The sequence below is a fragment of the Pygocentrus nattereri genome, chromosome 20 (genome assembly GCF_015220715.1).
Source record: "Pygocentrus nattereri isolate fPygNat1 chromosome 20, fPygNat1.pri, whole genome shotgun sequence".
Classification (NCBI taxonomy): domain Eukaryota; kingdom Metazoa; phylum Chordata; class Actinopteri; order Characiformes; family Serrasalmidae; genus Pygocentrus; species Pygocentrus nattereri.
This window is the reverse complement of record NC_051230.1, coordinates 11,639,037-11,783,215: the sequence shown is the minus strand read 5'-3', so window position 1 is coordinate 11,783,215 and position 144,179 is coordinate 11,639,037. Positions and strand designations below refer to the sequence as shown.

The 144,179-nt window shown below is 38.0% G+C and overlaps 3 protein-coding genes across 10 annotated transcripts in view; 1 reads left to right on the top strand and 2 right to left on the bottom strand.

Annotated features, from left to right (window-relative positions):
• The window catches only part of pappab (pregnancy-associated plasma protein A, pappalysin 1b), a 97,893-nt gene extending 65,432 nt beyond the window's left edge, over positions 1 to 32,461 (top strand). Inside the window, exons 12-22 of one of the 2 annotated variants that reach the window (XM_017690995.2) lie at positions 1 to 90; positions 386 to 599; positions 4,044 to 4,212; positions 14,485 to 14,668; positions 15,966 to 16,173; positions 16,999 to 17,167; positions 17,742 to 17,895; positions 19,412 to 19,527; positions 23,730 to 23,801; positions 25,699 to 25,797; positions 32,070 to 32,461. The exon at positions 1 to 90 is cut by the window's left edge and continues 46 nt beyond it. In XM_017690995.2, the coding sequence (XP_017546484.2) occupies positions 1 to 90; positions 386 to 599; positions 4,044 to 4,212; positions 14,485 to 14,668; positions 15,966 to 16,173; positions 16,999 to 17,167; positions 17,742 to 17,895; positions 19,412 to 19,527; positions 23,730 to 23,801; positions 25,699 to 25,797; positions 32,070 to 32,174 (1,580 nt within the window). In that variant the 3' untranslated portion in view covers positions 32,175 to 32,461. Of the gene's footprint in view, positions 91 to 385; positions 600 to 4,043; positions 4,213 to 14,484; positions 14,669 to 15,965; positions 16,174 to 16,998; positions 17,195 to 17,741; positions 17,896 to 19,411; positions 19,528 to 23,729; positions 23,802 to 25,698; positions 25,798 to 32,069 lie in introns of both variants that reach the window. The other variant, XM_037531469.1, reaches the window with a different exon arrangement.
• Positions 32,462 to 54,682: 22,221 nt separating this feature from the next.
• LOC108423694 (regulator of G-protein signaling 3-like) lies at positions 54,683 to 101,675 on the bottom strand. Of its 5 annotated transcripts, XM_037531778.1 has the most exons (25): positions 101,626 to 101,675; positions 99,811 to 100,008; positions 99,065 to 99,234; positions 93,969 to 94,019; positions 93,173 to 93,231; positions 90,382 to 90,476; positions 89,424 to 89,492; positions 88,020 to 88,080; positions 87,094 to 87,184; positions 84,567 to 84,634; positions 80,319 to 80,400; positions 79,420 to 79,525; positions 78,620 to 78,989; positions 78,206 to 78,254; positions 77,034 to 77,290; positions 76,843 to 76,926; positions 70,224 to 70,335; positions 67,804 to 67,847; positions 66,025 to 66,147; positions 61,682 to 62,488; positions 60,384 to 60,451; positions 59,934 to 60,038; positions 59,085 to 59,146; positions 58,636 to 58,802; positions 54,683 to 56,483 (listed from the first exon to the last, which is right to left on the bottom strand). In XM_037531778.1, the coding sequence occupies exons 1-25, from the start codon at positions 101,661 to 101,663 to the stop codon at positions 56,289 to 56,291; spliced, it is 3,531 nt and encodes a 1,176-aa protein (XP_037387675.1). In that variant the 5' UTR covers positions 101,664 to 101,675; the 3' UTR covers positions 54,683 to 56,288. The 5 variants fall into 5 exon arrangements, with proteins under 5 accessions (XP_037387675.1, XP_037387676.1, XP_037387677.1 ...); XM_037531779.1 differs by lacking the exons at positions 87,094 to 87,184; positions 88,020 to 88,080; positions 89,424 to 89,492; ... (4 more) ...; positions 99,811 to 100,008; positions 101,626 to 101,675 and adding an exon at positions 85,446 to 85,506; XM_037531780.1 differs by lacking the exons at positions 84,567 to 84,634; positions 87,094 to 87,184; positions 88,020 to 88,080; ... (5 more) ...; positions 99,811 to 100,008; positions 101,626 to 101,675 and adding an exon at positions 81,808 to 81,984.
• A 6,703-nt stretch (positions 101,676 to 108,378) lies between these two features.
• dnm1b (dynamin 1b) lies at positions 108,379 to 143,487 on the bottom strand. Of its 3 annotated transcripts, none has more exons than XM_017691173.2 (23): positions 143,109 to 143,487; positions 136,225 to 136,298; positions 135,835 to 135,984; positions 134,023 to 134,226; positions 132,667 to 132,765; positions 131,881 to 132,041; positions 131,232 to 131,374; positions 130,770 to 130,905; positions 130,459 to 130,526; positions 130,102 to 130,240; positions 129,893 to 129,979; positions 129,662 to 129,732; positions 129,285 to 129,336; positions 128,806 to 128,817; positions 126,994 to 127,107; positions 117,615 to 117,724; positions 116,771 to 116,882; positions 116,520 to 116,531; positions 116,085 to 116,258; positions 115,206 to 115,447; positions 114,654 to 114,851; positions 113,903 to 113,939; positions 108,379 to 111,853 (listed from the first exon to the last, which is right to left on the bottom strand). In XM_017691173.2, exons 1-22 carry the CDS (start codon positions 143,267 to 143,269, stop codon positions 113,918 to 113,920), a joined length of 2,541 nt encoding a protein of 846 aa, XP_017546662.1. In that variant the 5' UTR covers positions 143,270 to 143,487; the 3' UTR covers positions 108,379 to 111,853; positions 113,903 to 113,917. The 3 variants fall into 3 exon arrangements, with proteins under 3 accessions (XP_017546662.1, XP_017546663.1, XP_017546661.1); XM_017691174.2 differs by having other exon boundaries at positions 108,379 to 110,261; XM_017691172.2 differs by lacking the exon at positions 113,903 to 113,939 and having other exon boundaries at positions 108,379 to 110,261.
• Between the last annotated feature and the right edge of the window lie 692 nt (positions 143,488 to 144,179).

Sequence of the window (144,179 nt, the reverse complement as noted above, 5' to 3'; positions counted from 1 at the left end):
TTGCTGCTGATGGAACTGCCTACAGTGACCAGACCCAGGCCAATGTGACTGTTCATCTGGTGGACACCAAGGAGCAGATCCACAGCCTTGGTTTGTCCTACAGACATTTATTATCAATAGGGGATGTGTATATTTGCTGAATGGCTATACAACAAAAGTTAAGATTAGGAACATTATATGGTTGCAATTATTTAAAATTAAAAAAAAAAAAATAATGCGTAAAATAACAGTCAACAAACATCGATTTATATTGTGAAACAGCAGCTTAAGAGCTATTGTTTGGTTACTCCACCTATTTCCACTTTGGTGCACCATTAATTTCTCATCATGTAGTACCCACTGCTCTGTGGAAAGATTAATGGTGCACTGATGGGATGCTTTTCAGGTGAATGGCGGTTGAGTTGCCGGAATAATCCTCTGGTGATCCCTGTGAGTCACGACCTGAGCATGGCCTTTTACAGAACCAAGGCCATCGTGGTTAGCTTCCGCTCAGCCCTGGTGGCTGTTTCAGGCATTGGTCTGCGCTCCTTCCAGTACTTTGACCCAATCACGATCAGTGGCTGCCAGAGCAATGAAATCTACAACCCCATGGGCCAAAGGTGAGATTTTTTACCTCAACTCAAAAACTTAAAATAGCTTAGATCAAAGGCATTTACATTGATGCTGTGTGAAAAGGGTGGGGATAAGAAATCGCTATAAAAAATCACCTGCACATACACTGTAAATCCAAATGTTTACAATTTAAATGCTTTTCTCTATTACTTTTAAGAAGTCTCACAGTGTTCTGATGAGCCTTTCTCCTCATTGACAACATACTTGGGAACGCTTTACTGCATCACTGCAATCACTGATTTCAACCAGTGTTGGTGAACATACATGTACATTGGTTCTATTATGGTGCTACTACACTACAACATTATAGGTTTCAGACCATTTGTAGAAGAGAGCTGTAGATAGCTCCATAATAACTGAGAAAGCTATAGAACATTGAAAATTAAGTTCAAATAAAGCTTATATCCAGAATATCTTGTATTTGGAACAAGTGCAGTGCTGTGGAAAAGTATTTGCCCCTCACCCAGTTTTGCTATTTTGTCACATTTAAATGTTTTAGACCATCCAACTAATTTTATTAAAATATAAAGACAACAAAAGTAAATACAAAATCCATGTGAAAATATAATTGGCCCCTAAACCTAATAAGTAGTTGTACCACTCTTGACAGTAACAACTGCAATCAAATGTTAATGAGTTTTTACATCACTGTGGAGGAATGTTGGCCCCCTTTTCTTTGCAGAACTGTTTTAACTCAGCTACATTGGAGTTTTCAAGCTTGAGCTGCCATTTGCACTTGGCAGATGGTCTTAACTATGGAACTAGATCATTATCAAAATTAAAATGAAAATGTAATATGTGAAATAGCAGTGTGTTTGTGTGTTTGTAATGATTATTTGTCTCAGTTGACTAAAATTGATGACCAAATTAGTTGGCAACCAATTTAGTAGTTGATTAGTTGGTAATGTCATTTCACGTCTTTCTCGCGCTCACTAGGAATGTTTTGACCACTCACTGGAGAGTTAACAACAGTGCAATGGCTGCCTCTAGAATTAAATCCTCAAAAGTGTGGGAGCTAAACTCAGACAAGGCAGTTGTATTATTTGTAAAGCCGACCTCAGCTGGCTATGGGAGCACATCCTCCTTGCAGGAGTATCTGATAAGGAAACTTGTCGGCTCACTAGATGAAGAAGATTCATCTTGGTAAGACATGCTACGTCCCAAACCGCATACCAGCTCACTAAATAGTGTGTAAAAGTAGTGCATAATGCAACTGCGCTGGAGCTTTAGGTCACAAATTTACTGGCGGACATTGAGCAGAGTTCATTGTTCCATCAGTTATGACAAGTCATCCAGGTCCTAAAGAAACAAAGCAGACCCAGGCCATCACACTACCACCACCATGTTTGACTGTTGGTATGTTCTTATTGTAGAATGCAGTGTTAGCGTTATTCTATATGTAATGGGACTCATGTCTTACAAAAAGTTTCACCTTTGGCTCATCAGTCCCAAAAGTCTAGGGGGGTAGTCTGTATGTTTTTTGACAAATCCAAGATGAGCCTTTGTGTTCGTTTTGGTCAGCAGTGGTTTGCATGTTGCAGCTCTACCATGGATGCCAATTTTGCCCTGTGTCTTTCTTATTGTGGAATCATGTACACTGACTTTAATTGGGGCTTTAAGTGGCTTGTTCATCTGGGTTCTTTTGTATCCTCCTGGATGAGTTGTCAATGCACTTTTGGTGAAATTTTGGTAGGCTGCCCACTCCTGGGAAGGTTCATTACTCTTCTAAGTTTTCTCTATTTCTGGATAATGGCTCTCACTGTGGTTTGCTGGAGTCCCAGAGCCTTAGCAATGGCTTTGTACCCCTTTCCAGACTGGGAGATTTTAATGACTGTTTCGCATCTGTTTAAGAAGTGGCATCATGTGCTGCTTTTTGAGACCTTCTAGCCTGCTTTACATTGCCAGGCAGGTTCTGTTTAAGTGATGTTTACTTTCAACAGGTCTAGCAGTAATCATGCCTGGGCATGGCTAGTAAAACTTAATGCAGTAGCCATTTGAATTTGGTTAACTGATTGATTTAGTAGCTAAAGGAACAGTTACTTTTTCACTCATGGCCAGGTAGAGCTGAACAGAATCTTTCTTTTAATAAATCATAAAAAATGTTTTTGTGTTTACTTTAGCTATCTTTTTCTAATAATAATAGTATTTTGATGATCTGAGACATTCAAGTGTGCTGTGTGCAAAAATAGAAGAAATTGGAATGGGGGCAAATACTTTTTCCACTCTGCTGAAGATCAAATCTTGAGGCATATATTGTTTAAAATAAATTACTATAAATAGAAAATTACAGTATATAGTTTAGCTTCTTGATGTTCCCAAAAACCTTGAAATGTAAAACACCATAAAGTACTTTCTAATGTCCAGCCTATAGCATTTCAGTCTATGCTGTTTAAGATCTTACCTGCTGTTAAGTTCCACTGGCTGCAGCATTTCATATTTTAAATTTATAAAAGTGGAGATCCTGTGACCCGAATGGCCACTTATCTTTTCCTCCAGAACAGTTGAATTTGAACAGTTGATGCTTTTCACCTTCCCATGCAAGATGCAGAACCTGTTTAGTCAGACATAGAACTAATTGCATCAAATCAGATTTTGTGATGTTGTCACAAATGCTTGTTAAATGTTAATACAATGTGTATAAACTTTTTTAATTAGTTCAAGCTGTGGTAAAAAACCCAAACAAACAAACAAAACAATTAAGTATTCAGACTTAGATATTTACAGGAATTATGTTATGATCTAATTAAACCCACAGCATTAATTGTAATAGTAATATGTTAAATATATGAAAAGTCATAATTTATGTTACATGTTTCTGTTGGGAGGCGGTTGTACCAAACCCCCCAACTGCTAAGTTTAAAACTTTTTGATTCATTTTAAAATGAAGTTCGAAAAATTATCATGAGTTTCATTTTTAAATAAAAAGGTTAGATCCTATTGTTTTTAAGTAAATAAGTCCCAAAGTCTGAAAATTATCACTAATGAAACAAATATTTTCTTCAGTTGAGTAAACTTTTTTGTGCTGAAATGAATTAATGTAATGAAATCATTGAATGAAAAATATTAGTATTTAATATGTGTAAACTGTTCAAAGCTATGTTTGCTAGACTACTGTAAAGTTTTGGTAGTGTAATGATCATTTTGTTAGTGATACAATATTTGTGATACAATCATTTGTTTTAAGAAAATCATGATTATGGTATAGGGTCACTCAAAGCAAATAATTTTATCATAATGTCAGTTAAAAGTCATAAATGTGTTTTGGTGATTCAAAATTTTTAAAGTCTGGTTGAAGTTATTATTGAATAAAATAACAGCAATTAATAACACAGAAAGTTATTACAAACTTTTGAACAGTAGTATACATAATCATGTTACCTGAGGTCAGATTGACCTGTGCTAATGCTAATGTTAATGCTTTTTCTTCTCAGCTGTGTGCATTACTCGTGTGATACCATTGACTGCCAGAAGCCTCTGGTGCATAACGCAGAGATGAGGTGCAGCAGTCCAGGTTACTTCAATGGCGTTCGCTGCACCATCACCTGCAACCGTGGATACACCCTCAAAATCCACAGAGACGATGACATCATCAAAACACAGGTGCTGCTCTCACTTGTGCCCCACAGTGTTTTATCACCAGGTGGAATGTGTGTATGTAGCTCTGCCCCAAATGTTTCCAAAATATATTTTAGCTATATTTCATACAGCAGCACACACACATACAAACAAATGCGCGCACACACACACACACACACACACACACACACACATGACATGTTACACCTACCCCCCCAGTAACCATGTCCTCGCATGTACTATGAGCACTTATGGAGCAAGCAGCAGTAAAGTTTTATGGCTCTCGTAGTTTGGGTGAAGCGAACTGTCAGAAAGGGATGCAGAACTCCCCACGGCTGGAGCTCCGGCTGGTGGGCTCAGAGCTGCTGCTGATTTTTCCCGAGTTTTATGTCTTTCTTCCTAAACCACTTTGTTTGAGGAGCCTGAAACCATGGGAACGAGCCATGTGGCTCAAATAAAGCAATACTTTCCTTTCAGGGAGCAGTGTTTGGGGTGGGGGTTCATAAAGGATAAGCCAAAGCCACAAGAGACTTTTCATTGCATCTACTCTTTCTCCCCTTTCCCTATTGCATTATTGCTATAGACTGCAATAGACATTATAGCCTTAATAATGTACTGTAGTGGTATCACATTGTTGTTGTAAAGCATTCCTTGGATTTGAAGAATGTGCTATATAAATTAAATGTATTATTATTAGTAGTAGTAATAGTAGTAGTAGTCGTAGTATCCCTTTGAGGCTAATGAAGCATTTTTTTCTTGTTTAAACTATTCTTCTCCTTTAACCCTATCAAACTTCTTACATGAAAAGATGTGTAAATACGTTTTATTATGTGCACAGTAGACATGCACACACTATAACTCCTCTGAAGGCAAATAAGTAGACAAAGGGGAAATTGCCAATGTTTCTGAATGAATCACTGGTGAGACATTCAGTCTGATAGGGTTAATGTACTCTCTCTGTTTTTCTAAAGTCCTATCTGTTTAATATGCTGCCTCCTTGTTCTGGCCATGCACATTTGACAGAGCCAAGATAGTTACACAGCATGTAGACAGACTTATCAGCTGATTGTTGTAGTACTAAAAGAGTTGATGCTGGGGTGATAGTGCTCCCAAAATGATAGGATCATTGTGCTTTTATTGTGAATGTCTTATCTGCTTATGGTAAAGCACATGAATGAATTTGCAGGGCAGTCCAAGTTGTATTTCTCCATACTTCTCTCTAAAGTCGCAGAACATGTTTGATTTGCAAGCTCCATACAGCTTGGGGAAGACACATGTTATAATGTTATAGTGATTTGATTTAATTTTCATTCTGCATTAGCAAGGTTGACTCTGTATTTTAAGCTTTTTTGTTTTTTTGCTGGCACAAAATGGAGAATATTTGATGCACCTTAATTCATTTGTGCAAAACAAGGATGTACGCATGGCAACTTTCATTAAATTGTACACTGAAAAACATTTAACTTGAGTATGAGAATAAGTAACCTGGTTACCTTAAAAGATGATTTCATTGAATTTGAAATAACAGGTTGCATCGTATTGTTTTGTTAACTTATTATTCGAAATTTATTTAATTCAAACTTGTACGGCAACCAGCTTACTTACTTTTTCTCAGTTTCAACATTGAATATTTTACAGAATAGTAGATAAGAGAAAAATAAGTCTAGAATCTGCACTTTCAACAGAATTTCTCAGCATGTTTTAATATGCTAGGAGTGAAAAATAATGAAACAAACAAAGAGATATGTCATACTTTATATGCCGTAAAGGGAGCTAGGCAGGTTAAGAGAAAGCTGGAGGGAAGACGGTTAAGATTTGTCTTTGTTTTAGATCCGGAGCATCTGGCTCTGCGACTCTCTGAGGGCTGTGGATCAATGGCACTGCAGCGAGTACTATTTAGCCCACACCTCCACACAAAAGACCAACAGCAGCAGCCACTGTTGATAAAGCCATTTCTGTTAGTGATCGTGCTAGCAAAACAGGACTACGAGCCCTTAGCACGCCATCCAGGCTTGCTCATTCACAAAAGCTGCCTGAGTCTGTTTCTGGCTGTGTATTTTCAAGGAGAGCCTTCTTCTGTGGGTTTTTGCACCTGCTGTCTTGGTTCTGGCAAAAAAAAACAAAAACAAAAAAAAACAACACAAGCAATACAGCAAAAGCCTGTAAATAGCATAGAGAAGGAGTAGTGTAAAAACATGTTCAGTATGTTTTGCAAGAGCGAGAGCTGCACTGTATGTAGGTGTTTGGGCTGGTTGCTGCCAGAGACCGCTGTCCGCTCAGAGGTTTGGCTTCTGTACAGCAGCTATTACGCATTTGGAGAGAGGAGAGAAAGGCAGCAGACAGATTTTCTCCACTTTTTGGGAGGCCTTGGTTTATATAACAGTGGGGCTTTGGGGGCCAGCACTGGGGGGCTGCAAGGGCCCTTACGGGGGTAGATGTCTGGTCTGGTTATGTAAGGTGAGAGAGTTTACATAAAGCCTGCAGCTTCTGCCACAGTAACTACACCCTTAAAATTAAATGGCAATTAGAGATTTTGGAGTGATGCCATAAAAGAATCACTTTTGGTTACCTAAAGAACTTTTGCCAGGATCATTTAGAGGGTTGAAACTTTTATTCACTTCTAAAAAAAGGTCCCATATAATGGAAAAACAAATGTCCCTCACTTTTTTTGTAAATAAAAAGGTACTGTAGTATTTAACATAGTAAACTTTCATATACCATTTACTTTTAGTCTACTCTTTTTTTAATGTATGAAATGTCTAACGTGAAAAATTAGACTGTTTTGAATTCACTGTTTCTCTTGTTATAATGTTATAAGGAGTGTTTCTGCCTGGATGGCTTTTTGAATGGGGCACAACATAGGGCAATCAGAGCAGAGCTCATTTTCATATATTGTTCTTAAAGACAGTAACTAAAACAGCCTGTTTTATGACAGAGTGACAGCAGGGTTTGACTGTGTGGAGGAACAGTTGCACAATGTTATACTTTAATGACCTCTAATGTCTTGTGCGTAAGCGTGGTCAGTGGGTGAAAGTGCGCCTGTTTGCTTGATATGGTTTAGCTCTGCATTTTTAGATCAGATGCCCTGTGTTTGAACTCACCTGAAGAAACTCCCTAACTCTGCCAGCAACTGCATACAGAGAGCTGCTAAAGGAGACAGAAAGAAAGAGAGAGGGAATGCGATGGTCTGATGGATGACGTCAATACGAGGGTGCCCGTGGGTTTGCATTGAAAGGGAAAGTGCTGATCCCAGCACAGCAATTACTGCTTATCCGCTGTCTCCAGAGAGCACTAACGTCTGCTTCTAAAAGGCACAGTCAGTGAGAAATTAGCCATTTCACCATTAACCTCTTAGTATAATGGAGCTCAGGACCTTCCAAAATTCCAGAAAAAAAGAGTTGTACTTAGAAACGGCAGCACAAAAACACAGTTAGCAAGACATAGCTCTGTCTGCGTGAGGAGAGAAGGGCTGGGGCTGAATGATTTTTTTTGTCCTGCTTGTACCACTGGCAGTGGGGTGGCACATCACAACGAGTGCAGTGTCTTCTGTGGCCTCCATGTCCTGGCTGTGCACTGCTTGTTTTTGCCAGGGTGTTATTGAAAGCAGAGCATGTCCTGAAATCACCATTAGACAAACAACAACATTGCAGTGGGCCAGAAAGGCAAACAGAGAGTTGGAGGTTTACTTTTCTTTTTTTCTTTGTTTTATATGTGTGCACATGTTTGTGTGTGTGTGTGTGTGTGTGTGTGTGTGTGTGTGTGTGTGTGTGTGTGTGTGTGTGTGTGTGTGTGTGTGTGTGTGTGTGTGTGTGTGCGTGTGTGTGTGTTTTTGCATGTGGGTATGTCCTTTAGTGCATGTGCATGCATTCTTGTGCACACACGTACTGTATACTCTGTGCATGCACAGTACTGTTCAAAAATCAGGGACCACGGTTTGTTTATTTTTAGTCAAAGCTGCAATTAAATATAAGTTATTAATTTTATTTTATTAGTTTTATTTAAGCATCAGGGAAAAAAAAACAGAAAACACATTTAACAGAGAATTACCCAGAAGCATAAACAACAAGATATAATTACACCTTTCATTTTTTTTGGAGACTTGTTTTAATTTTTTCAAAGAAGTCTGCAGGTACAGATTTAAAAGTTGGTTATATTTTCTGCTTCTCACAGTCCAATTAATCTTAAACACATTCATTGAAGTTGAGGTCTGGGCTGTGGGGTGGTCAGTCCATTGTTCTGAAAACACCAACAGCATCTTTGATTGGTTTGCAATTTTTTTTCTTCACAATGGTTTCTTGATGACTCACATATTTTCAGTCCATTAGCTTGTCTATTTTTCAATAAACCAAGTTTGTAAGCTTTCAGGGTTTTTTTTCTTATTTTAGTTTCACTTAAAAGTGATTTGATGAACTTGAACTTGTTTCGATTAAGTCAATGAATAGTGGTCTCTTATTTTTGCGCAATACTGTACCTGCATGTGCATGTGGATGTGTATGCTTGTCCATGCATGTCAGTGTGTATATTTGTATATATTATATGTATATATATATATATATATATATATATATATATATATATATATATACATATATGCACATGTCCATCTCTGTACATGTGTGTGCATGTGGATATATGCCTGTGCCCATGCATGCGTGCATATACATGCATGTGCATGCGCATGCCTGTATATGTGTGCCCATGCATGTCTGTACGTGTGCATGCTTGTATGTGTATGTGCCCGTGCATATGTTTGTGCATATATGCATGCATCCGTACATGTGCTTGTGTATATATGTATTTGAATGCATGTACGTTTCAATGTATGTGTGTGTGCACACAGGCAGAGACAGAAAAAGGCTTGGGGTGGGGTGCAAAAGAAGGAAAGAAGGCAGTAGGGGCATCTGTATTGAATTAGGCACAGTAGTCAGTGGTAGTTAAATTCTCAGAGGAGGAGGAATCAGAAGCTGTAAATTTTTAAAAGAAGGAAACTCCTTGCACGCAGACACCCCCGCTCCACACAAACACCCCTTCCCAGCCCACCCCCACCCAGATGGGATGCCAGTTCCCTTATTCTGACGAGCTACTCGCAAGCCATTCCTCTGTGTGAAGAAAGTAGGTGGAGGCAGTCAGTGACAGCCTGTTGAGTAGCTAGTTCTAATTCTAGACTGTTGTGTGTGTGTGTGTGTGTGTGTCATTGTGCATGTATGCATTTGTGTATGTGAATTGCAAAAAGGCTGTCTGCTATTTAAACAGCCCCCTTATTGTGTGTGTAAAAGTCTCCTGTTCGACCACGACTGTTTTTGTTTGCTTTTCGCTCCCGCTCTCCTCCACTGCACCTCTTACAGCTCAGCTCGTTTGTTTAATGGCTGTTGTGGTGCGGCCAGCGCAGGCTTGTAAAGCAGCTGGCTAAACTGCTACTTGGCTTCTAAACAGGATAAAAAGGAGGGCTGATATATCAGCAGTCATTGGAAAATGGGAAAATTTAGATAACTGAACTTTCAATTCCAGACAGGAACACCTCAGCTATTACAAGGACTCCCAACATTATGTTCATCTACTCTTGTAGGTGTCTCAAGCAGCCTAAAATTGTTTAAAACTGTTTATAAATCTGTTTTACTTGTAAATACACAATAAATACTAATATAGTTAAATACAGGAAGAATTTTTTAATAAGAATTTTATAAAAAGTTAGGGGTTGACATTGCTAATTGCCTGGTGCCCCTGGCCACAACATTTCACATTTTAACCACTAAAAATGCAGAGCCTAAGGCCTGAGTGGCCACTAGCCTAGAAGATTGTTTTGATGTCTCTTTCCTCTTTTAACAAATCTTGTTTGTCTGAGATAGTACTAGTTAGACAAATCAAATTTTGTCGTAGTTTGTTAAAAGTATGCATGCCAGTAGGAAAAGTGGCGAGGCAGTGACCGTTGTGGTTCCTGCTGCTGAGTTTGTCCACCTGGCCACATAGATACTGTTGCTAATAGCCCTCTGTGAAACAAGTTCTTAAATAAAAGAGTGTGTCAAAAAAGCTGGCATTACACAGGCTGTCACTGCAGTACCTATTGACCAGCTCAGCAGAGAGGACCACTACAGTCACAACAGTGGCATAAATAAATATTTCATTTTTTAAAGCAGCACATAAGTGATAAGTACAGTATCTAAACACGAAACATGTTTCTATTATTCTGGCCACAAATTTAGAATTCTGACACGATTAAATTTCCGTTTGCCTTATGTGTCTTCCCTTGAGTTTCTGTTAATAGCTTGGTTAGAAGAATACAGATTCTTGATGCATTTTGCATCAATTTGTCAAATTCCATCAGCCGCAAACCTGATTTAATTTTACAAAGTTTTGATTAGCAAAAGTAGGCAGCAAATGGTAAATATAAATACTGAACTTAATATAGTAAAATCGAAAAGGTTATTGATTATTTATGTTTGAATAAGCAACAAGAGTTTTAACACAACAGAATTAACACAACAGAAGTATTACTCTTGTTTTGCTGTGCTATTTAAATGTAATTACAGTTACAATTAAATAGCACTTAAAGGGGATTTCAAAATAATAATCTATCCTTTTTCCAACTATAGGTGAAGAGCAACCAAAAATTTGTTAAGAAAAACATGCAATGTTCAGTATTAAATCCTGATGTTCCAGCCCACATTCAATGCCTTTATCATTGCATCACTTTTCTATGATGTAGAATGAGTGTTGCTCATTTATCCTCTTTTATCAATTATCCTGACAAAAGGATAATTCTACATTTAAAAATATACTAGGAAGGATACAATGTTAACTAAACCAATAATATGCTTCCTTTCTGGAAATGTGGTTTCTGTCTGGTTAACAATTTCTGTTTACCATACTGTGTAATGTTCCTTCCAGTGTAATTTTGAGAGAAGAAAACAACCAAACAATCCAATCAACGCAAGCCAGGGCATTTTGTAAAGCAATCTCTTTACAAAGAGTTGCAGTTCTTTAAGACTTTATTAATACAAATCCAAATATTGTTTTAAATGTTTTAAAAATTTCAATGTGTTTTAATGGCAAGAAATGACACAAAGGTGGCAAAAGTAATGTTGTTTATGATGTTTATTCTCTCTGCATAAAAATATCTTCATCAATTTAAATCCTAATGAACCTCTCGTTCTAGTTATGTGCATAAATGTGTATTGATTGAAAGTTAAGAATCCACACTTTTGACACTTTTAATTTCTGAAGTTCTGGGCTTAATAATCCAAAAGTTTCAAATAATTATAATCAAGTTACCTCATACTTTTGTTATAACTATCAAACGATAACTTCTATGGGATAATCATCGGTTATTAGCATCAGCCCAGAAATTCTACGCCAGTTCGTCAATAGAATGTCTGTCCCCCCTTAGCCACTTTATTAACTATGATGCTTTCTGTCTAACATGTAGCGCCACGGTATTATTCAGCAGACAGCTAAACCAAAGAGAGAGAGAGAAATGGATAGGATCTTTCTGCCAAGTGATCATTAAATTGGATCGTTGAATTGTTGTTGTTATTACCATGTTATTGGACCAACATTATGATGATAAGGCATAATACTGCTTCAGGTTTGTTTGTTATTTCAAATATCTGAAATATTTAAAAAAACACAGAGCATTTGCGCTCACCCGCTGGCGAGCTGTTTTCAATAAGAGGCCTTGGCCGAGAGGAGGAAGAGGCAGAGAAAGAGGGCAAGTTTTGTAACCGTCTGGATTGCATTTCAACTGTTTCCTGCTGTTTTGTTCAGTTTGAGGTGCTGGTATATTTCCTGCGAGGGTACAGAACATTAGATAAGCGTTGGATTCCACAGCCGTGCTGCATTCCAGACTGCCTTAAATCTGCCATTGCAAAGAAAAAACGAGAGAGAGAGGGAGAGCTCATGGTCAAAAACACAGAAAACAACAAAAAAAAGCAGTTCCCTCCGGTGTTTAGTTTTGTGGATCTGAGTAAAAGAACATTTGCCACAATAATCTCCATCTCGCCAGCAAAAACTGTTTGGCTTCACAGAAACTGGTTCAACAAACATCTCTGACATCTTTTTTATGGCCGGCCTTTTGGCGCTTGTCATAAACAAATTAAGAGATCTGTGGAGAAGAGTGTGTTTTATTCTGTGTTTCATTGAAACAGGCTGGCCCCTGAGCACACACACGGCCGCCGGCCAAGCCTCCAAGGATGGTTCACGTTAAACTAGACTTTTTGCCTAATGCTTGATACCACACAAAACAATAGGACAGACCAATAAAACCCACATTTTAAAACCCAGGAAGTTCACAATAGTTTTGTTGGCTTGAAGTCTCAAATTTGCTATCATGAACTAAATTTATTGCCAGTTTTTATGCATCTCCTTGAATAACTATTTAAAGACTCATTGACAGTTTGCTTTATGTGTTTCTTTTACAGTAACTGAGTGGCTACTGAACAGTAATTCTCTATTAGTTGACTTTTTTATATCTTTGCTAAGTATTATAGAGCTGTTATTTGAAGTAACCATTTAGGGGTTTACTGAATTATTTGAAGACACGCTGCATAGTGCATTTTTTATTTTGGGGGTCAAAATTGTGTTTTTTTTTTTTCTTGAAACACAGACAGCTGTTATTCACTAGCAAACCTGGTGATTTTAGCAATAAATTGTTAGATGAAGGATTAATCTCTTCTCTATTACAGCTGCCTTCCTTTGATCTGATTGTCAGCACAAAATACATACAAAATGATATATACAAAAATGTATCAAGCATAGGCTACTTGACCACTTCAGAACAGCCAGACATATATTTAACAGAAAATTACACAGAAACCTCAACAACGAAACTGATTTAGTTTTTAATTTCTCTTGCCTTCATTGCAGACTTTATTCTTTTTGGGAAACTTGTTGTTTTAGTATTTCAAAGAAATCTTCAGAGATACCTTTCTACACCTCCAAAGTTCAGTCTTAGAAGATGGTATTGAGGTCTGGACTCTCGGGTAGTCAGTCTATTGTTCTGAGAAAACCAGAAATTCCTTTGGTTGAGTTTCAGTTTCCTTTTCTCAGTAAAGGCTCCATGATAGCTACATATCTTTTCAGACCCCCAGTGTTGAGTTTTCACACAGTAAAAGGATGGACAGAAACACCTGTGGATTTCTTCAGATCTAAAGCTAGAGTGAAGCTTGTTTTTCTCTTCTACTGTTTTATCTTGTGGGTGCAGTTTTGGTGGTCTGCTGGGTTTTTCACAGTTCGTTAGGAGACTCAGTTTCTCCTTGTCTTTTAATAGTTTTTAACTCCAGTTTTGGAACTTGCTGTGTTTTTTTCACATATTTTCCTTTGACTTTCACCTTTCCTATGCAAGTGGGTTATATCTAATCTCTTTAGAATAGCTTATACTGAATGGCCACTTTGACTGGAAAATATGTAAGTCACTTAGAGTTTAAGAGGATAGTAAAAAAAAGAAATCTTAGCAAAGATCCCGTGCAATCAAATGTTTTGGTGTTAACCCCCTAAAATCCCAGATGTATTATATGCTAAGGCTTATTATCCGGTATCTACTAGGACTTCAGTGCAAACTGGCTGAGCTATTCTTAGGTAGTGGAAGTGTGTAATAAGACTTTGTGCCATTTAAGGGGTTAAATTGTCAAGTAATGACTCTATAAAAACTACAACACACTAGGATCCTCCAGCCCTTGCAGGAAGACTTCACAGTCCAAATGAGTTCCAGGCAAAGCAGACTGTTCTTCGCAGCTTGGCTATGTTTGACTATGTTTGGCTGCAACGTTGCAGTTGGTGACCAGAAAACTGACGTTTGTTGGATGGCTTGTGTTGTGTGCTAGCCTCTGTGGTTTTAAAGGGGAAAAGAAGACAATGGTGGTGTTTGGAGAGAAATAAAGAGAGTAAGGAAGAGCTTGGCTGATCTGGGCTTCTCCAGCAGCTCTAAAGGGGCTCTACTGATGTCTTTACAGCCGTTCCATACTCCTGAAATGACTTATTAAATCAGCTGAAATGACCCCTGACTCCTTTTGCCTTTGCTCCTGACAGCTTTATATGCTGTACCTGCAGCATTTATTACCAGCAGCTGACGTCGCAATGACCGCTGGCCCCCCTCTGCTCCCCTCTCACAGATAGATCCTTCACAGACACAATAACTTTTTATTGAGGGAAAGGACATTTTTTCCCATTTTGGATATTATCCTTATACTTTTTTGTGCAATATTGGATCTTAGAACTCCCACGGAACCTGGAGTTTTCTTATCCCATTCATAGAGAGATATGAAAAGAAATGCTATTTTTATCTTTGGTCATTCCCCTGCACAGTCGGACTCCACGGCAACCCTGACCTGTGCAGATGGGAAGTGGAACAAGCAGGTGTCCTGCGAGCCTGTGGACTGTGGCCGGCCTGACAAGTACCACGTGCACCCAGCTGTTTTCCAGTTCTCTGAGGGCACAACCTATGGCAAGAGGTGCACTTTCCAGTGCCGGCAGCCAGCACAGCTCATAGGTGGGTACTGAATAGCAGATCCATGGCAATAGGCCACTCAGTTTGAGAGGATGCCTCTGTAAATGACATTTTTGCTTTAACTACAAAATGTGACATCCTTAAATTTGGAAATACTTGAATTTGGATTTGAATTTTAATTTGACCTCTTAAACTCTATTTTTTGAGTTATTAATCTTAAGTCTTATTATCTAGTAACTACTTGCTTTTATTCAGTATCTACCATAAAACTACTTTGTAATTTATAATTGTATGCAAGAGCTTGAGTGCCCTGGTCAAGTGATATTTTTTTTCTTTTCTTTTTCAAAGAGAAGCTCTGCGCATTGTAATTCTTGGTTATTCTTTATTTGCTGAATTTAATATACTGGGGAAAAATAGAACAATAATTGTTGGCTATGCAAAAGTTATAGCACATTTTATATTTTATGTGCTGTTTTTTTCCAATATATTGCATGTTGCATCTATCAGGCAGTAAGAGACTAGTATGAAAATGTAAAATGTACATCATTATTATGCAGTTTCAGTTCTTGTCTTTCATTAATCAGGTAACCAAATGTAATTAAGCAATCAAGTGTAATTGAGTAATCAAATATCAAATAATTGATATCATTTATAATTGCAACATCCCTAAAAGTAAATACTTATGAGAGTGAGAATAGTAAGTTTTGTTTAAGGGGCTTATAGTCCAAGAAGTGTAAGTGTTTGGATAGTGATTACATTTTTTATTGTTTTGGTGCTGCTCTTCAGCACATTCAAATTGAAATTAAATGTGAAAGTGCAGAATGTAATTTTATGTTGTTATTTATGTCTATAGTGTGTAGACTATATTGTAATCAATTGCAACAAAATTGTATAACTTTAACACAATCCTAAAAACAGATTTCCATCCTGCTTTACAGGAGATGAAAGCTCATAATGAAGGTCTACAACCCAACTTCTCTGCAGTGTTAACACATCTGTTACGAAATGGCATATAAAATGTTTTTCAGGGTGTGAAAAAGCCTGAAAGTGTTTCTGAAAGGCTTTCTGAATCATTACATGAATGACAGTGAATCATTTGTGAATAATTGATTATTTATCAGTTGGATGATACCACTCAACTGAGTCAGTTCTGCATAATAGACATGTTGTAAATGTGCACTGTGAACATAACAAATCACAAGTATTGTGTTCCATGTGGCTATTGGTCACTGATACAAACTCTAGTACAGAGACGTGTCTGAAACAGCAGCGTTATTTCTCTGAAGCTCACTGTATGTTCCTTAGCTCTCTCCGTTTTAACTCCTCTGGTCTCCAATAGGCACTAACAATGTACTTACATGTATGGAGGATGGGATGTGGTCTTTTCCTGAAGCTCTTTGTGAACTACGCTGTCCCGCACCTCCGCCAGTCCCCAACGCCATTCTACAGACCAAACGCTGCAATGCCACCGGCCTCAAGGTGGGCTCCTTCTGCAAGTACAAGTGCAAGCCTGGCTACCACATCCCTAGTGCAGACAAACCTAAGAGGTGAGTCACTTCTGGCTCCTCTGAAACCTGAGTAGCCTGTTATTCTAATTCTGACTCTAACTCAAACCGCATGGTTGATTCTTATTAATGTAATCAATGTTTATTAGCTTAATTTGTGGTTAAATTGCCCATAGAGTACATTATATTCATTCTTCAGGAGATATTACAGAGATCAGATAAAAGATATTACAATAAAGAAAGGGAAGGTCAAAGGAAAATAAGTTGTGTTCCACACACTGTGCAAGACCTGGTAGACACCCAAAACTTAATCTTCACCATCAGATATCATTTTTGAGAGAGAGGAGAAAATCAAGCTCCACTCTCACTTCAGATATGAAAAATTCCACAAGTGTTTCTGTCCATCCTTCCAGTGTGAGAAGACAACTCAACAATGTGAGTCTGAAAGGAAATCTTACTTAGAAAAGGAAACAGACAAAAAAGAAGACTTGCACTAGAACATTGAAACTGGACAGGACTGATGAACTGATGAGTCTGAATTTGTTAATGGGATTACTTGGGTCACAAGAAGCAGATTTCTAATAAAATCTGAAAGGTAGTCTCTCATGAAAATGGAAGCTGTAATAAAGACATAATGAATTTTGATATATTTTTTGTGTAAGGTTTTGTATGATTTTCTTTTAAATATATGTTTACTATTTTTTTGTTGATGCTGAACCATTTTGACTAGAAGTATAATAAGGGTGATCTCTGAGTTTTGCACAGTACTGTGTAAAATAACAAAAGCTGTTGTTATTGACAAGTGATTCTATACAGTAGTATACATTGGTGTGTGTGTGTATATCTGTGTGTGACATTGCTCATCAGACGGGCGTTTACAAGGCAGTGTACGGAGGATGGAAGCTGGCAGCCAGGTGTGTGTGTGCCAGTGATGTGTGAGCCACCACCGCCAGTCTTCCACGGCAGCTACCAGTGCACCAATGGCTTTCAGTTCAACAGTGAGTGCTGGCTGAGCTGCCCCGGGGCCAACCACACGGTGAGAGTGCACAGCCGCTGCAAGCAGGTCTATCAATTTACATCGCTCTGTCTCTTTTCCCTGTATCACTCATTCCTCCATCATGGACTCACTGACATTTGCCATGGCTGCTCTGCCAAAACAACTTGCTTTCCATTTGTTTGTGCATTGCAGATTTTTCTCACTGTCATTCATCCTGCTGTTTACTTAGTCCACTGTTGATAAAGGAAAATTTTATTTCTCATTTCATGTCATATGAAGAAAAACTGAGCATGACCTGTCGGAATTCAGAACTCTAGCCCATAAATTGATCATGGACCCCATTTAAAGTCACCTGTAAATCAATAAATGGCCTGTCCAGGTTCCTCCTATAAATACCTAAATTCTTGGCAACTGCTGCAAGGTTGGACAGGTTTTATGGAACGTTGGCTGCAGTTCCCTTCAATGGATTGGTCAGTTGGTTGAATAACAGCTGATTATACAAACATTAACCAAATCAATGTCAAAACATCATTCCCTCTAGATAAATTCGAGATTGTTATCTATGCTTCCAGTGCTCAGTATGGTGAGGAAGAATGCTTGTTTTTTCCTCCAGGCTGCCTCCACCTCCAGTGTGATCCGCTGTAGAAAGGATGGGAACTGGACTGGCTCTTTCCAACTCTGTCCAGGACTAAAAGGCCAGTGCTCCCTCCCTCAGAACCTGGGCCCTGCCATCCTCACAAGCTGCACTGAAGGACTACACAACATTGGTTAGTAAAGCTCCAAACTGATTTAATAATACTAATAATAATATGTATTAAGAAATTGTAGCACACTGCTCAATTTTGTCCAAACGTCAATTTAAAGTGTTTTATTAATTTCAAGTTTTAACATTAAGGTCACAGTCTTCAGCTGCTTTAATGTTGCTAGCTAAGTTGGCATCATAGCTTACACCACAAGCCGCTGTAGAACTGATAGAAGATGATGGCAGCATTTTTATCATCATACTTGCTCTGTATGTTGACATTGCTGTTGACCTGTGAAGGCATTAGTAGTTCTGTAGTTGGCATCATGTCAATGTTAAGTGAACGTCTAAGAAGATTTTTCTGTGTAAAAAATTATTGACGTTTTCATGAATCGCCTCAGTGTGCCCTGTGGCAAACAACAACACGATTCCAATCCAGATACTTTTATCGTACATATATTTCCCCCAATATTGTAATTTCTGAATTATCAAGTTATTTTGTGCATTGAAAAAGGTGTTGCATGAAAGTAAATCTACTATTAAAATGGAGCACTATCATATAACATCATTATCTATTCAAACCATTGTCAGCTACTGCCATAGAAACTTAGCTGCCATGTTTGACAGCTTGTTTGTTTGAGTGGGCTGTTTTGTTGAGGTTGCCGGTCTGCTAATGTTAATTCAGAATGTAGCAATGTTAACTTGCAAATAGCAATATTTGTATTAAGGCCTCTTAACAACCTTGTAATTTAATTCAAATCCTTTTGTTTACCACACAATACAATAGCAGTAATTTTTGAAAACAACATCAATTTTCCTCACAGCTAAATCAGCTAAGACCTGGACTTACTATGGGAATAACACCCACAATACAATAATGATACCATATCAGAGGTCTATGGAAGCCCATTCCTGTCAAGTAATGGCAGCATCTGTTTCTAGAAGTGGTATGTCAAAATACTGACTTAGTATTTTGAAATAATGACTTGTTGTCTCAAAACATTTATTTAAAAAATCTAGAAATAATTAGTAATTTCCTCAAAATATTGGCTTGCTGTCTTAAAATAATGACTGAAAGTTTTGAAATATTGAGATATTGATGTTAAAATAGTATGTTGAAATAATGCGTTATTACATTTTGATAATGACTTTGATAAGTCATTATTTTGAAATAAAAAGTCATTTTCTAAACATTATGCTACAGAAGATGTGAGCTGTTGTCTCAAGCTAAATTAATAAAATCATGATAAAATGATGTTACTTGGTTACAGTGACTTAGAGAGACAAAAGTGAAAAGTCACACAAAGAAAGTTGATTCAAATGCTTGCTGCAGCTTTTCAGCTGAGATAACATGACATCCTAACTGTATCCTAACAGTTACTATAAAAGGGTGCATTTGTGAGCATGGATAGGTCACTTGACGTTAAACAACACTTGTTTCTGAAATTTAGATGCATCTCTGTTAATGTACTGTACTTACAATTTTTGTCCTGCTGTTTTCCTGGAGCTCTTATCTCAGACATGTGTTTGCTCTGCCACAGGAGCCAAATGTGAGCTGGCCTGCAATGACACTGGCAGTAGTTTGGTCCTCCTCCCCAGAAACATGACGGGCGATGATTTGATGAAAGACCACTGGCGAAACCCCTCCAAGGTTGAGGTATGTTTAGATCCCAGCAGTCCTGTGTCTATCATCAACAAGATCACTAAGTGTTTTCATCCTTTTTATTTATCATGTTCCTAAAACCTTCTCTCTATTCTAAGTGCTTCTGATGGTTATGTTTGTTAAATATTCAAAGACCAGTCATAATAAAAGCATAGTCCTTAAATATGTCTGTAACTATATTTAGCTCTGTATCGCAGTTAACACTGCGCCATGACGAAACTACTCTGAAATCACTCCTAGTAGTCTAGAAAAAGGACACACAAGCACCAGAGGTGGTCAAAATAAATTTGACCTTAAATAAGCACACTTTACAAGCCTATTTTTGTTTTGAACTTTTTGTGATTAATAATATAATTAATCTAAAGCATAAGAATAGAGATGATGAATGTATTTTCAAATCCCATGCATCATGTTGTTTACCAGACTGAAGGGGAACAGTTAGGCTGGACCACACACACACACACACACACACACATGATTGTGACATTTTCCTTTTGCCCTTTCCTCTGTGTTTGACAAAGGTAAGGAACTGGGGAGGTGGGCATTAGAGTGATGGTTTGAAAAAAAAAAAAAAGAGAAAGAGATACCTAACAAACAACTGCCTAGCACAAAACACAATCAGTGATTATAGTAATTACTCATAAAATCCTGAAGCTACAATATAAGTTTTTTTAGCCACAGTTTAATGTCAGGTTTGACTCAGTGTACGCACTTTTGAAGCAAACCTTAGAAAACGTGCATTATGTCATAAAACACAGTTCAGACACAAACACAAGCTTTCAGACAGCGGTGACGCATGTCTCTTATTTCCTCTTTTCTTATGGCTCTCCAGCTTGACCTGCAGTACCTTTAGAAATGATGAGTGTAGCGGATGAACAGCTGTTATTTTCCCGGGAATGAATTTACCATCAAAACTGTCTGACCACTGTGCTGGCCACAGGCGTGGTCCGCAACAGCCTCAGAATGCTCGACAATAACTGTGATGACGTGCTGACCTAACCTTGAACCACCAGTGCTTCCAAAACGACAGCCTGAACCACTCACCTAGCGAATGAGCCTGAACTTGCTGTAGGTAGACGTCCTTTCTCTAACACTGTGAATGTGGCTCTCCCCTCAGCTTCTCTCTCTTAGTTATCCTCCTCTGTGGAAGCTTTTATCATGACAGCCACGTCATTTCTTTGTGTTCTACTGATGGGAGCAGACCACAGACACTAGTCTAGCGCTTTAAAAAATGACTTTGGCCTTATTAAATGACTCATCGTTTAGACTCAAGGAAAGATGTATGAAATAAAAGCCTGTCCTCTGTCTTCTCTACCTTTGTAGAAAAGGGGTGATTTTTAGTGCTGGGCAGTACTGATAAAATATAATTCTGTAATATTTACCAGTAGTAAGTGTTTGGATTAATAAAGTCAACCCATGCTGCCTGAGAACTGGTACTCTGCTAAAAGATTGTCTTGCAGAATTAGTCTTTTCAGAATTCCAGAAAGGAAACTTACTATTTATTTAGTTTTTGATGTAATTTGAACTGTCTGAAGCACCCAGCAAATGAGGAGAAACAACTTATACACTTTCATGTTTGTTATTTAATATACTTTAATCCACTTCCTGTGCATAGATGGACCTAAATAAATTTTAACATTTACAAAATGCACATTGTAGATAATGGCAAGAATCATGCACTAGTTAATATAGTAATAACCTAAACAATATAAATAAATAAGGGTAATATATGTCAAACCCTAAGATTCTTAACTTTTCTTTTTAAAGATATTTTAGATTTTTCTTAAGTGAAGTTAAAAGACTTCGATTTATCACAGGTTTTTATTTATTAAAAAAACGTTATTCAAAAAATGCTGTCAGTTTTCATGTCACTTCCGAAACACAAAGCAGTTCACCGAAGTCTGAAAATTAATGTGTAACATTAAGAATCTTCACTACTAAAATTTCCTGCGAGTAAGTAAGTTTGTGTGTACAACTGTTCAAACCTGTGTTTACTAGACATGTATTGGCCAGTGTTTTTGAGTTATGCTCAAAATGAACTTAAATTGTCCCCACCAAAACAGCCAAAGGGAAAATCTTAACTATCCCTTTCAGTATTTTCAGTACAGTTAGGTTGATGGTATGCAAGTGGACAGTTCATGGAATCACAACTAATCATTCTCAGTCGGTGCACCATGCAAAATTTTCAATGCATTCTCAGGCTGATGATAAGAAAGTTAGGAAAGAGGACATCAGTCATTTGAAAAAGAGTTGGCCTGAAAGTAGCAGAAACAAAACAGACAGGGAACAAAAAACAATGAAGTGCACTGCAATTATATCCGTTTCCACACAAAGATCTTAAACTTAAAACACTTCAACAAATCGCTTTTAAAACACTGTACTCTGGTCAGATGAAATAAAAATAGAACTGTTCGGCAATAGTTCAACTTGTCATGTTTGGAGTAATAAGGGTTGCTTCCCAAAAACACCAAACCTACAGTGAAGTATGAAGGTGGGAGCATCATGATATTGGGCTGCTTCTCTCCTGTACCCAGAGGTATTAGAGCAGAATTTAAACTTCTTACTGTGCAAGTCTGTAATTGCAAGTAACAGCTTCGCAACAAAGTAGTAATGCTGTTCATTTGTGGTGTCTGAAAATTTTATTGACATATTTTAAAAAATGAAAACAAAGTATCTAGACACTTGTATTCCCTCTCTGTACATCAGTTAACTATCGGTACCACTAAAAATCAGTATTGTTCTGTGGATATACACTGTTCAGCACTAGGGGATTTCATGTAATATCACCAGTGCTGAATGAATGAAACAGCTTGAGGCCCTTAACAGACACAAGTCATGAAAAGGAGATGAGGAATATCCATCTGCTTGATTTACTATGTCATTCATTTATTCCTTGCAAACTAAACTGTATTTTTAGGTGACATCATGCCTGTGAGCAGTTAAGAGGTTGTCTGCCTTGAACCTTTTTTTGCCTCCAAACATTGTAGAGGATGTTTTGAGAAGCCTGACTGTTTTTCATTCAGTTTGAAAGAAACCTGTCATATGTAACTCCAGGCAGCAACAGAGTTGAGAGTGACAGTATGTGAATGCTACCCCTCTCTCTGTCTGTCTCACTTTGACCCTTTGTGGCCTCTATTAGAGACTAACATGCTGGCGGAGTTGTGGTGAAAATCAGCATAGCAAATCAATGGAGATTAGCTGAATGGAGTTTACTTTGGTTGGGTCATTTTTTAAAAAAAATACACACAGCCTTGGTAACCTTACCTCTTAAAAATTCCCCTTTAAAGCCCTACACAGGAGCTTCAGACCCATCGGTGAAAAACATCCATGTCCTAATCGTGTGGCTCGGAAAAGGTGAGGGGAAAAAAAGTACAAGAAGAACAGCCCACTGATATAGATATTATAGAAGTCCATTTAATAGAAGGCAGGTAGTGCTTGTCCTGCCCAGGCCTTTAGAGAAACTGTATAAACAAGCACAGGTTCAGAAGCAGACGGTTTAAATTAGGCCTGAGTAAACAGGCCGCCTGGACCCTCTGTGTGACACTGAATGCTAAGTGTGTAAGAGTGTGTGTGTGTGTGTGTGTGTGTGTGTGTGTGTGTATAGATTGCTCAGGCCAAAGCTCACCACCCTAAGCAGGGCAAATGCCTGCTTTCTTGGAAATGTTATGTTTACATTCAGCCTTTTCCACTTCTCATGGCTTCTGGAGTTCCCCCAGAGCGCGTCATTTCGCCTCCCCAAACATCCTCTCTACCTGCTCTAACCCAGGAGCCGCTGGGCCGCTCTATTCAGACGCTTTACAGCCGCCCAGGCCCTGCTCCTTATGTTTAATGGCTCCCCTACTTAGCCAAGCTCTTAAGACTGTAATCCTCCAAGCCCAATACTTTAATGCATTCCCCTCACTGATTCCAACACCAAAACCAAAGCGCTGTAAGCAGAGGGATTTTTATTTGTTTGCACTTTCGCATGCTCGGATAGGAATCTGCCGAGAGACACATGTGCTTTGCCGAAGTTTGTTCAAATTCACTTAAATTCAAATGCCTTTGTGTTTCATTGCATGGAATGTCTTCGGCCTGGAATTGCATCCACAAATTCCGCTTCCAACATCACTGCCAGCTCATATAAACTTGTCGTGTGGGATGATTCAGCTTAAAAACCAAAAATTATACCCGGCTTTGTCTTTGCGTCTCTTTTGCAGAGAATTGTATGCACAATTGGACTGAAGTGGTATCCAAGCCCAGATACTCTCTACTGCATTAAAGGCTGTGAGGTAAGAGATTCTATTCTTACCCTGACATTCTTTTCCTATTGCATTCACGTTTGTCTAAACTCCTCCAATACCTGACCAGCACCAATAGCGTCATTTGCTTGTATTTTTTTTTTTGCAAACCAGAGTCTGACCTTGAACAGTTGTTCCTGCCATCTTCCCACGTTCTTTTGAAGTCCAGTACATAAATAAATGTGCGGTTGGTGGTTGGTGTCTTCCTTTTTTTGTTGTGCGCTGCAACCAAAGTTCCAGCTGAATCCTACTCAGCTTTAGCAGGACTGACTAAAAGCTGATGGGTGCTTTCGTGACCACCTCTGTTTTGTTTAGAAGGGTAATATGGGTTTTTTTTTGTTTTAGAGGGACCTGGAAATTCCATCTAGTTCTTTCTTTTAAAAGGAAAAGTCATGCCTCCTCCTCCCCAAACAGTGAAGGTTGGGTGAAATGATAAGTTGGAGTGGAGTCCAAAAGAACTGTCAATAGATAGATAGAGTCAGACATAGATAGATGATAGATCTGTCTATGTACTAAGGAAAGACACCAACCTTTCATTTAATTTCCAGTTAAAAGTTATTTCCAGGGAGGTTAGATATAAGGTAAGCCACTTGCATAAGGAAGACGAAAGTCAAAGGAAGTACTTGTATTTAATGACCATGTTAACTAGAAATTCAATAAATAAATGGTCTCTGACTTCAGCAAAGTACTTTAGACAAACAGATATACTGCCTTTATAGATCCCAGGGGATCTATATCCCAGGGGAAGCTGGGATGCTAGGGTAGCAGAAAAGCACTGAACATCTACAGAAAAATGACAAAATAGACACTATTACACATATGAATACATACAGTAGAAAAAAAGCTTAAATTGCAGACTATAATATCAGCAATTCATGCATCAATGAGTAAACTGAAAGAAAATATTGTGATGATGTAACATATAATTTATGTGGAACCAACGTACTACAAATTTGAATCATGTAAAGCCAGTGCTCCCTTTTCCAGTGTGCTTGAATTGTTGCATACAATGAACAAAAAATATGATTAAATTGTTAATCACAATTATTAATATGAAAATTATTCAACGGCTGAAATTTCTTGATCATGACAGGCCTACCACCTTTACACTGAAGCATGTCTAAACATGGTGAGAGGTGATATGACTCCTTTTAGAGTACAAGTGCTTGGCAAAGAACATTGGTCATACTTAGAATACAGTAACACTGCATTCTTAAGAATAAAAATGCACAGAAAACCATAATTTAAGAAACCCTCCAACAAATCATCTTTAATAAGACAGCACAGTAATGTGGCACTGACGGCAGCTGACCGGTTACCATTTTTTTGTGCCAAAACGGCAGACTTTTGAACCGGCCACATCCTGACCCACTTTCAGCCGCTGGGTAATTAATTAGCAGCCCTCTGAAAGCAGTTGGGTCAGGCTGGGGAGATGATTTCAAACTGGAAAAAGGTCACAGGTGTGCCGGGCAACCTTTGGAGCCTGTCAAGATGGAAATGTGTAGTAACTCTCGAGGGAGACACATATAAGTTTAATAGGGCTTCAGTTTCCCCATTAAAAGAGGCCTCCATCCACAGGCTCAGGAATACTAACTCAATTTTTCCAGGGCGACATAATTGCAACAGACTCTGGTCTGTGTGTCTATTTTTGCATGGTGTGGATGTATATGTGTGAATGCCTCTCTCCCTTCTCTCCCTCTCTCTGGAGTTACAGAGGACAGTTTTATTCTGGTATGCTTGATGTTTTGGCATAATGCCACATATTCATGATCCTTAGAAAAATCATTGTAATGTATTGTGTCTTATTCCGATTATAATGTCGGGTGGGGTACACAAATGCTTGTTACAGTCTTGTATAATACATTTGTTGTTGCTCTGTCTTCTGCAGCCTTTCATGGGTGATAACTACTGCGATGGCGTCAACAACCGAGCATTCTGTAACTACGATGGTGGAGACTGCTGTCATTCTACTGTTAAAACTAAAAAGGTGAGATATGCGCTTGTGCTTAGTTTAGTTGTACCATCACAGTTTCAAACTTGTGATCAATGGTGGAATTTTTTTATTTAAGTAAATACCTACCTTATTTGTTCTGGACTTTCTGACTTTTTGGTTTGGTCTTAACCAAAGTGGCAGATGCGAAAGGTGCCTTGGAGCACGGTCCAGGCCAAAGAACCTAAATTTATGATATATTTACATGGCGCATGCTGGACATTGTAGTATAGACAACACAAATTTGTGACTTGTCAAACCGAGAAATCCCCTTTAGGTTAGACGTTAAAAACTATTTATTTCAAAACTATTTGAGTAATTATGTTGAGTTGCTTAAGGTTAATATTTGCCTTGTAGAAAGGTACAGTACTCAAGGTTTCTCTGGTTTTACTAACTACCCAAGTTAACCCATTAGTTTGCCCTGAACGCTGACTTACATTAGATACATTAGCCAACTTGTAAGAGCATTAGTTTAATAAAGAGATTTTCTGCTGATTAACTCAAATAAAATTAAATTGGCTATGAAGCAATTATCTCCAAAATTATAGGAAAACAAGTGCAATAATAAGAGTATGATTAATTACTTTAAACCTTTTAAATGGTCAAATTCAGCATTTCTGTACAGTATTTCTCTATGAGTGTTGATCACAATTAAAGACAATGAGAAACGTCTTGCATTTAATATCATATGCTGAGGACAAGCCTGCACAGCTGAGGCAGTGTTTTTTTCCCTCATGTACTCACTGTCCTTTCACTTCATCCCTCCCTCCCACCCCTTTTTTTACATGGAAAGGTTTTCCGGCTGCCAAAGAAAGTGATATTTTCTTGTAAGAGACGAAAAGTGACCTAACCTCGTCAGAATTACAGCACCTCTTCTCTGGAAGTAGACAGGGCTGCTGAACCATCGTGTAAAGTCAAAACAAAACAGAAAAAGAAAAGCCTTTTTTGGCTTGTGTTATGAGTTGTTCCCAGTGGAATACACAACATGTTGTGAAACATCTAGCAACAGCATTTGCCTGTAGACACCGCCAAAGTTTTATGGTGAAAGCAATTAAATACTTACTGGATTTGCATTGTCACACCATGGGTTTCGTCAAGCAAATAAATAAATTAAATCCACCTCCTGGATAGGAACAGTTGTTATTTCTGTAAATAATAATAATAATAATAATAATACGATATTTAATAAAAATTCACCTCAACTGTTTCAAAATAAGTGCTGTGGGGAAAATGTCTAGCTATCAAATAGCCATAACTGAGAATCAACCAATCAAACAAAGAAGCTGCTGCTGTTCTCAGAACAATGGACTGGCCACCTGAGACTTCAAAATTACTGAATGTGTGGGACAGAAATTTGGAGGTGTGGAACAAGATTTCTTAGAAAAACTGAAAGCAAGTCTGTTATAAATGCTTCTATATTATCTGTTAAATTATCTGTTAAGTATAATGGGAAAACCTATACTTACCAGATAATTTAACAGATAACAGATAAACAAATTTGTGCTTAATGGTCAGTTTGACTAGAAATGAACTAAACAAATGCTTGTCTCTGACTTTTGCACAATGCATATTTCTTTTGCATGATACTTACCATGTATTTTTCAGTAACAAGTCGATGTAAATAAAACAGTATATGAGGGGGAAAAAAGTATTTTTTTTTATTTACATGTAAAAGAATAAGAAATGTATAGAATGAAAAAACTATGACATTGTAAGGGGGAGCGAGGAGGCGGACGCATACGCGGAGATAAGCGAGATTTATTACGGGCAAATCCAGGGTCGTAGTCAGAACAGTCCAGGGTCAATGAGCCGACACGGACAGATCGAGGGTAAGACATGACGAAAACAACCAGAACCAACACAAACAAAGACCAGGTACAACGGTACAACGGTACAACGATACAACGATACAAAGATACAATACAAAAGGTACAAAGACTGGCAAACGGAAGGGGCAAACACAGGGCTTAAATACACGGAACAATGAGGGACAGGTGATAACAATCAGGGGCGGAGTTACAAGACCAAAACACGAGCACATGGACAGGACTGGGAGGAGCCAACCGTGACAGACATAATAAAGCAATACATCTCAATAACAAGATTAATAATGTGATAAAAAGCATTTCTGTGAAAAAGAACATTTTCTTCATATTTCAAAAAAGAGAGCTGACATCTTCAGTTGACCTCATAAAACTTGGAAGTGATGTAACTATTTCCATAATTTCTTGTCCTGTTTAGTGGTTTGTAACAATTTCAGCAGTCTTGGAGAATCGATTGTTGTGTTGGAATGACTCATGATTGTCAAACACTCACCCAAAATCCAATCTTAATCATTTGCCAGTGGCATTGTTGTTTTGGAAGGACTGCAAACGATTCAGTCCAGTGTTCCACAATGTCAGAGCATACATCACATCACTGTTTGCCAAGCTTGGTGTCAGCCAAGGTCTTTTCCTCCCAAACGCGCCGTCAGTAGGGCATAACTGCTCTCACTGGGCCCACTGAGCAATTAGGAAAACCTGGTCTGAGTGGTGAGCTGTAGACAGAAAAGCAGCAGTGGCACAAAACATCCTAATGGTTGTGTGGGGCTTGAGAATGGCCTGGTCATGATGAGTTCACAATGTCCAATGATGTGGTCTGCCATTTTGGATGTGAGATCATGATGGAGGACATGACTTTGCTTCCAGGATGACGTGTTTTGTTGGGGTGGGTGGTTGGGGAGTGAAGAGGCTAGTCTAATTTTGCTAGCAAGCATTTGTGTAAAGTTATGGAAGGTAATCCCAAAGCCAATCTCAAACTTACTTCACCAGGAATTTAATCATAACCCTCACTTTAATCCTAACAGTATTAAATCATGATATATTTGCCAGGAAAGCATGTTCAAATTTAGCCACAGAGTGTTAAGGAGCAATCCAGCAATGCTTTAACTTAAAATATTCAACATAAGTGTAAGCTATTTTTTTTTTTTTAAATGTCCTATTTCAATGACAACCTGATACAAAGATTGCATGCTGTATGTTGTAGTATCACAGTTCCTGTACTGTATCAATCAAATGTCAAAACATAATATATAATATAATTAATTATATATAATTATAATTAATTGTACAGCATCTGTGTGTTTTCAGATTCACCTTAGCAACTAGGCCTCTGAGTTGAGATCAGAGGTAAAATAAAGGCCATTGTGATATCAAGTATTTCTCCATAGCATTGTTAATTATTTCACCAATGTTATGGCTAAAAGATGAAAACTCACTGTTGGCTCACAATATTCCCATGGCGACTGTTGACAGAAAGCACATATCGCTGGCTTCCGATTGGTCGAGTGACGTCAATACGGATAAGGTCAGTTGTTGTCAGAACATCCAGTGTCTGTTAGATTTGTAAGTGTAAAGAAGCGATGTCAGGGAGGCTTTTAGGGTTTTTTTTTTTAGTTTTTCTTTTTTTTTGTTCCACTCTGGTTAGTGCATGCCCAAATCTCTCTGCCAGCACTGTTAAGGCTTGTGTTTGAGCTTGTCTCACTCTTGTGAAACACATGATATTTATACTATCCAGATGTTGGGGTCCCGGGGACCGACAGGGAGAGAAGTGAGACTGCCTGCGTTTGCATTACCTGACTTCAGCTTTCAAAGTCATTTCCTCTCAAACAAACAATGCTGCAGGTCAAACCATGCTTGAAATGGCTAAAATCATCTTATCCTTTTTTCTATCCAGCTCTTTTTTGAGGCATCTGTTTGGAAGAGCCCTTTATTTGGCAAAGCGCCTTTTACTATGATGTGAAAAGATACTATAATACACAGAATATACATTCTTAAAATTAAAAGTTCCAAAGTGGTTCTTGACTTTAAAAAAAACATTGAACTGGTACAAAAGAGATCCTTCATTATAAGGAACTAATTGTGGATTGTCTATGACATCAGTCCAAGGAATCTTTTTGTTTTTGGAAAGAGCGATAGTGGTCTCGTTGTAGTCTCTATCTTGCCACTCCTGTTCATGTTCTTGACTTAAGTAGAGTACTATAAAGTCTTGGTCTGGTCTCGATGTGTCAGGCTTTTCTCTAATGGTCTTAGAGAATGGTCTACAGCACTACTATTCATTCAGGGACACTGAATGCAAGACATGGGATTAGAGGCACTTGAATCTTATTTTGCTCTCATTTTTATTCTTGAACTACATAAAAGGATTGTCTGCCAAGTTGTTTGGTAACACTACTGTGGGGCAGTGTTCATGAGGCTCCAAGACATCAAGGCCATCAATTCCACATAAACAAATGCTACTTTTGTCAACTTTGATATTATGCTGACACCTATGCCACATGGATTGTGTCAGGCAAATAACTCTGATGTGACATAGCTTGTTGATGTTACTGATGGTAACATGAAACTCACATTTGTTTAACCATGCTGACATGGAATGGTATGTCATCTTACAAGCTACTAAATCTATGTCATTGTCAGTGTTGGTGCCTAGTGCTTATAAATGTTTGTTTTTGACAGGCTTTTGTAGGTGTCATGTAGGCTTATGAACACTGCTCTTCAGTAAATTATTATCAGTTTTTTCATTATTGTGTATTGTGAGATCTATTTCTGCTGTTAGACTAGATTGTAATAATTATGGCTTCAAATTAGATACACAGCTCAGAGTGACTGTGTAATGGCTTCTAGTCACTGGAGGTTTTTTTTCCAAAATGTTCTAAAGATGCTTGATGGCAACAAAACCATTCACACACACTCACACTGGAGAAGTGTTGGCGGCCTGTAATGAGGACTATGGCTGTGGGGGAATGTTGTGAGATGGAGCTTGTGGGTATCATGAATGGAACAGATTTATAGTTGGGAAAATCCCCCATGGTGTATGGGGACACCGAGAGGGAAGCCCTGTGTGTTTCTGTGTATTTCACAGGGCAATGAAAGGCCATTCCGCCCTCCACCAGCTCTCTAACACAAGAAAGCCCTTGTTCCTCTGTGCCCATACGCACGCTCCCTCTTTCCTTTTTTCACCTACACATGGGTCCTGTCCTGCTGCTACCCTGCGATGTTCGCTGTAGAACAATTGGGTGAATGCAGACCTATGAAAGTATAGGAAGCACCAGGAAAAAATGTTTTATTGTACTGTTTGCACTAAATGTAAGGTGGACACAGTAGTTTGGGTGCTTTGTGGTAAGCTTGAGGTGAATAGGTCAGTTTTGTTTGGCAAGGTTAACAGCAGAAAGGACTTTTAGGAATTTTGTACTGAATTGTATTCATACAATCTGTTTACTGGTTTCTGGTATTGTCAGTCCATCTAAGGACTATAAAATGCATGGCAGTTGGACTGCATATATTTTGGAGTGTTGGAATTGATTATAATCAATGCCAATAATATAATCAATAAAATGTTTTTCAAATGCAATTCTCAAGCTGTTGAATAAAAATGAAAAATAGTGGCTAACTGTACATAGCACACTTCAAACAGTTGAAGTGGCAGCAGATAAACAGTCAAAATGTCGGCCATCTGGAGCTATGAGGGTGTGGCATGCCCCCACCGCCCCCCCGGCCCCAACAATGATGGCCACGAGAGCCAGGCGCATGTCACAGAGGGATATTAGACAAGTAATCTGTAATCACTGTTCTTATCAAGAATCATGAGACTCCCAAGAACTTTAGCATTACAGGTTTGATACCCCTTGAAACACAGACAACCCTCTGCAGAATACAGCAAAACAGCAGAAGCAGAATGTCCCTGCAAGCATGATGACACCGCCTTCAGTTTTTCACCTGCAAAGTATTTCTAAAAATAAAGGAATTTATTGCTTTGCATTACCAGCTATTTTGTGTTGCTGGACTTTCTAGACACATATTGTACATACCCTAATAATGTATGCAAATTGTTTTAATTTATTGTCAACTTTTATGTTTTTGGCCCAGTGTGTTCTTAACTTTGGTTCAGTCAAGAATTTTCATTTCAGTGTCTCACTGGTTAACATGTTTTGGCAAAGCTGGAGCTATTTGTTACAGTTTGTTAATAGGTTGAATAGGATGTCAGATGTCAGCATTCTGTAGCTTGTCCAACCTCACAACAGATGCTAAGAAAGTACATATTTGTGGGTGAAGCAAGGACAAGTCAGTTAAATTGAATTGTTGTGACATTTGAGATTTCATGATGCATTGAATTTTATCCCTAAAGAACTGTAATCTATTTGAATTTTACACACCCTCCGCCACTAACACCGCAGAAATGGAAAGCTATTTCGCACGCATGGCATAACTATGATGCTGGGTCTTTTCCAGGTGATCCCATTCCCCATGACTTGTGACACTCGAGAAGACTGCTCGTGTCGGGACCCAAACGCCCAGGAGAACAGCAAAGGGCTCCGCCACCACACGCTGGGCTGAGACTGGGCTGTCGACCCCCAGGAGCACCTGACAGGAGGAAACAAATAGAAAAAACATTCCTCTTTCCATGCTGCTTACAAGAGGGCCAATCCACTCACATTATTCCCTGACACGCCTGCCGCTGTGCCCTCGCTCCCTCATCCAACAACACCCACCCACCAGGGTATGCCACCCAACAGACAACACAATACAAAAAGATATATAGGGTTCAACTAGACAGGAAAAGAGTCAGTTATTTGGAACAAGCTTCATAACGCAAAAAAAAATAACCATAGATGTTGGTCATAGAGTCTGGACTGGCCAGTTTTATTGTCTTGTGTTTCCTTTAGTCAGTCGTTGCAACCACAGCAAGGTTACAGTTACATACAAGTTATGTACTACAAGAGCGATCAGAACAGGAAGCAAGGAGAAAACTTGAATATTGTTTAAATAAAATCTGCAGCAGTCTTACACACATATTACTGAATAACATGACCAACATAAAATGAGAAAATTGCAAAGAAAACCTTGCGGTTTTGGGTATTTTCCAACTACCGTAGAACTCAATATAAAAATAATTATAAAACATCAGTACTTGCACATTTCTAGCTCCTGTTTCTTTTTAACAGCAAAAACTGTCAGTTACAGCATAGGAGAAATAAATGTTCTTCTGGATCTAATATCAATGCTCATCTATAAGATGCATAGGAAAAGGAAGGTGATTCCCCATGACTAGGAATAGGAAGATGTATGGGGTGCAGGTCATGTGTCAGTAAATAAAAAAAATTCAAAAACTTGAGATCATCAAGATACACACATCTAAACCTGAAAAGTGTCACCTCAAAAGAGGCGTTAATCCAATGAATTACAACTCCAGCTGTGTGTGAGACAGAGAGTGAGTGAGGGAGAGAAGGAGAAGGAGGGATGGAGAAAGAGAGAGAAAGAGAAGCTGGCCGCGAAGAGATGTGAAAGAAGTTGTGTTAGCACAGCTGTTGCTGCTAGTTTTGCTGCTTTGGCCTTGCAGCCAAAATCTCTCTGCAGATTGTTTTTTGTTGAGCATGATGTTGCATCCACAGTCTACCTTCCATTGTACCTCGGGCCAAATTGCAGCTATTCAAATATAAAAGAATGTTTTATATACTTTCACACACAGTAAGATAGTTGTGAATTTGTACAGTTTCATTCCAAGAGATTAAAACGAATGCAGAAGAGTTATAAGTAATAATATAAAAAAATACAGTACTGTGCTAATGTCAGACCACATATACTTTAGTGAAATTCCATTCAAAACATCATAAGTTTTATTAAATAAAAAGCAGCAAACATACAGTGGGGAAAATAAGTATTTGATACACTGCCAATTTTGCAAGTTTTCCCACCTACAGAGAAAGGAGAGGTCTGTCATTTTTATAGGTACACTTCAACTGTGAGACAGAATCAAAAAGTAAATAAAAAATCCAGAAAATCACATTGTATGATTTTTAAATACTTAATTTGCATTGTATTGCATGAAATAAGTATTTGATACAATAGAAAAACAGAACTTAATATTTGGTACAGAAACCTTTGTTTGCAATTACAGAGGGCAGACATTTCTTGTAGTTCTTGACCAAGTCTGCACACACTGCAGCAGGGATTTTGGCCCACTCTTCCATACAGATCTTCTCCAGATCTTTCAGGTTTCGGGGCTGTCACTGGGCAACATTGAGTTTCAGCTCCCTCCAAAGATTTATTGGGTTCAGGTCTGGAGACTGGCTAGGCCACTCCAGGACCTTGAAATACTTCTTACGGAGCCACTCCTTAGTTGCTCTGGCTGTGTGTTTCGGGTCATTGTCATGCTGGAAGACCCAGCCACGACACATCTTCAGTGCTCTTACTGAGCAAAGGAGGTTGTTGGCCAAAATCTCTCGATACATGGCCCCATCCATCCTCCCTTCAATACAGTGCAGTTGTCTTGTCCCCTTTGTAGAAAAGCACCCCCAAAGTATGATGTTTCCACCCCCATGCTTCACAGTTGGGACATTGTTCTTGGGGTTGTACCCATTCTTCTTCTTCCTCCAAACACAGTAGGTGGAGTTGATATCAAAAAGTTCTATTTTGGTCTCATCTGACCACATAACCTTCTCCCGTGCCTCCTCTGGATCATCCAGATGGTCACTGGCGAACTTCAAACGGGCCTGGACATGTGCTGGCGTGAGCAGGGGGACCTTGCGTGCCCTGCAGGATTTTAATCCATGACGGCGTAGTGTGTTACTAATGGTAATCTTTGAGACTGTGGTCCCAGCTCTCTTCAGGTCATTGACCAGGTCCTCCCATGTAGTTCTGGGCTGATTCCTCACCCCACGAGGCAAGATCTTGAATGGAGCCCCAGACCGAGGAAGATTGACAGTCATCTTGTGTTTCTTCCATTTTCAAATAATTGCACCAGCAGTTGTTGCCTTCTCACCAAGCTGCTTGCCTATTGTCCTGTAGCCCATTCCAGCCTTGTGCAGGTCTACAATTTTGTCCCTCGTATCCTTAGACAGCTCTTTGGTCTTGGCCATGGTAGAGAAGTTGGAGTGTGATTGATTGAGTGTGTGGACAGGTGTCTTTTATACAGGTAACGAGTTCAAACAGGTGTGATTAATACAGGTAATGAGTGCAGAGTAGGAGGGCTTCCTAAAGAAAAATTAACAGGTCTGTGAGAGCCAGAATTCTTGCTGGTTGGTAGGTGATCAAATACTTATTTCATGCAATAAAATGCAAATTAATTATTTAAAAATCATACAATGTAATTTTCTGGATTTTTTCTAGATTCGGTCTCTCACAGTGGAAGTGTACCTACGATAAAAATTACAGACTTCTCCATTATTTGCAGGTGGGAAAACCTGCAAAATCGGCAGTGTATCAAATACTTATTTTACCCACTATATATTCAACAGAAAGTTACACAGAAGCTTCAACAACTGAATATAATATCAACATTTTCAGTATTTTGTCTGTCCACCCTTTACCTTTATTACAGCTTCTGTTCTTTTCAGGGGAATTACATTCAGTTTTTCAAAAAATCTGCAGGAAAGTTTCACCACACCTCCAAAGTTTTTAGAAGACTTGGAAGTTGGTTGCATATTCTGCTTCTCACTTTTAGTGCTGTTTGTCTGATAAACAGGTTTAATGGTCTACCAGTTCTTGCACGGTAATTAGTAGTTCGATATTCTATTTCTGCATCTTTTAATATTTAACTTCATCCAAGTGAATTATATATAGTCTCCTCAGAAATGTCTCCTGAAAAAAAAACTTGTACTTAATTGTCTTTTGAACTGACAGTTAAATCAGTGGTGATCTCAGACTTTTGCGCAGTACTATACATTTGCATTTTAACTTTCTTCAAGATTTTACTCATGACGTATTTCCATAAGCATATCAGCTCCTCAGAAGTGGGCTCTCGTACACAATTTCTAAATGGTATTATGCTGCCATGAGTGAATGATATCAGCATTCTTAGCACGTCTCCCTAGTACTTTCTTTCAGTACTGAATTATTAATCAGTATTAAGACTAGCAGTTCATTCCCACTTATGTAAAATCCTTATTAAGACATTAAGAATGTAATTTGGAATTCACAGTTGTAAAATACAGTATAATTCGATATGAGAAGCAAAAGATTTGTATTGTAAAGGAACTTTAAACAACAAATGTTGCATTAGCAGAAAGAGAGAAGTGTGTAAATATCTCTAGAGAGTAGCTAACACTGCAGACAAACACAAAGTCAGTAGTCACCAAATCTTTAAATCTTTTCCATAAATACATTCCCATAACATCTTTCAACCCACTCAAACAGCATCCAGGTCTTCATTACGCTCACACAGACTTGTCAGAGTGGTTTAGAGCACAGTATGACTTACTGTGGCATATAAAATTGAGCAGAACTTCACCATGTGGCTGAAAATAGCAGACAGCCACATTAGACACAAGGGTGCTGCGCCAAATTCCGACTCCTCTTTGTGTGCACACTGTTGTTTCTTTTCATGAACAACTGTTAATCCCAAATCTTTGAATTGAAGGTCCACATGACATGCATGAACGTGAAAGGGGGGTGGATTCTGTGGGGGAGTCAGACATCGACACAACACTTGCTGTCTAAAATGACTGACCACAGTGTTTAGCTACAGAGTGAAATTTTTTCCTTCACAGCCATACTGTTACCTGAATCACACTGAAAAGTCTGCACAACCTTAATGAAGACCTGGATGCAGTTTAAACAGGTTGAGAGAGGTTTTGTGGATGCGTTTAAGGAAATGATTTGGGTGACTATTGACATCTAGTGTTTGTTAGCAACATTAGATAAACTAAAGAAACTAACATTTGAGAACCTCTGATCAACTACCTGTGGGCTAAGAGGACAATTGTGTAAATTGGATTTTTTGCCAAACCATTCCTTTAAAGTTTGACCCTTAGTGCAATTAGTAGAACAGTCTAAATCTGAATCATTATAAATTAAATCATTACCACATACATTAATGTGCTCTTTGTACACATTACATAGACACCAATGCTTATGTGAAGTCAAGAGCTGCAGAAAGGCTTAGAGACGTTTATCCGAGTCCTTCACAGTGTCCATGAACTCACACACTCACACAAACTGTGGCGTCCTCTTGTGCATCTGTTACTGATAATGTGGGAACAGCAGTAGACGTCGAAACGTAGTCATGGAAATGCAAGGCTGCACATTCAGCAGAAACAGAGGTTGTGCCAGTTCAACAAGCCATCTCGGCAAATAGGTTTTTATGGATTGCATTTGTAAAGAAATGCTTCTATTGTGTTCTGTGGCAATGGGAAGTTTAGATGAACTATGTAGATTCTTTTATCATGTCTTTGTATCTGGGGATGTAATCTTAAACTATATTACTATAAATCAGTATTTTTTATCATCGACCTCAGTTACTGCACTTGTCTTTGTAAAGTTGTATGTCAATAAATGGAGAAAAAATAGAAAAAGAGAAAAGTTTACCTTCAAAAGCTGCTATTGTCAGACAGGTAATCGTTATCGTTACATGAAATATTGTCACCGTATTGCATCATTATGTATTTAAACCTCTTTTTGATTTGTTTTCCCCTTTTGATATATATATATTTGAATACCACAATTTCAAGGTGAAAAAGAAAAAAAAAAGTCATAAATGCATATACTCTAACAAAATACACTCAGAATACAGCTTTCGTTCTCGGCTATCCAAAGCAAAGACCTGAACCCCAGTAGAAGGAGCATGACAATAAATAGAGTGAGAAGACAGTTGTAGGTACAGTAGTACAGTAGTGGGTTTCTTGTTTTGCATTCAAATGTAGATCTGTGCTCAGTTTTTTTTTTCAATGTACTATGTGATATTTAGTCTTTATAAATGTCTTTATCCTCAGTGTTAAACTGTATGCTATTGTATGTAATAATAAATACGAAAATACTGCTGCTTTATATCAAGTATCACTTGGAGAGAGTGCCTAGAACAAATGCCAGTACATGTGCAATGTCATAAAGCAGTACCGAAACTGGTTTCAACTGTATACACACACATAAAAGAGAGATGCCTCTGAGCATTTTTGGTATATGTATTCTTTTGTTTTCTGGAAAGGCTTAGAAAAAAAAAAAACAAACAAAAAAAACACCTCAGTATATCGGATTGTCCGCAAATGCTACCATAACCCTGTTTATTTTCTTAAGCCATGAAAAACTCCATTGAAACTCCATTGAAACAAGTGAAGTCTGAGACAGATGTTTGAAGATACATATTCTACTGTAAACTCGACAGGATCCTTTTGCTGTACCTCATGCCTGTAATGTTTGCTGCTTACTTATTCAGTATTTTAGTAATTTAAGTCTCTTAGCAATATCCAATGGTGTAAATAATAGAATTATTTATTAAGAATGTTGTTTTTTTATTTATATTTACACAGTGTTCATCTAAGTTATTTTTGTATGTCTCCGATGTAAACGTTACGTTGTGATTGAACGTTTGTTTGTTTTTTTTCCCCTCTCTCTTTCTGTCCGTTCATCTTATTCAGTTAGAAACTACAGGTCTAACCTCACTGCAAATAAATCTGAAGGAATGACCCTTTTTCTTGGCCACGCTTGCATCAGTAATAAACGATCCTCCTCTGTAAGGGCAGTGTTATAGAAATGTCAAACGGAGAAAAGCTGTACAAAGCTTCCCTTTGCTCTGTTGGATTCCTCCCCTGTTTTAAATTCCATACATGTGTATATTCAGTTTCTGGGGGAAATGATGAGGGAACATCTATTTCCTACGTTTGTATACACTTTGAAAAGGTCAGAGACTGAATGCTCTCACGTGCTTTAATGTAAATAGTAGAATACGTGAGAAAAGCACAGGAAGGCTTGTGGTGGATTAGCTGCTGATGTTTGACTGCTTATAGGCAGCTTCTTGTGCAGCACCCTGCTGGGAGGGATAAACATCTCTGCCCATTCAGTTTTAGCAAAGCGAGTAAAGATGAGAGACCCAAGTTGATCCATGAATATGCAGGCGTACCTCAGATATTCCGAAATTTTCAGTCTATGATTGTGTCTAGTTGACTTGTCAGTGCTCTGCCCACCAATGCTATCTTTCATTGCTTTTTTTGTTTGTTTTTTTTTCTCAAAGAATTTAGAGATTGAATTTCAACTACATTTCTTTTGTAGGCATGCAAAAGACCAGACATGCAGTTATGTGCGTTTCAGTGCCCCTAGTCAGCCTATTTTGTTGATTTTGTGAGTTTAATCAACATATTATTAAACATAAAATGTAGCCTATGCAAACATTATGGCACATTTTATGTTTTCTTTATTCAGTTAGTTTATTTTTTTTCTAATATGTTAAGCTCAGCAAATGAATAGAAAGTGTGCAATAAAATTTGCAGAAATGTAAATTTTGTTCCCTGCTTTCACTTAGGAAAACCAACAGAACATGTAATTTAACTGAACATCTTAACTGATATTTTGTTGTAATGTAATCAGTTATGTAATGAATCATTATTAACAGTGTGACAAATTCATCACTGTTGTGTCCAACTTGAATATTTTAATTCCCATAAAGTAGCGTAGCTCAGTAGAGTAGAACTTTAACCCAACTTCACTGTAGTTAAATGCATCTGTGGGCAGAGCATGGATAGGTCAGTTCAATACTTTGAGTAGTTTAAATGTTATATAAAACACTTTCTATAGCAATCTAAAAATATAGATAAAACTCATATTATGCTTATTTTTATTGCCCTTGAATTTATGCTTTGAGCTTATTTTTTATTTTATTATGGCAGTACTAAAACTAGAATAGTCCTGTGAGCATGTTTACATCAAGTCCAGTATCCTAGTGATTGTATGCCTGCATGTTCAGTCGAATGACCCCAAAATCTGAGAAATAAAAATGTCTTTAATTGATGTTTAGGACCCATTAAGTTCTTATGGAAAGACTGAAATCAAGCAAAGAACGTGACTGTGCCAAAAAAAATCTATATTTCAAGCTTTGTTCTTTTATTCTTTTCAAAGTCCCTACCACAGTTGAATAATCATTTAGTTTTTGATACAGCACTGACAACAAGACCAAACTTAACAGTCACAATTCTCCTCCAGTCTGATGTTTGTCCAGCGTGGCCCTACAGGTCATAGTGCAGAGGGTTAGAGTTGTACTTCTATGCTCCATAAGCACTGGTCTCTGCAAGCACTGGTTAAACTTAATAAACCCACTTTACTCTGACTACACACTCAATGCACTGGTTTGGGCACTTACCACCGTTCTGTTTGTTGGAATTCCGCTGATGTCTACCTATTGTCAGTTCTCCTTTGGGATCCTTGATGTTTCTGTTGTTTCACTGTTTTTTTTTTTCCTTGTTTTCTTTTTTTTCACACAACAGACAACTGGTGTACTGTATATTTTCATAAACTCCTCGAACATTATTAATAGTAAGGACATTGACATTATTTGTCCTGATATGTATTATTTAGACAATAAACACTGGTTAAGTAAACAGAATTTTAAATGTTGTGTTCATTTATTTACGCTGAATGTGTACACAACTTGAAAATGTAAATACACATGCACTTGCATTGGCTTACATATGTGTACAAACACTGAACATGAGAAACAAGTAGATTCTTAAAAGTGAAGGTGCCAGAGAAGATTCTTCGGAGTGATACCTCACACAAACACACATCACACATCAGACGATGCCTTTTCAAACTCTCTTAAACTCGCTTCTTGTGATTGTTTTCTATAGAGCAACATGCAATATGTACTGAAAAGTGCTCCTCTATCCTGCACAACGCATGTCTGGGTTTTAAACCACATGTTTAAGTTGAAAAACCATCAGCTTTTCCCACTGAAAAAGCACCATACATTATCACAGCTGACCAATCGATGTTGATGACAGCACATACTTTTTCTTTTATTTTTTTAAGCAGGAGACACAACAGTCTCCATTTGAACGTTCCTTAAAGAATACTGCAGTTGATCATTTTTAACTGTTTTTGAAAAATACAATTGTCCTGTTTTAACATCTATATTTTATTTGTATTTGTGTGGGTTTACATACCAAAAACACTTTTGTAATATATTATTACATGAACGTTTTCACCTCTCTTTATCCATGAGAATTAAACATGTTCAGTTTGTTACTCTGCCTTTCAGACAGATACATGTAAATGACCTGATTGGCTGCCCTGTATTATGCTTTATTCGAAAGGCAGTCTGGGCTGAAACACTCCTTATAACTTCCATGTGAATGCTATAAACAGAATAGGTTAATGTATGCAAATGTATTTTTTGTGACATTGCAGGAACAAACATTTCAAAATGAGCTGTTTTTGCTTTTGGTTTTTATATAGAACCTCGGAGGTACATTTGAAACTGACATTAACATTTACATTAAAAAAAGTGAAATTTGTCTTTCTGTTATGTAGAGCTGTTTTCCTAGAACTGTACTGCCCAAAAAATTTAGAACTATCATTTTAAGAGTGTACTGAGCGTGTGTCATGTTGCCAGCTTATCACTGAGACAAAACCCACTACATGAGTTCATTTTTGGTCACCATCAACCCACTGCCCTTTGATTCTATCTCTGCTCATCCTGCTGTAGATCTGTAGGACAATCTAGCTTTAATCAAACCGAAGAATGTGCTGCACTGCATGACACAACCATCTCCAGTCCAATCCCCTTCTCCGAATCTTCCCTTTGACCCTACTAATCCTCAGTCTCTGGCTCTGAAACTTTCATTGGATTCTGTAGTTGCCTGCCACTAGAGCGCTGGACAGAAGCAGATTGGGTTGAGCAGAGACTGAAGGCCAGTGCCGGAGAATTGAGGGAATGCTAATGCTGTAATTACAGCAAACCCAACACATATTCTTGATTGGGAGGAATCTCCAGCGCTAAAGCCACCAGCTGTTTGTACTTATCTGGGGGCAAAGAGAGGGATTTGGGCCAAGAATGACACCAAGTGAGCGTGATAAGCTCGCTTTGCACTGCCTGCCTTGTCTCTGCATCAACTCGGGAGAAAATGTGCTGAAGTGTGGAAATTTAGAGATGGAAAACAGCCAGGCTGAGTTTCTGAGGATTTTTTTTCCCATTTAAACTTTAAGCTAGTCACTGAAACCTGTTTAAAATATTAAATTATGCAATAATGTTATGTGTTTAATGTAGATTTTTGAAGCACATATAGATCAAAAAGTTTAGATCATTAAAACATATCACATGCTTGTATTGCTGTCTGAACAAAGCCTTGTATCTGGCTAAAGATAAATACATAAAATTGAATACGTACATAAAAAACTATGTCAGTACCGTATCTTGGAATGGGACCCTGACCAGAGGTTGTGGTCTCAGTTTATTTGGATAGTCCATTGTAATCCCTGTAGATTATTTAAAGATGTTCAAATTGTTAAAAAAATATCTGTTGAAACGGTTAGTTCTAAACAGTGGTGGGATTAGGGTTAGGATTTGGACCAGTGAAAGGGCTAGAACCAGGGTGAGGTTTGGGTTTAAGTTTTGGGCTGAGGTTAAGTATTAGATCCTAGAGTTAGAATTAGAGCCAGGTTTAGATTTAAAGAAAATTATGGTCAGTTTAGTAGATATTTAGTTGAATGTAACTTGAAAAGTAAGTTAAGTATCTACAACGCATCTAAAGCAGAATATCCCAATAAAGTGTTACCAAAGTCTTTACTTGACTGGTCATTAGGTTGTCCAGGACAAGGTTGGGGGATGTTCAACTTTCTTTAAGGAAAGTAGTTGTGTTCTATTGAAAAGTCCCATTTCAACTTTCTAGAAGCACTTTGCTTCAAACTCATGGCTTTTACTGTAAAAGGAACAGCACAATTTCCTGCCAAGTGGAGACGTTGTTTTCATGAACGAAAGGAATAGTTTTGTGTGCTTCTAGTGACATGCTGATTGTGACAACCATCAAAAATAGACTTGTGCTACATGCGGTGGGAATAAAAGACCACACTCACTGTAATTTTCACTTTATACTTAATGATTCATTTATTTTAAACTTGGGTAATTTCAATTGTTACAGAATTGCCAAAGACTGTGCCCCACTTTCCGCCACACTCTCAAAAAACTGAGTGACAATACATGGTAGAACATGGACTTTAGAGTTGTGGTTGGAGTGACACGACCTTAGCATGAAGGCAACCTCTACACAGTTGGAACTAGACTCTCCACTGGTTATTGTCAGTAAACACTTTTGGCCCAGCCACAAAGTGTTTGTGTCTGTTTGCAGTCAGAGGCCACTCCACTCTCCGAGCAGGCAGCGAAATTGGCTTAAGGGAGAAAAGCGTGGCTTTGTGGCTTTAAGAGCAACCAGTTTAGGCCCAGCAACACGAGGTCACCACGAGACCCAGCAGCTCTGGGAGGACTCCTGTGCCCGGAGCGGGTGTCCCTCTTCCAGTGAGGGATTTTCCCCCGTCTTCCGCAAGGAAAGGAAAAACTGAAGAACAAATCCATTTTGGAAATGCACTTGACCTCAGGCGATGGTGGTAAACCATTACACCAAGTAGTGGAGCTTGTTATTTTTCAGGCTATTCTGGGAGGATAAATATGGACAGGAACCGCTGCGAACCCAAAGGCCAGCACTCAGTGTGAAAATACATGCATAGCACTGTAAACAAGAGGAATAACAGCAGAGGAGGAGATTAAGGCCACTCCAAGCCTATCATGGCCCAATTAATCTGAGCTACCAAATTTTATTGTTCTGAATATAAAACCTGTCATTAAATTCAGTACCTGATTCTCCAACATAATTTAACTGTGATATTTCGGTCTTATGACACATTCACACTCCACTCACTAAAGCCTTCTTTTGTAGCAACTGTTGAAAGATCAAGCTTGTTGAAAGCTTTACGGAACACTGGAAAAGTGCCATCCAGCCTAATCATTGCCAATCATTGGAATGACTACATTTCATAACTGTACTATGTTTTTGTAGCTAATCAAAACTTATCCAAACTAATACCATAAACATTTATGTAATTTGTGGTCAAAATGAACACTACTTTGTTCACACTTTGTTTTTATCATAGCTTTTATATTCAAGAGACTTGCTTTCAGTTTTTCAAAGCAATCTGCAGAGATGTTTTTCCACACCTCCAAAGTTTCGTCTTTCAGTCAGAAAGTGGTTGTATTTTGTTTCTTAAGAACACATTCAGTGATGCTGAGGTCTGGACTCTGGAGTCATGTTTTTTTTTTTATTATATTATTACTGAAATTGAAATGGTCCAAAGTTACTTATAAAATTTACTTACAGTCTACATAGAATAAAATCTTGTTACATTAACTTCCACTGAAAATTAGAATTATTTTCTTCTTTTCTTGTAAAGTTACAGTTTTGTAGAAACATGGGTTTGGTCTGTGACCGTATATATATATATATATATATATATATATATATATATATATATATATATATATGTCTAACAGTGTAATTTTTACAGACAGACAGAATGAATCCATCCATCCATTTTCTAAGCTGCTTCTCCCTCAGGGTTCGTAAGGGATGCTGGAGCCTATCCCAGCAGTCATCGGGCAGAAGGCAGGTCGCCAGTCTGTCACAGGGCAGACAGACAGACAGACAGTCACACCTAGGGGCAATGTAGCATGTCCAATTGGCCTGACTGCATGTCTTTGGACTGTGGGGGGAAACCAGAGGAAACCCACGCAGACACAGGGAGAACATGCAAACTCCACACAGAGAGGACCCCGGCCACCCGGCCGGGGAATTGAACCCAGGCCCTCCTTGCTGCGAGGCGATAGCGTTACCCACCATGCCACAAATGAATATCATTTGAAAGTAATAATATATTTAATGTTTAAATATTTTGACAAAAACTGGTGGCATAATTTCTCATTAGGTACTGGATAGGATTTTTGACAAACATTCTATAAAACCTGTCTAGAAACAGTAACTATGAAAGAATTAATTTGTGGGCATTGAGAGGGCAGTTTAAACAGTTTAACAGTGTTATTTGCCTGCACCAAAAATGTCAAACAGGTACATAGTTTGCAATCAAAGTTGGCTGATCATGTTGATTTTTATAGCTTTTAATTTCTGTCTGGTACATCTCTAGCATAAGATTACTATGAACAATAATTTTGACATTTGTCCAGTATTTAGTAAACAGAAAACTTTAAAGTAAAAGACAATGGGTAGACTCTGAATAGCAGCTAGAGATTAGGTTGGAAAATGCAGTATTTAAAGGTTCTTTAGCGAACCAAATGTGGTTCTTCTATGGATCGCTCCAAAGAACCCTTTTGGCCTCTTTATAGAGAGTCTGTAGTAATACAGAGAAAGAAAGACATGAAGATAAAGAACTGATTTATCCACATATTTGAAATGTTGTTGCATGATATCTGCTAATAAACTAGTTACTATTTAAATTTGGTTAATGTTTTTTTTTTGCTGACATTCTCAGCCCCATCACAATAAACAGATGCATGACTAGATGGGAGCTGAGGATGTTGGAATGGAAGAGAACTGTGTGTGTAATGACCAGGAGCAGTAAGGCCTATCAAAATGAAAAGCATCCCAAAAGGAAAGGAATCCTATAGCAAGGCTTAGGCCCCATTTTCTCTCTCCAAGTGTAAAATGTGATGTTTTTGTGGTACAAAATGTGCCCAGGCTCTATATGTGAGATTTTTATGGGTCTGTGCTGACACCCACAAAATTCACTGCTGCTGAGAAAGAGCTGCAGTACGTAGCAGGTCGGCTATGAGGATTCCAGAGGATTGTGTTACCTTCCAAAATTCTTCTGGCTTGCAATCAAGACGCGGGGCCATTATCCCTGCATAGATGCCTAAATAGTTTGTTCTTCCCATATAATTTCAGCATTAAGCTTAAAGCAAAAACATGCACTTGCAGATCATATTTTTCCTACACTATGACCACCTCATCACTCTTCACTCGCTTCGCTCTGCTTTATAAACAGGCCAACACAGGGAAGTATTCAGATTTCATCTTTCATTGAGAATATGTGGCAAGATATGGTTATTATTACTGAAATGATTATGGTCGATGCCTTTGAGGAAGTAGAAGATGAAAACAGTACAGTAAATGAAAGTATACTGTCTGTGTTGAAGTGTTTGGTTTTCACTTTCAGTTTAGCTCTGTGGGCTGCAGCAGTTTTAAATGCTTTATATAGAGATCACTTAATTTATACATCATATAAAGATCATGTATTCTATGCTTTATATAAAGATCACTTATTCTATACTGTATACTTCATATGGAGTTCACTTACTCTATACATTATGCTTTATATAGAGGTCGCTTACTCTACTTTATATAGAGATCACTTACTCTATACTTCATATAGAGAGCACTTATTCTATACTGTATACTTTATATAAAGAACACTTACTCTACTTTATGCTTTATATAGAGATCACTTACTCTATATATAGAGGTCATTTATTCTATTCTTCATATAGAAAGCACTTGTTCTATACTGTATACTTTATATAAAGAACACTTACTCTATACTTTATATTTTATATAGGGATCGCTTACTCTATACATTATATAAAGATCACTCACTCTATACTTTATATTTTCTATAGAGATCACTTACTCTCTATATAGAGATCACTTATTCTATACATTATATATTATATAGAGATTATTCACTCTATAGTAAGATCACTTACCTTATATCTTATACTGAGATCACTTACTTTATACTCTATATTAACATCACTTTCTGTGTACCTTACATGGAGGTTGCTTAGTCTATGCTTTGTACTTTATATAGAGACCACTTACAGCAATTAACATTACCCCGCATTCATTATCATCACTATATATATGCCTTTAAAATCACAAATACAGAACTATGGCATTGTATCCTGAATTAAGGCCTTACTTTTATTTATTAATGAGACAAGCTTAAAAGTTTTTGGTCATTATATTTTATGACAGTGTTTTGTCTCGCAGTAAGATGCAATAAAAATTATCGCCCTAACTGCAAAGGGCTTTGACTGAAACAGAGGCATCTGGATTTAGGTCCTTTTACACAGCAAAATATTTTCTCTTCCAATAAAAAACAAAACAAATTTTATGCATACTCACTGCCGCAGTACCAGCCAACTGTGAAGTTGCTCAACCAACAACATTATGGCTAAATAACACACCAAAAAATGGAGATGTGAATTTGGAAGCAGAGAATAGAGATAGTCATGGACAAAGCATAGTTTCTTGAACTTCATTTTCTATAACCTGAACCACAATCCCAAGTGACAATGCAACAATCCAACAAAAAAAGGAAGATGCCTTAAGGTCATTTAAGAGGGTTTTCAAGTCCCGGTTTAATAGCTGAAGTCTCAGAAGCTGGTGCCAGTTGTTGTTCTGTGGAGAGGCAGTGATACATATTGCCTCATAAAGGTGATTGCAGGAGCTGTATGTTTTGGTGTCTTACAAGTCAGAGTAAATCAGCAAGCATCATAAATCATGGTGGAAATATTCCATAGTTTAGATTACAAATGCTAAGATTTATGATAGTTCCTCTCAAAGAGCCAGACCCTTAGGACCAGGACACAGTAGCACAAAATGTTTCTTTGCTCTGTTCTTCTACAAGAACCGACTTTGTTTATTGACAATAACATGATCTCAATCATTTTTATTATTGGAATTTGTTAATAGTACTTTAACATGATTTGGATCAAACAAGTACATATATTTGCACATGAACAAAATATTTTACATCAGCACAAGTTTCACCAAAACTAATAAACTGAAAGACAGTAATTGTAATCAAAAACTTTAATCCTGTTTTTCCCTCTTTTGAAAATGCCAGCCGCCATCATGAAATGAGCATTTATTGATGAAAGGACCAAAAAAAAAGTATTTGGAATAAAATCTCATTGCACTGATGTACATTAAGATTTAAGAGTTTTACTTTCATATGCACAGTAAAACATATATAGTATAGTATAGTTACACTTTACAATACATTTATTACTTATTCTTAATTCTTAAATAAAACACAGGGACATAATAAAGAGGCAGAATTAAACAAATGAACTTAGTAATTAAAACTACTTGTGAATTATTGTACAAAGAGCACAGAGCAATGGTCATTAAAATGTCAGAGGACAGTGGTCATAAGTGCAATGTGCATTATTGCAGATAATTAAAGTGCCCATAATGTACATAATGTACTGCGCTAGTAATATCAAGCCTCAGGGACTATGAAAAGTGGCAAAATGGCCAACAGTGGCACATTTATTTTATGATCAGCAGCCTCTTTCTGCAGCCCCCCTAGCGGATACTCCACACCTGGAATGGAAAACAGCTCAGATATTTTTATTTAATATAATCAAAAAAGATGTTTTACCAGAATTTTGTTACTGGATTACTTATGACACTGTTGGACCTCGTTACGAAATGTTGGGGCTTTATGGATAAAAAGAGGAGTGGAAATGACCATGTAAAAATTAATTATGGCTGTTTCTACAAAAAGCCATACAAATGTCATAAGTGCAAAAAAAAATGAAACGTAAGAAAAACATAGGATAAGAGGCCTCCCAAGATGAGAACAACTTTTTCAGTCCTCTATGCGTTGCCATTTTGGAGAAACAATGTTTTGCTACCACAGCAACGACATACTCTTTATGAAGAGCTGATATACACATTTGAACCAGGTAAGAGTGTCTATGTGCACACACGTTCTCTGTGTGCTCTCCTGAAATGCAAGGAAGAATAGCACTTGGCAGCTTCATTTCCCCAGGTTTGCACGGCTAGTCTGCTTGGCCACGGTCCACTTCTCTGAACACTCTGACAGTAGTGCTGCTTGCCAAAAAGCCTCTTGAGTAAGGTTCAACTTGTCCCCCTTATCTGCACCATGACATCACAAAAGACTGGAAAAATGGCTGTACGGAACAGCACTGCTACATCTTCCACTGTATAACTCAGCTGTGTTAGTGATCATAAAAGAAGCCATACTCTTCACCCATGTAGGGATCATGCAATTACTGTGCCGTGGGGTCAGGGTCAGTGCAGTGCATAGCTTTAAGAACTCACGCACTGTCAACATGAGACAAGCAATACACAGCTGTTTAGAATTAGCCAGGAATTTTGTTGGGAGGGTGGGGGAGGGGATGGGGGGGGTGCAAGGGTGTTGTGGAAGTCGGTAATCTTTTGTTTTGCTTGTCAGGGAAAACCCAATGGCCTGCATCAGGTGAACATTTTGGACACTCCAGTGGGCACCAGAGGTCAGCGCTGTGATGCTACAGCAGTAATAAAGTAGCTTTTGTTTAGTAGAGCTTTTGAAAAAAGCTGGAGTACTTTGTTTATCTAGCTAAATACAGCAAAAATAGATACATCTCCATGGCCAAAAGTCAAATGATTGCCAGATTGTAGAGCCGTGATGACGTGTCGAAATGCATGTCATTAAGGTTGTATCAACTCATGTAACGCCATTTTTTCATATTTTTTAGACCACTTAGAATGTTACATGATGAAAGGACCAATAGAAATGGTCCAGAATAATTTGGTTTATAACTTGTCACATTATCATTCATCAAGTGGACCTCAAGAAAGAGAATAAGTTACAAGGAACATATAAGATAGGCTGCCCTTTAACGTAGTATTAGCCTGAAGTGACCCCTCTCTGGGGTATTTTTTGCCACTTGCTCTCTGGTAAGTCCATGTCTGTGAATATGAACTGTTGGCTAGTACCAGAGCAAGAGGCGGGTTGCAAGATCCAATCCTAGCTCAGAAGCCGCAATACTACTAGCCAGTGCTAGCATACAAGCTGTGGTTTGGTAGTATATACATGGGGAAAAAAGACTCACACTGCTGTCTCAACAAACAACCTCTCTGTAGTGCACTCAGTTAAAGATGACCTTTCTCCAGCAGGCCAGCAGGCTCAGTTGGGCCGAGGGGTTGCTTTTTCAAAACCACTACCTTGAACCGCTGCTGTTAATCATTTTTTTTCAAACACACACTGCGGCGTAGATCATTAGCATCTGTTTTCCTTGGACGCGCTTGGAGCCCAAGGTGGGAGACACTGGCACACTGAGGTTAAGCTGACTGTAATTGTCCAGATTTTTCTAATCAGCCTGTGGCACTGTTTTTGAAGGAGGATTGAGCTAAAGCATACTTTGAGGTGAATGATGCAAAATGAAAACTTTTGGAGGATTTCATGCGTTGGCAGAAGGACTGCAGAGTGGGGTTATTTACAGTGGGAAAAGGAAAGACCTAATTTGAAACATCTGAGGCCACGAAAGAGAGGTGGGCACTGGAGGGAACAGCAGGATTGTGCCTTTGGCACAAAAAAGGAAGGGACCATATCATTATAACAGGGGGCTGGTGGATTTTTCAGATTTCCAAATGACCAAAAATTTATCTGATATGCTTTCAATTACATAAAGTGTCCCTGTTGTCTTTTTTGTAAAATTTCCTGCATGGAAAGGAATGGAATGAGAATTAAAATGGCAGAAAGAGCCTCAGTGACCCATTTTATAGCATTACAAGAACAGTTTTGTCTGTGTATAAACTCTTCATTGTGTCTGGGCTAGTAATATCAAGCCTCAGGGACTATGAAAATTGGCAAAATGGCCAACAGTGGCACATTTAGTTTATGATCAGTAGCCTCTTTCTGCAGCCCCCCAGCGGATACTCCACACCTGGAATGGAAAACAGCTCAGATATTTTTATTTAATATAATCAAAAAAGATGTTTTACCAGAATTTTGCTACTGGATTACTTATGAAACTGTTTGACCTCGTTACAAAATGTTGGGGCTTTATGTTGAGCTGCTATTGAGCAATGAGGCATTAAAGAGGAGGGTCGAGAATCCCCTGCTATGTTTGCACTTCTTCAACTGCAGCTTTCTTAACATAAAATATCATGGGCCACGGTTTCAAAAACAGTATCTAAAAACAGTAAAACACATAAATGTTGACTTGTTTGCTTGTTTGTTCACCTATCAAGACAATCCAGTTTGTTTTCAGTTTTCTGAAAAATACACATTTCCATCAAATTACATTACATCAGTGTTTTATGAAGAAAAAAATATAGTGCATCTTTGATTAAGGAATTAAGTCCTCCAAGGCGAGAGGACTTAAAAAGAGGTTAAGGTCCCTGATAACTAAATAAACAATAAAAAAAACAAATAAAAAATAGTTAATGACCCCTGCACTGGCCTTATTTCACTCAGCATTTCACAAGGAATGACATTGCTTTTTTCATAGAATTTGCAGTGTGAAAAGTGATGGAATGAGGGTTAAAATGGCAGTTAAAAGCTCTAGTGACCCTTTACATTACAGCATTACAAGCACTTCAGCCTCTGCATTGGTTTTATTTCATTCATGATGTCGCCTGGAAGCCACAGACTGAGTCGCAGGATCACCTCAGCATGGCCTATTGATTAGGCTCCTGCTAAAGCTCAGCAGTGACGCACCCATCTCTAAAGCGGCATTACAGTGGCTGTGCTTTTTGCATTACAGCCCATAACTTCCTGTAGTCTTTGGCAGGGATAGTCATGCCCGACTGCATCGGCCAGCTTGGGAAAACAGTGTTGCATTGCTGCGTTTTGGAACCAGTGGACTTTGTTTCATTCCTCTAACAGCCCATGTGTGAATGGAATAGCCACCACTAGGAATACTCAAACCTTCCAAGCTGTCTGGGAGGGAAGCTATAGATGTCAGTAAATTGGCCTTGACTGTGTTTGTGAGCACGGTAGTGGAAAGAGAAAGTGAGAGCACATGCGTTAGCTTGGGAAGTGTTGTACATCGTGTGCATATATGAGACCATGACAAGAGGGAGTGCGGGTGGGGGTGGAGGTGGGGGGGGGGGGGGGTTAGAGAGGAGGGTGAGTAAGAGTGAGATAGAAAAAGAGAGGTACTGTGCCTTTAAGAGATGGAGAAAGCTGGCTCCATGCCCATTCTCCAATCTGCTGATGATGAGGCGAGGAAAGAGCCAGGAGCCATTTTTAGCGATGAGGTCATCCTTTATGGCTGAAAAAGAAAAAAAAAAGAAAAAGATAAAAAGAAAAGCAGCCATAGAAAGTGAAGTGCCTGTCGATGTCTGATGCTACCAGCCAGGACCTCCTACCTGCCACTGAATATATATATATATATATATATATATATATATATATATATATATACATTTAACAAACTCTGTACAAAAGATTTCTGCATTAGGCAAATTGAGGACTTGATTGATGTAATTGGTGCAACAGGTTATGTGATTGGTGCATTGTGGTACATAGTGGTATATAGACTGATGTTGCATATTGAAGGAAGTGGGTGACGTCATATTCTTAATTCCACCAAAAATCCATTTGTACTAACAACTCTTAACAAATGCCTTGCAACTCTTTCCAAATGGCTTATATACTGCTTTTAGGACTTTGAAAATAGTTCATTAGACTCGCTTAGCGTTCCGTGATGTAAAAGTCCAGAGCTCAGTGAGTCCTTTGGAGATAAGCTTGCGTGTTTTACCTCATATACCCTTACTATTGAACTGAGAATCTCACACACACACACATATACACACACACACATAGCACTGCCCTCCCATCCCTCAAATGATTTTCCTAAATATAGACTGTCTGGCCAGCACAGCTGTGCTAAAGGAGAAAGCAATGATTATAGCACCATCTATAGGGACAAATATATTCTAAAAATGCATTAAAAGATAGCACAGCATGTTAAATTAGACTGTATGGAAAGAAATATGACATTAAAAATGTATAAAAGCAGCTGTGCCAACTTTATAGGATATGTACTTCCTTTTTTTAAAAGAATAATAGGAACTTTCTATGTTTACCAATACATTTGCCTATATCATGTTTGTCCACAGCCTGTTCTATAACATCTCACAATATAAATTAACAGAATTTAATGCTTGTTGGGTGAATATGTGCAGTGTTTGTCTTCTTCCCTCTCCTCTCTTGTAATTGAGACATCTGGGTGATATTACATCATCCCTCTTGCTAGACCCTCCCCAAAACGCTCCTATACATATGCACACACACACACACACACACACACACACACACACACACACACACACACACACACATACAGTAAGCAAAGATGTCTTTATATGCCTCATAATTTCTTTGACAGTCTAAACATACCAAAATGAATTTGTAGTGTCATGCTGTATGGGTGTATGTATAATGTCATGCATACATGTAAACCTCATGTTGACAGCCTAATATTATCAAGGAAGGGCATCAACATTAGCATAAGCAAAGATTGTAAGCTTTTATCCGGTATTAACCCCCCTCCAAAAAAAAACCCCAAAACAAGCATGATTTTCAGTCTTTTCCCCTTTTACCATCCAACTTCCTGTTTTCTCACCCATGTCTAATTTCCTTTAATTTGTTTTTGTAACATCTTACCTCTCAGGGTTACAGGAATGTATCCATTTCAAAGCTCTTTTCAAGAAACTACTCCTTTCAAGTGGCTTTTACAACTGCTCACCCATATAGACATCTGATATATGGAAATATATGGATTTCATGTATGTGACATATATTAGTATATATGGATTTCCAGCTTATATTAGTCACATATGAACACATCTGTGACATATATGCAAACTTATTTGAAATGGGCCAATTTCAAATATATGACATAAATGTCATATTGGCAAAATGTTTATTGGCATATTTAAACATAGACGTGTAACCCATGCATTTAAAAATAAATGATAGAAAACATTCAACAGAGTGGCATGTATTACTCATATATACTACTTTCATGTCATATAATAACAGTGATTTTATGTTTTATTTCAATTAGATTTTTTGCTTTTAAAAAATATTTGTTTGTATCAGACATATATGTATGATCCATATATTGTGCCTGTATGTCCAATAGCTGATGCTTACATATACATGCATGTATATTTTGAAATATATGCCAGACTCTTTATGATACATTTGTATATATGGTCATACATCAGATAAGACCTAATTATTGCCATGTTCTCAATTGTGCCTCAGTTATGTCATAGTTTGCTGAAAAGGGGCTTTCAGAAACGACTAGGATTAAAACCTAATGGTTTTGCTTTCTTATGAGAGTTGACTTCTTGGTTTCCAACAGACACCACTAGTTTCCTGTATAACACATTTAGATCCCATTAGGAAACCATCAACAACTTTTATAATTAGCCATTGGTCACCTGCTAAGCCATTAGGATCCTTTACACTGTGACATCAACCCATTAAAAAGCAAAAACACATTACAAAACCAACAGGAACCAACAGATTTGTATGCTACATGATTTGGTCAGGATGGAAATGAATCATTTTTGACTAATGCAGGAAGGCTTAGCTCGTTGCCATAGTCTTTACTGCCATCTAGTGTTACAAGAAGTGAAGTGCAATCTGAACCAAAAGTGTTTAACAAACCTTCGCCGACTTTGTCTCACTTTTTCCTCTCAGGTAAATCCTTGATCCCTTTTCCATTACATTATTAGCTCAAATTAAGTTTATTAGAAGAGCCCTCAGAAAGCTTAAGTGTTGGCTGGCAGCAGAACTTGCCCAGAAATCATTGTGACCTGATGGATTCACCTAATCAAACTCAAAAATGGTGAAGTTTTCAAGCTAAGGCAATAAATTACTTCAGTTACCAACAGTTACCAACATAGTCACAACATTTGATTTGCTATGCTCAGAATGAGTTTTAGGTAGCAAACAACTCATTAATTACTTTGTTAACTTGATAGAATGATAAAGCTTACAAAACTCGCAACAACAGAAAAGAAAGACAATACATTTGAAAGACAATACACCCCCCCAACCCAAAGACCCAGAAAGATAAGAAGGGGGGAGAGAATGAGTATGTGTGTGTGTGTGTGTGTGTGTGTGTGTGCGTGTGTGTGTGTGTGTGTGTGTTCTGCTTTACAAAGTTTGCATGGCAGCTAGCTCACTGAGGCTAACCTAACACAGTGGTGAGTAGAAGGTAAAGTCATGTTAAAAAGATATATTTTAACTGGGCCATGATGCCAACTGCTAATGAACTGATAACACTCTTTACAATGCAAAAACTTTCAGTGCAAGTTAACTGTCACTATGACTTTGATGTAGCTTTATTTGATCTGAATACGAAGCACTCACAGGCAGCAGTAAGTGGATTATGAGCCCATAAATAAATACAGTAATAATTGTAATTACAAGGAGGGTTAAAAAGAAAAGACAGCAATTTTACAAAACTCTGATCTCCCATAAGCCTAAAACATTGACCGAAGTACTGTCCCTCCAATGACATTTCACTGTTTATGGAGCATCTATGCTCAGTTACTCAGTAGGAATTAGAAAACATACAGTATATTGAGGTTTGATTTTCTGTTGAACACCTTCAGTGTGCTTAAATAATAACATAGACTCCCTACAAACAGAATACAGCCATATTTTCAACAACACAGTTGGCTAGTCTATATATCAGAGTTTCATATATTTGTATATACTAGCTGATCTTTTTTACTTTATCACTCCCCTATCTGTCTCATTATAATGAATCAGTCAGGACATAATAATGTAAATGACAAAGATGCCCACTCCTCTGTCCATTCACATTGGGAAGCGTTGAGGTGTTTTGCACTGAACTACTTGTATTGCACTTTTACTTTAAATATAGAGGCCTGTGATAGAAGATATGGAAATCCACTAAGCCAATAAGCACTGTTGAAAACCATATGAATTAGACAAACCATTTTCTATGAAAAGTTACCAACAATTAAGCTCAGCACTTGGGGTAGCTAAACTTTTAGTGTGAAACCTAAGAAAATGACTTCCATTGGTTATAATCCTTACAAATTTAGCACTGAGACTGAATATATGCCTTTTGCACTGAAATGCAAATGTATAAAGTCTAGCCATTTTTGTCAGCTTATTTACAATGTGAAAAAAAACAGTGCTTTGGAGTCCTGGTTATCCTGTGGTTCTCCTTCCAGCAGTGATGAAAAGTAATGCCTTATTTGCACACAAAACATCAGAACCATAAACTCTTCTTCTGGGCTTATATGTCTTTATGGAGGCAACTCTCCAAAATAACAGAGTTTTAAAAAGTGAGATACTGGTATTAAGAAGGCAGTGTCTTTAGCAGGGTGCATGTAAACTACATCCATAAATAAAGTCACCATTGATGACATCAGAACAATGTAAGAGGGCGGTTTTGCCGCTGTTTAAACTCTCGGATGTACCTTGGTCTCAGGGAAGGAAAGGACTGCAGCGACAAACTGATCAAGGCAATCGAAACAAAATCGAAACAAAACAGTACCAAGCCTTCTCTCTTTTTCCTCACCCAACATGCTTTTTCACCCTCTGTACACTGCTAGTAAGGCCACATGGGGAGATGGCCAACATTTACTTGTCGTCACCCAGCAGGGGGCAGCATGGAGTCAACACAACCCCATAGCTTGAGTTGTTCACAATAGACACTTATTACGTCTGTCAAAATAGACCCCCTATATCAGCAAAACAACCAAAAAGACTTATATACGCACACAGTGCTGTACATCAGTTGGACAGTCTGATAACATACACCGATCACTGTCTTAAATCATCCATATGATACATCAACCTATTTCATCTCCTTAGGGATGCACTATCAATGGAGACACACTCTGTTCTGATGTGCTAATGTTGAATCTGCAGTCAGAGCGGGCAGCTTTAAGACAGCTCTGTGGCTGAGCTGGGTCTTTTTTGATGGGTTAGGTCCAAGTAAAGGTCTGAGCGTAAGAAGCGAGGGTAGGGGTCTCTCTCCATGAGTCCATAGATCCTGCTCTGGGCCAGGTCAAAGCAGTCAGCGCTAATGTTCTCCATGTTCTCCTTGGTCTGCTCCCTGGAGTACGAGTCCAAATTAACCTGTGAGCACAGCAAAGGCATGCATTAACCTACAAGTTAATTAATTCATCTCAAATGTACAAACTCTATTTCAAGAAAAGTTGGGACATTTTGTAAAATGCAATAAATGTTTTTTTTTAAATCTGTGCTTTGCCGATTCTCTTGAAACTTTATTAAAGTGCACAGTTACAAAGAAAACATATCCAATGTTTTCAATGACCAACTTCATTGTATTTTTAAATATAAACAAATCTAGAATTTGATGCCTGCCACACACTCCATAAAAGTTAGGTCAGATCACAGTGTAATCATTTATCACTTTTGCTTTTAATTACACCTTTTAATCATTTGGGAACTGAAGATACTAATGGTTGCAGTTTTGCAAGTGGAATTTTTGCCCAGTCTTGAGGACACAAGACTTCAGCTGCTCAACAGTCCATGTCTGATTCTCCTCTTCTCTTTCCCATATATTTTCATAAGTAGACTGGTCTTGACTGCAGGCAGCCAGTAAAGCACACGCTATCTGTGTCTACAAAGCCATGCTGTGCAGAATGAGGTCTGGTATTGTCTTACTGAAACATGCACAATGTCCCTGGAAAAGATATAATCCTGATGGCAGCATATGTCTATAAAATCCCCATCTATGCCTCCACATCAACGGTACCTTCACATATTTGCTTGGCACCCATGCCGTGGGCACTAATGCGCCCCCATACCATGACTGATGTTGGCTTTTCCACCTTTCATAGACAAAAGTCTGGTTGGTCCCTATCTTCTTTGGCATGGAGAACCTGACATCTATTTTTACCAAAAACAAGTTGAAACATAGACTGGTTTCTAATGTAATGCTGTCTAAGTGCTCAAAGGTCACGCACATTTCTGGCCTTGCCCTACACAGACTGAGATTTCTCTGAATTCCCAGAATCTTTTCCCAATATTTGTACAGTAGATGGTGAAAGAAATTTCTTTGTCATCTTGCATTGAAAAAATTTTTCTTTTTATATGTTTGACAATGTTTTAATTGCATTTTATAAAATGCCCAGTTTTCTGGAAATGAGGTTTGTACTTTTAACTATTGTTTTTAGTAATGCAATATAGATTTCTCTATTTTAATAGATACCAGTCAGTCAGAGAGTCTCAGAAATCACAAATGTCCAGTTGAGATAGGATTTTGATACTCAGCGTATCCAGAAGAGTTTAAGAACAAATATATTTGGTTAACTGGTGGGACAAAAATGACAAAAAAAAGGACAGCCAAATTTAACTTGGCGTGTAAGTTGACCTTCTTAGGTGTTATCACCAGTGCACTGTCAGAGAAAAAGGGTTCTGAGCTGGTACATTTTTTGTCTATTTTGTATCTTTACATTGTTTATGGAACTAACAGCAGGTAGATTGATGTAGTTTGCCTATTTGGTGATAAAGCCACACTGCTTATGTCTTCCTATGTATATTCTTAAAAAGTGACCTTGGTAATGGACTCACATTTATGCACGTAATATATGCACACTTTATGTTTTGTAGAATAACATACATACTTGAGAAAACAGTTAAAATGTCATCAAAATGTCACATTTTATAGTCCTGTTAAAACATAAAACTGTGCAATTTACTAAATTTGTTGGCTTTATATATATATATATATATATATATATATATATATATATATATATATATATATATATATATTTGTTTTCTTCATCTATACATGTGATGAAATGTAACAAATATGTAAATAGGTATTTTTATTATTTAAACATGGCAGCTGGAGTCGAGTACCCATGCTCAGCCCTAATTTGAGTTCACTTGCTGCACTTTGAGTTAAGCATGTATTTTGGTGATGCAGTTTGCACAGTGCTAATTGGTGGATATAAGCTTCCATTACTTATTAGCTAAATTAGGCCTTTAGCTCCAGTTCTAGAGTAAATAAGCTTCCTTTCGACACCAAACGTATCTTTTGGGGTTAGAGCTGCATCAAATGCAAAAGAAAGATAAGCTTAACTGCACCAATTCATGTGATTTAAAGTTCAGAAACCTATAAACATTAGAATATGACTGGTCTTATTAGCTGTTCTAATTTAACCATATTTACCTCATGCAATTTTGGCATTTATGTTTACACAAACAAAAACTGATGCACAGTCCTGCTGTTAGTACTTTATTTTTTTTAACCAACCTCTTTACATGACTGAATGGAGATGTACTCTGCATATATCTTCTTCGCTCTGGAAGCCATCTTGGATAGAGACTTGATCCTCCTGTAGTCCTCACAAGCCAGCCAGAAATCCAGATTCTCTTCACTAAACTCCGTCTGCAGGAAGGACCGAAATGCTGCCAATCCATCTGACAAAGCAGAGAAATAGTTACTACACATACTGTTGTACCATAATGTGAAATCTAAATGTACCACAGCATTTGACTTCAAAGTAACAGTACATTAAATCAATGCTAGTTCTATTTAAATCTATTTCCATTTAAATTTAAATCTAGAGATGATCTTCGAAGTGATTTTGTGCTCAAAGTAAACTGAGTAAAACATCAGGAATGTAAAAGGCTTCCATTGTTTAACATCTATTCTAGATTACAAGACATAACAGTGCAAGAAACAAAATTTCCAAAACTTACATTTGTGGGAAAGTAACAGGTCGAACGATTCTCCCCATTTAAGAGCGTCCTCTGGAGTGGGTCTATGGAAATAGCAGACAGAATGGACAACAACTTCATGATTTATTGCCAATGATGCACTGATTTTTACTTTACAACCAAGCCAGAAGATCCTGCCAAACAACAATTATGAGCAAGAAAACTGCATGAAATGCATAAGAACATACTTTTAAATTGTAAGGGCCTTTTACTCTTACATTAATAAATCAAAACTAAAGCCTCGGTGTAGTAAACTGCATTCTGAATGCATCTACACACTTGCTCAGAAACTACCAGAGTGCATCCAACAATAAAGGCAGAATAGTGTTTTGTTTATATAGTGATAGAAAACACGACAGAATACAGAAAGCTCCAAAAATGCATATGCAGGCAGCCCAACATTTGTTTTACATTTTTCTTTATTACTTCTTTATTATTTGATTGTTTTTCAGTGAGGTCTTTACCGAAGGACTTTTAATGTGTTTTACTGAAGGACTTTCAGTGTGACCTTTAATATGTTCACCATAAACAATCATACTTAATTTTAATTACCTGTTTACAACCTCTTTCAGTCGCTTTATCCTATTTATTTAAACTGGCTATTTTTGCTATTGTGCTTTGAAGACTGATATATGTATATAATTAGTTAAAGTAGGCAAAACCAATGTCTAACGATGGCACATTACATAAGATGGGGCTAAACCTGTGTTTCAATTGAAGTATCTATGTATTCTAACTGTTGCTGATTAACAGTTAAAAGATATGTTATATAGTGTGATTCCAGTCTTGGAGTCAGTTCAGGTAACAGAGGAAATAAACACTTGTACTCACTTGTCTGATTTGAAGACTTTCTCAAGCTTGTTGGCTGGATTGCTTCCATGTCTGTCATTGTTCTTCTTCCGAAGGAAGGTCAGTCGATTTTTCATGTCTTTGGCCCTATGGGAAGACCAGAAGAAATTCAGCACAGCCTTCATTTCTAGAATGACTCACCACCTAACCAAGTGCCCAAGCCTGTGTCATCATTTGATGAGTCAAAATAAGGACTGATATAAGTGGGAAGAGATTATCAGCAGGAGTTTCGTGACAGAAGCTGCTTTTCCCTGTGGGAAACAGCTGGTAGAGAAGCCATCATTTACTGAACTGAGTGGTTATCTAGCATTGAGGAACAAGCATTTTGGAGAATATAAATAACCAATAGAGCCCATTCATCTCCTACAAATATACATTTATTTCAAAAGCACTAAATAAATGTATGAAAAACACAAAATTGTCATGACTTACAGATTTTTTGACTTCTTTTTCATGACACTCTTCCCCAACTGACATTTACAGTTTGGCTCACCGCAGACCTGAGAGCAAGACAGAAAATGCTTTGTCATTGTGTTACATCTAATAAAGAAACAGAATTTTTCCAAGGAAGTCCAAGGTGAAAAACCCAGCAGCTTTAATCAAGCAAAAGATGATAATCAGACAGGCTAGAGGAGGGATGTCATACTCCAGGCTTTGGGGAGCCACAGCATTGCACAGTTTAGCATTCTACCTCATTAAACATAACAGATTCAGTTCATCAGTTAATTAGCAAGGCCATTGTGACATGAATCTGCTATGTTAGAGGAGGGAAAACAATGATCTTTGCAGAGCTGTTGCTCTCTATGAGTTTTTTTAACACTCCTGAACTTAAGAGATTTTGGATGGAGAAAAAATGCTGAAGTTGGAGGACTGTTCAATTCCATTTCTTTTTCCTGTTCCCCTCCACTCTCTCAAGCCCTGTATCTGCATCATTTATATGTGATACAAGTTTTCACTTCTTGAAGAAAGTGATAACAGCCAAACTATGACACACTCCACTGTCTGAGTAAGTTAAGCCAACATTAGATAAGGTTTAGCTAGTGTTTAATTTTGAGAGACTGCAGGTAACTGAATTTGGCACATACAGAGAACAAGTCTAATGTACAAAGTATTAGATGGGGTACTGGAATTGTGGGCCAATGCCAGTGATATTTTATACCTACATATGTGATGAGGCCGATGCATGAACATTTATATGATATCAAATTTGGACTATATCCAACTGGCTTGGCATTACAGAGAAATGCAACTTTTATTTCTGTAGGGCAAATAATTCAGTAATATCAATAAAATGTAGACCGTCTATGGCACTACTTGATGTCTTGCCTACTTGACTACAGTTTTTCAGATTCCTTTTCTGTTCTCAAATCAAAAGTTTGACAGTCCAAAAATGGTTTGCCCTTCAGGATGTTGGGGGTGGGGGGATTCCCCCAAGGACAAGTGTGGAGTGGAAGCTGTAAGAGAGTCTGTCTTTTCCAGATTTAAAAAAATAAACTGTCATATGAACTTAATTTCCTTTTAATCCAAAAATCAGCATATATGGACTTCCTCACTATAAAATGCAATTGCAAATAATAATATCTTGGATTCCAAATTCTAAACATACTCTTTGGACCAGTCCACATGGTCTATTTTGGAAATTAGGCTGCAAAAAAGCCCAATTTGAACTATCATGAAAAGAAGGCATTTACAAATATCCATGTTTATTTGACTGCAGGCCTGAAACCTACCCTCCTTCCAGTGAAGAGCAGGCAAATATGGTGGACAGACCCCCCATTCTTGTTGAGCTCCTTCCTCAGAGTCTGAGGGGAAGGGATAGTCCAGCGCTCCTGCGTCTCCCTGCCGCTGTCTAGGCAGTGAATGGCCTGGTCAGAGATGAAACGTGGGGAGCGGGGCTCCTGGAGCAGGCTGCCCTCACTGTGAGTGCGCCGGTGAAGGGAGCGCTGTACGCACAACCCTCCACTCTGCTGCCCCCTGCTGGGTGATGTCTCCACCAGGCTCCTCCTCTTCAGATAGCCTTCATCACTGTCATCTTCCTCCTCCTCCTCCTCCTCCTCATTATCGTCATCATCAGTGGACGGAGAGGTCAGCGGGTCTGGCTTGAAGGAGCGGTCCAGGCACAGTTTGGGAATGATGAGAGGTGAGGATGAAGAGGATGAAGACGTGGGACGGGCGCCCACGCTTACTGTCTCTGAGGCGCTCTCGCCCTCGCCCTGCTCCCTTCTCTCCAACTCCACCTCCTGTTCGCCTCTCTTTGGCTCCTTTTCCCTCTCCTTCCAGATGGCAGAAGTCTCCATGTACACAGCTTTAGTGGAGTCGCCAGGCGGGGGAGGGGGCTGGATGGTATCTCCGGTGCCACAGCGCAAGTCTGGATAGGAGAGGTGCTCGACGGGTGTGCTGGTTCTGGTTCTGGTTCTGCTGTGGCCTGTGACTGGGGACCCAGAGGGACAAGATGGAGAGCAAGGTTCTGAAACACCCTGTGGTCCAAAGCCAAGCAACCCTACATCAGCCTGATCTCCAGCTTTTGGCTCCAGCATCTGCCAAGAAAGCAAATGTAGCATTAAGTGAAATATTTTATTATAATATATATATATATATATATATATATATATATATATATAGAGAGAGAGAGAGAGAGAGAGAGAGAGAGCACTTTTCTTAGATCCAGAGTCACTGTAGAAGATGTGAAAAAAATCATAATGCATACAGTACTGGGCAAAAGCCAGAGACAAGTTTTTTTCTATTTTAGAGAAAACTGAGAAATACACTAAAGCTTCAACTAAATATACTATTTTGCAGTATTCAGTGTTTTCAGTATACACTTTTTTCATTTTAAAGAAATCTGTAGTGATTGTTCTGAGAACATTGGACTGTCTTCTCACAGTGGAAGAATGGACAGAAACACCTGTGGATTTTTTGCAGATCTGAAGCAAGAGTGGAGCTTGATTTTCTCCTCTCTCTGAAAAGTTTAACGACTGGTTATTTGATGGTGACAGTTTTTGTGATTATTAGCAGTCCCTCTTTGTCCAGGTCTTTGAATTTTTTTTTCCAGTTTTGGAAACTATTTTTTGGTAATAAAGCCACTTCCAGACATCAGTATTACATTATTACAGTACACTGTAAAAAAATCAGTTTTGAAGTCAGATTAAGCAAAATAACAGTCTAAATGAACAAAAGCAATGCTCATCACTGTTCTTCATGCTCAAGCATTAAGCCCTCAAAATGAAACTGTCAATTTCCGTTTTTTCACAGTGTAATATTACATCACCACATAATCAGTATGTATAAAGATGGGATGGGTTATTTTCAGTGACTCTGAACAGCCAAAAAGTGACATATATTGCACTTGATAGCAAACAGAAACACTATATAATGCAATTTCTTGCCAAGAGTCTTCTGCATTTTGCTATATTGTTTGACAGCTGAGCAACCAATAGCAGAATCCTTCAACCATGGCCATCAATTGTGTTATTATATAAACACGTTTTATGCCACCTCTGATATCTTCCATGCCAGGAAATTACAGCATGGTGATGGCACAGCATTAAGGAAAGAACACTCACCTCTATGGGTTCAATGTACTTTGAAAGTAGTACATTGTCACAAAAATTAGAGCTTAACTGCACTTTCTGAGCCTTGTTTAGCAGCGAACATCAACAAACATTTCAATCCGATGTGCTAAACAACAGAATCCAGCTTGAGTAAATACAGTAAATCCTCGTGAGTACTGTAAATACATCAAGGTCTGTGACAGTAATACTGTCTAAACAAGCACAGCTCATGCATGTTAGAACCTCATCTATGAGCATAATGTTTAAGCAATAATATATCAGTGAAATGTCAAAATATACCATACATATGTCAAAAATTACCATGCACTGCAAGCAGATTAATAGCTAATATGACATCACAGATTTCAGAAATATTATGCAAGTCAAATCACTTTAAAATGATGCAAATACACTGAACATACCCTGAAAAAATGTTGCACACACACTGAAAAGGCATTATCTGGATGACCTCACCTTCGCAAACGATCCAATGTTTATCTCCTAAAGACAAATGTGTTCTTTCATCACAGCAGCATGCAGAACAGCTCTCAGTCACATCTCTATCCCTCCCTCTCCCTCTCCCTCTCTCTCTTTCTCTCCCTAAGTCACATGTGCGTATCTGTTTGTGCTAGTCTGATTAATGATGTCGCTGCTGCATCAATTGTTGCTAATGCCAACCCAAGGGGCACTAGTCGCAGAGGAGGCTGAGGAAGAGATAAAGCGAGCGAGAAAGAGAGAGAGAAAAAGAGAGACAGAAATCTGATTTTCTCCCTCATCCTCGTCGAAGGGAAATGGAATAAAATGCTAAGATGCAACTCATTTACACACACACACACACACACACACACACACACACACACACACACACACACACACACACACACACACACACACACAGATGCTTGGCTAGACAGGACTTGTATGCACACCTTATAAGGATGAGTCCATAGTGAGTGAGTATGGAATCACTAGTTATAGTCTATAAATGTCTTATGAATGTTATTCAGTTGAATAACATACAGTGTATGTACAGTGTGTGTGTATGTGTGTATGTGTGTGTGAGTGTGCTATGGATGTAAATGCCTCAGTGCACGTTGTCTAACTGCATTAATTTTGAAATGTTAGAATCATTTATAATTTAAATTATTTATAATATAAATCAAGGATCAAACTAAGAAAATATTTTAACACATTGAAAAATTAGTGGCATTAATCATTTATTGCATTAATGTGTTATTAACATGCTAATTTTTACACTGATAGGTAAATACTAATGCTAAAGTGGGACATTTTTCATATTTTCAATTTTACAACACTTTTTAGCATGATCCCCAAGTCAAATAATCTGATGTGATTTCTTTACAAACACCTTAAATCTATTACACCATAAAAATTCAAGAGCTACATGAAAATTCATAATTGATGTCTGGGTGTCAGTGGACAATTTTCTATACCCACACTATACAGCTTGCGAAACAGGTTATTTGTTGCAGAAAACTCTAACACAAGCTTCTGGAACTCCTGGTGGGGAAGAGAACCTCCTTTTGGATAGTATTTACTATTGGTAATTAAGATTAAGTTAAGTTTAAGATTAAGTGATACTTTTTTGATCCCACAACCACCTTCGCATTTAACCCATCCGTGAAGTGAAACACCACATACACACAAGTGAACACAAACACACTAGGGGGCAGTGAGCACACTTGCCCGGAGTGGTGGGCAGCCCTATCCACGGCGCCCGGGGAGCAGTTGGGGGTTAGGTGTCTTGCTCAAGGACACCTCAGTCATGGACTGTCAGCCCTGGGGATCGAACCGGCAACCTTCCGGTCACAGGGCCAGCTTCCTAACCTCCAGCCTGCGACTGCCCCCAAATATAATCATTATCATTGACGTGTAAAGAAATAAGAAACACAGCAAATTGGTTTTCACCCAAAAATCTCCTCAGCAGCTGCCCCAGCTTATCAGCAACACCCTGTCCCATGTTGCTAATATGTTGTTAAAACTGTTTAGAATAAAACCATTAAAAATGATTTTTTAACATTATTTTTTTACATTTTATGCTGTATTCTTACAACTCACCTCAACATTTTCAAACTCCAAATCAAGGTTTATTTCTTTGTTTGCTTCGCACTGCTGTGTAATTTTCCTTATTCATTTTCATAATCCTGGTTTCAAACACAGAACCTCAACAATTTAACACCTTCCTTCCACTGGATGAACTCAGTATCAACTGTTGATCACTGAAGTATAAACACCTGAAAATACAGAGTATCAAGCTTATGTGTCCCAATTTACACTCTGTTCCAATTTACCAATATTCACCAGGGTGCATTATTTTCAGTTTATATTTCACTATTGCATAAACAGCTCCTCCAGCGACATTTGCCTATTCAATGTATTATTAAAATATAATAATATATAATTATTTTTTTTAATAATCACATAAAATAACCAAACAATCAAATTGCAGTGAGTTTCATGAAACCCTGAATCGTGCCCTAAAGATCATAAATGTGTTGTACCTGATCAGGGCCCATTCTCTCCCTCAGGGCAAGCTGCTTGTTAATATTATCTCTCAAGCACTGGTACACTCTTCTCTTCTGCTCAGCTGAAAAGGCCTCCAAACTGAACAGACACTCAGTTCTCTACAGAGATAGAGAGAGAAAGATTTAAACCCATCATTCAAACACATGTCTCTTTCATTTGGCTGAGAGGCTGCTGATATGTGGTTTATTCTCAGGGTTTTATTATGTGTGTCCGTGCAGCGCTGGCAACCTTTGTCTTACACGATACGTGGACTGACAAAGGAGAGAAAGCAAAGACGAGAGGTACACACACTGTCACTCACCAATCAGTGTGTGTGTGTGTGTGTGTGTGAGTGACAGTGTGTGTATGTGTGTGTGTGAGATGTTGTCAGGGAGATGGGCAGATGGCTGTGTGTTCAGCGCTTCGCCTCTGCGCGTATTTGCTGGACTGAGCCGTCTGTCTTGCTGACATGTCTACTCTGCTGAGAGCAACGGACTTGGAACACCGCTCGCACATGACGTACACGCCGATATAATTAAGAGTCGCTCAATCTAATGGAGATGCTACTGACATCCTGTAAACATTTATAACACGGTCATGCACTGTCAACAGTCTGCTGAGGATTTTAAATAGTGAGTAAATGTAAGATATTGCATTAAAGTAGCATGTAGTTAAATCTGATAAATTACATTCAGGTCCTTAATGGAGAATTACACAGATTTTTCAAAAGTTCATTAAGAGTTGTTTGATGTGACATGCAACATTCTAGTAATTTGGAGAGTCATAATTGTTCACAGCAGTGGTGACAGGAACCAGACATATGAAGAGTGTAATGGCTCTAAATTATGCTGTATGCTTATATATGCCACCTAATGTCTGAGAGGTTTTATGATTCATGCTTTAAGATAATATTTTGGAATGAAACTTATTCATTCGTTCTTGATGGAGGGGTACAAGCTGGTCATTCTAAGGCAAACTAGTCCCCAAAGACACCTATTATTCACATTTACTCATATTTAACTTTTATCACCATCACATTAAAAACTGAAGATGTGAGAAAATTTAGTTGCCAGTTTAGTACATAAGATGGTTATATTTGTGTTGCAGACTTTCAGACCTGGTTCCCATTACCAGCCGTGTAAAGAAATCCAAATTGATAGGTTTCTCTACAAGGATCCATTTTACACAAAACACTCTTATTTACTTTGTTTACTTCTCAGTCATTTAAAAATGCTGAATTCTCCTTTAAGACGCTAGTTGGCTTAATATTTGGTGGTAAAATTAACCCTCAGAAGTCATTATTATTGTGGTTTTGAAGTTATTATTGTGGTTTTGCTAAAAGTTCAATTTCCATTACTAAATTATTTATCTTTAATCACATCATTGCATTGTAAATCTCACAGTTACATAATTAATTATGTTTACATTTCTGAATGACATTGAAAAACATGGTAAAAATGCAATACTTTTTTTCCTTTCAACAGAAAATGACTGTGTGTACAACAATAACTTTTCATCAACTTCAAATCATAACCTTCTACTTTCAAACACTAATGTCATACAGATTGAACGTTTAGAATCTGCACTTTAAAGACAATTAATACTTAATAAAAATGAATTCATTTATATATAAAAGATTAATCTATATATAAATTAGTACAAAATTATAGCATGCTTATATTACTGCTAGTGATGACTGCAACTTCTAGAACTTAATTAATATTAATATTAGGTGTTGACTGTGGGGTAAAGAAAACAAGTGTAAGAGCTCTCACCTCTACTCTGTAGGAGACGTACAGCCGCAGCTTGTCTGCTGGAACTGGAAAGTAAAAAAAAAAAAACAGATGTTTGTCTTAAAGGACTCACATCATGGCAAACGGAATTTTTCTCACATTTTTTTTATAAAATACATTGAAGTAGTATGCAAACACTGTTAAAGCTTCAAACATACTGTTCACTTCTCAGTCCAAATAGTCCATATGTGCTAACTAAGCTGAATTCACTGCTTTCATGAAGTCACACAACCCATAATGCTTGCATATAGATGTCTATTTAGCCTGCAGCCATTTAGCCCTGCCTATTCACACTGAAGTTCTATAATTATCAGAAAAGATCATTATTAAACAAGGTACAATACAGGGCAGCCAATCAGAAAAGAGCTGAAAAAAGTAACAAGGTACAGGGATAAAGAGAGATGGGAAAATAGTAAAAATGAATTATGACTGTGTTAGGTATGTAAAAACACAAATTATTTAGGATTAAAAACAATAAATAACAAATACTATTTTCACTTCAGAAAATTTGCTCTCCTCTAAGACGGATGCAGAGCTTTTGTGAAAATTCCACTTTCGGTTTCACTAACAGCCCTATTAATGTAATAAACAGTCATTAGTGTTGATGGTACCTTCTGCAGCGAGGGTGCCATAAATATAACCTTCAGATATAAGACTGCCGCTAAACATAAAGGCAGTAGGAGTAGGGGGGAAAATGCCAGCTATAGTACGCCTTCGGATATTTCTATCCATCATCAGGAAGACGAAGAATACACAGGCCCTCCCAAGCTGGCTGGAACGGTCTCTACCGGAGACAAGGCCATTGTTCATGGCAGACAGCAGCGCAGCGGAGAGAAGCACTGTATCGTCTCAGAGAACTTCTCTTACACAACGCGCACACACACACTCACAGACACAGCCCTGCCGCCTCCTTCCTGACTGCTGCCGTGGTTCATACACACAGTCACAAATAACTCAGGGTGGAGCTCGTTCACATCCCCTCCTCTCTAAACAATCAACTCAGAGATGGATCATACACTTTCTCACACAGACACAAACACGCATACGCATACAGCTGGATTTCTGGATCCAGCTCCATTTCTCACTTCAGTAAATAGAGGAACAGTTCAACATCAGGCTAATTTGTTTCAAGGGACCAGCTGGGCCAGCAAGTAAAACTGTGGCGAGAGCCAGCTGTTCATTAAAGCGATAGTTCAAATCAAACTTACACATTTGACCCATTACACCAAATATAGTCAGAACATATTTGGTGTCTAGCGTTTGTGTCTTTAGTAGTGCTGCCAAATGATTAAAATAGTTAATCATGATTTATTGCTTTCATGTTTTGTGTCTGTCAAATTTGAAAGATTTTTTTTTCCATTTATGTATGATTGGACAAAATCAGCTTCAGCAGAATGTTTTAAAAACTTTTTCATAAATTCAGTAACATTATTGTAATGTGAAGTGAATGCTCAGTTCACAAACAGCACACAAGCAGCTAGGCCTTAGGCTGGAACTACAGATGGTTTGAAGGGTGAAAAAAAAGGATTAACAGTGTGAGTATTTTAATTAACTGTTATTATTTTAAATAAATAATCATTCATCACAATAAAGCATCATTAACATGTTGACTTTGACACTAATACTCTTTAGTTTTGCACTGGAGCTACAAATATGTGAAGACACAAGACTAATGTAGCTAACAAGTAATGAAAGCTTATAGCCACCATTTAGCATTCAGGAGAGAGTGCAGTCACATTTACAGCACATTACCAAAGATTTTCCTATTTAGTAAATCTTTTCACCACATACAGCGCTTCCCTAAAAATACAGATACAGAGTGATGCACTCAAATCCATCTATGTTAATCACTGTTGCCTTTTCTATCAGCCACATGCTGCAAGCAGTAGCAGCGCAACATTAGTTACACTTGGACTGTCTTTGCTGCCTTCCTCTTTAAAAGCATGTACAAGTAGTGGGTTTTGAGGAACATGATTGGTTGCTGGGGCGTTGCTTCACTAAATGACCTCAATAATCTCAAACAGACACCTCTCATAGTTAGAATCAGTTGGGACCCTGATTTTCTACACTTTTGTCTATTTTTACATATAATACTGTTTTACAGTGCCAGAAATCACATAAGCAAGACTATTTCAGAGATCCTAACAAGTTGACACTGTTTGAGATGTGTGGAATGAATGATGCTAAATGGTGAGATAAGCTTCCAATACTTGTTATTTACATTAACCTTAAATCTTCAGTATAAAAATAACCCCCGTCATTGCCAATGGACACAAAGTTGTATTACACATTTCAAAACCTCCACAACAATAACAGCAAAAACACATAAGACATAAACCAAATTATGGTCCAATCAAATAAAAGCTGAACACAGTGTGGTTCAGAGATGTGAGAGAACATACCATCCTGCAGCTGAATTTGATGGAGGTAGAGTGGACTCTGTAGCACATTGCATCGGCCTGGCTCGTCCTCTCTGGTCAGGAGTATCAGGTCGGTGTAGATGAACACTGTGGCCTACAGGGGGCGAGAGAGTCAATGATGAAACCAAACTGCAAACATCACACCATCACTGGCCTGCTTCAGTCAATCTCACTCAGAGGAGACCTTATACAGTAAAATACTAATGCAAAGTGTCCTTTCTGTTAGCTTTTGCATTATGCATGCATTCAGTCTTTTTCTGTCAGGAAAAGAGGACACAATATACATGCAGATGTATAATTAAGCACAACAGGCAACACAAAATAAGAAAATATGCTTTGATCTTGCTTCCTCTTTGGTAGAAGTTGTCCACTGAAAGGAAGGAAATACATTTACATATATTTTTTACATTAATGTATATATTAAAAACAGACACTAATACATATATTTAATGTAAATATTCATGTTCATGTATTTTAGTGTATTGGCATTTATACACTGAATACACCAGGATGTATTTACAATGCGTACAAGGTGATTATGTTGTTTTAGATGAATAGTACAACTTAAATATATGTGAAGAAGTAAGCACACCCAATGAACGATTTAGGCCTTTTCATCATATTTGGACAGAGATATCTGTGAAAATGTTGCCATGCTTTTGAAATGAACAGAAATGCATTTTTTATGTGGAAAAAGTATATTCCTACATATAGCACTACTCCTGAAACTCCTGAATTAAATCTCAAATATCTGTTCTGGTTTGCCTAGATCAAAAGAGCTCTCTGTGGCCTTCAGAAAGAAGTGTGTAGATGCCTATGAGACTGTGAAGGGGTTTTAAAAGATTTCCAGAATTGGAAATCAATAATTCCATGACCCACACAACCCACAATCCGCCCTTGGCAAATTTAACCCAGGAGCAGAACATAAGATGCTAAAAGAAGTCTATGAATCCCAAAATTTCATCACAGGATCTGCAGGTAGCACTTGCCACTTGTTGATGCTAATGTGCATGCTTCTATCATTAGAAAGGGACTGTATAAATTTGAGCTACATGCGAGGTTCACCAGGAGAAAGCCTGTTCTGTCTAAAAAGAACACTGGGGCAAGACTAAAGTTTGCTAATGAATATCTAAGCGAGGATCAGGACATCTGGAATACTGTGCTTTGGAAAGACAAAAGCTGTTTGGCTACAGTACCAGAAGCCACATTTGGTGCATAGAGAACATAGCATTTGATCAGAAGAAGTTTATAATAAATACAGTACCAAATACAAAATGCAAATTTCTGTGGTGGAAATATTACGCTTTGGGGCTGCTTTACTGTTTTCAGCTTGGGCTATGAATTTTCTTTCATATCAGCAAATGTGATACAGGATACTGATGGATAAACATGGAAATCTGCCAAGGAATGGCTAAACAGCAAGGAAAGGGGGGTTCAGGGATGGTCTGAACAAAGCCCAGATCTGATTCCCATTGAAATGCTGTCATCCTGGCAGTCATCGTATACCTAATCAATATCAATAACATCAATTACAACCACAATTCCAATGAAGTTGGGACGTTGTTTAAAATAAAAACAGAATATGATCATTTGCAAATCCTTTTCAACCTATATTCAATTGAATACACTACAAAGACAAGATATTTAATGTTCAAACAGATAAACTTTATTGTTTTTTGCAAATATTCACTCATTTTGAGTTTGATGTCTGCAACACGTTCCAAAGTTGGGACAGGGGCATGTTTACCACTGTGTTACATCACCTTTCCTTTTAACAACACTCAATAAGCGTTTGGGAACTGAGGACACTAATTGTTGAAGCTTTTTCGGTGGAATTCTTTCCCATTCTTGCTTGATGTACAACTTCAGTTGCTCAACAGTCCGGCGTCTCCGTTGTTGTATTTTGCACTTCATAATGCACCACACATTTTCAATGGGAGACAGGTCTGGATTGCAGGCAGGCCAGTCTAGTACCCGCACTCTTTTACGATGAAGCCACGCTGTTGTAACATGTGAAGAATGTGGCTTGGCATTGTCTTGCTGAAATAAGCAGGACATCCCTGAAAAAGACGTGTTGCACATGTGGCTCCAAAACCTGTATGTACCTTTCAGCATTAATGGTGCCTTCACAGATGTGCAAGTTATCCATGCCATGGGCACTAACACACCCCCATACCATCAGAGATGCTGGCTTTTGAACTTTGCGCTGATAACAATCAGGACAGTCCTTTTCCTCTTTGGGCCAGAGGACACGACGTCCATGATTTCCAAAAACAATTTGAAATGTGGACTCGTCAGACCACAGGACACTTTTCCACTTTGTGTCAGTCCATCTCAGATGAGCTCGGGCCCAGAGAAGCCGGCAGCGTTTCTGGGTGTTGTTGATATATGGCTTTCGCTTTGCTTGGCAGAGTTTTAAATTGCACTTGTAGATGGAGCGACAAACTGTGTTCACTGACAGTGGTTTTCTGAAGCCCTAAAATGTTCCTGAGCCCATGTGGTAATATCCATTACAGAATGATGTCAGTTTTTAATGTTGTGCCGCCTGAGGGATCGAAGGTCATGGGCATTCAATGTTGTTTTTCTGCCTTGCTGCTTACTTGCAGAGATTTCTCCAGATCCTCTGAATCTTTTGATGATATTATGGACTGTAGATGATGAAATCCCTAAATTCCTTGCAATTGCACATTGAGAAATGTTGTTCTTAAACTGTTGGACTATTTGCTCACAGAGTTATTCACAAAGTGGTGAACCTCCCCCCATCCTTGCTTCTGAATGACTGAGCCTTTCAGGGATGCTCCCTTTATACCCAATCATGACACCCACCTGTTTCCAATTAACCTGTTCACCTGTAGAACAGGTGATTTTTGAGCATTCCTCAACTTTCCCAGTCTTTTCTTGCCCCTGTCCCAACTTCTTTGGAACGTGTTTCAGGCATCAAATTCAAAATGAGTGAATATTTGCAAAAAACAATAACAAGTATCTGTTTGAACATTAAATATCTTGTCTTTATAGTGTATTCAATTGAATATAGGTTGAAAATGATTTGCAAATCATCGTATTCTGTTTTTATTTATGTTTTAAACAACGTCCCAACTTCATTGGGGTATTGGAGCTGTTTTTCAGGTCCATATTGAAACCTAATTGAAGAACAAAAGGATGAATTGAGATAATTAGTTGAGGATAAGAGTTTGTTTTACACAATGTCCCAACTTCATTGGAATTGGGGTTGTACTTTACAAGAATTTTTCACACAAATTCACACTTACTGCCCATAGAAATATTTTTCTTGGTATGAGACTTCCCTAGAGTACTGTATATTGAGCATATATTTTTAGTATTTCTACACATAGAGTGACGTAAACAATTTAGCATTTGTTTTAACAGCATTAACCAATGCAGTGGTTGGTGGTTAGGTTCTCAGTGCTTTATAGCTCAGTGCTTTATAACCAGTCTGTTCTGATTCCCACAGAAAAGCCAGCTGGCCAGTTCGGAGTGTTTGTCTCTATCGGCGTTCCAGCCTGGAGCAAAGCCAACCTAATAAACTCAGCAGCTCCAAATCACAGGCAAACACACACACACAAATACACATTAGCGCTAGGACACTAGAGGAATGTGCGCTAGTGATGAACAGCTCATCCTTATTAAACACACTTTACAAATGCCAAACTCCTCAGCATGTTACACATACAGGTCCCCAAAGAGAATTAAGGTCAGTTCGAAGCAGTGCCTGGTGAGAAAGCACAACAAGTGGACCAAAGAAGGGAAAGGAGAATTGCTATAGATACAAAGTGAATCAGAGTGGCTATTGTAGCCCAGAGAGATTTATCTGTGCTCAATATGACTCAAGCTGTGTTATCTAGAGGTCAAGTTATTCCCAAACCGAGGGTTCCTCAATACCTGCTGCTGCAAGAAAACATGAACCCAGGTGTCTCCTTCCCTAAGCCTCACAAGCATGAATCTGATTAGTATTCAACATTGTCGCTACTGAGACTAATATTCCTCCATTTCTCAAACAACTGCCCAGTGAAATGGATCTATATCAGAAGGTAATGTTTCATGTATCTCAAGAAGTGCAGGCCTAGCCTCCTCATGGGGAGGCATCATGAGAACTAGCTAAAAACCTGACTGGACAAAAAAGTCAATTCTGCAGTAAGGAGACACCATGGCTGAGCAATGGGGGTCACCTTCAAGGCTAGAAAGCAAGATGTTATATGAATCCCCTCTCATGCATTTCACCCATGAAGGCAATTTAAGCAGTACTCTCTTAGCTTGCATTTCAGATCCAAATCAACTCTTATCCTCAACTAATTATCTCAATTCATCCTTTCGTTCTTCAATTAGGTTTCAATATGGACCTGAAAAACAGCTCCTCTAAGCTTTAGTGTATGTAGAAATATACAACCCCAATTCCAATGCAGGTGGGACGTTGTTTAAAACATAAATAAAACAGAATACGATGATTTGCAAATCCTTTTCAACCTATGTTCAATTGAACACGCTACAAAGACAAGATATTTAATGTTTAAATGGATAGTTTTTTTTTTTTTTTCAAATATTCACTCATTTTGAATTTGATGCCTGCAACACATTCCAAAGAAGTTAGGACAGGGGCAACAATAGACTGGGAAAGTTGAGGAATGCTCAAAAAACACCTGTTTGGAACATTCCACATGTGAACAGGTTAATTGGAAACAGGTGTCATGATTGGGTATAAAGGGAGCATCGCTGAAAGGCTCAGTCGTTCACAAGCAAGGATGAGGTGAGGTTCAACACTTTGTGAACAACTCTGTGAGCAAATAGTCCAACAGTTTAAGAACAATGTTTCTCAATGTGCAATTGCAAGGAATTTAGGGATTTCATCATCTACAGTCCATAATATCATCAAAAGATTCAGAGAATCTGGAGAAATCTCTGCAAGTAAGCAGCAAGGCAGAAAACCAACATTGAATGCCCATGACCGTCGATCCCTCAGGCGGCACTGCATTAAAAACCGACATCATGCTGTAATGGATATTCCCACATAGGTTCAGGAACACTTCAGAAAACCATTGTCAGTGAACACAGTTTGTTGCTCCATCTACAAGTGCAAGTTAAAACTCTGCCAAGCAAAGCGAAAACCATATATCAACAACACCTAGAAACGCCAACGGCTTCTCTGGGCCCGAGCTCATCTGAGATGGACTGACACAAAGTGGAAAAGTGTCCTGTGGTCTGACGAGTCCACATTTCAAATTGTTTTTGGAAATCATGGACGTCATGCCCTCCGTGCCAAAGAGGAAAAGGACTGTCGGATTGTTATCAGCGCAAAGTTCAAAAGCCAGCATCTCTGATGGTATGGGGGTGTGTTAGTGCCCATGGCATGGATAACTTGCACATCTGTGAAGGCACCATTAATGCTGAAAGGTACATACAGGTTTTGGAGCAACATATGCTGCCATCCAAGCAACGTGTTTTTCAGGGTCGTCCGTTTATTTCAGCAAGACAATGCTAAGCCACATTCTGCACATGTTACAACAGTGTGGCTTCATCATAAAAGAGTGCAGGTACTAGACTGGCCTCCCTGCAGTCCAGACCTGTCTCCCATTGAAAATGTGTGGAGCGCAAAATACAACAACGGAGACCCCGGACTGTTGAGCAATTGAAGTTGTACGTCAAGCAAGAATGGGAAAGAATTCCACTGAAAAAGCTTCAACAATTAGTGTCCTCAGTTCCCAAATGCTTATTTATTGTTGTTAAAAGGAAAGGTGATGTAACACAGTGGTAAACATGCCCCTGTCCCAACTTCATTGGAATGTGTTGCAGGCATCAAATTCAAAATGAGTGAATATTTGCAAAAAACAATAAAGTTTATCTGTTTGAACATTACATATCTTGTCTTTTTAGTGTACTTAATTGAATATAGGTTGAAAAGTATTTGCAAATCAACATATTCTGTTTTTATTTATGTTTTACACAATGTCCCACTTCATTGGAATTGGGGTTGTACAAAGTCTGCAGAAAAAAGAATAAAAGTTCCCATCATTTAAATTTTTAAAATAAGATTTTGATGTAGTATGTAAATAATGCTTAAGTGTCAAAATGCACAACTCACTTTAGAGTCCATATGGTCCATATATAGATGGAGACTAAGCTGCAAAAACAGCCTGTTTTGAATACATTGTTTTCATGATGTAACAAAATACACTTTAAATTAAAACAGTAAATCATTTTTTGAAGTGCATCTACATATACCCACCTATTCAGGCTACCGTAGTCTAGTCCTGCTCTTTCATTCTTAAGTTAGTGTTTACTTATAAAAAAAGAAGAACCATTTTTATTGGTAATTATATTTTTACACTTCATAAAAGGCAGCTGCTGCTTTTACATGATCTTAATAAAATGAAGTTATTAGGATTTCACAATCTGACAGTGATGCTATATGGCTTATAGCATGAACTTTTCTTTTATTACGTGTACAAGGAGTAAAAAATAAGTGATGTGGTATCATTATCAGCCACATCAAGGCATAATTCACAGGCTATTGTTACCAGCCTGAATATTTTCCTCTGTTTATGACAGAAAACCCTTGTGAGCAGATAAATAATGTTTCTAGCCTTACCTTAAGTGACATGTGTGTGCTGTCATGAAGGATCATCTCTTCAGATAATAGCAGAGTTCTGTCCGGGCTGCACAGGTCCAGAGGCTAGAACAAAAGTCAATTTGTATAGTATGGGTATCACAGAGACAGATCTAATTTATTTAGTCATAATAGGCACAATAACCACATGAAAACAGCCAAAAGAACCATACCTGCACAAACACTGGGAAGATCAGGATTTTAGGGGCCAGGGTGACATACGTGCCGTAGTTTGAGTGGGGGAGATGGGACTGGACGATAGTGCAGTTCTGGTAGTTGGCAAAGCTTTGTCTGTATGCTGAAGGGGGTATGGTAGCGGTCTTGCTGTTCACAGACCTTCTCAAGGTGGCTCGTGCCTCCAGTCCAGTGTCTTGTAGATATCCAGTGCTCTGCTGAAGACCTCTGGAGGGATGAGTCTGATAGATTCTCCCTAAACAAAACAGCAGCAATTAAAGCAATAAGTCCCAGGATGCCATGCATTACTGTGATTTTATCATGGTTTATCATGGATGTAAGGCATGATGTGAAATGGATGCAGTGCCTAAATCACTTTAAATATAGTAAAATCACTGTAATGTACTATTAAACAATATTATAAAATACTTAATAATGCAATAAACAATTATTCCACAAAGCAATGTAGTTCATGGGCTGCAGTTGCCAAAAACATGAAATCAACTATTATAATTTGAATGGCATTTTTTAAATAAACTGCTAAATTAGTATGGAATTCAATTAATATGTATGGTCATACACATATACATGGACTACTTTACATCTTTGAATGTGCCTCAGCCAATCAGATTTTAGAACCGTAACTACGTTTTATGATAGAGACGAAAAGCAATAGATTCATCTTATTTCAAATAATGATGTCAAAATGAGGGTTATAGTGATTTAGAAGCATTTGCCCAAACCATCTGCTATTCTCTATTATAAGTAAGGATGAATCAATTAGCATCAGAATCATATCTGTATCACATTGGTATTGCCACACCTTTGCTTAAAAAAAACATTGGTACTGGACAGATGTTATATTTGAACAATATTACTGATGATGTACTCTGTAAGAGCAGAATGTTTAGGCAAAGCTCACTAATGCTCTAAAATGTCTGCATTTTACTCATTTTCCTGTATTTGTAACAATACAGATGTTAGATATTACCCTAATCCTGATTTAGTTATTTTTTAAACATTTTGTAAATGCTTATGTAGAAGTACATTTATGTATGAAAAATTATAAATATTGCATAAAGACAGAGCCCATAATTTCTATAAAGAGACATCCCTAATTATAATAGAGCACATAAGTCAGTTTAAATGAAATATATTTATACTTTCTTACCAAGGGTTCCTAGTGTTCCATTACTGTCTGGATAAACAGGCTGTAATATCTAAAAGTAAAACATACATTTAGCAGACATCTAAAGAAAGCAATGAAATACTATATTCAATCAAATGTAAAAAAAAAAGCATATTCAAAAGCATTTTTTTCAAGGCAAACAACTCAAGCATATGGACTGGTAGAAAACCCTATATAAAAGCTTTAGGAAGACTGAGGCTGTGCTGCAGTGAGAGTTCCTGTGTGCTGAAGTGAAAAACATATGTCCCTGATGTGAAAATGCCTGAAGGTTACAGCTCAGAGCATGCCATGTTGGCTTAGTCATGCTCAAATCAAGCAGAAAAGGAGCAAAAATGTATAGTAAAGTATTGATATGATGCTGCAAGGCTTGAGAATTAGTTCTAGATGAATCAATACCTGATTTCCTGGGTTGACAGGGGAAAGGATGATATAATTGTCGCCATTTGATGATGTCACACGGGTGCCCTTGAGGGTCTGAGTGCGTGTTTTGTAGTCGTTCTCTTCCCGTTTCCCTGTCCATGACCATGTCGGTTCCCCTGCTCCACTTCCTGTGCTCTCAGAGTTGCTTCCTTTCTTGCGGCGTCCAAGTTTATGGTTAGAGGGCCGAGAGAGCAGTGGTGGGGTTTTGCTTTGGGTCTTGGCGGTGGGGGAGAGAGTGTCAAAACCGCTGGGTTTATATGACGGTCTGTGAATCAGGCCTTCGTAGTAGGGCTTCATGACTGGCACTGTTCTCCACACCACCACAGTAATCTCATTACGGCAGTTTCTAAAGAGAAGAGGATATTTTAGAAGTGTCAAGGGTATAAAGATTGATTAATAATATCCTATATCTAATATGTAATTTAATTGCCAGCATTTTTAAAATATTGTCCGTGAGGCATCTTGTGTTATGACTCATTCAGATGAACATCAGGGTGGACAATCTCTCACTTGTTAATTACTATTGTGATATTTGCCTTTGCTATACTGATGTCATGATGCTGCAATATGAAAATAAATAGCCAAATCAATTACAATCATGTGCTGTGAGCATCCTGACTGAATCTCAGATGTCTATCACCAAGCTATTCTGAGTTACATTCACTATCATGTTTTAATATACTACATGGTATTTCACAATTGCAATGAATTGACAAATTGTTCTATGCCACCCTGCAGGGCATGCTTTTGATGATTTCACAGTTAATATCACAGACCTGATGGCATGGGCCAGGTCCACACATTTCCAGTGCTCAACAGGTTGGCCATTTAGCTGCAGTACTGTGTCCAGCTGCTGCAGGCCAGCCTGGTGAGCTGGGCCACCTTAAAGGACAAGAGAAAAAGAGACTCCACAGTAAATTACAGTTTAAAACGATGAAAAGAATAATGCTTCAAATCGTTCTAGACAGAGGCCCGTATGGAAATCTGAAATACAGTCCTATTCTTTCCTAAAGTTGGATACAGAGATAAATACATAGGTCACACACACACACACACACACACACACACACACATATATATATATATATATATATATATATATATATATATATAAGATATCTATGTGACCATGACTATACACATTCCTGAGGCAAATATAACCAAATATGTTATTCTGGGTCATGTAAAATGACAGATCAAGTGTCTAAATGCTTGTCTGAGTACATCAATATATTCTACATTGTGATTATTTAGCAATTGAAAATTAGAATAAGAAGCATAATGGGACAAATATACAAACACACAATTTATTAGGGGGAAAAAAGGGAAGAAAAAAAACACAAGATTCAAATTATACTTAGACTGGTAAAATAGTATATGTTGTAATATTAGTAAATCCCATGTATTCATCTACATAGCATAGGTGGACAACCAATACACAGCCAGAAATCATTTTTTCGACGTTGATCTCACTACTTAAAATGTTCTACTATTACTTGTTACATTAACATCTACTAACATTACTTACACTGACAGTTACAATAGCTTTTTCCTTCTTCTGAAAACTTCCTTGGAAATACTAGATATGTTTCCAACAGTGTCAACATAATTTTGGTTAAAGTTCATCTATGGATTTCTGTTTTGAACAGAGCTTGTCTAGAACAAAACGACTGACCTGGATCCACAGCCTGCACTCGCACAGGTGAGTCTGAGCAGATAGTGAAGCCAAAGCCATCCTTGCCCCTCAAAATGGTAACCTGTGTAACAAAGTAAATATATCTAGTGTTACACTGAAACTGTAGGAACTAAATTACATATGTGTCTGGCTGTGTCAACCTGTAAGCGTCTAGGTTAGCTCCGTTCTGTTCCAGCCATCTCAAGGAGTGAATCGAAATCTACTCACTTGGTGTGAGACCTCCAAGTATGTCTACACCAGACTTATTGAGCAGACTGCCTGAAACGGACGGGTTGAAGTGATTTTGATCCAGTAACTACACTAAATGCAAGAATTGGTATCATTTCATATAACATATTGACCACCAGGATGCCTTTTGTCCAGGCACAGTAGACAGGACCTCATGCTGACCAAGGTCGAGCAGAACATGTGCTGATGAAAAAGGCCACCTTCTGAGAGTTACTGTAACCCAGCAGCAGTCCAGCTCAAAGGCCACAGCCCCAAAACTGTCAGCTACATTAAAAACTACAAACTGAGAAATTAGTCGAGGTTGCTGGGAGATCAGGGGAGGCCTTTGCTCTCTTGCTGGCAAGAAAAGGAAACGTCTGGCTTCTGAATGCTGCCAGGGCTCGGACAAACATTGAAGAGGGGGATATTTGGATAGGGCAGAGGCGAAACGCTGAAAGAAGCTGGTGCCAAACTAAACAGGGAAATGTGGAAAAAACAAAGTGTCTCGCATTGAACATGACACTAGGTAGACAACAATAAAGTAGAGAAAGAGATAGACAGAGTGACAGAGAAAGTTGACAGCACTGTAGAACTTTGCTGGCATTCCTCACACTTCCTCTAAGTCGGTATGTTGTCCTCATTACCTGTTTATTTGATTACACTGACGAAACTATTATTAATACAGCCTGTATTTTACTCCTCCCACCAATCCAATCTGCTCTTTCTTTTCAGGTTTGACACCCAGAGCTGTGTTCTCTTCAGAGAAAGGTCTGTAAACCTGGCAGCATCAACAGCACTTAATGTTGGCCTTTTCCACATCCCTTAGTGCATTATTTTAAATTCCAAATGGCCGCCTGACTTATTGAATAGCGTGAAGATTTAAGTGCTGAAATATTCTCACATCTGATAATCTAGCACCTGAACAGGTTCTTAACATCAACCTTACTTGAACCTGACCCCTAGACATATTAGACAGATATTCATTTTAAGATTTAATATGCAGTACTTACTAGGTAATTACTAGGTAATAAGTAAGTTATGAGTCCTTAGAGTTTAAAGGGCGGAATATAACTGGCAAGGTATAAACAAGTCAAAATTCTTCAGTACAATACTTTTCACATTATTCTCCACATACTCTTTATTCTGGTTCCATATTACTTATCTACATATTAATCTACATATTATCTATGTAAGAATGCTCCATAACTTGAACTACGCAAGTCTACCCATCAGTCAGTATAACGTAAACAACGGGACCAACCTGAGGCAAGTTGCGTTCGATGCAGAACCTGCACAGTCCGTGGATGGTATGCATAACGTCTGACCTACACCTGCCCATACATGTGCGCCTCTGCTCTATAGCTGTGTGCGTTGTAAAGCAGGCTGAAGCCCCATATGCGATGATGCTGTGGCTTGGATTGTAGTGCAACTGAGGCTAGGCATGCCCACTCATGGGAACCGCTCAGTGCAGAAGAATGACAGGAAGCCACCTTCCAACCCCCCAGCCTGTGGCCAGGCAGTATGTCTGCACTTGATAAGCCAACAGGCTTCCTGAACAGCTTTGCACAGTAGTACTAACTCTCTCTCTCTCACTTTCTCTCTCTCTCTCTCCTGGAATCGGGCTCCCCCTGATAGTCCTGATTTGGCGTAAACACAAACATCCATTATGACTGTGGGGCATTAAAGTTTAAAGATATGTTTGTTTAAGCTGGCCACACGTCAACAAGGTGCTGTTGAGGGACTTTCTTTCTCCTGTACGTGACAGGTAGAATGGTGAAAACATGTCCAAGTTCCAAAACATCTCCTCCTTTGCATGTCTACTATATGTTTGCATTGGCAAATTCAACATAAAAGCCTATTTAAAATATGGATCTACATTGGGACAAGGACAGAATTCTAAAGAGACCACAATCAATTAAATGTGTCCTTATTGCATCTGTATAAAGGTTGGCAGTTTGGCCCAAAACACCACAATGCCTCAAGACATATTCATGATACAGAGTCTCAGGATTTCATTTTCCTGAGATTTGATAAGTTAGAAAGGGCAAAACATCACCAGTAGTGACTTGTTTAAAAATGCTATAAAACCAATGCATAATATGATGTTTATTCAACATTTCACTAGTCCAGTAAACAGGACCAATTATGCTCTCTTTATGGTAAACCACACAAGGGGTTCTTGAAGCACTGACAACATGCTCAGGAAACATACTGCAAAATAATTTAATAAGATATCAGTATATATCATCACATAGAAATCTACTGCTACTGTATACATACGTGTGTGTGTGTGTTTGTCCATGATCCCTGCTCTGCTTGACCACTACAAACAGCTTGTTTATGAGTGTAATAAAGCACATCATAAAAGAACACAGCAGTTTCCTAAAAATCCTAAATGGCTCATTACGGTAAGAGAGGAAGGAAGGGCATCGATGATTAGCCACCGACTTCACCAGCTTCCACTTTTCGGGTATGAAAAAGCTGCTTTGCCAGGAACAAACAGAATGGCAGCGGCATGGAAATCAAACGGGGATAAATCATAAACAGCGTGTAGAGGCGGGCTTCCTATTACAGCGACTTTGTTAGCCTTTCCCGTTTCCCAGCTTTGTCTGGAGAGAAAAAGCCCAAGTGGAGAGCAAGGCCTGGGAAAAGCTGTTGGCTAAAGTGGATGGGCGGGTTTTGTTAGTGAAAGAGAGAGACACAGAAGGGACAGAGAGAGAGCAAAAGAGGGGGTGTATGGCTGTATGTGTGTCTGTGTGAGGATGTGGGTTGATGGCTGGACAATACTGCAATATCCAAAATGCACATTAGCACACCTCCCCATTCTTCTTCCGCCCATTAATGCGGACCAGTGAGCTTCATGTGCTGCCCTGATGGTGGGGGCAATTAAGCCTCTCTTGTAACACTCCACACATTTATGAGTTATGTGCTATCTTATTTTTTATCTTTCCACAATGTTAACATATATATCATTGCTGTCAGAACAAAACCTTGTATCTCCATTTTTGTCATTTTTCAGTTTTTGACATAATTTGAAAGTACCCCTGGTCCTATAGATTTTATATAAATTTCATGATGAATGGACCAACAGAAATGACCCAGAATTATTTGGAATGAAGACAGTAACACAAAGTTATAATCTCTATAAGAACATGACCTTTTTTCTCCATTTTGGTCCAACAGCTCTTTGCACTGAGTGAAAATATCATGACAAACAGACCAATTGAAAGGCTCCTAAATTACTTGGAATTAAATCTTGCAGCTTCTAAAGTTTTCACTATTTCACAAGGTTTTGGAAAGCTTTCTTCTCACAGCAAAAATATACAACAAACAAATATATTAAGCATAATAAAAAACACAGAGACTGCACTGCAAAAAATGGAATCTTGGCAATCAAAATTATCTTAAATCTAGTCAATATCTGATATTTCTTATTTTGAGATTGTTGTAAGCTTATTATAAGATTGTTTAACTTATTTCTTGTATTTGTACAAATGTTGTTTTAAGTGATTTTAAGATTCTCTCACTATACTGGCAGATGAGTTAGCTTGTTGCACAAAATATGCATCAAACGATATAAATGATCTGCCATTACAGTAAGACAATTCGACTTAACAGAATCACTTAAAACAAGTAAACAATGTCTAGAAATAAGTTAGATAGTCTTATAATAAGGCCATATCAAAATTAGAAATAATAGTTATACTGACTCAATTTATGGTCATTTCACTTGCCAAGATCATATTTGCAGAAAATATTTATCTATTATGATAGACATTCAGTCTCAATTGAAAGAACAATTGAATTTTATCATTATTAACATGCACTTAAAATTTCAGAAGCAAGTAAACATTAAGGTTGCTGGAAATCCCCCTGTAAACAGAACATACACACATTGAAGCAATTTGCACATGTCCACATTTTTTCTGTCCTCTCTTATTTCCATCATAATTGCATCCAATTGATGCCATATTGGTAAGTGCCATTACAAAAAAGGTTCCTGAAGAAAAGCACACTCACGGTTAATGACTGCATGTTCTCTGGAGTTGCGAGATCAGGTCCGGCAGCATGGTTGGACAGGGCAGCTTCTGAAACATACACAAGAGAATCCCATGAGTCCCAGCTGGAGAGGGTGGCGTTGGAGAACATGGCTTCAGCCTGCAAAGGGGTTCTACAAAAGTCAGACTGAATGGGGCATGGATCGGTCAGCCCTGCCTCCGAGCAGCAAATGAAACAGCGTCAAAGAAGACTGAGACAGAAGTGTTTACTCTCTATCCATCTGACATGGTGCGCCGCGAGCTGCCCCAGCTAGAGAAGAAAGAGCAAGTGAGAGAGGGAGAGGTGAGGGGGGGGTTATAGAAAGAGTAGGGTAGAGGGAGAGTGAGAGAGATAGAGACAGAGAGAGAGAGAGAGAGAGAGAGAGAGAGAGGGGAAAGATTGAGGGACCAGAAATGGATAGAGGAAAAGGGAAAGGGGAAGAAAGAGAGAGGGAACACAAAAGAGTAGAGAGAGAGAGATGGATGAGAAAAAACAGAAAGAGAGAGGTATAGAATGGAAAAGAAGGGAAAGGGTGAGAAAAAAGGAAGAAAGAGAACAAGAAAGGAAGAAAGAGAGCAAGGCAAAGAGGGAAAAATCAACTTCTCTCAATGCATTATCCCCATCCCAATCAACCACCGACACAGCTCCCCCAACTACGTAACCATAGTGATTACAACTCTCCCAGGAAACAATGTCTTTTTAAGCATTCTACACTGAAGCTGCATTCAATTGGAACAAAATACAACTGGCTTTCTCCCCTTTGCTCTCGCTCTCTCTATCTCTTCTACTCCCTTTCTCTCTCAGACTCTCAAGTCTAATCTCTTCTGATTTCTTAGACGGCACACGTGTCTTCCATCTTACTTAATTCATCCCTCCATCCCTGCATGCACTCACTCGCTCACTAAGCACGACTGGCAGCGTTCTCTCCTTTTGTCAGTAATTAAGAATGCCTCTACAATGCTCTAGCTATTGAGCTATGCTCTAGCTCTAGCTATCATGCAAAAACTCAGCCAAACAAATGCACTAGCATCTATCCTAACTAGCCATTGCTGTAGAAAGTCTTCGTAGGGGGGCATGAGCAGTGGGGAAGGGGGGGCTTAGATCTCTAAAGTAGATTTGGACTCACTTGGACACTCCACGCAGCTTTAGCATTTAAAAACCTAATACCTCAGCCTCTGGCACATCACAGCCTCACAGTGTGCAGCCTCCTGGCCCCCAGCTCTTTGTTACTGAATAAAATAGAGTGACTGCTCTCCGCAGGGGCACGTTAGCTTTCAGCACTAAGCTCTGCGGGTCCGTGTGAGAAAGGTACAAGGATGCTGGCAACGTTGCTATGGCTTTTTTAAAGGAAAAGAAACTTGAGAAGTGAACTGCTTTGGCCCTGAGACTGAACATCTGGTTAGATATAAAAGTACATGCTTTGATTCCAGATAGGAAGTGATCTCACTGTCAGATTTTACTTTGCCTCTTTTTATTTATATAACAGTTTATAAACAAATCAGCAAAGCCAGGCATGTGCAGATAAATCTCATGGGCAAGTGAACATCAAGGTCGGTTTTGACTACTGTTAGCAAAATATCTCATGGAACATACAGTCATTTACAAATATGCACACTTTCATGCACAATTACTGTTTATTTAATTGTGGCACATTTTATATTTTGTGTTTTTTCTCTAAACTTAGCAAATAAACAGAAATTATGCACTAAAATGTGCCATATTTAAGTGTGTTCTCTCTGGAGGATGTCCTGACTTATTTTCTATTAGAAAAGCAACATATATGACTACATTTGCCCATATAGTTTACAATAAAACTTGTATGTGCTTTTACTTTTTTTCTGTATTTGGTCAGCTTGTTTATACTATTTCCACTGAGGCATCACATTTATGTTAGATATCAGGATTTTAAGTCATCTGGTTAAACAAAAAGTATATATTTTGACTCCAAACAGGAAGAGATGTTAGATTGCACTAGAGTTAAATAAGTGGGCATTGCAATTATTGCAAATTTGATTTAAATGAGATAATTTTTTTAACATATAACACATTCATGTTTTTGGGCTTGAGGTCTGAACACTCGAGAGTGCCACACTGCCAGTTCAACAAGCTTTGTGTTATTAGGCTCAATATCTCCACTTAAAAGACAACTGCGAATAATGTAGCTTATAATGAATGTTTCCTGCAATGGAAAACTGTGTGCTTTAAATTGCAATTTTTGATATAAAAATGACAAATCCCTAGCCCTAGATTTGATGTTGCCAGTTGTTATTTATATAACAGTTTGTAAACAAATCAGTAAAGCCAAGCATGTCCAAATAATCTGAGCTCATCTCAGGTTTTTAGCCATAAGCAGACGGGGTGGGGGAGAAAAAACTGTCATTTGGAATTTTGCCAATGTCATTTACTTGACTTCCCCATGAGCCAGAAGAGAAAGAAAAATGAGAGAGAAAAAAAGACAGAGAGAGGGAGAGAGACAGAAAGAGAAAGACAAAAAATCATCTAAACTCACCGGCAGACTGCTTGATGCGCCGTGAGGCCACTCGCAGATGTTTGCTCCTGCCCAGTTCTTCACCCAGGAGATAATACCAACCCTTAATCTCCTGCCATAGAGCATTCAGAAAACATACAGTCAGCTCAAAGGAGAGGGAAAGGTAGAAAAAAAGAAAATAAAGAGAGATAGAGAGGGAGAGAGAGAGGCAAAGAAAGCTGAAATGAGGGGGCAACAAAGGAAAAAAAGCTCTAATGCTCGTTTTTGACAGAATCCAATATCAGTGTGAATGCATCCCATTCCCTTTGGCGCCAATGATGTGTATATGGCTTTCAGCTCCCTGTCAGAAAGTATCAAGGTTCGTCAGCATCTGATGCCCCTCTCCTTCCTCTTTCCTCCCCTTTCTAGTCCTGCCAGCCAGATGGCTTGCATTGCATAAAATGCCCAAAAGTAAATGCCTGTCAGGCTTCATCTAATGCTGCTAAAATTAACACCCTCCAAAAGCAAAAGTTGACAAAAATCAACTCTCACGCCACAAAATCCCAACTGAAAAAAAAATTCACTGCCAAATTTGAAAAATGTGACCTTTCTAGGTCTTTATGCATTGGGGCTAGAAGACAGCATGAAGCTACCACATGCTCGTTACATGGTGCCTTCAGTAATTGTAGGTCATTTTTCAAGCCTCACTGAACCTTATTGCAGCTTGTCCCGCTATATAATCAACAGAATGGCCAGTAGAAATGTATTGTCTACAAGAGGATGCAAATAATGAAGCCCCCTTTTCACTGAAAACATATTTTCTTTTTAAATGAGCTTTGGCATGAATTGGTCAGTAATGAAGACTGCTTTCTAATTAAAAGTTCTCACAGGTTTTATTCACTGGATTCAGTTTCAGTACCATGCCTCACTGCATTGATATAAAGGATATTATTGTTGAATGGACTCACCTTTGCTGAAGTGATGAGGGAGTGAACTCCAAAACTCATACAGCCCAAGAAGTCACTTCGTCTGCAAACACAAATACAACTCTAATCAAGCACAACAGTCAAAGAGAGATCATTTTCAAAATTAGTGAAGTTAAGACAGCAACAGCATATGTTAAAAGATATGTTTCAAAAAGGTGCATTTTTGCACTTCAAAAATTTCACCACTGTTGTAGTTCCTAGCATAGAAAAGGATCTGATTTGGCATGAATACACATGTCACAATGTCTCCTCCCTCTGGGCAGACTCTATTTGAACTCTTATTGGCTTCACCCACTTTCCTCCACTACCTACACCTGCAGCTCATTTCCTAGATATTTAAGACATAAATATATCACATATATATCTCTTTGTTTGACCTTGTAGCAATGTCTCTGTGTTGTTAACCTAGTCCTAACTGGTTTCCCTTTATATATATTTATTTTATTTATATATTTTGATCTCAACTTGCCTTTCTGTTTTTTTTTTTATTATTATTATAGATATGTCTCTGAAATGGCCTGTCTGTGTTTTGACCCCTGCCTATATGGATTTTGAGTATTGGACTGCCCCAAATAAAGCCCATTCTCACTTGAGGCTAACCTAATAACCTCTGACATTAGAATACAGTGGTGGTCAAAAAGTCAGAGAACATCCTTTATTTGCAGTCAAAACAGAGGGAAAGTTTTCCATTTTTTTGCACCATGGAAAAAAGCAGAAAAACATAAATTTAACAGAAAATTACACGATAAAAATTACATACATTTTTCAGTATTTAGAGTGCTTGCCCTTTGCCTTTACAGCTTTCATTCTTTTCAGAAGATTTGCTTTCAGTTTTCAAAGAAATCTCAAGGGATATTTCCACACCTACAAAATTCAGTCTTAGAAGCTGGTTGTAGTTTTTGCTTCTCACAATCCACATAATCCCAAACATATTCAATGATGTGAGTCTGGACTGGTCACTTGCAGTGACCAGTCCATTGTTCTGAGAACATCAGCAGCTTCTTTGTTTGATTTGCAAATTTTCTTCTTTTTGCCGATTTCCTTTTCTCAGTAATGACAAGTATGGAACTTGATTTTCTAGCTGCCATGATAGCTTACATGATTGTTAGAAGTCCATTTTCAAACTTCAGTTTTAGAAATCCAATTTTTTACCATTTATTTTTCCTTTAATTTCCCCCTTCCTTATCCAAGTGGATTATCTTAAGTTAATCTCTTCAGAAATGTCCCCTGAAAAAGGGATAACTTGCATTTAATGGCCATGTTCACTGGAAATTAAACAAATGAAGGGTGGTCTCTTTGGCATCGTAGTGTATCTAGGCAAATTGTCTAGTTAAAGCTAGCACACATGGAAAGAGGTATAAATAAATAAAAATTAAAAAATCACACCTTGAAGTCAGATTGCGATTCCAGGCAGTCACCAACAATCTCTTTTGGTGCTCGTCTTCACCCACAGGTCTGCACACAAACAACCAAAATCTCAAAACCTCATCAATCAATGCCTGACCACTTCCAAAAAAACAATGGCTCTCCTCTACAAAGGGCTTTCAAATCCTAAGAGGAAAAGCAGGCATGGGTCTAATGGGCAGGTCATACCACAATAGGCGGGTCATGCCCTTAAAGAATGAGCAAGGGATGGAGGGCACAAACTGACACACACTGAAATATTCAGCTATATACAGATAACTTTGCTTTTAATACTTGGTGTTGATGTTTTAATTAAGAGCACGGCTATCACAATTACTCAGTTACCTCTTTTATAAATGTGTTTTTTAGCTGACTATACCCAGAAATATAATTACGATTAACAGTTGAATTGGCTCAAATAAAGAAACTTTACTCACTTTTTCCTTCTATATAGGTTTTCAAGCACACAAAATGCAAATAAAACAATTTTCATACTTAACAATAATTTCATTATTAACATTACATATAAAAGACATTATAGGTTCACTGGTCTTTTTGGACAGTAAATAGAATGGCTGTATGTGTGCTGTTCCCATCACAGCCATTTTAAAGAAAATCTGACTTTTCACTCTGATTTACACATCAAACCACTCTGAATGATTCTGTTTACATCTCAGCTTCGGAATTATGTGGTGAATTTGTGTAATTAGAAAATAATTGTGGTCAGCTTTAAAATTTAGACTATGTGATTATATAATAATTATGACAGGCCACATTTTGGAAAGGCTTTACATGGTTTGTTGTTTAATTCATTTTTATTTTTATTTCTCAACTTCGTATTCAAAATAATTGGAAATTTCCTCAATAAGCAAAATACCTGCAGTAGTGACAGTGACAGCCCAACAAAACATGATTTAGAATGAATAGAACAACCACTTACATTGCAAATGTCTCATTGAAGACAGGATTTTTGCAGTCTAAGACAGTCCTAGTCTTCTGCCTTTTGCTGTGGTCAACATCTGGTACTAGAGCTATCTAGAATGGGACATCACAAATAGCATGCATTTCCTCTTTTCTTTGCATTAACACGTGTGTGTCCTTTGTTCAGAGATACTTAATGTTAACATTTGTGTCATGGAAGCAGGGGTTGTGAGTCAACACATTGGTTTGTATCTAAGGGGACAGCTGCTGACCCAGCTGCTGATGCTCTCTTCTGCCTCAAGCAGCAGGGCCTGACAGAAAAACGAGTTCAGTCCAAGGCCAAAAAGTCCTCAGAGGGAAATGTGTCAAAGAAGGAAAAAAATAAAAACAATTCATCTTCTGCTCCAGTAAACTATCTAGACAACTCAACCTGCAATCAAAGAATGTTTTTTAATAGCCATTTTTTACAAGTTGTTCAAAAAGCCACATATCCTGTTACCTTCCATTCAGACTACATGCAAGGTCCAAATGATGCATAGTTGTCAGTACATTAGAGCAATATTCCAACATCTTTCAACCTAATCTTTATCCACAGCATCTGAAGACTATAGTCTATAACTAAGGACTCAAAAAATCTTAAAAACTGAAGACATTGGGCACTAAATAAATCCTGTCAATGAAACGTCAATGCACGTCAATGAAAAATATGCTGTAAATCTTCAGTGAAGGCTAGCTCCATAGGGAAGATTTTGTGGCAATACACTATGAACACAGTGATATAACTGGACTTTCCACAGGTTCCTGCCTGATCTCTCTTGGATACCAAACAAACTGTGGTAATAATAAAAGTAACTGCTGTGTGTTTGAGGTGTTTGAAACCTGAATAAAATTTCACAATAACAGCCCTGGTAAGGCATTCAGTCACGCCAGGCTCATCCTATGATTGTTACAGTGCTGAAGCTGAATTTGGATTATGTACCATTGAGAAAAAATGTTATGACCACTTGCAGTAGATAAGTGAATAACGTTGATTATCTCATTACAATAGTGCATGTGAAGGTCTGAGGCGGCCAGCAAACAGTTGCTGTGGTTGAACTGTTAGACATGGGAGACATGGGCAGGTGTGAAAACCTGAGTGACTCTGACAAAAACTAAAACGTTATGGTCAGATGTGTCAGAGCATCTCCAAAATGACAAGGCTCATGGAGTCTCCCAGGCAATACTGTGGAATACCTACCAACAGTGATTCGAGAAAGAACAAACAATGAACCAGCATCAGTCTCATCAGTGTGTGAGGTCAGCAAAAACTATCCCATCCTATTAGAAGGTAGTCATAGAACTTGGTATGATGGTAGGGGAAGAACATGTCACAGCAGACAGTGCATCATGTCCCGCTGTATATGAGGCTTTGTATCTGCAGACTGGTCAGAGTGCTAACACCTGTCCACTGTTCAAAGAAAGTGAGCATCAGAATAACCTAGGAACAATGGAATGAAGAGTTCAATAGAATGGAATGGAATGACGAGTCCAGTTTTCTTTCGCCTGGTCAGCTTGGTGCATGTGCACCAGGAGGCACTGCAAGAAGAAGACAGAGGAAGTGGAGGTGGAGGGATTGTGACTCCGGGCAGTGTTCTGTTGTGAAACCCTGGATCTGAGTATTTGTACGTATGTCAGTTTCACACATGAGGCAGTGGCCTCTTTCAGCAGAATAATGCACCCTGCCACACATATGGCCGTACTCACCAATAAAGTTTTTTTTCTTAAAGTCGTTCGTGAGAAAGATCCTAAGAAAATGTCTGTCAGATTCATGACATGTCCTTAAACTGCAAAATTGCTTGCACATTTGTGCTTTGAGTGTGTGCAGTTTCTTACATAAGAACAAATCTGAATGCTGGAATCTTCATGAACAGTGAATGACTGAGGCCCATTGCTCTGGATCAGTTTGAGGAACATAACGAAGGGATAAAAATTCCCCAGATTTCAATCCAATATAGCATCTGTGGGATGTACTGGAACAACACTTGTACTGGATCCACCTTGAAATTTAAAGGACTTAAAGGATCTGATGTTAATTTCTTGGTGCCTGATACCACAGGGCACCTTCGGAGTTCTTGTAGGGTCCATTCCTTAGGGGGTCGGAGCTGTTTAGGCGGCATGCATAGGACAAACAGCATGTCAACATGGTCATAATGTTTTGGCCCATCGGTGTATAGTCAGATATATAAAACCATACTAAGTCAATTTTTTTAGATTAACATTAGTTTCTCTAGTGTTATACATTCTCATATTGAAGAATCATGAGATGTCTGAACTTCATACTCCTCCAGTGGGCAGTGGAAAGCCTGTTTTGCTTATCTGTTGTACAAACAAGGCATTGTAGAAATGTGCTGATAAAAAAAAGTTCATTTTACACTCATACTCATCTTTACTCTCATCTTTCAATGGAATTAAACTTTTAACATAATTCAGTACATTTATCAGGTTTGCCACTAGCTAAGTAACTCTTCACAACCACAATGTTCTCAAGGCAAAATGTATGAGGTGAAAGGCAGGTGAAAACAAACAATGTCACCTACTGTGGATTTGTGCTCTGGGTGTGGCCTTAATAGAGTGGTAACAGAAATGCTGAGTGGCACCCAGTGTGTGGCAGCCTGTAGCTTTACACTATACACTTTGCACTATAATATTTGTAGGGCACTATTATTCAACTATGTTTTGAACAAAGCCTTACAAACCTGAAAATCAAATTGAAGGGCCAATTCCTGGTAGTGATTGGACTTAAAAATGATGTAGTGTTTTAACAGACTTACCTTAACATATGAGTCACATGGTCCGTACTCTTTTCCCAAGAGACCTCTGGCCTCTAGAACTGTAAACATTTTTGACAGGGCAAACAGTCAGTAGGATTTCTGATTTAATATTAGTATGCAAGTAAGTGATCCGAACAGGTAAAGGGTCCATATCATGTAAAACCAAATTTTCTTCACATTTCTGAAATCTGAGTGATGTTGATGATGAGTGAAATTTGATTGAGTGTATATAAACATCGTTAAAGTTTCCAAATGGAAACTCCCCAGCTCATACAGTCTATATATGGAAACCAAGCTGCAAAAACTACTTTTGAATTCAATGTTTCTGTGAATACATTTTCATATATCTGCCTATTTAGCAGTTTGGCTCACTGTTCATTCACACCAAAGTTATAGTGTTTCAGAATGGACAGATTTTTGAACAAGGCACAATACAAGGTAGCCAATCAGAACATATGTTATTTGCATATATTATTTTTAAACGCATAGTAATAAAAACAGCCCGTTTAAATGATAAAGAGGTTGGAAAACTTATTGCAAAAATGAATTACAACTGTGTTTGATACGTAAAAACAAGAAAAACGAATATCTACATTTTCAAGAAAAGAATTTGCATTTACTTTAGTTTGCATTAAGAAAGCTTTTGATCAAACTTTCTACAGAAACACAGAAATTCCATATATCCAATACAAGTACAGTATTACATGATCAATAGTGACAGTTGTGACAGTTTTATGAGCTGTCTCATAAAAAATACATGTAAAATATACTACAAGACATAAGTCATGGAACTTACTTTGTACACAGAACAGTCCATTGTATGGTGTTACTGTCAGTTTCAGTTGGCCTGGGGGAAAAAATACATATATTAAACAACAAGACATGTAAACTATCTCCTGGCAATGCAATGATGCTATGTTAAAAAATTCAATTTGATGGTTCCAGCATAAACAATATACCATACTCAGAAATGACTTTCTTTCTTTCCTAACATACATTTATTTTCACTTGAGATGCAAATTTCCGATATGGAAATTTGGAACAACAGATATTTTTCACGCACATATTACCAATGTCAACATCAAAACTGTAAAAACTGGAACTATATTTATCAGGATTAGCATTACAGAAAAACATAACATTTCTATGGAGCAATATAAATAAAATTGACATACTTTAGTGCAGTAGCCAAGTGTCACCTAAAAGTTCTGCTGTTCCAGAATGTGATATCTGCACCGTCAACCATCGGCTCAATATATCGATCAAATCTAAACATCTGCCTAATGATAACTTTTTAAACCAAGTATTTGCTGATGCCGATGATGTTGATATCATCATCGATCCCTGATTTGTGCTAAATTATATGACATTAGTTTGAATCTAAAACGAAGAAAGTGGGCACTACTTTCATGTTCAGGCTAATTTAATAAGCAAGGAGACAGTGGCCTCCCCAGAGACAGCTGAGCTTAATAGAGCATAGCTTATAAGTCTAAAACCTGGGTTTGGATCTGAGACACCAGCTGTTACCACACAGTCCATTTCTTCCATATGTGCACTGATACACACACACACACACACACATTGTGGTACCCACCACACCCACTTCAACTTTGCCCACCCCCTATGGAGCACTACACAGCTCTTAGAAAGTAACAAGTGAGGCCAAAAGAGCAAATGGCACAGCTTTGAACTGAACTGAATCAAACATTAACTCCTTAAAATCCCAGGATCATTACATACTAAAGCTTATTATTCAGTAACTACATGGCAACAATGCAAACTGGCTGGGTTATGAATTGACAACAAAAATTAATTTCATAGCATGGTTCAGCTAACCATTTCAAATCAAGTATAAAAGATTGCTTATTCAGAGAAGCTTAACTGAAGATTAAAACTCACCATGAGTTTGCAAAATGAATGAAAATCTCTGCCCTTTGCTAGACCAACCAAATGGCACCCTCACAGAGTCCTGACAGGCCATGTCATAATAACAGAACATAAACAAAAGAAGAATTTCTCAAGGCTAAATTTCCTCCATGACTCTGGTCTAAATCCACAGCAGTCCAAATGGCTACAGCTAAGCATATAACTCAGTGTAACGCATGTTTGGCTAGAGGAGAAAGGACAACAACAGAAAGAAGGCATAAATTTTAACCGCCTTTCCATTTTTGAATAGCTGATAAGGTGCCGGCAGTTCTGATTGGTCAGGCTAGTGCTTTGAATGGAGAGAAAGGGGGAGTGTCACTAGGAGAAATCCACCTGCTGCAGTCATGGCTATAAACAGTGCAGTTAGTCAGGGCTGCTGCTGATTGGAGATCAGTTTCTCTACATGCTTAATGCTTTAATCATACAGTTTCAATGAGGCAAGCAGGAAAAATTCTGCTTAGAACACAAACAATCAGCCTTCTCTTCTCCTCCCTCCCTGCAGTCTGCGGGCGTTCACAATACAATCCTCTGACAGCGCAACCAAGGCACATGGTCAGAGGCAAAACACGGGGTGGATGGCCCTTCCACTGGACCTGATGCAAACTCAGGTTAAAGATTAAGCAAAAATAGCCTGACCAAAGACATAGGAAAGGGTGAAAGAAGTACTGAAAATCTCTACTTCAGTAAAAATACTGTTACTTCAATGATAATTCAGTGAAAATTAAAATTAAAAACAAAAAGATAAAATAATAAATACTACTTGAGTAGATTGAAATAGATAGATATGGGGCTAACAATGAATGAAAGCTAGTTAGCATAATGTCTTTCACTTTCATTCACTGTTAGTGAAGTTGCATATTTAAAATATGAAAAGAGGTTTAGTTGTCCAGTTTATCCTGGAACAACTTCGCAAGTCCTCATAAAATGACTAGATTTTACAAAGTGGAACATGAGCTATGTGTTAGCAACATTAGCATGTTCGACTAAACTGTACAGTTAGCATTTTTGACTAAACTGAGCAAATGTTTGATATGAGTTTTTCATGAAACACTCTTTAGAAACTGACAGTGGAACCTGTTTCACCATTTTTTGACTAATTAAAACCTGGGCAGAAGTTTACTGTATGAGTTTGTCAGGAAACTGGACAGGAGACTAGACAGTGGAACATTATCTATGCTACTAACATTAGCATTTGTGCTACTAACATTAGCATTTGTGCTACTAACATATTTAAATCTGAGCAGAGGTTTAATTTATGGGTTTGTCATGGGTCGGCTATCACAGTCCTTTAGTGGAACTAAAAAAGCTAGCTATGTGTTAGCAACAGGCAGTTTTAACTGTACATTTCAAATCTGAAGAAATGTTTAATGTACAGGTTTATCATGAAACAGCTGTCAAAGTCCTTAGAAATGACTAGACTTATCAGTGGAATACTATGTATGTGCTAGAAATGTTAGCATTTCTGACTAAACTGTACATTTAAACTCTGAGCTAAGGTTTAATATTCGAGTTTATCATGAAACAGCCCACACAGTCTTTAGAAAGTGACTGATTGGTGGAACCTGTGTTAGCATTTATGACTATTTACAACCTGAGCAAAGGTTTAAAACAGGAGTTTGTCAGGAAACTTAGACAATGCATTAGCACTTGTGACTAAAAATATTTAAAATCTGAGTAGCGGTTTAATGTATGGGTTTGTCATGGGACGGCAATCACAGTCCTCAGAAAATTACTGGATTTTTTAGTGGGTCATTAGCTATGTGTTAGCAACAAGTAGTTTTAACTGTACATTTCAAATCCTAAGAAAAGTTTAATATATAGGTTTATCACTGTGAAAGTCCTTAGAAATGACTAGACTTATCTTAGCATTTTTAATTAAGAAGAGGAGGAAAACATATAAACTAATCAGTGGAACGTAATGTGGAACATAATGTGATCTACTGAAAAGTTACAGGACAACATTCATGCATTTACTTCAATATATATGTATATTAATATTCAATTGGAATAATCAAGTTTTCACATTAGCACAAATTATCATTCACTGAGCAAAACAGCTTTCATGCTGCTGGGCTGTCTGTGTTTGGTCTGTTAATGGACTTTATTCCCAGTGAGTCACTGATTAGCCCAACAGGAAATTAACCGGTCATGATGCCTCATTAATTCCTGGATCAGGTCATTCATGACCATAAGCTAAACGCAAGTTCACAAACCTGACTCCCTACCTCTATGGAAATAATAACAGCACTTATTTGTTATTTTAATGCAATTGCTGAGCAAAGATTTAATATTTCATCAGCTGATGTATGATCCAGCCTGTGCTGACATTCAGGAGAGTGGTATGCCGCCCTCTCAGCAAAAGCAAAATGATGTTCCATGCCTGAGGCAATACGTCCTGTGTTTGAATTTCCTTTGGGAGAGGAAAACGGTGGAAAATATGTGTGACACACACTACAGCACTATGGCAGAAAATGTCCTATTTTTTAACAGGCACAATAATTTGGTCAATATTTTTCACGCTCTATTTAACACAGAACCACAAGGTGATGGTGCGCTTGGGACACATGAGACAGGGTGAGTTTATGGTCATCAGCTTTTTAGGGAGTAACTGAAATGTATACTGTCAACAGACACAAATCATTGGAGCTGCAAGCAAAAAAAATAATGAGGCAACTTTGAAAGCTTTATCTCAAATCAGAGCCTTGTTCGAAAATTTTTACTCTGACTACTATTGCTTTATGATCGAGGATGAACTCACAAACTTCATTAGATCAGATTCCCGCTGTTATTAGATGAAAATGTTGCAATATTAATTATTGACAGTGCTTTGTAGCAATGAAATAGTTATTCACATCTTCTACGCGACCAGGCCCAGGGCAAGCACCCTACACTATACCAATGAGGGTCATTCGGCAAGACTCCTAACACCACCTTGGCCTACCTGTGTGAAATGATCAAATTGTAAGTCGCTCTGGATAAGAGCGTCAGAAAAATGCCATAAATGTAAATGTAATTTCTGTCTCCAAAGGGCTTTCTAAGCCGTTTTCCACAGACATTTAATGCTGCCATCTAGTGGTCGAATAAGTGAAGCACAAGAAAAAAGTAATTTATTTTATTTTCTGGAAAGAACATTATTAGAATACTCATGCATGTCCCCTCCACATAATTTAAATCTCTCTTTTGCAAAGTTAACACAATATAATGCTCAGTAACAACTAGCCTGAGCGATGCTGGATGCATAGCTGTCTTTAAACTTATGCTAGAGGTAGGTCTGTCACAGTGGACTGCAAGTATTTTACACAATTGTCTTTCACAATCATATGTATATGTCACAAGAAACAGAATGCGAATCAGGAGAATTTTTATAAACTGATGCATATGTAGTCATATGCAAAAGTTTGGGTACCCCTGATCAAATTACATGTCTTGTTGATCTTCTAAGTGAAAATAAATCAACACATCCCCTACAGAGAGCACACCTCTGCATATTTTAACACTAAATTACTGTTTATTTGCTGATTTTAACACATTGTAAATAAAAATAAATAATAAAAGTAGAATAAATTAGGCCTGTGCAAAAGTTATGGCACAGTCAATATGTTATATTTAATTTCGTGCCAATGGGTTACATTTTGCAAATAAGTAGAGATAGTAAACTAATTTGTAACATTTTTCTTCTGTTTATTGGAGAGGATTTATTAAATTATTTTCACTTAAAAATGAACACACATACATGTAATTTGACCAGGAGTATCCAAACGTTTAATATTCAAAGACAGCAGCAAAAGTTCAAACTTCTGAATGGTTCTATTAGTTTATTGTTGTTTAGAGGGCAGAGCTAAGATTTATTTTGTTAATTTGATGTTAATAATACATTTAGAGGAAAGTGGTGAGTAATGTTTGTTTAGTTACTGTCATACTGTAATACAAATGCTGAAAGAACAAAGAATGAAAAATAAAGCTCACCTTTGCCCCGAAATACAGAGGGCTGAATCTTCCTCCTCTTTCTAGGGGCAGGTTGACAGTTGTTCTTCAGGGAGGTTTTGACCACTGCTGCTACTTTAACCTGTGCTCCTGGACTCCTGCGGCTTACAGTTTTCCCCCACTCACTCTCCTCTGGCCTACCTGCACATACACTGAAATAATAATAAAGTCAGTGGAATTTATTTATTGTTGTCCTGTCCTGTTGTCACTGATACTGCTATCACTTTCTTGTCTATACAATTTCATGCAGAGGTACACTGACTTTTTTTAATAAATACTTGTGAATTAAGTGAGCACATGAAGCATACTAGTACCAGTACTTTTTAATAGCCAGAGCTATTTACATCATAAAATTGCAGCACAGACCGGACAAAATAAAAAAAACTGGCTTGATTTTTTGTCTGGAGTAGAAATCTGCATTTTCCAATCTTGGCTGATTCTAATCTCTAGTTTGTGCATCCCTAGTTCATGTTCAATGTAGCATTGTAACTCCAGAGGAAGCTCTGTTCCTTTTTCAACACAGGGTTGTGAAAAGAAGAATGTTTTACTTGACTCGAAATTCATTGCATTTATCTGAATAATTCTACCATTATTCCAAAATAAAAGCATAAATGTGCTGACAATGTAAGTGCTTCATTAAGAAACATTTTACATGTGCATGTCTGGACTGTACTGAAACATATTTGTGCTTTTGTAGTGGGTTCACGGAAAAAACACAGATTGCTTACTATGACTGCGGTTGCGGTGCTAACACCCTCTCGTGTTTTATATCTCTGATTCTTCTGCTGCATCCTGTTGATGTCCTCCTCTCCACATTGTCTGAATGTCCAGCATTTTCTCTGTTCTCTCCACATCGCCTTTTCACTGAGCGCGCCTTGTTAAGATCTGGGTCCTGGAGCCATTGATGATTTTTATGAATGCTCTTCCTAAAGAAAGAACCCAAAAAGTCAATGCTTAAAATGGGGAACTTTTTCTATTTAAATGGTTGAGATGTAAACAAAGTCATTCAGAGTGGTTTGATGCTCTGTTCTAGAGAAATGTGCTGAGTCAGAATTGTTCACAGTGGTGGTGATAAGAACCAGAGGTCTGAAGAGTTTAATGCCTCTGAAAGCCCCCTCAGATAAAAGTTATTACATGAAATGGTTAGATATATGCTACTTGTTGTCTGACACACTGTCTTATGATAAAGTTTAAGGCTTAAAATGTATTCTAATCCATTTATGTCAATCCAGGGTGGGAAGGGTACATGCAGTGTATTGTAAGGCAAAATAGTTCCCAAAGAATTTTTTTTTTTTTTTTTTTAGGTTTATCACTGTTCTACCATCATCAGCGTTACAAATAAAAACTCAGAAGACATGAGTAGGTTCACTGGTGGCTGGATAGTAAATAAAATGGCTATATTTGTGCAACATCCATTGTGACTCCTGGTTCATATCACTGCCACTGCAAAGAAATCAGAGTCTGTAATTTTTTCTATAATGTAGTATTTCTCATTGCTCTGGATGACTGTTTCTATATGAAATACTCTGAATTTTGAAATACTGGTGAAATTCCCCTTTAGTTTCTACTTCATGAATTGAAAAGACAATGTGTTGTACAGATTATCACAGCAGGAGTTTGACTAATGACTTTAATCCATAAAAAAGAAAAGGGTTATTTGATGTAGTTCTGTGCACAGTAAAGCAATGATCAGTGTAAACTGTCTAAAAGTAATTTATCTAGAGATAAACACAAAACAACACCTGAAATCTAGGCTTTGGTATTGCGAAGGCCAAAGTCGCCTCAAAGGAATTAAAGAGTTCTACTCTAGTCTTGAAAGATAGCTCTTGACAGCCAGGCTGGAGGCCTTTGTAAATCATGGATTTCACAGCAGGAGGAGGTCAGGCTCTCAATTCTTCATCTGGCACAAATCACTAGAGCTTTTTTGGATTTAGAAGACTCTACTCAACATTTGAGCTTAAAGCACTATGGAAATGATGCAAAATCACTTTATAGCCTACTCCAGTGCAATGAATGTACAATGGGCCAAGAATAGTCCTACTTTGGATTCTACAGCTGCAAGAAAAGATGTCTTTATCCTGCCATTACGCACTTAAAGGTTGAGCGCTCCACTGATCAGAGTGGAGCCGAGGGGGGCGGATTACAGCAACAACCCAACACTTCACTCCTCCACCGATCGACATGCTAATGCAGTCTATTCTACATGAAAATGGACAAGTGGGGGCATTTTTACATTTATTTCTGTGGCTGTTCTTAAAAGAGAGGATTCTAGCCTGCTTTTGTGGAATAATGAACACAAATCAAACTGGTACATTTAAATGATCCTGTGGAACAGTTTAAAGCATGAAAATAGGTATCTAAGTCAAGCTTATTATTACAGAGAATGTCTAATATTCCAGAGAAAATGGGGCTGCTAGGACTTGTAGGCAGAACTACGAGTGGAATGTAAATAACGCGTTCACTTTCTGTACTAGCATTCCTGACTGGAGAGACATAACGTTTCTAAATGGACCATAAAACACAGTTAAAAGCTTGATTCCTACCTTTTAGCAACAGCTGCGGTTCTGCCGTTTTCCATCATTAAAAAAACAGAGGGTCCTGACGGTCCGCTCCTATTCTCCACTCTTGTCAAACCCTTGTAGTTCATGAACGGAGCCGCCTCACATTCAAACTCCCTCCTCCTCCTCCTCCTTCATCCTCCAGAGGAAGTGTGCCTTCAGAGAAAAAAAACACACTGAGAGCGCGAGCTGCCTCCGACCAATCCGCGCGCTGCATTTTGAAACACTCGGGCGTTTAAGTAAAACCCCTACAGGCTTCAGAAACGGAGGAAGGAGAACATGTTCCAGCTGTGCGGAGCTCTTTCTGCTCCATCTGAGAGACTGCAGCTCGTTTAGTGGTGGTGGCTGCTGCTGCCCTGCATGGCATTTCTGCTTTTTTATAGATGCAACGAGGTTATAATGTGACATTTTACATTACTTTGATCCACATAAATTCTCTGAGCTAGCCCGAGCACAAATCTGAAGACGTTTTCAGAGTATTTAATCACTCTTAAGTTCAATGGGAAGATTTTTAATAACATTTTTAACAAAAGTCCTAATTGAGTAGTGAAAAACGTATAAAAATGACGTCATGAAATAAATAAAAAATAAGTACTGATGGTTGTTAACTCCATGCAACAAGAGCCTGTGAGATTTTTTTGTGTTTAAGATGAATCACAAACATAGTAATACATTTTATTTTTATTTAATTTCCTTTTTTATATATAAAAACACTCCCTGGAAATGCTTCAAGAATTGATTTTTTTTTATTCCAGAGTGCCCTCCTCAACTTCCTGAGTCTCATGGCTAATCCTTGTAGGCTGGCATTTAATGTAAATGTAAATCGAGCTGTGAAAGTTTGCATCAATGTCAAGCCAGCTAACACTTTAAAATGTAGTGTAATACAGGTATAGGCAGGCGCCATTGCCTATTCTGGAGGGGAAAAACTAAATTGTCCTCATCTACTTGCATCGGCCTCCGAATTAGTAACTGCTGCAGTGACCGTTGTTGCCAGGTATCACTGAGGAATTTTACTTTTTCTCTTTTCTCAGCCCTACAGACTGTAGAGGCCACTGTGTAAATGTACTGTAAGCCAACAAGAAGGCCATTCTTCCCCCAACTGAGTTTGGTTGCAGTAATTTCACTCAAGGCCGACATCCTTGGAAAAGTATTTATGAAACATTACATTCTAATCGTGCATATGATAAATGTGCTGTTATTTGGATTTGAATGAATGTTTGAGCTCCTTCATGTTAAAGTGCTAACAGTACACAGTGTGAAAACACAGAAGTAATTAACTGAACAGAAAAAAAAGCCAAGACTTCAACAGCCCTCAAATGTTTTTCACAGTGGGGGACAGCGCCACAGACACAGTACAAAAGAGTGGGCTGGTCACTAAACAAGGGTTAAACGACACAGAATGGCCGCTATTCTAATGCAAGAACGCTGATCTCACCATGGTTTTTGTGTTATACAAGACAACTGCAGAACCTTTGACCTTGGGTGACATCCTAATCAGGTTTCAGCAAAGAATAGATATGTGACTTTTTTATTTAGATTTTAGAATGATGTGGGTTTGGCATTCCTTGTGTAGAAAAATGAGTATAATGAAAGAAGGTTTTCCCTGAAAAAAGAAAGAAATTTTCAGTTTTCTCTGTTTAAGCACATCTTTTAGGTTACTACTATAAAACTCTGATATACTTATAGTACAGCAGTAGCATGATATATCAACCATCTTATTATAAAATCTGGTAGAAGAATATGTAATCTTGTGACAGTCTTACTACACCACACTCGCTTGAATGTTGTGAATAGTGATGTGTTTCTGCTCGTCATTTCTTTCCACTGTAGTCGATCACATGAACACAAGCTAGTACAGCCAGACAGTCAGAATGCTAGTGGTATATTTAGGCAGTGGATGTATTACGTTTTTTTTTTTTCATGTTAAGCATTTTCTGAACACATAAATAAAGCACAGTGGGTACTACCTCTGCCCTTTATGTAGCACACTGGGGTTTGATTCCCCACCAGAGTAAGTATACCATGCTATAAATCCTTTGGCAAGACTTACTTCTCACCTCCCTCTATAACATGATTAAATTGTAAGTCGTGGAAGGCTAGTATCTGCAGATCTAAGATCACGTGCTGGAACATAAAGAGACTGACATTCTGCAATGTAAGCAGTGCTTTAAGGTTGTTTAGAGCCTTAAAAACTAAAATTGAAACTCTCAAATCGATCTTGAAAGATATAGGTGGTCAGTCCAGTTCTTTAAAAATGAGAGTGATATGATTTCTCTCTTTTTTTGTTATTGTTAGGATGTGTGCTGTTGCAATAACTATGAGATATTTGAATAAATCAAAACAATAAGTAAAATAACACGGGCTGTATTTTCAGAAATTTCATTGTGTTATATAATTTATTATATAAAGCAGAAGTTAGATAACCTTTACATTTGTTCCAAGCTTTGACCATCTTCCACAAAAGTCCTTCAACTGTAGTTTTTAAAAGGAGTGTGATTTTTTTATTTCATAAATCTCCTTAATTATTGACTATTCCTCTTGAGTGCTCCATCAGAATCTGTAGCAAATACCAATAGTTGTTGATTCATACAATTGCTGTTAGGGTGTCTTTCACAGATTTGAATTTTAGGATATCTTCTGTGGAAACGTATACTGACTGCCAGTAGTGCTGTTTTAGAAAGACAAGGGCATTGCTTTCTCCACACTCCCTCCAGCATTCGACTGTCTGGTTTAGATTTGTATTCATCTTAATCTGTGGACCTCCAAACAATCTAGAAAATATGTGTTACATGTGTTATCTTTTATTGAAACTCGTTCTAAGAACTAGAGCTGGTGACTTTATGAGCCTCAGAAAACATCTCGCTCCGGTCTTCATCACTAATCTGTTGTTGTAAGTCTTGTTTCCAATGTTCTTTTAACAGGTTGTGGCCTTGGTCATTGAAGACAGAGCCTCATTAATTGCCACTATTGGTCTTCCAGCTGACTGATCTTGTTGAACCTAAATCAAGTACTGCTTAACAGGAGATGTGGATTCTTTTAATTCACTCCAATTAGGCTGCTTGGAAAGAAAATCTGACAATGTCTAAAAGTCTTTCAACTCTTCATGTATCTGTTCAAAGGACATAAGACTGTTATCAGCAAATAACTGATGGACTAAGTGAAGGTCATTTTGTACTCATCATCTCCTTTGAATGAGGTTAAACTTGCAATATGTGTTAATGTGGACAGACCAGAAAGTCCGCTTGGAAGTTTAAAGTTTTTTTTTGGACTTATGCCCATGCTTTGCATGTTACCCAGGGTCACCACATATCTTTTTATCTGTTCTCAGAATGGAATTGCTGGCAATGATGTTTTTTCCCTGTTATCTTTGTCGATGGTGAGCCACCTGACACCTGTGGTATTTTGTATCCATACGGTCATTGCACACAACAGATGCTGATCAGTAATGTTTAAAATAGGGAAATCTTGGTTTCTTCTTCTGCCACACAAACCTACTCATTCATAATTCTGCCATTAGCCTGAGTATGTTATATCATTGAATTGCATATTTGCAGCTGTAAGAAGTCAATTTAAAGCCAATGTTTGATGTAATTCAATGCCAGGTGAAAGCAAATGGAAGGTCATTTCTGCTCTGTATCCTGCCCAAGAAGCCTGAAAATGTTTTAAAACATTGTGAAAACTAAAAAGAAAAATATGTATCTTTAGAGAAAATATTGATGTTTTCCTTCAAAATACTGTTTAATGTAAAATTTAAAATAATCTGTACAAGAAAAATGAAACATTCTCATTAAATTTTATTAATCATGTTATAAAAGCTACTAAAGATACATAAACATTATTGCATTTTCATTGGGCTGTTTGTAGTTCTTCCTTGCCTCCGTGCTCTCCTCCCCCACACTAAAGGCAAGCACCACCAGCAGCTACTGTACACACAAAGACAAAACAACTGCATTATGTAGTGCTGACCCACTTAACATAAACAAAGCCCCCCAGTATGAGTCTTTCACAACAGTCAGCATATAGCAGACCGTCTCATCCCTCTAACTCTCTTCAGGTTTGGATGAATGGGTGTGAATGTGCACTATTTTACACATTTCAAAATACCAAGAGTGTTCTTTAGAGTGATATCAGTGGGACCACCTTTGGTTCCTTCAGTAACCCTTTATTGGATGTTTCTTTAAAGGGGTGGTCTCACTGCATTTGTGTCATACGGCTGCTTGCCACAGATAATAATTTATACATGTATCCCTGTACTTAGTCAAAGAACAAAAATCCTGTTGACTGCCCATTGAATTCTCTTATGTGTTTTGAGTCAGTCGGTATTGGTTATTTTACTATGTGCAGGGAAAACAGTCTACACTGTGTTCCTGTAAAGGACTATCCACTGAAAGATTCCTTGAATGACATAGGAGAACCAAAGTTGGTTCTCCAATGCCATTGCTCCAACAAGCCTTTTGGCACATTTATTTTGAGGGGATACATGATCCTCTCACTCCAGCCCACCAGGTGAAAATCATTTTCAAGTTTGCGAAAGAACTGTGCCTCACTATGCAAGTATGTCATTGAAACCAGATGTACAGGATATGTTCTGTATTTAGACTGACTGGACAGAGAAGAAATGCTGCAGTTTTGCTCTGAGTAAATTAACTAGTTTAACACCACATTGTACATCACTTTTTGGCATCTTGATTGGAGTTGTAGTTCCAAAGCAAATGGTGAAGTTATTAGAAACAGTTATTAACTAGGTCTGTACAAATTTGAAGGAATTGTCATGAATTGTTTAGAAATGTTAAAATGGTAGGTCAGTTCAAGCTGCAATTAAGACCTGTGGTTGTAGGAGATTAACTGTGTTTTCCATTAGCCTGTGTTATCCTGAGTTAATTGCAGATATGGGAGTTCCTCTGTTCTCCACACTAAAGTCTCTGTAGGCCCCACTGCATAGTGAACTGGTTTTGAACCTTAAATCTTGCTGGAGACATGTAGCCACTCTGCAGTGCCACCAAATGGGGATATTGTACATTACATTAAACACAGCTGAACATATGCAAGCTTCTTTTTCAAAATCAGCTGAAGGGTGAATGTCATTATTTCTAATAGGGATAAGCAGGTTGATACTAATACATTAGATCCTGAAGCTTCTTTTAAAAAGGGATCTTTGTATAAAAATACTGATACCAAGTGTTTTATCTAACCCAAAATATGTTTGTTATTTGTGGTAATTAGGTCATTTAACATTGTAATCTCGTGAAACACCTGTTACAATTTTACATTAATTCATATTTATAAACAGACTTAGACTGGACAATTTAATTAAGTCTACACTCTTCAAAAAGACATAGAACTACATACAACACATTCTCCATTAATGTGAAGAATGATTTTATGATGCAAAGAACTCTTTAAGCATGCAAATGGTTCTTTGAGTGCTCATGGTTCGACATAGAACCATTGTCTTTAAGAACCCTTGACGAACCATCTTTTAAGCCTAGTCTTAGTATCAGACACAATATATTCTATGCTAAGCTGGTTAAAATTATCACGAAAAGCTGGAAGTAGAGCTCAAAAAGTATTGATTTCTTGATTCCAGACTTTTAGGAATTGAGAGTCGATTTTAAAATTTAAAAATAAATAAATAAAACATTTAAAAAACAGCATACATCAGCATTAATTCCCTACTGGTCTAAGATGGTTTATGCTGGATTGGACCAGCATACCAGCACCCAAAACACAACCTATGCTTTTGCTGATGTAAGCTGTTTTTTTAACAGGGTCTTCAACTCACACATCAATAGTTTAGTTGTGTTTCACTTTAGAAAAACAAAGTAAAAGGTAACATTAGTGACAAAAATGGCTTATACACATTACCAGTGCGAAACATCTACAGACCTGAAGGAGTTGAAAGAGAAGAATGAGGTACAACCTACTGAGCCAGCATTAGTTGGCTAAGCCAGTTTTAGCTCTACAAAATTTCTTGCTAAAGTCAAATAAAATGAATACTGTACAGCCTGTTTTTGCCATAGGTACTTGTCTATGTCTTTTTGGAATCAAAATATTGTGTGGAATTGACTCTTGGAATCAGCTTCTTTGATCCCCATCACTTGGAACTGGAATCCAAAATTTGGAGTTGGCTCTAAAATTTCTGGAATTGAACAGCCCTTTCTGATGAACTGTCCTCCGAGGGCACACACTTCTCAGCACTTGGTAGTCTGCATCATGGGAAACAATCGTTTGCAAGTGCTTTGCCTGCTTGCACCAAAAAAGTTAAAATCATTTTTAGCAAAAATTATTAGCTAGTAAATGGCATATCTTTGCATGTATTGTGTTGTATACCACTTTGTTTCCAGGGGGTAGGTTTTTGCTGTTGCCATATTTTAAAAGTCACCTACAACTTACACAATACACCAAAATAAGTTGGTGGGGGGTTATTTTGCATATCAATAAAACCATTGTCAAATAGGCAGTTCTTGGCCATGTCAACAGACAAATGCACTAGACTCTCAGATGAAATTTAAGACTAATGCAAAGGGATATATTTTTATTTTTATGAAGATCTAAGACTAATATATTTTATTAAGATCTGCATTTTTCACCTGTCATTGTAGAAATTAAAAGATTTTCTCTTTTTTGAGCGAAAGAAAACGTATTGTATCGGTATGAGAATCAGGACATCAGAATACTAGCCTTTGTACTATTTCTGCAGGAATTTACTATGGTTATATAAGTAAACAGACACTTGCACACACTTCCAGACTTTAATCACAAAGCACTGACCAGTCTATGGGGCCAGACCAATGTCAATAAGATACAGGAGGCAGCAGGAAGACACATAGACATTCACACAATTCATTTAAATAGGAGGATGTTCCAGGCCTCATAATATACACACATAGCACTCATCTCTTTACAGTCACGTCTTTTGAGTTTTAGATTTCATATTTAGTTATTGTACACACAATTATTGTGGACACAAAGTAACAGAAGTACAATTCCCAAAGATGCACCACAAACATACACCAATACATTACAAACATAGCATAATAGCTAATATTACTCAGATTTGTGTAAGAGACTGACTGGTTTCTTAACTTTTCTTTCACCCTGTTTTTAAAATATTCCTTCCAAAATCCCTTTCAGAAATGGTTCATTCCAGCCATGTTTCATTAAATTAAACAAACAAACAGACGTATTTTATAAATCCTGATAACACTCATTTTGACTTCAACATAGTTTTGATGCAATTTCTCAGTCAGACACATTGCACAATACATATTTCAACATATTTACATCTCATTCAAAGGAATACTTCACTTCAACGCTAAAAATGAGTATGTGGCTAACAATGAAAGAAAGCAAATGCGGACCAGTTAGCATGATTTCATTTGCATAATGTTAACTAACCAGAGGTGAGTAGAGTAGCCTAAACCTCTACTCAGGTAAAAGTATTGTTCCTTCAATTAAATAATGACTTAAGTAAAAGGAAAAGTTGCAATAATGAACTACAGTATGATTAAAAAGGTCAAAATGTTCAGCATTAGCACATCTAGCTTGTTAGGTGCTATTTTTCTCCTTTTGGGGCCTTTTTGGTCTTAAATAAAACACTAATGCTCTGAAGTGACAGGGGTGAGCAACAGAAAAGTAGTCCAAGAGCTGAACCAACACAACAGAATAAAATTAAAAATAAAAAAAAGGAATGCGGATTCTTCTTAAGTGTCAATGGCTAAATTATACTTGAGGAACTGAATATGAAGCAGATTACTTTCCTCACAGATACTTATGTAGCTGTAATATCATAAGTAGAAGTATTATCATTTGAAAATACTCACAGAAGAATTAAAATTCAGTACATTCAAGTACATGTTAACTAATGACTACCTACCTCTGTAATCAGCTTTCATTCATCATTAGCTGCATAAGCATTTTCAGCTTATTTGGCAATGCAAATGATCCGAGGCTGAGGACAAAAAATTAACACTGTGTGGTTTAAATTACATTTCTGACTTTAAACATTAAGCACCATAAAATAGCTAAGGTTATACTTCCATCAGCTGTGGAAGGAAGAATAAAACAGGAGAGCTGCACGTCCTCTAGCCTGAATCAGCGGTATTAACTATGCAAAAGCGTGCTGTGAGTATTCCTTAAGTGACAGCTCAATATAGAACACTTTGACATTATCTATTGTGTAAACATAGAAACACTGCACAGCATCTTCAGTACAAGTAACACTGCAGGTGACTTGACACGGTGATACAAGTCCACACTGGGCATTCCACTCAGACACCCTCGACAAAGTGAGTAGCTTAGAACACAGACAGAAAGACTCCTCAGTTCTCCCGTAATCCCTGCTAAATTCCCTCTGCATCTCTGGATCAAATCGCCCACAACTCGTAAGTACTGTAAACAGATGTTTGCTCATAGCTGGCACATACAGCCAGCCTCACAGCACCTAAGATGTTCCAGGCATTTTTGTGTCCACACTTTTCAACGTCCTCTTGGTCAGAGGAAAGGCAGTAGAGAGAGAGGGAGAGGGAGAGGAGGGTAGGGGGGAGGTTGATGTTCGGTTCTACGACTCAAAAGAAGGATGAGGGCTCTCTCCGTGAGAAGGGCTCCCTTTGTTTGGACGGCTGGCAGAAAGAGAAGAAAATATAAAGCGAAAAGAAACAAATGTTGGGGAGAAGAATGAAGTATTTAAATATCCTACAAGCATTTCTGTTCCCAATTAACAGCACTTACAATGATAAATAAGCTATAATTGATTAAAGGCATTCATATTATTGTAAGTTTTACATTTCAAGTAGTGAGGCAAGGTTAGCAAGTCAAAAGGTATATCGTCGATTTCAGGACAAAACCTTGTATCGCTGATGTTTTTTGATTGTTTGTTAACATTATTTGGAAACACCAGCTGCCCTTCACATTGTATGAAAAGTTCTACATGAATGAACCAATAGAAATGTTCCAAATTGACTTGAATAAAGTCTTTACAGGCTTTCACTTGCATTAACAGTTAACCATTTCTGGAGATAGAAGGCTTGTTCTGACAGCAACAATATGTACTTTTTGTACATTAATAGACTACATTATTGTATATGCTCAATCTTTACCATATACAGAAGTAGGCCAAACAAGTAAAGTCATTCCAAAGAAAAAAGCCAATGAACAATACAATGTTTCCATAAAAGACAGTATTATTGCTCAAATATAGATCATGAAGTAATGTTTCAATGGAAACTCTTCATGTCCTCCAAACTACCCCGAGTAGTTTGTCCAAGCTTCACAAGTTCCATCTTACCCAGCCTGAAGAGGTGCACAGTTGGGAAAAATAAGTAATCTTATTTTGATAAGTTTCTGTGGTGGTGGGTAATCTTACTTTGGCAACGAAAAAATGAATAAAGCACTTAAAAGAGCTTGAATCAAATCAGAGATGGTTAAGCAGTCCTCAAATAAAAAAAATTCTCTTCAACCATCTGGCTTATTGCTCTTTCTAGAGTAATAATGACATGTGGTGCCTTAACTTAAGAACAATATATCAGAGTAGAGGGGATAATGGCTAATGGCTAAATGCTAGTGTGAGAATGAAGCAGGTTTTAATCCCAGGGAAGTGGCAGTAAGTCAAAAGAGAGAGCATTTAGCAGGGGGATTTTGTTTGGTGCAAACAGCATGCAGGTCAGTCTTGGAAGAGAAGGAAAAGACGCAGCAAGGGGGCCAGAGGTCACTGAGGGTTACTACATATTACTTATATCACTAAAGACCTCTGTACAGCTAAGCCAAGGCCATTTAGCATTTGTGTGCATTTATATTACCATAGAACATTCAGAATGTAGGCTGGAATTGCAGAACACTCAAAATACTGGTACATTTGTCATGTTCATTATGAAATATAAAGAGCTTATGCTGGTAATGAAGTGGCACTGATAACTGTACTATGTTGTTTGTGAATACAATGTCCATGACACTGCACTTTACATATCATTAGCATTTTGTCATCTCCTTTGTGTATGATTGTTCAAAGGAAGTGTGCCTTCAAGTAAACACGTGCATCTAAAGACGTTGCATCCTCAGGGTTTGCAACCAGGGATGTGCTTGTAAATGTGTGCACATATAAGAGAAAGGTGCAGAGGAGGAAGTGGTTATCCTCTGACTGCAGATCCAGGGTTAGTGCTCTGTAATGGAATCTGTGGATCTGGTGGGTCTTGAGGGGGAGGCTGGTGCTCGCCGACTTCAAAGATGATGACAACGGACAGATAAATGCAGAAAGACAGAAGGACAAGACACACAATCAAGACCAAAACAAACAAAACTGGCAATGAACACACAGGCACACAGTTCTAATGAACACTCATTGAAAATGAATCTATTCATGAAAACAGTGAGAATCCAAAATCTCAAATGCTTTATATGCTGTAAATCCAATGGCTATAATTTAATTTTAAAAATCCAGTTCTATCTTACCTCCTTAAAATGGCCTTATATATATATATATATATATATATATATATATATATATATATATATATATATATATATATATATAAATTTATAGAGATGGCACTGATCCAAAGCCCAGTATTGGTACTGCATCAATACTAGCAGGCCTGATTCAGTAGGTCTTTATCATGAAATTTAAGCTGACAATTAATTGCCACAAAAATAATTGTGACTGACAATTTAATTGTCTGTTTTTATTCTGTGATTGTATTAAATTAGAAGCCCAAAATTGGCCAGATAAGCTGATTACTTTGCTTCCTAACTTCGGTACTTAGCTCTTAGCTCAAATAAACGACTTTACTCACCACTGCCCTCTAAAGGTGTAATGGCACCAAGTCAAAAGTTAGAACTTTTGTCAGTTTCAGAGTTTTCATAAGACTTATGACATGTCTCAATGTGTTTCTTGCTTTCTTATATTTAATGTATTTGCCTCAAGCTAATTAATGACAATGCACCTGCTTGTCATTAAATAATATTGTATGAGATAACTACAGAAAATAACTCCATTCAGCTTAAATAATTGTTATTATCTCTAATAATTGTAATTAGCTGATTACTTAATAATTGTAAGAGACCTAGTCACCAGTAGAAAATGGTGGACACTGGGTGATTCAGTCTGATTGACTTCTGTAATAAATATAGTCTTAAATGTCACAGAATCTTTGCTGTACAACGGCATTGCTTGTAGCATAACAAATAGCAGGGCTTGCCTTGTCACTTAACCAGGTAACAGCACACCCAGGGTTCTGTTTGCCCCCAACTTCACGACTTGCTGAGTTTGACTGCACACAAGACGATGTCTGAGCTGTGCTCAGTAATCCTACACATGAATCTTTAAACTACGTGGTGCATTATGGGTATCCCCATAGTTCACTGCCAAAAGTCAGCTTGCCTGACTTGGCAAGTGATTTTCAATGGTGCTACTGTCCCAATTGTTGAGCCCTGATATAATTAGTCAATTGTTTGAAGACTGAAACCAACTGATTAAACAGGTGGAATCAGATGTGCTTCTGGTTGGAATGAAAACCTTGTGGATAAAACAGTATTTGTTTCAACAGTCTGATCAGAGTATGTTATCTGAAATACTTCAGCTAAAAATCACTCATTCCAAAGTTTAGTTTTTAAATAATAAAAATGTAATAAAATTGGTATCGGAAAAGAAAAGGTGTTATCATGCCATCTCTATATATTTATGCTGAATTAAAGACAGTAAGCTGAGTGTCTTTCAAAAAAAGAATTATTAGTCTTATTAGTTCAGCATAGGCACAGCAGTTATCTTAAAAAAATGCATGTTTGTGCCTTACAGAAATAATTGGATGTAGTCACGTGAAACAGATTAACCACATGTTTGGACAGATAAGGAAAGGTTGGCTGATGGTTAAAGTTATAGATTATTGCATGGATAATTTGCAAGTAATTTCCTCAAGGAAAGGAAAAGGTTTTTCACCTTCTGTGAAAGACTCATTTATAAGCCATAGCTACATAGCTACAAACCAAAAATTGGTAGTTAGATTTAAAGTTATTTTTAATATTTATGTCCATCTTCAAAACCATCGGAATCAAAGTGCACAAAGAAACCCCATTAGATGGTAAAGATTAAGCAAGTCCAGGCCATCTTACTCTGTCACCTCTGTTGATCGAACAACAGAAAATGCACTAAAATGACCTCCATATTTTAACAGTGATGGGCAGTTAAGATAGAAAAAAGCGATTAGAGATGAAATCATGCATAGTGATGATGACAATGATGTTACACAGGAACAATGTGCATCAGACATACCATTTGCAGACCTCCTCATTGGTCACTGATAGAAATTCTGAAAGAATAACCGGAGTCATTGTGGGAGGGATTTAGTAGGACTAAGAGTCGGGAAGGTATGGGCAGAGTGGGCAACAGCAACCAGAGTAATAAATATCATCAGTTTTTACTTCTGTTTGTTTGCCTTTCTTTATTCAGTCCCAGCACTCTTTCAGCAAAGTGAACTATAAGAGCATGATCTCACAAAGCTGATGTAGGTATGAGCAATGAGATGTGATATGTGATGAACATTATATAATGTAAAGCTACAGATGAGTGAAGCTACAGTGATACAAAAGCATGGAGAATTTCAACCACAGAGTCAAACAACTGATAAAAAATAACTTTAAGAGATGTGTCGGTGATATGGAGTGAAGAACCTAAGTGAACTGTATATAAAGGGGTATCAGTAGTGAACAATAAGGGGAAAGAGTAGAAAAGGAGTCAGAAGTTAAAAAAAAGTTAGTAACCCTTTCAACATGAAAGGAATAGGACCAAGGCAGTGAGATTGTAGGGGAAGTGTAAGGAAGGAAGTTTGCAGATCATTGCTCTCTTTACCGTACAGGCCTTTCAACACTTCCAAAAAATAGCTACAAAACATACAATTTTTTACATCATACTCTATGTAAATTAAGTGCCAACCTGACAATACAACTATCAGAAAAGCTGGTCTAGCTAAAATACTATAACTCTATTACTTTATTTTATCGATATGTTTTCAACTCAGGCTCACCTGGGTACACCTGGAGGAGCACGGTTGGGGCGGGAGGGCACCTGGGGTGGAGGCCCGCTGAAGGGGTCAGGGGAAGCTCCAGGTCTGGAGGGGACAGGTGGAGCTCCAGCAGCAGGGGGCCCTGGAGCAGTACGACCACCAGGACGAGGAGGTCCTGGTGGGGCCCGGCGCTGAGGTGTGGGGCTGGACATGGGGGACCTGAATAAAATTAAAGAGACACTATCACTTAATGAGTGTTGTTGTGTCTTAATGATGTGTTTAAAATAGACCTAGGTATCAACATTCAATACTTACATATTACTGAAAAATACCAAACCAAAACTCTGTGGTGAGTATCAAATTTGACAAGTAGTCAGGCTTGTCATCTGTGAGCTAATAAGCATGTTTCCAAAATCTAGACTAGTAATTGAGATATTTTTTTCACTGGGCTGTACTGTGTGGTATGGTTAAAAATCTGTGATTACACATTTTGTATTAAAAAAAACTTCTATTCAATATTTGATAAAACTGCATTTGAGAGACAAAGCCGTAAGGCACTATTTAACGTCAGACCTGCGTCCTGAGGGTCCTCCCTGCACCTGCAGCCAGGAATCATCCACTGGTGGGGGAAGAGCAGTGGAGACAGTGGTGGTGCTGATGTCCCCAATGATGTTGAGGGCCTCTTTGAGCGCATGATACATACGCAGCATCTCGTCCCTGTGCTGCGCCTGCTCGGCTGACTCTTCCATCAGAGTGTTCTGGTCTCCGCACGAATAGAGCTGGGCTAGCAGGTCTGCATGGATGAATTCCTTAGTCTTTAGGTGAACGGAGGTGAGACAGCAGGAGACAGAGAATATTTATTTGCATATTTTTATGAATACAACAACAAATATTGGCATTTGAGCTGAACCTGTCTAAGTGAAGGGCTAGTAAAGATACAAAAGCAAGGACCTATATGTTGGGAGATTTAATGCATGGGTTAACCTGGGCTAAAGCCCAGGGGCCCATGCATTATCTTTTCTTTTTCTTTCTGTGATACTGATTGTTCTGTAAAGCTGTTTTGTGACAACAACTGTTGTAAAAAGCGCTATATAAATAAGCTTTGCTTGCTTGCCCAAGACTACCTGTAGCCCCAGGGCTCAGGAGTAGGTTAAAGTGCTTCTGATGTTTGTCTTCAATTCCTCACTCTCATATAGACCTGTCATAATTACTTGATTAAACTCAATTAGTTGATTAAGGGGGAAAAAATAAATAAATAAATGTCCCAATGAATCAGCAATGATTAAATGTTAATTTGCCTTATGCAAATGCATATTTTATATTCGCATTACAAATACTGGTCTCTCTTACAGTAAGAAACAGATCCATTTATATGCATTTTCTTATACCTTTGTTTTTACTTCTTACTGAAGCTTTTCTAGTTTATCTAATCAACAAAAAGCAAAAACTTACATTGTTGATCATGAGGTGCATGATGGTCTTGGGCATGAGATCACGCACAGTCTTGTTGACAATCGCCATATAAGAGTCCACCAGGTTACGGATGGTCTCTACCTGCCTCTCCAGCTGAGGGTCCATTGAGTGCATGAAGCTTTCTGAGCCATTCTCCTCACTGGCTTCACTCTGCTGCAGAACACAGCAAGAACGATAGTACCATAGATAAAATATATAGCATAAGACACTTCTCCTGTAAAGATTACGTACACAAGATTTTCTCAGGACAGTGAGGGCTGTATTGTGAAAGCAGCTAAGGATGTGCATTGCCAAAGGTGAACTGCTTCGGCAGTTCTTTGTTGTACAGTCTAAGCTGGCTAAGCATAAGTATGCTACTGTTAAACGGCACTGGAACTATAAAAAGAATGTGATTTGAGTGAGATCACCACTTACCTTTTCTTTGTCCTTTTAGTGTGGACAGGTGTCAGTAAAGGAAGGACACATTGGAAAAACAGGAATTAGGATGGGCATAGCAATGGGATCTTGTTAATTCTTGATGGTATCTAGTAAACAAATATGCTACAGTATGCTAGTCACTGTTAGAGGAGAGAGTGTAATGACAATAACAGTTCCATTCACTGTTGTTTATGGACATTACTAGGTTAGAATTAACATTCAGAAAAATTAGTGAGGTTGTAGCATACTGTAATGCGTTCTGGATAAACTCCAGCACGCAGGAATGAGGCCTTCCAGCTGTCCACCTCATCTTGTGTCTCACAGGCCAACTCCAACTGCCTGTAGTCCTTATACACATTCCTAGTGAGCACAAACATAGTGGTGATATAATTGTAGCACTGAGTAATATTCTTCTTGTATTCTAATACTGAGTGATATCCTGTTCCTATTTTGGCACTGAATGATTAATTCATTTTTAGCATTATTTAAGAACGGATAACAAGAATTATTAAAAACCTTATATTCCATAATATAGTGATGTCCCTATTGACAAAGTAGCTCATTTTAGTCTTTAAATTATATTTTTTGTGCTTTGTAGCAATGGTATCCAGGATTTGACAGTTTACTGCAGTGCATGTCACTTGCTGGGTGCTTCAGGCTGTTTTAAAACACCAGTTTAAAATATAGAAAAACTAAATAAACAGTGAATTTTTTTCTGGAAATCTGTTTTCTGTTTTTGTTGTCAGTGAGAAAATGATTTTTTCCCTCACTTCACTGAAACAAATGAAAGTTATTTTCCAAAACAGTGGTTTCTAACTGTTTCATCAATATTATGTTTGTGTTTAAGTAAGTAGAAGTGGAAATATTTTATTAGGATTTGAATGTGATGAAAAGTTATTCAATGAAAAGTTATTGAGTACAGTCTTTTTTGACTGAAAGAATCAGAAAAGGTTGGAAGTGCAGAGTCCTTTCAATAGAGGATATAAGCCAAATGTACATGTGACTTGCATAACTCACTATGTAATGAAACATCTGACTAATAACAAGTCCTGCTTTCAAAGGGAAAATGTGTAATCATGTAACTGCACTGACCTTTGTTCAGTGTTGAAGAGAGCAAAGATGTGCTTGCTGGACATGAAGCTTTTCTCAATGTCTCTGAGCTTCAGGTTATCCACAGGCAGCATGTATTTCTTCTCTTTCTCCTGTAGAGGAAAGCAATGAGAGATAACAGCATGGATCACCAGGCTGAGCTGGAGCTTTTGATTCTCAGGGCCTGTAATTAAGTAGAACAGAGCAGAAATGCTGATCTAAAGTCAGCTTTACTTCATGTATAATAATCCTACATCAGCAATTACGAAGGAAACAAACTGCTTCTGAATCAGAACCTATTCTTAGATTGGAGGAAATGCTAGGTTCTGGTTTCCAGTGGCACTAAGTCTATTCTTCCAACAACGTATTATTATGCCTGGTTATGATTAAAATTGTTGTTACAATTTGAGAAACCAAAGATGGAAAGAATGTGGCTATTTTCCTGTTATAAGTACAGACGACCGTCTCCCGTCAACCCATGTGCAGAACAGAGCAGAATGATTTTAACCGGTCGTTGTTTTTCCTTTTAATACACAGATTTGTTGCATTTTTCTGCTTTGAATACATTTTGTTGTTTATACATTTTCTTGCTCAATACCTGCATAAGGAGAGGGAAGGAGAGATGAAATGACTAAATGAAACTTTGAGTAGGAGGAGATGAGAAAGAGTGTAGGAGAGAATGAAACTGCCATGCACCAACAGTATAAAATATGCATATATCAAAAATGTAGCCTAGATTCAGACCAGAAATATGCTTCATAAATAACCTCAAATATGGTGCGTGCATAATCATGAAGACCAAAGTCACAATTGATCTTACATTATGATGAGCTATTCTATTTCACTGACATCAACCAAGATTCTACAAACCTTGTTCAAGAAATATCTTACATGCTCTTAAAAACTGTGCTTTAAAGCCCCTCATGTGTTTGATGTATAGCTAGGGGGTCCACCAATTTATTAAGCTAAACACTGAACATTAATTTTTTCAATTAAAATTACTTAATATAGCACTTGTTATAACGGGTTCCATCAAAAAGTAGCTTTAGCTTTTTTTAGTAGCTGGGTCCATCTTCCTAAAAATAAAAAGCCACACACAACTACAGAAGAGATTGAGCTCTCATTAAATACATATTTTCCTTAAGAAATCAAGAATCAAAAGGGAAAAATCTCTGTAAGAATATGAAAAAGAACCACTAAGAGGAACCTTGATTTAAAAGGAGAAACTGCCTAATTGCATGAGAAAGTAAGATTGAAAAGAGCAAAGACTCTAAATGAAAAATTCCCTATGAGCAGGAGGAACAACCACTGAAATGAACCAATACACAAACAGATAAACTGTCTAAGAGCAGGAGGAAGTGATACTGAGAGGAACCAGGTCTCAAAAGGGTGAGGTATGCTCTTCTGGTTGACTTCAGATAGCAAAATAAAACAATAGCAATAAGACTAAAGAGAATGATGAATAAAGAAAGGGAGCTTAATCACCGGATTCATTAACATTTAAAACAAAGGCAGTGTACTTTCACTCAAACTTATTTATTTGGTTTTTTTGGCACCAATACAGATTTTAAATTAGACAATAAAATATGTTTGATATGCTCATCACTCATTGGCGCTTATTGGCGCGGATATTAACCCCCTAAATGGCCAAGGCCCACTAGCAGGCCCAACGTTTCATTACACCCTTCTAGAACCTAAAAATGAACATTACTAGGTTAGGAAATCTTATCTACATTGCATTAAGATCCCTGTAGTTACTGAATAATAAGCATATGTATGTAATAATCTTGGGATTTTAAGGGGTTAAATCAACTAGATGGCAACCATTGGCAAATATTTGAAACAGCTAAATAATCAGACCACATGATTTACTGAAATGGATGAAGAAGCTAAAGCCAAATCAATTGAATTTCTACTGAGAACAATGATGATAAACCAAAATGTGTCATCTGTGTCTAGCAAATGAAGCCAGGAAGCCAGCTGAGCTACTGCAATATCTGCTTACTAAACACAGATGATACCAAAACATTTAACCAAAAAAAAATATTAAACACAAGAGTAAGGAATACACTCTTTGGAAAAAAAAAACTCAGATAAAGTGCTAAGTTCTCATTTAGTAGTTCAGCTGAATTCTGAAAAGTGAAAAGCCACACACAATCTGAGAACTTACAAGCTCTCATCAAATACATATTTGCCTAATGTGCTTACCATTTGAACAGTTGGTGGTGGAGATTTGTACATTACTTTTTACACTGGTAGGGGTCCTTGGATGCAAACTTAGAGAACCCTTGCTTTAAAAAAACACACCCTCTGAAAGGATCTTTAGGGAAGCAAAAGTAACATCACTTGAAAGAGGCTTTATTTTTATGAGTTAGCTATCAAACAAGCCTCTGATAATCCATAAAACTTTACCAAACCCTCAAACTTCACGCAGTGCACTATTTCAAGCCCAGCAGTACAACAGACTTTCAGTTAAATCTCATACCATCCTGTAACTTAAGAGCATTTTTCTCTTGCACAGTAAGTATCCAATAATAATAGATATGTCTCCAATAATAACAGCATCTTGGAGAAGATGGCTGAGAAAATACTGAACCAGAAGCACAAAGTCTGAGAAAGTGTCTGATTTTTCTCATAGTCTGGCTGTGTCAGTGTAAAAAACATATAGAAATCCATGTAAAGTGGCAATTGGTTTCTTTAAAAAAACGTATAAAAGCCTTGAGTGTTACACTCAGCCACTGTTCCACTCCACTTCCTTTGTTACTTCACTTCAAGGCCAGTGGCATACTTGCTGTAGTTCAGAAGAAATGAATATTGTTAAATGAAATGCTGTTCATTTAACTAGTCTACAATATCCCTAAAGGGGGAAAAAGAAATATCATAAAGATGATGGTAAAAAAGCAATATGAATGTCTTGTAGCTCCACAGTTGTCACTCCAGCTCGAAGATCCTTCTTTACCATTTTTACTTAGCCCAGTCAGAGTATTTTGATTAGCTCTGAGCAGTTTCTGCCCATGACAACAAATTCATTCACTGTCAATGCTTGCCAGGAGTGCAGTATTTTCATAGTAAAAATATGTATGCATTATGTTATGGTGAAATCAACTTATCTTAAGATATTTTCTATGTTAGATTACATTTGAAAATGCACACTGTGCAAACAGTGAAAAACTGCGTAAATGAATATGCTAACTGACACTTATACTTTATTCACAGGTTATTTATTAGCTATGTAAATGCACTGTAAAATACTGGCTACTGTGTAAAATACAGGGGATTACAGCTACATTACAGTAATCTTGATGTCCAAGTGACTGAAATCACAGTAAACAGTGGCTATTTTACTGTTACTTACCATTAACAGGATGCTGTAAATAAAATGATGCACACTTATTTTGCAGAGAATATGACCAAAAAAAGCCAAACATTTGACAAACAAATTCTTTTAATGCATAGGAATAGATGCCACTTTTATAAATCACCTTTTATTGTCACTCTGATTAAACCAATTATAATATTATCATATACAATCATATTATCTGAGAAGATTGTATTACATTAAGTTGCTCTTTTTTGAACATCACTGGGCATAATATACATCAAATCATCTGCCTTTTTGCAGAAATCTCATGGCTAACTTTTCACCATGCAAAGTTCTACACTCCATAATGTACATGGCAGTCTTTACCACATCAACAGCTGCATGGATTATAATTTACAAATTCTGCATTAAATGACCCAGTACTAATGGAACATTTGTCTGCTTCTCTAACATGACTAAACTGTAAGTTGATCTGAATCAGAGCATCTACCACATGTCATTTATATCAAAGAAGAACAGTTTTGACTAGCTGTACTTCTTAGTATAGCAAACATGGTGATATGTTATAATAAGATGACCTTATAACACCTTATTAAGATTTTGTGAATATTAAAATAAACGTATTAATGTTTAATAATTAATAATTATAGACACCTCAAAACAGTAAAATATTGCTCACCAAATGGTGAGTCTGCATTCTCTGTATTGTTAAGATCTTGGTTACTTATCTTACTTATTCGTCTCCATCTGTCAACATCAAACCTGTCAGCTTCATTAGATATTCATATTCATTAGATATAACAGCTCCCTATTTATGTTCTAATTGCTTATTAATTATTGTAATGTGTTTATGACCTCATTTACAGCCATTAATAAATGAATTCTGAATTGAGAATTCAGAAATCTTATATAAGGTATAAGCTTAACTGCACGCGTCTATTGATAACAGAATAGAATCTACAACAGTAGATAAAGATTTTTAGGGCATTAACTTAGAATTTATAAAACTGCATGTATGCTTATGCTTTTTACCTTCAGTGGCATGTGTGTGTTTGTTTGTTTTAGGATATTTTCAGAACAAAAATGTCCAAAAAACAGGGCTAACCTAGCTACAACAGGACTGAAGAAATGAGCGTCATTATGTTAAGTGCTTTTGCAAACACTACATATTTCAGTGTTCAAAACTGAAAGAAAAAAACATCTATTAGGTTACTGTGGTTGTGCTTATGTTTAAGGTTAGGCTCAAAAGATTCTTACTACATATAGGTTGTACACACACACACACATATGTACATATGTACACTATACCTCGTATCTCGTATAGCAGTACTTTTCAGGAGACAGAAAATACATTCATTAGTTACACTGAAAGGTAATGTAAAAAACATTGTTATTCCAAGCAGTTTTGGACCATTCCTTGTGGTCTCTCTGTCATGAAATTTTGTAAATTGCAGCTGGTGTTTACAAACAATGTAAAAAGACATAAACTGAGCTCCAATGTTTTGTTGCAATGACAATATATAATCATATGCAAAAGTTTGAACACCCCTCACCAAATTATATGCTTTGTTGATTTTCTAAGTGAAAATACATTACCACAACCCTCTATAGAGAACACACTTAAAGCACTGCTTATTTGCAGAATTTAGCACATTGGCAGAGAAAAAAACAAGATACACTACATAAAATGTAGCTTGTGCAAAAGCTGTAGTACATTTTATATTTGATGTTTTTCCCAATATGTTAAACTCAAAATCGTAGAAAAAAACATATTTAATATTTGTTCGCTGTAGGCAATGCATTAACTATTTTCATTTGTTTCAGTTAACAGAACAGGTTGTTTACAGCTCATGTACAGGGGTGTGTCTCTTTACTAATTTTTTATTTTAAACATTATTCAAGCAAAGCAACTCTCCTTAACATTGTATGAAAATTGTATTATGAATGCACCAATAGAAATGCTTAAAAATAACTTGGAATAAAATCACTTCATATTAACTTTTTACATTAAAGGTTAAGAACATTTTGGACTCTTCTGTACAGTTGCCATTTTGGACAGTGACAATATGATACAAATGGGACATGGTTGACTCCATGTCTTAAGATTGTACAAAAACAAGTATGTGTGTGTTTAAAGCCAGTATAAAGAGCTCTTTATGCAGCTGGAGGAAAGGAAGTGAGCTTCAGAAGGAAAGCAGCACGGAGAGAGGTAGAGACCAAAGGCCTGCACATCTGGAGATACTACAGCTCAGCCTCCATGCCAAGAAACTCCAACATTCCTTAAGTCAGAGTCTCTCAGTCTCTCTCTCTCTCTCTCTCTCTCTCTCTCTCTCTCTCTCTCTCTCCCCCCCCAACCCAAACTCACACACAGCAAGAAAAAGAAACACACACATACACACACACACACACACACACATACACACACACACACACACACACACACACACACACACACACACACACAGAGAAACCCACTACCAATCACCAGAAACACATAAACACTCAGGTTGGTGCCGGCCTTTCCACTGACAGGTCTTCAACATTAGTCTGACCTGCCAAAGAGGCCAATTCTCACTTCCTGCTGACCTATAACCTTGCACTTCCTGTTTAAAAAAAAAGAAAAGAAAGATAAACCCAAAAAAGGGGAAAAAACACGCTCCGCCTCCTCCTGCTCCCTTTCCTTCTCTATTTTTCCATCTCTTGCTGAGGAAAAATCTGCCACGTCGATTAGGCAAAATCTACGTTTGCCCCTATGTGAAGCTTTCTTAGACCGCTGATCCACTTCCATGCGAAATAACCTCCATTAAAAACTTTGTTGTGAGTTCTCTACAGCTTTTGCTAAGTGTCGGCAAAAGATTTATTCGAGAATTTCACCCGAGACCACCTCGGCAGTGATTTTGTCTTTTTTTATAGCGTAAAGACTCTTTACCAGCTGACCGAGGTGAAAGGGCCGGGAGAGAAAAAGGCTTTTTTTGCCACCCACGTTCCTGCCTTCTCTCAGCACCATCAAACACTGAGACCCCTCAGAGGACCCTCCTCTCCTCACCCCCCCCCGACCCACCCACCGCTCCTTTGCTCGCTCACTCGGACCTCCACCAGCGCTCAGCCACAGAGACAGAAAAAGAGAGAGGGAGGGATGGAGGAAAGGATGGACAAAGGTTTTTGAGAGGAGCGAGAAACCGTCTGATCGCCGCATGCCAAAGCCATTTGGCACGGACCTGCCAGCTCTGAGGTATCCTTTATAGTATTTTCAAGTACTTATGGTCTGCATGTGGGCTTTGAAATCTAAAAAAGAGATAATGCACTGCACAGGTTGTGGACGCTGTCCAGCAACAGAAACCAGCTTCTCTAACTGTGCCTAGATATTCTAGACATTTCCTGTATCAATTACAAGATGATTTGTGGTATACTGGTGCATTTTTTGTTACATGGTGAGGTAATTTTTTTTTAGGAACAAGCAAGACCCATAGATTGCAAGTAAAATGTGGTGAACTATCATAAGAACATACGATAGTTGAACAGCAACACCACACGACTGTGATCATGCTATCTATATCAGACATACATGTAGATTTGTCTGTTTTGTATTATAGAATAAGATTGGCTAATTCTGTGCTTTGAAATAGTTAATAAAATCTCCTTTTAGAAGATGAAACTAATCACAATAATGTATGTACAATCTACATCTAATATGCAATAATAAACAAGTATATGCATCTGCTAAATCAAGAATAATGTGTTCCATGTGTTCATTCACATTTGCCTATGCCTGTGCTTTTGTCAGTGTTCTGTATTAGTTTTTCAGTGGAGCAGAACAGTTTGGAGTGGACTGCCCTCCTCCATCCCTGTGAATTTAGAGGCCTGGTCCGCTTACCCAGTGTTCAGACTACCTGTTCAGGAAGTAGTGATTGTACAGTAGTCTGCACATTGGTTAGGCTGACCAAGGGAACGCATATTAAAGCCCATCAGCCATGGACAACAGTATATTATATATGTACTCTTGGTGTAAATGTGTGCCTATGCTTTAATCAGTACAAACTTGTATGAATAATGAATAAAATATGTATGAGATAACAGAATGACTGCAACATGTATGATGAACATAAAAAGCAAAATAAAAAGACTAATTTCTATAGAAAGGTGTATTTCTTTGCAATGTGTGATCAAGTGAACAAAGAATTTCATGCACAAATACCCTAAAAAAGGGCTGCCTTATTCAAATGTGTACCTTGTTCCAAAATGAATGAAATATATTACATCAACACAATTATTACTAAAACCGAAAAGGAAATGAACTAAAAGACAGAACCATGGGTAACACCTTCTTTTACTAAATTCTAGATATTAACCAGGTAATGATACATGTGTAGTACAATGTGGTACAAACTCCAAAGCATGTGTAATTATATTGGGTAAGATAATGAAAAGTGCAGTGATTTAAAGTGGAATGACTAACATGTTCCAGCTAATAATATAGTAACAAAACGGTAAGTACAAACATATACACAATAAACTTTAATAGTAATGTGGAAACTCCAAGTACCAGTTGTATGGCATAAAATGGGGGCACAATGCACAAAAATAGTTTTTGGAAATAAGTGGTAAGGACCCAGTAAAACCACAGTAAGAATCACTGCTTCCTTTTACAGCCCAGATTCAATGTCACTTGCAGATAATAAACATGCACATACTATTGTATTACTGTACTTTTTACACTATTGGACTACTGGGTACTTTTTACTCATAATAATTACTCAGTATTGTGGATTTATATTACGCACTTACCCGATTAATGCCTAGAACCTTTTGGGCAATGCAGTGTGATTTAGATAGACTGTCTTGGAACTGTGTTGAAAAAAATAACGTAATACTGTGGAGTTTGTACCTCCTTACCTGGCTAATTCCAGTAACCAAGGGACTGTACAGGAAAGCCAAATTGTGTTGATGCAATATATAATATATAATACAAATGCTGCACACATTTGTATTAAGCTCATTCAATGCACTTTTTTCACAATATGTCCAAGATTATACCTGCAACAGTAGACCTGTCAAGTTGTTTTAATGGCCAAAATCATTTTTACACCCTTTACAAATCTTACATTTACAGTTACAGATATTTCCATCTAGAAAAATTTTGTATCTGAACAGACAAAAGGCCTTTTCCACTTGCCCCAACTTTTGGGGAGATTTAGGAAGTGTTAGGCTTTTCTTCAGAAAGACTTGAGGAAGTGTTGGGCTTGCAGACTCAGAGTCTGGTATGTATGGTAATGAAAACCATATGCCCCCCCCTTCTCCTAGGCCCAAACTAGCCTGGTCTACTACAGCTTCATGCCTGCCGTCTGGGCCACAGGGTGGGGGCTGGGCTGAGGGTCATGGAGGTACCGTAGCACACATGCACCTAATCAGAGCACTGCAGGGTTGCAATGTTGTGTTATAACCACAGCTAAGAATAGAGTTCCTGTGTTCGCTTAAATTAATGCACTGAAAATCTCTGCACTACAGTGACTGTCCTCACCTACCCAACGCCTTCAGACAAGCTGAACACTTTCCAGGGAAACAGCATAATCAAAACAATACATTAGAGCCAATGCATTAATCACAGGGAAAACGGGCTCCCAGACACATAGCCTAAATACACTGGGCTTGATGGTGTGAGGGCAACTAAAACCCCTCCCTAACCTTGAAGTATGAAAGAATCAGAGCATTTAAGTATACAAGAGATGATTTAGTGGATTTTAGAAGACTTCAGAGAACATCAAGAAAGCATGTACGCAGCAAAGAAAAATATGATACACTAGCAAGTAAAAGCATCCTAAATAGTAATTTAATTGTACAGCTGTTTAAACAAAGCAGTCAAATCAAGCAAAATTATCTGCCAGTGGAACATCATAAACTACATAAAATGACTTAAAACAGAAATGTCTACAAACAGTTTGAATCTTATTATGTTCTTATGACAATATTTATAATGATATTTTATTTCTATAGTAACTACATTTAAAATGCTTTCATATGCTTTGATATCATTTTTGCAATGAAGAGGGGAAAAAGACTCACCTCATCATCTTTGTACCACGACAGAGTCTCAGCAGTCAGCACAAACCAGTACTCTTTCGCTCCTCCCTTCATGATACCAATGTTATTGATGGTTAGCCAGCCCTTCCTGATCACCTACACACACACATACCTCACAAAGTTAGTGCTGTGCAAATTCTTTGAAAAAGTAGTGATGTTTGAATACTGAATACACTGTCCAAAATATATTCAGCAAAAAAGTAATGTATTCAAAATAAATTTACAACACATTTGCAATACATCTCAGTAAGGCAGAGGGGGATTTTTTTGTTTGTTTACTTCATTCACACTGTTCCTCATTGTTAGAGGTTGGCAGTTTTCTTTGTGTTGTTAATTATTCTGTAAGTAAGATTCATGAAAAAAATCTTTTAAATGAATGTTCAATTTTTTTCCTCTCTCCCTGCCTGCTTCAGTCCACTGCTGCTCCCACAGTAGCACAGTACAACACTGAGGCAACACTTGCCAACATGTCACTGATAGATTATTGGTTTGATCATCCCTCAAAAGAGCTCAGTAACAGTGAGATTACTTACTGCCTCCTCACTTTGATTTATCAGTCTACTCAGGCTTTAGTCGAAACTTAAGTGTTTATAAAGAAGCCATCAAATGAGGTCCTCTTTAGAATTCATCTAATGAAGATGTTTACTACATGCCATAGCTAATAAACACTGATGGTGTTTATTTGAAGATTTAATTTTTTCCAGTGAGCATTCTAAAAGTATTCTCCAAAAATGTAATTTGTACTGAATTAAGATGCCTAATTTCTGCTTTCTGAATATGTGTTGTTAATACCTGTATTCCATTACATCCCAACCCTGAGAATAGTTCTGTATTGTTTCCATGTATGTGTTTTCCAACAAAATTGCCTTGATTTTGTTTTTTTCTACAAAAGCTCCATGTTTCATTTTTTAAAACTGAAAGGGCACAATTATTTCTTTTGGTTACTAAGGTTAAGCTTAGGGTTAGGTTCAGGGTTAGGGTCATCCAAAATTACTTAATAGAAATCTGTTTTTACCATTTTGGAGATAAAATGTTTGATACATATGGGACATTTTGTTATTACATATACCTCATTGAAACACGTTATTACACATGGTTACTTTCATATAGTCACTGTCTGAACAAAACCTTGTACATCCATTTTGATTGTTTTTTTTTATTCCTTTTTGATATATATTTGATATTTCCTATTTGATATAAATTTGAATACACAGTGTCAAAATTTCAAGACAAACAGAACAATAGAAATGGTTCAAAATGACACAGAATAAAATCTTGTAACATGAACATATAGTTAAGGTTAGGAAAGTTGTCTCCTTCTCTTGTTAAGGAGATACAAGGTTTTTGTTTTGGCAGCAATAATATGTATAATACCTAAAGGACATAGTGTTATTACATATAGAGAGTTACATACATATATGTCTTGACATTGTATAAAAACAAATGTGTGTATTGTTGGTGGTGGGTTATTGCAGGAGCATGCAGGGCCACTGTTCTGAACCTTATATTATTTCTTCAAGGCCTCCACCATTATGTACATTATAAGAAGCCTCTTTCAATGTACTACAAAAACCAAAGGCCAGAGGCATGGCTGGAGGAAAATTACCCTGATTTGTTTTGTATAAGACAGGTGCAATTAAAGCATGGAAATAGTGTTTGGTATAATTTTGATTTGGCAGTTTATTGGCTTCATTCACAAACCCTCGCAAAAACCCCAGTCCATTACCACATACACACACACACACACACACACACAAACATGCACCATACAGACAACACTCTGTGCATACTTACCATTATCTCATCCTGTAGCGCCATTGCCATAGCAACAGTGGCAAAGCAAAGGAGAGGGTTTAAGAGAGGTAATTAGATAAGCTGAAAAAGACAGAGCAGAGAGCAGAGCGAGAGACGCAGAGAGGAAAAAAGAGCGGCAAATGGAAACAAACAAAACCAGAGGACAAATTTATTGGTACTGTCCATTCAATCAGATATTACTATTCATCAAGTTTAAGAGTTGAATGCTGCACTCTTAATGGTATAGTTTAAAAGCTCTCGAATAGTAAACTGTCATTATCATAATTGTGTCAAATAGCTATGACATTTGAATTTTCTTTATCATGCCCCATGAGTCAGTGTACAATGGCAGGTGATGTAGGGTAATTGTACAAGTAGCTACATTTTGATTATTATCATAGGCATCACATAGTACTATGCCAACTGCTTTACCAAAGGCGCAAGTATCTGCAGTTTGTTTTGTGTAGGCGTGTCACTACCTGATTTCCTGCAGCTTTCTTCTTACTCATCTGACTGCTTCTCTGCTGGGCGCTGAAGAGCAAACACCAAGATCAGAAAAACCTAAGCAAACCATGTGTTACACAAACAAAGATTACTTTTCTGTTAACCTTAGTGTATAATGGCACTGCTGTAACAAAACCTTGTATCACTGAAAGGCAAAAAAGGCTAAAACATTCTTAACTTTTATATTAAACAATTCTACACCATTTCTGGAAAAGATCTTTATGTCTTGAAATCTCTATCAGTGTCAAGAGTTGCTGGAATTTTCAAGGGGTGTAAAAAATAGAGTTTCAAGGTTTTTGATATCACAGCAAAGATATAATCTGTATGCAAACCATAAGATGTATGGTCTTACTTAGCAAATCCAATGAAATCCTCATGGTTGGTGTTCATATAGGCCAGCTCAATGTCAATGAGAAGCATCACCTAGCCCACAAATTACAAAAATATGTCACATTCAATCTCATTTACTATTTCTTATCAAATAAGCAACTATTTTTTAATCCCATCTCTAAATAAACTGTTGTAATTATAATAAATACTGTAATTCTGTCACAGTGCTACAGCAGAATAAGTACAGACATACCTGAGTCTTGGTACGACTCTCTCTATCACGGATGTGCTGTGTGACAATCCTCTCCATCTCCTCTCTTAGCATTGGGTACTGGGCCAGCTATGGAGCACGATACAAAACTCACACTGTAAAAACTAAAAATTTTGCTTTACTTTTGAGCATTTCTGTCTGTACTGTAAAACAAACATCTCAATATGAACGGAAAGGATATCCAGCTTTACCTTCTTAGTGCACTGCCTGACTGTATTGACCAGCTCAGAAATGACCAAATCCACACACTTCTGACATGGCTCTTTAATCTTAGCGATCTGCCTCTTCACAATTGTCTCAAAGGCCATGTCTGGGGTGAAGAGACCAGTCCTGAGTGATGAGAGAGAAAGAGTGAGCAAAAGAGAAAGAGATAATAAGTTAAAATCCTGTGCTTTAATGGTATCATGAAGAACTTCATGGAAATTCTATATATTATATATAATAGTATATATTTTATTATATTTTGTTAAAATACTTTTTGTGTCAGACTTTCTTTATGATGCAGGTTCCAAAACTGTCAAGTGTATGGATACACGCACACTACTCACCTGATACCATGGATGTTCTTAATAGCATAGCTGATCTCCTTACGCAGTTCTTTTTCATCGAACTCCATCTACACAATGAAAAAAGAGTGAAAGGCAGGAGCCTTTAAAACCTTTGTTTAGATGTATTACTAACAACTTCTGTAATACACCAATTACCAGAAAATACCAAATCCATTCATGTACAGTACTGTGTAAAAATCAAAGACCAGCATGGATCGTGAGAAGCTGAAAATACAGCTCACTTCTAAGACTCAACTTGCAGACACAGACGTCCCCTCAGAAAGAATGGTTTATATTATAGTAATAGTCACCTTGACCAGTTCAAATGGGAAGCGCTCATGGAAGATACGGTTGATTCTGGCTCCCCCCGACAGCTCATAGGTGTCAATCTGATCCCCAGAGCCTTCGATACGCTTTTCAAAGTCCACAGCGAATTGCTGAACCATCCTGCAAGCAGAAAAAGCAGCAGCTGGCTCACATGAATGAGTACATATGTGCGCTGAACTTCACCATGTTTCTCTGTCCTTGTAATTGAACTTTAAAAAAGAAAAATGAGAACAGGATGGTTGAGATGTGAATAAGGGTTAACACTCATCTATCTAAACCCATCTAAATAATGGTGCTAAAAAAGGATCTTTGGAGCGATGCAATGGCACTGATCCAAATAATTCTTTTGACACCTGTACTATTAAATACAAACACACACTTACGACTTACTGTACTTTCAAGTGCTGCTGGAAATGGTGATGCAGAAGTACAGAGATTTGACTCACTGCAGCAGAGCTTTAGTCTTGCGAGACGGATCATCTGGACGGAAGTTCTTGTACTCCTCCACCTCCTTCTCGATGGACAGCAGCTGGCTCTGCAGTTTGTTCCTCAACCCTGGCAGCGTGTCTCGAATGTGGTTGGTCAGTTGCTATAAGTAGAGGATATCAATTGGTCAGATTAAGACAAAACTAATGGTATAGATTTTAATATAATACTTATGGTTATTAACAAAATATATTTTTCCAACAGAAAATTAATTTTAAAAATTCCCAAGACTTCTTCTGTATAAATCAAATGGTTCTCTATTTAAGCTCAGGCAACGTGTCTAGAATGTGGTTAGCCAGTTACTATAAGCAAGTCAAGTCAATTTAGTCAGACAAAGAGAAGCTAATTGCATATGAATAGTTATATATATATATATTTTATATTTTTTTTTTAATTCATTAAATGAACAGTAATCATGCATTACAATGTCCAGAGGCATATACATAAGGCATACTGCAACTGCAAGGTGTAGTAAAATAATGACAATATTGTATGTTATCCATATTATCAAGCCTCCACTGAGTCTTAAACAGTGATCAGAAAGAGTTCTAAACAAACAACCTTAGCAGAAATCCAGTGCTGAGCATTTATGTGTGGAGGTAGTTCTACCTGATTGAGGGCTTTCTGCAGGTAAGGTGTGCCCATGCGTTCAGCCAGGTGGCGATAGGATGGGTGGGTGAGGAAGAACTTCCTCTCAGCTGCAATGGCAGCAGTGATGTCCTTTTTGCCATCGATATCCTTCTGACTGCGGTTCACTACCCCAATGTAGCCTACAGGGGGCATCAGAGAGTGAGTTAGAATAGGACTACATGACTGAAGTACAAAGTGTGCAAGACCCTGTGAGAACTAAAGAATATATTCTATAGTGGTGGGCCTAAAATCTTACCTCTGACAACCAAGTACTTAAATATTCTCCAGCTACTCGAAAGTATTATTTTTAACATCAAATCAAATGAAATTGAATCAAAAGTGTGTTGCTGTAGAGTTACATTACTCCCACACCAAAAACCAACCACAATCCCTGTTTCTTGCCTGATCAACCTGTACCATTAAAATGCCCATTGCAGCATATAATAATGTGATAATGTGAATGGAGATAAATGAATAAGTACTATCTTGGCTGAACTCAGTGAATTCAGAAATACAAGATGAGAGTAATTCAGTAATACAGTGATGAGCAATCAGGATGGAGCTAGAAAATCACAGAAAGGTCAGCTTATCACCTGGGAAACCATTTACAGTGAAGAGTGGGCTTTTTCCTTTTAGAGCAACAAGTGAACAAAGTGCACCTAAATTGGTTATCTAAAATAACTTGCTGACTCGAACATGACGCACAGACTTCCTATGTATAGGTGGACAGAGTGAATAGAACGTCTTCTTGTGAGTGAAGTTCACCTCTGCGCAAAGGAAGAAGCTTATTCTCCAAGATTTCACGAGCATCCGTGCCCTCATCCATCAGGTCAAGTTTGGTAATAACACCAATCGTTCTCAGTCCTGCTCAGAAGCAAATACACATATAAGCATGCATATGAGGAAATATATTCACACTTGAAAATAAACACATAAGCAAAACAGTGCATAAGGCTGCATTCACATTACCAGTTTGAAGTGGCACAAATGCAATTTTTTTGCCCTAATGTGACTCAGATCTGATGTTTTCAGGCCTGCATGGAAACGCAAGTTGGATCTTTTCAAATCCGACCTGAGCCACTTTCATATGTAGTATTAGATTAGATACATATCTGATTAGTGGACATATGGCCTTAATGTGATGCTCAGATTGAAATTCATGTGCCATTGTCTCACTCTAATAATAAACAGATTAGAGCTGTTCAGAGTTAATTATCTTCGCAGCCAAGGCTTGTTAGTTTATTTGCTGATTTTACATGTGACACACGTGTGTAACGGGGAGCGTGGAAGCGGACGCATATGCGGTGATAAGCGAGATGTATTAAGGGCAAATCCAGGGTCATAGAGCCAACACGGATTGATCAGGGGGCAGACATGACATAAACCAGAATCAAACATACAAACAAAGACCAATACAAACACCACCAGAACAACCAACAAAGACCAGCAAATACAAGGGGCAAACACAGAGCTTAAATACACCAGGGCTGATGAGGGACAGGTGGAAACAATCAGGGGTGGAGTCATGAAACGAGGGGGCTGGACCAAAACACAAACACATGGACAGGACTGGGAGGGGCCAATCGTGACAACGTGATTCCTTCATGTGAAGCTACTGCATAGGATGCACATGCGGGTCATTTTGGGACACCATTTTCATTCACATTAATGACAGATTTGAATCAATTACCTAAATGTTTCAGAGAGATCAGATTTGAGTAATGTGGCTTGGAATGTGAACGTAGCCTAAATGAGAATCCTATTTAAGTATATCTAACTTTTAAATTTTTTTCCATTATTCCAGTTTTTACTACCCCCTGTTACATAAATATGTTCTATTTCACAGCAACAGACCCTAGAAAGCCAGAGAACTCAGGCTATCTGAGTTTCGGTCTATTTCTGACTTAAGGAAGAAAGTTTCATTTTCATGCTGCATCATTCATGAAGGCTGTAAATAACAGCCCTTGAACTCACTCGGCTCTGACCTACTAAAAACCAGAGCGTCTACAAGTCAGTAAGTCTGGCCGTTTTCATGGCAAGTGGCCACTTAAGGCTGGACGTCTCAAATGATTTGCATCAAAACACACCGATGGACATGAACTGTGTGAGTTTAGCTCATACCTTGAGGATCCACTTCCTTGGCGATCTTGAGGGCATCTGAGTTGGCGAGGTCAGAGTTGGCTGGCGAGACAGCCAGCAGCAGGCAGTTCTCCTTGGTAACGAACTGCATGATCATGTCCCTGATCTGGGACTCAATATCGGCCGGCTGGTCTCCTACCGGCACTTTGGTCATCCCAGGCAAGTCCACCAGAGTGAGATTTAGGACTGGATGGGAAATAATCACAAGTTTCTAAGCAGACATAATTGCATATAAAATGTATGTCCACATTAGTGAAACCAAAAGACATAAAAGGTAGTAGAAATGGCTCTGATCTGATATCAGCAGAAAATTATGGATCAGATATAGGATGGAAAAACAGAATTAATCCAATTCCTTTAACAAATCTATCCTGAACAATCACACACTTACACTGTGTGATGTGAGGTTAGCTATGTACTCCTTCCTATACAGCCTATTTTTTTCCAGTAATAGTGGCTTTGTTTAAGCTTTTATTAGCATTAAACTCTGGTTCCTATCACTACCACTGTGAACAATCCTGACTTGGCACGGTTCTCTTATGTGTACATTTTTTAAATTAATGGAATCCCTTTTATGTGATGCTTCAATTAAAAATAGCTCATTTTAAAGCTTAAAATATCAGATTGGTATCAGATGACACTCAACATTTCAACATCAGTATCTCTATCAGAAAATAAAAAGTGATGCCATCTCTAAAAGATAGTTGTTCTGTCTTTGCAACAAAACAGTGGAAAATCCATGGAGCTGTGTTGATATGTGTGTGGGTGTGATCACTGCTTGGGAGATTAATACTGAATTTGCAAAGCTGCGCCTAATATGCTGCAGAGAGGTCCATTTTAGCGTGCAGTGTTGCAGGATGTTTATGCCCAAAAAATGGGACCCAGATATCGAAATTACCTTCATTGACTTAAATATGATGTAATTTGCTTTTTACTTGCCATTTTTATGTATGTAATGAAGGCTAAAGGTATATATCTATGCTACTTTGACATATTATTAAAGGCTTCCTAAATATCTATGTCTTCCTTCTAAATAGGTGAATCTTGCTCTTGTGGGCACACAGTATATATGTATTTTACTTAAATTCTTCCCTTTTAATATAAACCGGGCAGTCCTAATCTTTGGCAGCACTTGCACAAGCAGTCCACCAATCACAGGACTAATATGACCATCCAGCTTTGACAAAACTATGCATTACCCCATGGTCTAGATTTCCAATATTTGGGATATCCTCTTAAACCCTTAAACCCCAGACTCAGGCATCTGCAAATTTCTTTCTGAAGGCCTCAGAGAGCTCTTGATCTAGACATGATGATACCACACACTCTAATAACAATAAGCAAACCAGACCAGATATCTGAGGTTTAAATAAGTTCCTTCAAGATATCCTTCAAGCAACTAATCGGGAGCACCTAATTTCAATTCGACACATTTGAAGAAGTGAGATACGTAGGGATGTTGTTACTTTTTCCATATAAGAAAACTGCATTACTGTTTATTTCAGTTATATAAGTTATATAAGTGTCAGAATTACATCACCTTTATCTATCAACATTGCTTAAACCAAGACTGGATATCTATATATGCGAATATGCTGAAAAAGTAAATCTTTTCAGGGGGTGTGCTGACTTCTTCACATAACTGTAGGTCTCATCAGCAGTTTTTAAGCAGCATTTTAACCTCTTTCTGCAGGCCCCACAGTGGCTGAATGTAAATTGACTATAATACTTTAATATGACCAAATACATTTTTTCTAATAACTAAAATATTGTGTCTCTTTTATGAAGTCTTACCATTAGGGGAATAAACTCTCAGGTTGATGGGAACTGGTGAGATCCCTTTGTTTTGGCCAGTGATGCGGTCAGTCTCTGCCTCGATCTCCTGACGCACCTCATCGAAATCAGTGAACTTTTTCCCTTTGCAGTGAAGAAACTCTGCATACTCTACAAATAAATACATATTTTATGCATTAAAATGAGTGGACCAATGGCTAAAGCTCAAGACTTTTAATGTGATTTAAAGCAGACAGGAAAACAAAACTGTGCTATACTCAGGCTGACTATTTACGGCTTCTTTGTACATATTGTACATTAACTGCCTCTTTGTGCATGCTTAACTGCATGTATTATGCAGCAATGGTCCCAGCTCTCAGCAGGTAGTGCTGAGGGTTCTGTGTGGATTACCTGTAGGGCAGTTGATGAGCTGCAACACCAGGGGCCGACGAGTGACAATGCCAGAGCCTCGGGGTAGGAAATCCCTTTAAGGGAACAGAACAGGGGTCACTCATTCTAATAGCAGCAATCACTGTAGCAGTTGCTTCTATTTATGATGCACAGTAATTGTGTTGAATGGAAATCTAAAACAAACAAGAAACTGAACGTTTGAAAAATGACAAAGCTTGCTTCAGTTCCAGATGGTGCCCTTAGAAGACTGCACGTTAGGAAACAGAAAGGTCAAGTTTTGCACACCTTCAGCATATTAATGGATTACTATAGCACTTTTCCTTCTCTATATGCTTCATCTGCAGCATATGGCCAATTACCACAGACAATTTTCTCTGTACTTAGACAAGAACAACAAAAGTGTTTCAAAAAACACACTTTAAATAGAAGCCAACTCACAGCACCTGAAACACCTACCCATGTTGTAGGTATGTTTTGAGTCATTTTTTTCTGTTTTTCTGCAACCATTGGCTACTAATATACATGTATTGAGTGCTGAGTCAGTGACTGTGTGCTACGGACACAGCAGACAGAGATATGTCATATTAACCATAAGTCAAAATAAACACATGATTATGGGCTATGATGGCAGAACAGAACAAATTACTTTGGATGCATAGCACCAGAATAAAGTAGTTAGGAATGTTGTATTAAAAGCCCAACAAGTGTTTACCTCCCTGCACTGGGCTTGAACCCTGCTCTGCCACATGGAGAGCTTATAACTTCAGCCATTCAGCAAAACCCACCCACATACAGCTCATCCTGAATTACTAGCCTATAATAATGCTTCAAACTTGGTGATTATTCTCAGTCTCAGGCTTGTACATGAATTGTTCGAGGCAATAACGGCTACTGTTAGAACAAACGTGCATCACCATGAAGAACTGCACCTTGTACACTTCACAAATAATCATTCTGATATCCAACAGCTTTACTGAATATTGCATTTTATATCTGTATTGTGCACCCCTACATGCCTAAATATTGTTTGCAGTAAAATAACAATATGAATAATACAAAGTCTACTTATGATCCACATTTTTTATTAGGATGGATTATTTTCACCAGGAGTAGCTGGTCACCCACTGAAAGGAGAACCAGAAGGCCGTTGGTTCAAATCCCAGGGCTAACTGGATATTCCCTGCTGTGTCCTTGGGCAAGACATTTAACCCCTACTTCCCCAGGTGGCGCTGCTCTGGGGTGACACTGTGCTTCTCCTAGCCTGGGCCTAGTCAGACAGCAAAATGACAAATCTCCCTTGCAGAGTCAATAAAACATAATACCCAACCAAATACAGCTGTAAACCCTGAAATCAACAGGCAGCAGATGGTGCCAAGAAAGGACGCATATTGACTGCAATGCATTAAAAGAACAAGACTACATTTCATCTCCTTCTGGTCTGTTTTACAGTATCTGGATAGACGACTGGTTTTCACCAGTAATGTGTGAGTTTGTAACTGTTAATGAGCAACTAGATGGAAAAGATCTTCCAGACTATGGCCAACGAGTGTGTTTGTGTAGGTGGTGTGATACAGATAGCAAGCTAAGAAAGTATGTATGTGGTGATGTATGTGGTGTACTGTTGTCATACATCCTAGACATGGCATACGCATAGCTGCAGGCACACACTGCAGTGCGGTTCTGAAGTGTGAGCTCCACAGCAATGACAACTATCCCCAATTTTCACACACTCACTGACTCACTCACTCACTGTCACACACTCAAAATTTCACAGCCAAACCGTTCAGCACTTCTGACTGTAGCAGTGATTTGATGAGATTCATTCAAATTCTTCAATGTCTTCCAATGTGAATCCTATAATGCAATTCAGCATCATTAAAATCCATGATTATTATCAGCGTAATCAGCATTTTACATTCCAGTTGATTATTATCAACTAAATCAGCATTTTACATTCTCTTGTTAGATGTCATCACTGCTGAACTGAGTAAAAATGTAAATATTGCATTATTCTGGAATACTAGGAGTGTACTGCAATTGTTTAGTGATATGATGTGGAAAGCCTTCAAGCCAAATTGCACGGAGGGGGGGGGGCATGGCAGCCTTGTGTAATGATTCTCAACTATAAATCAAGACTTTATGGGGCAGATTTAACAAAGAGCACACAAACCTTGCAGAGCAAGCACAAATTTAGCTAACGCAGCTGGTTCTAGTTTACACATGACTTACTATGACCAACAGTTTAGATGACATCAGGCACAAAGAGGCTAACTTTGAATTGCAGTGCCAGTAAAACACTGATCCACTCAGAGAGCATCAGAAGATAGATATAAAACATCAGACCTAAGGTTTATCTCAGTTTTTTCATTTCTGTACAAACATTTTTTGCCAATTTTCAAACTTTTTCAAATATATCAGATCCACTTTGAGCCAATGTTCAGTTAAAGGTAAAAGAAATGAAAAACAACTGACAAAAATGAAGGAACTCTTAAGAAATCTGCAGCATTATATAATTTTTTTAGGGAAAGAGACAAGAAGAGAAGCTTTCCTTTAATAACAGTATCGGTCTTCTCCACAATTTTAAAGTATTGCACCCCTTTTTCCTGTTTTTTTCTTGTCAGTTTAAGCTTCAGGTAATCTTCACCACAACTTTTACACCGTAACAGTGCTATGCCCTAAAATGCACATTTATAAAGTACACTAAAAAATGCAGGTCAATAAAACCCTCATGTGCAACTGCAATGAAAGCTTCTGCACATACATTGATAAATCAGTTGTGAGTGTGTTGTCATGTGCAAAAAGCATAACCACACCATACACACCATAACACTTAGTAAATCTCACCATTTGTCTCAAAAGCAAAAAAGTATTCTAGAGATTTCTTTTAGCTTTTTTGGCCAAAAGGTGAGATCAACCAAAAAAAAATTTAATTAAACTCTTATCCATACAATCACCAGCTACCTTATTATAAACATGATTCTAATAATGAGCAGGACCCCCTTTGCTCTCAAAACAGCCTCAGTTCTATGTGATGAGGTTCTAGACACATTCCTTACAGAATCTGGTCAAGTTGACCTTTATTGATTTACCTAATGTCTGCAGAGTTGTCAGCTGCACATTTATGCATTCATTCTGTTTTATCAGATCTCAAAGATGCTCTATTGGATTTACTGGAAACAGTTTAAGATAACGTTTGCCATGTCACACGGTGTATTAAGAGTAAAACAACCAGACTGAGAAAAGGCTTCTTTCCTGAAGCCGTAAGACTCTTGAATTCCAATTAGACATCACTGCAATGGTACTTCATGTCCACTTATTTATCTCTGCTGCTGTACTGAATCAGTACCTCCACTATATCACCCCTACAAATGTCACTTTATACATGTCACTTTATACATTACCAGAATTAAGATGTACACCTTCTACCACATTCTCATGCTGCTGTGTTTCATGCTGCTGTTATATGCACCTTACTATTTATTATTTATTGTTACTTTTGGGAGTTAAATGGGACCTTGAGTATCTTATCTTATCTTATCTTATCTTATCTTATCTTATCTTATCTTATCTTATCTTATCATGCTGGTAGCCATTACAAGTTTGATCAGTTGTGGCCATAAAGGGAAAACATATGGTCAGCAACAATATTAAGACAGGCTGTAGCATTGCAATGATGCACAGTTGATAGTAGGGGAGCTAATGTGTGCCAAGAAACACCATTGCATCACCACAACTTGAACTGTTAACACAAAGCAGCATACACCAGATTCTGATTCTACCATCTGCATGTCACAGAAGACACTGAGATTTATCAGACCAGGTGACGTTTTCATTTTCAACTCTCCAGTTTTGATGGGCCTGTGCCCCCTGCAGTGTAGATTCATGTTTTTGGCTAAAGGGAGTGGATGTGGTCTTGTTCTGCTGTAACCCATCTCCCTCAGGATTTGATGTATTTTGCATTTAAAAATGCTCTTCTGATCATCGCTGTTGTAAACAGTTGTTATTTACATTTACATTTACAGCATTTAGCTGTACAAGAAATGCTTTTCTGATCATTACTGTTGTAAAGAGTTACAGTAGCCTTCCTGTCAGCTCAAATAACTCTGGCCAATCTCCTCTGATTCATCATTTAACAAGTTGTTTCTGCCCACAGAACTGCAGCTCACTGGGTGCTTTTTTTCACACCATTCTGTAGATACTAGAGACTACTGAAACTCCTAGTCGATCAGCGATTTCTAAATCACTCACAACTATGTTTCCTCATTCTGATGTCTGAAAGCTCTTGACCCATGTTTGCATGACTTTATAGAGTGCAGAAGTACAGGTGTAAAGTGGGCAGTGAAGTATATGTTATAATTGATTATAATTGATATAATTTATAATTGTTATAAATGATTTTGAGAAGTCAAATTCTCTGTTTTCACTCACTTCACACGGCATACTCTCCAGTTGAAATCACTCATGTCTAGCTACTGTAGATGTTTGCTATTGTATTATACATACATTAAAACATTTCCTCACAGTTAACAATAACTGCCTGCTCAAAACACGTGTAACACATAATTAGACTGACCAGCCATTTTTCATTACAAGAAACTACCATAAACTTAGTCTATAGCTAACAGAAATGATAGCTGACCTCCCTGATTATATTCTTGTGATAAAAGGCTGTTATTGCTCAGTTTTCTGTTAAAAATTAATTATATATCTAGATTGGCTGCAAGCCCACTTAAAACAAACAAAACAATCCTTTCGCCTCCTTGAAAATGAACAACAGCATCCATTTTGCTGCCAATCAAAGGGCCTGATTGTGGCAGAACAGCATGACAGACTCCTCAGTTTACACAACGTCCACAGTGTGAACAGCATGGAGCATTGGTCACTCTGAACCTGAGAGTGCACAATGGAGAGCCAGAGAAAAGACAGGAGAGAGCATTGAACATCGCAACGTAACAGCAGAGACTCTGGTGTCTCGATTTGGGCTTACAGCTTGTACCGCTCCTGCAGGAGTGCACAAAGCTCTCTGTGTTGGGTGCAGAGTGGGGCGGGAGAGACTAGAAGCTGGTAGCCCGTAAGAACCATATGTTTCTTGGGAGGGGGTGAAGGGGGCTGTCTTTGCCTTATAATGACCACTCTGTGAGGAGAAATGCAAATGTTCTTGCAATCCTGAGAGAAACCAGAAACATACTGGCAATTAGTGACTAAGCCACATCTGATCAGTTGAAATCTGGAGCCAAAGCAGATGACAGCAATGTGTCTACCAGATCTCACCATATCACAGAACCCCTTGAGAGAACTGTCCTTGGTCCTGAAACCACCATAAACTACCTTGCTGTGGTCTTGTTTAAGTCTGATTTAACCCAATCATGTTCAACAACATTTAGTGAGGGAAAATGCCACAGAACTGATTGGCCTAAAACAGAGGTCTTCAGATCCAGACCTTTGATCCAGTGTCAGGATGTGGATGTTGTAATCAGTGGTAGTTAACAGGAGGGTAGATGTAATTGATTGGCCATCTGGTGTCATACCTACCAGTGATTACTAAATCTAGGACTGGTTAACCAGATTCAAGGTCTGCATTTGAAGACCTCTAATCTGATAGTGATAAAAGAACATCAAACAGAATCCTTTCGAATGGAACAGTAATTGAATTTGTGAGTAAATCATTGTTATACATTTATTCAGAGTTGCCTTACGATTTTTTACTGTTTTGTTAAAAGAAGTCTCATGTGACCAAAAACTCACCTTGGAGAACATACAGACCCAGGATTTTTTAAAATTTTAGATACAGGCATTTATGGTTGAGAAACATAAGATATATATATATATATATATATATATATATATATATATATATATATATATATATATATATATATATATATATATATAATACAGAAAAGGGGATGGCTTTGATAGGCAGCCCACTACAAGCCCCCCCCCCCCCCCCCTCCCCCCACCCGTACCTCTCTCTCACTCACGTTCTCATCCCTCACCAGCAGCTCCCCCCTCCCCACTGACTCTCTCTCTCTCCCTCTCTTTCTCTCTCTCTCTCTCATTTGCGCAAGCATCGTGCTGCACTAACGGGTCCAGCAGAATGACAATCATGGTGGCATCAAACCACATCCTCATACAATCGGATGCTGAAAGGTCAAACCACAAAGTAACAACGAGATTGGTCAAAACGGTGGAGCCATGGTCTAGAGACCCAATGATGCCGAGTTACGCCCAGTGAGGGCTTACAACCACCGACCAGGCAATAAATCCTACTGGCTCTTCTCCATCTCGAAATTAGGCGATTGTATCGAATTAATTCATAACGAACCCGCCTGCAGAAGATCTCAACAGGCCGGTCACGGTGTTCACGACGAGGGCTGCTGTTCCTGATGTTACACAAGCATTAAGCTAATCAGGCAGTAGCCAACAGCCTATAGGTCAGACCTGCATTAAATTCACAACTGTGTAGTAAATCATCACAGAGGATTCACTGAAACCCTCCCTGGAATCCCCCTTTTCAGGCATTTCTTCCTGCCCTTAGTACCGACCTGATTTAGATGGTAATAAGCAGTGCCGTGTACATGGTCGAGGTTTGGTGAGGAAATCCCTGTTTTTATTACCTATAGGGAGCTTTAGGGGGCCGCACTGGCTGTCAGTGATTTACAAGTCTCTGCATTTCTCAACATGAAAATGAACTGAAAGAACGACTAGTCGAACAATGATCGAACAACTATACATTGCAAAGCCTAATTTTAAGCAATTATACGTCCGTTTCAGCAAATCTGTGAGTTCGCTTCTTCTCTTAGAGGTGTAATGTGAATTAGCCTACCACGGTTATTTATCATTCAGCTAAGGAGCATCATCAATGAAGCTCCTGTATCACTTACTTTCCAACGAAGTTCTCCAAAACCGAGCTTTTCCCAGCACTCTGACCTCCGACCACGGCGATTTGGGGCAGGTCCAGATTGGCATTTTGTCCGATTGCAGAAAAGGCGTCCTGCAGCTTGTTCACCAGAGGAATCAACTCCTCCATTCCCCGATTGCCCATCTTCACTGGAGAATAAGCTTCGGTTTCACAAAGAACAGGGGGAATATGAGCCTTTGCAGAGCTCCTCCTTACTGGCCCCTGTCAGTGCTGACCACAGCAGAGTCTGCTTCACCTTTGCGGATGAGCATATGTCCTAGCGGAGCTCTCTCGCTGTCTCTACTCACCACAGATCTGTGGTCTGAGCACCGCAGCCTTCTCTAGCTGTGAGGCCGATTGCGTGCACGATCATTTTTACCACTAGGGGCGCAGGGCCTAAAAATTACACGGCTTTGTGGAATTCTGGGTAATGTAGTTTAACGCAGTTGCTTTTTTTTCGCAAATGAAAACCCATGCAGGCACAAGTCTCAAAGGGTTTTCTCTGCCTAAGCTAGCATTTAAAGGGGAACGTTTGCATAAATGAAATTGTTAAGATGCAAAATCATTCAAATACAGTTAGTGTGAAATGCTCAATTCTACTGAAACTCACCCAAATAGCAGACAGTTCTGGACCAATTTTGCCTTATGTATGTGACTGTTGGTTGATGCCTGGGCAGATATTAGGCAGGTGGGCCCAGAAAGGGGCCAGATGCTGGACAGGTGTATATGGTTTTTACTCATATCTGCTTTTAAGAGCCAATTCCGATGTGAAAGTTGTTGTCCAACAATGTGGATGAAGGAATTGTGCCACAGCACAGCAAAATTGTGGCAGATCTGTGTTTGGTTGACTTATGCTTCAGTACTTTTGGCCCAAGTCTGGCATGTCCTAAGTGGCCCAGCCAGATAGCAGATAGTTCTGGGCCAATTTTGGCTTACATACACACATGTTGGTTGGCTTCTGGGCAGATATTAGGTATGTGAGCCAAAATTGGGCTAGATGCTAGACAGGTGTGCAAGGTTTTGAGTCATATCTGCTTTTAAGGGCCAATTCTGG

Excerpts from the sequence above, each read along its gene's own strand:
- LOC108423694 (XM_037531778.1), bottom strand. The coding sequence starts at position 101,663 with ATGATGGAAAACGGCAGAACCGCAGCTGTTGCTAAAAG. Across the intron at positions 78,255-78,619 it reads CTGTCAACCCAGGAAATCAG|ATATTACAGCCTGTTTATCC; the intron begins GTATTGATTCAT and ends TTTTACTTTTAG. Across the intron at positions 67,848-70,223 it reads TCAAATTCAGCTGCAGGATG|TTCCAGCAGACAAGCTGCGG; the intron begins GTATGTTCTCTC and ends TTTACTTTCCAG.
- dnm1b (XM_017691172.2), bottom strand. The coding sequence starts at position 143,269 with ATGGGCAATCGGGGAATGGAGGAGTTGATTCCTCTGGTGAACAAGCTG. Across the intron at positions 132,766-134,022 it reads CAAGGAAGTGGATCCTCAAG|GACTGAGAACGATTGGTGTT; the intron begins GTATGAGCTAAA and ends GCTTCTGAGCAG. Across the intron at positions 130,906-131,231 it reads AAGACTAAAGCTCTGCTGCA|GATGGTTCAGCAATTCGCTG; the intron begins GTGAGTCAAATC and ends TTCTGCTTGCAG.